Here is a 144,179-nt window from a genome sequence, read left to right as displayed (position 1 = left end):
AGCTGAGTCTTGTTTCTACTTTTGGCTCATTCTCTCCTACTATCTAGACCTTTCTCTCTTCAGAGCATTGTGACCTCTAGAACATTCCAGGAATTTTCCCTCTTGTCTCACTATCCCCATTCTCTGGAAGATTCTTACCCTAAATGTCTGAATTCAAAAGTCTCATCAATTACCTGATCAGGGAAGCTGTCTAATAGAGTAACACTTCTTTTCCTGTCTTCTTAGCCTATTATTTGTCTGGTCATAGAACTGATATATTACAAATATATTTATTTTACCCCTGCCCACACATTAAAATTTAAGCTTGACAGCTCCATGCAAGCAAGCATTTGGAGTTTGTTATTTCCTTATTCCTTGGTGGTCAGAAGAAGGGCTAGAGTATGATAGACATAAATATACATTGAATAAATGAATAAAGAAATGGATGGATGGATCCATGTGATTAAAATTTATCTTTTAAAATATGCTGTGGCTTCCTCCTTCAATAAATCTTTTTGACGTCATCTTTTTTATCAGTGTCCACATTACATCCCCTTTGCTTTCTGATTTCTAGGACTTGCATTCATCTATATTCAAATCTCATTTTTTTTAATGCTGCCATCTTAACTTTCCCAAATGTTGAATCCACTATTTCTATCTTCTTTTCCACAGGGATCTTAAGTTATTCTGAAGAAGGTTGTCCTTTATTTCTCAGCATTCAACACATATATATAATACCCAGCTAGACACACTCACTTTGTTAGATATGCTAAAGGATTCAAACATATTAATTATTTGTTTTGTAGGAAACATTTAAAACATGAGAATATCTTGAAGTATTTCTGTGGTAAAATGATCAATAATCTGTCTTGAATATCAGTTCATGTTGAATGGACTATTAATTAACTTGCAAGCATGAAATGAGATGTCATTTACTGTGAATTGCTGATAGTATTGCCTTAATTTCCCAGGGTTTTATTTCACCTATTGTATTCCCAGCTAGTATACCATTTTTTTAAATAAATGACTAAAATACCAAATGTAATTTAAATAATTTATCTCAGACTACAAAAAATATTTTTAATAACTGCTACATTTGCCTTAACTTTTCTTTAGAAAATCTGGTCCATTGGTTATTGAAATCTATGGATATTTCAATAACAAATTATTTGATAATTTATTACAGAATTTTAATGTAATAAAACTTGTTTGAAAAAGCATTGCAAAGATGAAATAAGAAAGAAGAATAAGTGAGGCTTACAATATTATTTAACACATCCCAGGGCTATTAACAGGGACCAAATTCTAAAAACATTTGAAATCATAGTAGAGGACATAAATGAGGGTATCAGTCAAATGAGATTTTAAATGAAAAGGAATCAATCAGATTCAAACTCACCAAAGATCATATACTTATTGTCAATAACAATTTTCCGTATAAACATATACAGTCACAATTCCTTTGATTCAGAGAGTAATTCATATATCTGGCAATTGTACTAATCTATTTTTCTAAGAGTTGTTTTGTAGAAATAATTTTTTCTTCTATTTCTTTCTGGTATAGAGTTTTTAGAAGTGAAAATGGGCCAATGAATTGCTATTTAGAAGAGATAAAATAATACTTAGCTGACATTATTTGTTATTGATTTTGTTGGAGGGAGTTTCTAATTTTTAAATTAGGTTTTAAATTGACATGTAATCTCTGCAGAAGCATAATTATTGTTTTCTTTATCCAAAACATATATTTTTATGGAAGGGAAATTACATTGGGCACCATTTTATACGTTGCACTACTTTCTTTCCAAACGCTATGATGCAGACATTAGGTGATGATTCAATATATCTTGTGGAGTACATTTAACTTTTATATAAACATGGAATCTTAAATGGCTATCCTGCCACTTTATACTTAATTTTAGGTTGTCTGATTAATTCACAAAAAAATATATATACTATTAAGTAAACATTAAAAACTAAATTTAGTGTCAACTTGTCCATAATCTCACCTCATATTCTTTATCCCATCACAAACTGGTACACCCATACTCAAATAACTTTAAAGGTATGTTAGGCAGCTTTTCATCACCATGACCAAAATACTTCACAAGTACAACTTAAAGGAGAAAATTTATTTTGGGTTCAGTTTCAGAGGTTCAGACCATAGTCAGCTGACTTCATTGCTCTGGGTCTGAGTGAAGCAGAATATAATAGCAGAAGGGCATGGCAAAGAAAAGCTACTGTGTTTATTATAGCCAGGAAGCAGAGAGAGAGAGAGAACAAGATGAAAGGGACAAAATATAAATGCCAAAGGACACCCCGGTGACCTACTTCCTTCAATCGTATACCAATGCCTAGAGTTATCACCCAGTTAGTCTATTCAAGGTATTAATCCATCAAGTGAATTAATCCATCATTAAGGTTACAGTTCTCATAATCTGATCATTTCACCTCTGAACATTCTTTCATTGTCTCCTACATGAGCTTTATGGGAATCCCTCATAATCCAAATCATAACAAATGGTAAATTTTTAAAAATCTATTTAGATCTTTTTGTACGCTAGACTAATCTTATACTATTTGGATGAGAAATTTTCCTGTTTTTCTTCATTCTTAAAGAGATAGATAAAAATAGAAATATTTATTGAAAACTTTTAACAATATGATAAAACCTAGCTTTGTATCTGCAGCACATTATAATACTAAATGTTTGAACATAAAATATTGAATAATGACTCAGAAAACATTACTCACCATAATTTGATAAGCATCATTTTTATTGTCCACTGAAATCCTTTAAAGCATTAAAAGAGGTAAAGTCAACATTGTAATTTCTCTGGAGTTGACTATATATGAGGTCATGCTTAGTAGTGTGTTTTAGCTAAATTATCACTGATGTTAACAGATCTCCTCTCCTTTATTCTCCTGTGTGTGTCTGTTCATTTTTAAAAAATCTGATTGTCAGCACACTTATTCTATGTGTTTGCAAAACAAATTTCTATTTTGATGATAACACTGGATAAGACTTATGTGTAATTACACATCCGTCTTTTGTATAATAATACATGATTCTTGTGTTTATAGACTTTCAAAATGCATGTATGATAGTACATTAACAGTATAAAAGTGTTGAACTGTGAAAGTAAAATTTAGGAATCTAGATTATCTTGAGGAATTCAACCAAATATTCAGTAGTAAGCTTGTAGCAATACACAAACTATAGAAATAATTATAAAATGCATGAATTAAAACAATAGGATGAGCATTAAACTACAAGTATTGATTCACATGTGCATTCTATAATCATTCAAAAATAGATTTTGGTTATAAGATATTAAAGAGAAACAAATTTTCCAGGACTAGGATTGATTGTGAGGACTACAATAATGATGTAGAAAATGCAATTAACTAAGTTGTCTAAAGTTTACAAAGTTCATGACTGAAGAAAATTAGTTGACTTTTTTTTTGAGCCTTAGTTGATTTATTTGCCAAATCAAGAACATATTTTCCTAGAAGGGTCGTGGTGCTTTTCCTTCTTTCATTACTAGGTAATCTACTGGAGACTACCTTCGGTAAATCCTCTTCTAATAATAAAGGAGCATTTTTTTTAGTCACATGATTTTCTATTACTTTCACTCTGGGCACAATCTTTTCCAATCTGAATGATGTGTAAGCAAGCTACCTAATAGTAGCCAATTCTAGTAACAGTCCTAGTGACCTTCAATTTACAGCTGGAATAAAGATATTCTCACTGAAATTTGAACCAATGAATACAAAGTTAGCTGGGGGCTCAGTAACTAAAAGGCCTAACAAGAAATGGTTTGGAGGAGAATAAACAAGAGTAAAGGCAGCCATCTGATAGTAGAGAAGAAAAAGGAAGACATTTGCAATGAAGCAGTTAAAGAACAATGTTCACAAATCCCTGTTGATAAAATTTTCAATTTTTCCTTTGATTTAAAGCCATCCCCCAACTCTAAGAACAATGAGAATCATCTGATTATGTAGTCATTTTAGGAACTTCATGAAACATAATATTTACTCTTATAGTCATTTCATCTTATACCATATTTTTTTTCCAAAAATAACATATAAATTAAAATTATGTCCTGACTGTTATCAAAAAGAAAAAAACAGTAAGTAAAGATAAGGTTGTGGACTTTTGCTGGGAGTATAAAATTGCTATAACTATTATAGAATACTGTATGAAGTTTTTTAAAATAGAAATAAAATAAAATAAACAAATTAACCCAGACTTAGTGGCTCTTGCCTATAATCCCAACAAATTGGGAGGTTGTGGCATGAAGATCTCAAGTTTAAGGCCAGCTCAGGACAACTTAGGGAGACTCTGTCTCAAAAAAAACAAACAAACAAACAAAAAAACAATAAAGTCTGGTGATGTAGCTCAGTTTCAGAGTGCCCCTGGGTTCAATATCTAATATTGAAAAACAAACAAAAAAAAACTAGCAATCCTTCTTTTAGGGGATATTAAATCAGTAGCTTGAAGAAATATCTGCACTTTCATATATATAGCCACTTCATTCACAACAGCCAAAGCATAAAAACTGTCTTAAGTGTCTCTCAATATATGATTGAATAAATAAGTTGTAGCATGTGTATATACACATACATATAGTTACTCACACAATGAGATATTATTTAGCCTTTAAAAAAGGATAATATCAAGGATATTTGTGATAACATGTATAAACCTGGGGGACATTATGCTAAGTGAAATAAGCTAAACACAGAAAGGAAAACTGGTTCAAGATCCCACTTGTATGTGGAATCTAAAAGTGTTGATTACATAGAAACAGAAAGCAGATGATGATGACTAGGGGAAATGGGAAGCTGTTGGTCAAAGGGTACAAAGATGTTGCTGTGTAGAATGAGTAAGTCCAGACATATAATGTACAGTAAGATGACTATACTTAATAGTGTACGTATATTGGAAATTTGCTAAGAGTGTAGATTCCAGATAATCTTACTACTAAATAAAATAAAAAAAAAAAACATGTGAGGACATGAATATTAATTTGATAGACTCCAGTAATCATTTCATTATGTGTATACCAAAGCATCATATTGTACATCTTAAATATATACAGCAATAACAGTAAGATTACACTCCATGCTACATTGCTGAGAGTAGGCCCCCTTTGGGGATCTCCATGAGAGGTTTTGCTGCCTAGAGCCAACAATATATGTAAGTTGACATGAATAATTCTAACTTTTTAAATATAAAACTCCTATTTTTCTGTTAAGTGATAGTTTCACATCTCTAAGTAAGGAGATATTTTAGTCATTATTGTCTTTTGAAATAATGGAAAGTAAAATTGATAATTTATCTATCCACTTATCCACAAGTTGTTGAAGACTAAAGTCATAAGATATTCTAAGACTAGAAATACAGTAAACAGACAAATTTGATCCTTGATGATATAGAATTTTCATTATAGTTGAATGAAACTGATTTAGACGGTATCCTTGATTTTAACATCAACATAACTTTGAAGTAAAGAGTAATGAGAAAAGCTGTACAATGTCATATTAGAAAAGTCAAGTGGAGGAGCTTATGAGACTGCATTTTAATATCCTTGCAATTGCATAGTTGATTCTTTATCATAGTAAAAAGAGATGTTTATTTTATTCATATCTCAGTCAAGTAAAAGCTCACAGACATTACTTAGTAATTAATATGTTTAAAAGTTTTGCTCATAGTAAGGGAATAACAATATTATATAATGCTGGCATATGATCTATCAAATTTATTTTATTCTTTTGGTTGTAGTTCTATACACCCAGGACATGATTTATTAGCTCTGTCTTCTGTCATCAATTAGCAGTATGACCTTGGACAAGGTTAGAATTCTTAATTGTGGTCCCTTTATTGTAAAATTAAGACCTAGACTGAATTAAAACAATCTTTTCCAGACATGGCATTCAAAATATCACAGAAACGCATTTTTTTTCTTTGTTATGCTTCCTATTTTTGTTAATATTCATGTTTTCCTGGGGGTAGAGCTGTGATTACTCTTCCTTAACCTTCATGAACATGGGGACTCCAGTCCATGATCATTATCTCTTCATGTCCTAGGTCTGAGCAAAACTCCCTCTCTTACCATGAGCAAAACTTTTAAACATTTGCACAGAGTTATCATCTCTTTAAGATGAAAAGAAGAAAAAAAAAACACTGTAAAGAATTTCTGTGAATACTCTATATTTACTCAAAACTAATATTTTACAAATTTGAACTCGTTGATTTGTATAAATGTTATTGTATCTGCCTACAAGTTTGATTCTCATGAAATAAAATTGACAAAAAGAAGTAGAAGTAACAATATGAATCAAGATAAATATGTTTATATATTTATTGAGTTAATCTGGCATTAAAATGACACATATACATAGATAAAATTTGAAGTATAAAAAGAGTGTGTTTGAATTTTAATATATGACAATTTGGTGTCAACTAAAAATCACTACTCTTCTGAATGCTCATCAAATAAACCCTGTATTAGTCAAACTTCTCCAGAGAAACACTACCATAAGGTGTGTATATTTATTTAGAGAGAGAGAAGGCGGGAAACATGTTTATTTTTAAGACAAATGCAAAACCTGAAAATTAGACCAATAGGCTAGATACTGAGGGAAGAGCTGATGTTGCCCCCTGCAGAACTCCCTTTTGCTCAAAGGACATTAGACTTTTTTTTCTGTTGAAGGATTCAGCTAATTGGATGAGCCCATCCACATTAAGGATAGCATCTGGTTTTATCCACAAGCCACTGATTTAACTATAGTCATCTCCTCCAAAAACTCTGTCACAAAAATAATATCCAGAATAATGCCTCATCAAGTATCTGGGCACCTTGGCTCAGCCAAGTTTACATGTAAAAGGAAGTATAAACCAACACTATTCTTTTGTCTTATGATTTAATTTTGTCCTTATCCCTGACAGTTTGGTGACTGCCAGAAGTTAGTGACAGGACCAGAAATCTATTTCAGGTCTATCAGTGTATCATCTCCATTGTCTGAGAAAACAAAGCCCAGAATATAAAGATTCATTACTTACTTCTATATTTTAATTTTTTCATGATAACGATTACCATTTATTTTATCAACTTGCAATATTTTTTTTTCAAATGACACCCCCCAAAATATTTGACCTAGGAAGTTTTACATTAATCTGTTCTTTTATTTGATTAAAAAGTTGCCAAGTTTCAGCCAACCTAGTACTTTTGATCTTAAAAAAACAACACTCTAGATTTCCTGAGTAACAGTGCCCAGCTTAGAACTGCCAAGACTTCTGGAATCTGTAAATCCTCTGCTTTAAACCTGTCCTTGCCATCCCACTTGCTCAATGTTTTTACCCTAATTTCAGTTCTCTAGCCTATGTGATTTAACTGGCTCTCACTGACAATTTACTTGGATCAACACTTTTCTTTTTGACTGATTCTTTTTTACTAATTTATTTTTGTTTTAATTAGTTATACATGAGAGTAGAATGAACTTTGATACATCATATATAATGGAGTATAATTTCTCATTTTTCTGGTTATACATATGTAGAATCCCACCAGTCATGTAGTTATATATGTACATAGAGTAATAATATCTGATTCATTTTACTGTCCTTCCTCCCCCATAACACCTCCCCTCCTTTCAATTCCCACTACCTAGTCTAAAGTAACTGTATTCTTCTCTAGCCTCCCTCCTTATTGTAAATTAGCATTCGCTTATCAGAGAAAACATCTGGCCTTTGATTTTTGGGATTGCCTTATTTGGCTTAGCATGATGTTCTCCAACTCCATCTATTTACCTAAAAATGCTATCATTTTATTCTTCTTTAAAGCTGAGTAATATTTCATCATATATATGTACCACATTTTTTTTAACCTTTCTTCTGTTGAAGGGCACCTAATTTGGTTCCATAGTTTAGCTACTGTAGGTTGAGCTGCTATAAACATTGATGTGGCAGCATTGGGGTATAAGCCAAGGAGTGGGTAGAATACCTGGGTCAAATTTTTGTTCCATTCCAAGGTTTCTGTGGAATCTCCATACTGCTTTCCATAATGGTTTCACCAATTTGCATTTCCACCAGCAATGTATGAATGTACCTTTTCTCCCACATCCTGGGCAACAACATCCTTGTTGTTTGTGTTCTTCATAGTTTCTATCTAACTGGGGTGAGATGAAATTTTAGTTTTGATTTGCATTTCTCTAATTGCTAAAGATGTTGAACATTTTTTTCATATATTTGTTGATCAATTGTATTTCTTCTTCTGTGATGTGTCTGTTCACTTCTTTTGCCTATTTATTTATTGAGTTATGTGGGGTTTTTTTGGTGCTAAACATCAAATATCAACAGCACCCAATGCAAACAACATACAGCCCCAAACCCACTAGATCATATTTAGACTTCCAGTTTTCTCAAAATAAATGAAAATTTGAGTTCAATTATTGTCTACACAGTATAAAGTAAGTTTGGTAAAAGGGCTTACAATTTCAAATGTTAGACAAAGAGAAAACAAAATTGGTGTAGGACATGATATTCATGAGGGAGGAGAACAAAAGCCAGAAGTAAAAGTCTATCGGAAAAATGGAAGAAGAATTGATAGAGATTGACCATTAGTGGGATAAAAGAGAGAATCCGGGAAAACAGACAAGCAAGATGGAAAAATATGTAAAATTAAAAAAAAATAAAAATATAAGAATACACAACAAAACTGCAAAATACCATTCATACATCACAGTCCTCAACAAACCGATGCATGAAAAATACCTGATTTCAAATGTGGTAGAGACGCTAGAGAAGATAAAAATATATATATATATATATTTAAAAACAAAACAAAAGAAGTTCAGTGGAAAATTAAAAAATTGTTTGCTTCAGTGTTCAAAGGTGTCTCACTCCTGTCTCTGATTCTTCATGAAGATTGCCGTGTCCAGACAGGCCTAAACAGATCTAGTCAGGTACACATGGCTTAGCTACATTGCAGTCCCAAGATCTCAATGCTGTTTCAATTTGCAGAGAGATCACCAGAGATGTGCTAAAAACAGAGGAGTTACCCTGTAAAGAAGCTGCAAGATGGTGGTCACCAGCATTTCCAACAGGAAAACACCAGGTACAGCCAACACCAAAGGCACTTGGACACTGGACCTCCAGGTACTGGCTGGGATCACCAAATGGAGGCAGTCTCACCCTCAGATGGTGGTGGCAGCAAACCAGCTGGCATCCTGCCCCCATCCCTCCAGGCACTGGCCAGATTTGCAACCAACCAAACCTGCAGGCCTTCTGACAGTGGACCTCTCTGGACAGCAATGGGCAGTGGGCAGCCGGTTGTGGGTAGCAGCACCCAGAGAACTAGTTGGCAATAGTGGTGCTGGTGGCAATGGTGCCCAGAGAAAAGACATCCAGGCAAAGTTAGCAGGTGTGTAGATGATAGCTGCTTCAGGGGACAAGACCTCTGGGCACCTGCAGGTGTCTCACATCAGAAAACGCTAGTTAAACCCTGTAGGCAATACCAAGGTGATTCAGGAGGAAAAAATATTGAAAGGTTACCAAAAATTCTAATTTACCTCATTAGTATCTAATTCTTAATACATAATTGGCAACTTTTAAGGTAGTATTATACTAAGAAATGCTATGTAAGACTAAAATAGTTAGCAAAAATTATGTCCAGGTATTTGGTCAAAGGATTTCTAGTACTTGAGCATTAAAATATTATCAGGTAGATTGTATCATTAAGAAATATCTGTAAAAGTTTAAAGGACACGTGTTAAGGAAAAGAAAACAATTAAGGAAAAACTGAGTAGAAATAGAAAAAACATTATGCAAATTGTGATATAATCTCCTTACTCCTTTCTGAATAAGGCATGACTATATTTTTCTGAACACTGTTCTAGACTGGATGTAATCCTATGCTAATCTTCAACATTAAAAAATGTTCAGAATATTTAAAACTGTAAGTTATTAAGACTAATCTGATGATGAAAGAAAAGTAGAAAATAAAACAATATAGAAGTACAAAGGACCTAGAGATTGCTTAAAAAGCTGGAGTTGAAAATGGATTTATAACTCTGAAGGGTATGAATCAATTTTACTAAAGGAACAATTGAATATCTCTATTGGGTTCCTGATTGTTATTGAATAGGCTAAAACATAGAAATGGAACTTGAAACTATTTCAAATTCATATAATTACAGCTATAAAATTCTTAATGAATATCCAAAGTTTGAGACCCAAGAGGGAGGAGAAAATAAAGAGCGCTGAAAACTTAGCCCTTGACTAGCTTCCCATTGATCATAAGCTAAATTGTTCTATTTACAAGTTATAGAGCAGATATTTTTTACAGATTTTAAACATTACAGATAGAGAGAAAACCAAATAGCTTATGCTAAAAAAGGAAAAATATTATGCTCAGTAACAAAATGGTGTAAGAAATACTGAAGGTAAATGAAATGTTTATTATGAGGTGTCATTGTTATACATAATGGCATAATGCAGTTAAAAAAAAACATGGACTTATCATGGTTTCCCATTATTTCATTCTTATTAAAATAAGATATTTGCCCTAGAGATCCCAGGGTTCTTTTTCTTTTTTAAAAAAATGACATTCTGGTTACTAAATTAAAGGGCTTCCTAATGTTTGTTGACTTCTTTTTAAAATTTTTATTCTAATTTGTTATATATGACAACAAAATGCACCATAATTCATATTACACACATATAGAATATACTTTTTCATATCTCTGATTGAATACAAAGTATATACACACCATTTATGTCTTCATATATGTACTTAGAGTAATGATGTCCATCTCATTCCACCATATTTTTTACCCCCTTGTGCCCTTCCTTTCCCTCCCTTCCCTTTGCCCTCTCTAGAGTTCATCTAATCTTCCCATGCTCCCCCTCCCAACCCCAGTATGAATCAGACTCCTTATATCAGAGTAAACATTTGGCATTTGATTTTTTGGGATTGGCTAATTTCACTTATCATTATCTTCTCTCACTCCATCCATTTACCTGCAAATGCCATGATTTTATTCTCTTTTATTTTGGAGTAATATTCCATTGTGTCTACATAACAAATGTTCTTTATCCATTCATCTACTGAAGGGCATCTAGGTTGGTTCCACAGCTAAAGCTATTGTGAATTGTGCTGCAATAAACATTGATGTGGCTGTGTCCCTATAGTTTGCTGTTTTTAATTCCTTTAGGGATGGACCGAGGAGTAGGATAGCTGGGTCAAAAGGTGGTTCCATTCCTAGTATTCCAAGGAATCTCCATACTACTTTCCATATTGGCTGCACAATTTTCTAGTCCCAACAGCAATGTATGAGTGTGCTTTTTTCCCCACATCCTCACCAACATTTATTGTTGTTTGTATTCTTGATAGCTGCCATTCTGGACTGGAGTGAGATGAAATCTTAAACTACTTTTGTTTTGCATTTCTCTAAGTGCTAGAGATATTGAATATTTTTTTCACATATTTGCTGATTGAATGTATATCACTTCTGAGAAGTGTCTTTTAAGTTCCTGTCCTATTTATTGAGTGGGTTATTTGTGGGTTTTTTGGTGCTTAACTTTTTTTTATTGATTATTTAAAACATTACATAGCTCATGATATATCATCTTTCATACATTTGACTAAAATTGGGTTTTGAACTCCCATTTTCACCCCAAATACAGATTGCAGAATCACATCTGTTACATATTCACATTTTTACATAATGGCATATTAGTGACTGTTTTATTCTGCTACCTTTCCTGGTGCTTAACTTTTTGAATTCTTTATATGCCCTAGAGATTAGTGCTCTATCTATGTGCAAGTAGTGAACTTTTGCTCCCAATGTGTAAGCTCTATATTCACCTCATTAGTTGTTTCTTTTGCTGAGAAGAACCCTTTTAATTTGAATCTATCCTATTTATTAATTATTTATTTTAATTCTTCTGCTATAGGAGACTTATTAAGGAATGAGGGGTCTAATCCTATATGATGGAGACTTGGGCCTACTTTTTTTTTTTTTTGTATTAGGCACAGGATCTCTGGTTTAATTCCTAAGTGCTTGTTTCACTTTAAGTTGAGTTTTGTACATGGTGAGAGATAGTGGTTCAATTTCTTTTTTTTGCATATGGATTTCCAGTTTTCCCAGCACCATTTGTTGAAGGGAAGTATCTTTTCTCCAATGTTTTTTTTTTTTTTTGTAATATAACTGTAATTATGTAGTTTATTTAGTCTCTGTGTCCTCTGTTCTGTAACATTGGTCTACCAGTCAACTTTGGTGTCAATACCATGCTGCTTTTGTTACTATTGCTCAGTAGTATATTTTAAGGTCTGGTATAGTGATGCTACCTGCTTCACTGTTCTTGCTAAGGATTGCTTTAGCTATTCTGGGTCTCTTATTTTTCCAGATGAATTTCATGACTCCCTTTTCTATTTCTATGAGAAATGTCATTGGGATTTTGATTGGAATTGCATTCAATCTGAATAGTGCTTTTAGAAGAATGGTCATTTTTGACAATATTAATTCTGCCTATCCAAGAACAAGGGAGATCCTTACTTCTTTTAAGGTCTTTTTTAATTTTTTCTTTAGCAATCTGTAGTTTTCATTGTAGAAGCCTTTCACCTCTTTCATTAAATTTATTCCCAAATTTCTTTTCTTTTTTCTTTTTTTTTTTTTTTTTTTTTGAGGCTGTTGTAATTGGGGTAGTTTTTCTAGTTTCCCTTTCAGAGGATTTGTCACTAATATACAGAAATGCCTTTGATTTATGGTGTTGATTTTGTATACTGCTATTTTGCTGAATTCATCTACTAGTTCTAGAAGTTTTCTGATGGAATTTTATGGGTCTTCTAGCTATAAAGTCATATCATCGGCAAATTGGTCTAATTTGAGTTCTTCTTTTCCTATGTGTATCCCTTTAATTTCTTTCATATGTCTAAATGCTCTGGCCAGGGCTTCAAGAACTATGTTAAATAAAAGTGGTGAAAGAAGGCATCCTTATCTTGTTTCAGTTTTTAGAGGAAATGCATTCAATTTTTCTCCATTTAGAATGATGTTGGCCTGGAGCTTAGCATAGATAGCTTTTATGATGTTGAGGTAAGTTCCTGTTATCCCTAGTTTTTCTAGTGTCTTGAACATAAAGGTGTGCTGTGTTTTGTCAAATGTTTTTTCAGCATCTATTGAGATGATCATATGATTATCTTTAAATCTATTGATGTGATAAATCACATTTATTGATTTCCATATGTTAAACCAACATTGCATCCCTGGGATGAATCCCACTTGATCATGGTGCAAGATATTTTTTATATGTTTTGTATTTGATTTTCCAGAATTTTATTGAGACTTTTTAAATGTATGTTCATTAAATATATTGGTCTGAAGTTTTCTTTCTTTGATGTGTCTTTGCCTGGTTTTGGAATCAGAGTGATATTGGCCTCATAGAATGAGTTTGGAAGTGCTGCCTCTTTTTCTATTTCCTGAAATATGTTGGAGATTATTGGTATTAGTTCTTCTTTAAAGGTCTTGTAGAACTCGGCTGTGCATGTCTCTGGTCCTGGGCTTTTTTTGGTTGGTAGACTTTCAATGGCATCTGCTTTTTCGTCACTTGAAATTGCTCTGTTTAAATTGTGTATATCATCCTGATTTAATTTGGGTAAGTTATATGACTCTAGAAATTTATAGATGCCTTCAATATTTTCTATTTTACTGGAGTACCAGTTTTCAAAATAATTTCTAATTATCTTCTGTATTTCTGTAGTGTCTGTTGTGATATTTCCTTTTTCATCACATGTGTTAGTGATTTTTCTCTCTCTTCATTAGCGTGGCTAAGGGTCTGTCAATTTTATTAATTTTTTTTTTCAAAGAACCAACATTTTTGTCAATTTTTCAATTGTTTCTTTTGTTTCAATTTCATTGATTTCAGCTCTGCTGCTTTTTGGTGTTGACTTGTTCTTTTTTATCCCCCTAGGGCTTTGAGATGTAATGTTGAGTCATTTATTTGTTGAGTTTTTCTTCTTTTAAGGAATTAACTCCATGCAATGAACTTTCCTCTTAGAACTGCTTTCATAGGTTCTAGAGATTTGGATATGTTGTATCTGTGTCTCATTCACCTCTAAAAACTTTTTAATCACCTCCTTGATGTCTTCTGTGACCCATTGTTCATTCAGTAGCATATTATTTAGTTTCCAGGTATTGGAGTGGCTTTTATTTCCTATTTTATCATTGATTTCTAATTTCATTCCATTATGATCTGATAGAATGCAGGGTAGTATCTCTACTTTTTTATATTTTCTAAGAGTTGCTTAGTGGCATAGTATATGGTCTATTTTAGAGAAGGATCCATGTGCTGCTGAGAAGAAAGTATATTCTCTCATTGAAGGTTGGGATATTCTATATATGTCAGTTAACTCTAAGTTGTTGATTGTATTATTGAATTCTAGAGTTTAATTGTTCATCTTTTGTTTGGAAGATCTACCTAGTGATGAAATAGGTCAGTTAAAGTCACCCAAAATTATTATGATGTTGTCTATTTGATTCTTGAACTTGAGAAGAGTATGTTTGATGAACATAGCTGCTCCATTTTGGGGGTGCATATATATTTACATTGTTAAGTCTTGTTGGTATATGGTTCCCTTGAGCAGGATTAGTGTACTTCTTTATCCTTTTTGATTGACTTTAGTTTGAAGTCTACTTTATTTGATATGAGGATGGAAACCCCTGCTTGCTTCCACAATCCATGTGAGTGGTACGATTTTTCCCAACCCTTCACCTTCAATCTGTAAATGTCTTTTTCTGTGGGATGTGTCTCTTTGAGGCAGAAAATTGTTGGGTATTTTTTTTTCTGGATTCAATCTTCTAATCTATGTCTTTTGATTGGTGAGTTTAAGCCATTAACATTTAGGGTTATTTTATTGAGACATGATATGTATTCCTAGCCATTTTTGTTTATTTTTGGTATTTAATGTTACTTCGTTTCTCCTCTGATTAGATTTTCCTTTAGTGTAATCTCTCTTTCTGCTGATTTTCATCATTGTTTTTAATTTCCTCTTCTTGGAATATTTTGCTGAGGATGTTCTGTACTGCAGGCTTTTTAGTTGTAAATTCTTTTAACTTTTGTTTATCATGGAAGGTTTTTATTTCATCATCAAATCTAAAGCTTAGTTTTGCTGGATATAAGATTCTTGGTTGGCATCCATTTTCTTTCAGAGCTTGATATATGTTGTTCTAGGATCTCCTGGCTTTGAGGGTCTAGATTGAAAAATCTGCTGAGGTACAAATTGGCCTCCCCCTATATGTGATCTGATTCCTCTCTCTGGTGGCTTTTAAGATTAAATACTTATTCTGTATGCTAGGCATTTTCATTATAGTGTGCCTTGGTGTGGATCTGTTGTAATTTTGTACATTTGGTGTCCTGTAAGCCTCTTATATTTGGTTTTCCAACTCATTCTTCATGCTTGGGAAATTTTCTGATATTATCTCATTTAAGAGATTGTGCATTCCTTTGGTTTGAAATTCTGTGCCTTAGTGTCTGGGTCCTGTGTAAGTTGGAGTGGATGCATTTGGGCTACTGGGCTTGACTTCCCGCAGTAGTCTGCTGGTAGGAAGGGGCGAACCAGGCCTAGTGAAATCCTAGATCCTGTGTGGGCTGTTTTGAGCTGTCTGGGATGAATCTTGTCTCTAGCAGTAGTGCCTATTCTGTATCTTTTATTTTTCCAAATCAATTTCATGACTACTTTTTCTCATCACCACGTATAAATAAATGAATAAAATAAAGATCCATCAACTACTAAAGACATATTTTAAAAAAACAAAGAATAGAAAATTGCCAAATAAACATTACTTTTCAAAGCCCTAGAAAAAGAAGAACAAATCAACATGAAAAGCAGTAGAAGACTGAAAATAATTAAGATCAGAGCTGAAATCAACACAATTAAAACAAAAGAATTTAAAAAATCAACAAAAGTTGGTTGTTCGAAAAGTAAATAACATTGATAAACATTTATCCATGCTAATGAATAGAAAGAGAGAGAACTCAAATTACTAAAATTTATGTTAAGGAAATATCACATTGGACACTACTAAAATACAGAAAATATTCAGAATATATTTTGAAAATTTATACTCCAATAAAATAGAAAGTCTTGAAGACATTTCTAGAGAAATTACCTACCCAAACTGAATCAGGAGGACATATGCAATTTAAACAGATCTATTTCAAGCAATGAAATAGAAGACACCATCAAAAGCCTACCAAATAAGAAAAGCCCAGCACCTGATGGATTCATGGCCAGGTTCTACCAGACCTTCAAAATGAATTAACAACAATACTCCTCAAATTATTCCATGAAATAGAAAGGGAGGGAACACTTCCAAACTCATGCTATGAAGCTAGTATCAGCCTGCTACCAAAATCAAAGACTCATCAAGGAAAGAAAACTTCAGACCAATATCTTTGTCTCTACCTCTTAAAGATGGGTATTATTATCTTCATTTTTTCATATATTTTCTTTTGACATATTTTTCCTAGATGATTTCAACAGCCCCCATGGATTAATTTGTCACTTCAAAACAAAAGCATGAAGGTTTCTTGACTGCTGGTATCCTCATTTTGTATAGCCTATGTACATTTTTATCTGGATGTGTGACCTTAGCTTTAAGTATAGTGTTTAAAATGATACTAGTTATTCCTTCTAAGCCACATCAAACTTCAAAATTTATGTTTATTTTTAAATTAATGCTACATTTTCAATCCCAGAAAAAGGTAAAAAAAAAAGTCTTTTTCGGTATTCCTCTCAAATCCAGACAAATTACATAATCTATTTTCTTGTGTAATTTCAGACAAATGTAATTTATCCCCTTTCTCATTGTCAAAGACTTTTGCTTTGCATCAGTATTTCTGCATTAGACTTCAAATTAGCTTCTTTATTTCCACAGTCTGCATACAGCTACATTTGTCTCTTTGGAGTTGTTATTCAAGATATAGCTTGGGAATTAGCAGTATTGGCATTATCAGTGGACTCATTAGAAAGTGAACTCTTGGGCTTCAACTGAGAATCTCTGAATCAGACTTTGAATTTTAGCAGGATCTCTAAGGGACTGGTGAGCACATTAAAGTTTAAGTTCTGTGGGGCATGAGCATGTTACTTCTCTCTTCATTAAGGGGAAAAAAAAAACAAGCATTCAATATCATTGAATGATAGCACTGGTGAAATATAAAAGTGTTACTCTCTCTCTCTCAAAATTTTGTTCCCACTGCTTACTTATATGAATCTTTTACTTTTTTTTATATCCCCTGAATCATTGTGTACATTTCACTCACTATATTTAGCCAATGTGGTTTACTTGCTGGAAATGTCTGCTATTTACATATTTGTGTACAAAAATCAGATCCATTCTGAAAGATGAATTCAAGATTCAACTTTTAAAATGTCTTTTATGGTACTTATATAAATAACACAAAAATTACTTTTAATAATAGCATCTATAAATTTTTATCTTTGCTTTAATTAAACTTCTAGTTCATATTTCCAATTTGATATCAACATTTTATTAACTTGTATTCTGGCATGTATGTGAGATTTCTGCACACTATTGGGAGCAAGTGATTTCTAAAAATAAATCTTTTTACATGTTCTTAAAAATAAATAGCACTTAGTGATAACTATTTAGTATTTATTTGTATAATAAAATTGTACAAAATTCTATAAGATGATGGTTAAATACTTGTTTAACAAGAACTCCTTTAAAGAAAATGTATAACTTAGTATAAATGTCAAAACATTTAATTGGGCAGAACTCCCAATTACATAACTGTATAAAGAATTAACTTCCACTAACTATAGTTTAAATAAAATAGGGTAATAATATCATTTTTGATTTATTACAACATTTAAAAGGAAATAATATCATTATTAAATCTATACATAAATATATCTACGTAAGAAGCTAAGATGTTCAGCAGAAATTAAGCTCTATAACTAATTCTCTATTGTTAATTAACATTAATTGTGATGATTTAATTATTTATAGTTCACCAGTAAATTATATAATTAGTATTTGAAACAAAAATCTCCTGTGCATAAAAACTAAAATTCACCTTCATTTTTTAACATCAAGAGATAAAAGGAAAAATTAATATACTCCTTTACCACAAAAAGGTTCTTTATTGTAATACTTCTTTTTTGTTTCAAATAGTTATCTAATCAACTATTATAAAGTTGTCTGCAATTTTCTAATTATTTTCTAACAAATTATATATGCAAAGTAGTATAATGCCAAGTTTTTAAGGATAACATTGAGCACAATTATACAAAATAATTAATAATCTATATCTTACATGGTTTTAAAAGCCCTTATCTTGGAGTGCTCAAATCCTTGAGATACTTTTGTGTTTAATAAAGCCAGAATTTCCTTTACAATGAATTCTATTTTAACCATACTATTGTTCTTCTTTTCGTGCTATTTTAAGTAGGTTAATTACACATTGCACTAATTTACTAGAAGGTGTGACTTTGTCAAGGTGCCCCAGAAGAGTATGGACATAGTTCTGAACTGGAAATAAGGCCAGCGATGAGACTTCTGATGATGCAGTATGTAGAAGTGGTTGAGGAGTTGATCACATGATCCAAGAAAAGAATGACTTAGATCTATCATTCTCTAGCTCAACCTGGAGTTAGGTCATGCATTAAACATGACTATATCAGCCTTCTTAAACTCTCTTTTCTCCATGATGATCACTACCAATCAGAATATGATTGTGTGCCCTTTAGCTCCTAGGTGTTGGGGGGGGTAGATGCAAATGACATCAAGATGTATGTCACATGTCCCAAGTTATGATATTGTCTCTACATGAACTTTATTCTTCCTTGACAAGGCAAGGTGTAGACATTGCAGAATAATGGGACAGGATGGTCTTATTTTAAATTATGATTAGTAGGGGTTACTAAGCACTGAGTAAAGAAACGTTTCTACCTGGGTCACTAGAAAAGATTTCATGAAGAAGTTAATATTTGACCTAAACTTAATATAGAAGCAATTCCTAGCCTTTAGATTAATATTGAATGAAAGCCATTCTAAAGAAAGGAAGAAAAATAAAATAGAGAAAAGTTAAAAGGAGAATAACACTATAGAATGACCAGTGACTAATATAGACCATCTGGAGCTTGATGAGGCAATAATGGGTTGGAATTATAACGTGTTTATATTTCAAGTGAATTTGAACCTTGTGGTGTATAACATGGAAAGCCTAAAATTGGTTTCTAAATATATTTTAACTATGATATTATGGTTTGCTCTTTCTTTCTGAATTTAAGAATAAAATACATTATAAATCATAGTTTCAAAAAAAACAAAATATTATAGCTTGAAATATTATTTATGAAATTTTTTTTTATATTAAGAGAGCTGGAATCCAAAGACCTTGAATGACTTCTTCAAGGTCAAAGAGCTGTTTCTATTTGATGTAACTAGAAATCACACGGTTATTCTGGTCATGTCATTAATTCCAACACCAGAAAGTAATCAACCTCTATTGAGAAGAGAGTAGAGTCTTTGATTTGGATGAACAGTTTGTTTCAAAAGATTGATTTGAACTATTATAACTTTTCTCCTATATATAATTATATTTTGTTTAAAGTTAGTTTCAGACAAAATTGTCATGAGTTTGAAAAGTATAAACATCATCATCTCCTTTCTTTGGTCTTTCATTCATACATTATTATTGTGCAGTATAGCATAGCCTTTCTACCCTTTTTGTACAGTGAAAAAAAAAACAAAATAAAAATATGAACTCCTTGGTCTTTCCTGGACTTGAGTACGCATAGACTTGAAGAGACAGAGAGGCCTCCAAACTGTCCACTTCTCCAGTGAGATAAACTGCAGAGAAGCTGACTGGCTCCCTAGGATGTCAACCCTTTCCCTCCCACTTTTGTGGAGATACAAAGATGGAGGAGGCATAAAACTTAAAGAAGGGGAGAGGGAGCGCATCCCTTAGATTTCTGTCGATTCAGAGATGCACTGTCAAGCTCTCTGGCTCACGTGACATGGGCCTCTCCAAGATTTCTGGGACACTGGCTATGATGTTACAACCTTTATTCCTCCTGCAAAGTACATGACAACTCCTTTAATATCAGACCATATTTAATATTTATTTATCCTGTATGTTCCTCAGCAACATTAAGCAAGGGGACTACCTGCATCGATCAGAAAGCAGACTGCTTCATCTGGCCTGAAGTGTAAGGGAAGTATGGGGTTTCAAGTTCCCCAGGCATAGACACTCAGGTATCCTACCTCTGATGATTAGGGTCCTATTCCTTCCCTACACATAGGCCATACTCTAACATAGGAGGAGCCACAGCTGAGAACCCTGTCTCCACTAAAGTTCTCCCAGATCTTCAGCTCAGTCTGCCCTCCAGCTGCTAGTGATGGAGGCCTTTTGATTTTCACAACATGTCATGAGGTTTTCTTTCTTGATCCTGCCATTCTTTTTACTTAAGCTAGCTAGAACAATTTTCAACAGTAGCCAGTTATCTCCTGGTTGACATTTCCCTTTGCCTGTATGCTGTTCTAGTGTTTGAGATGCTGAATACATCAGTGTTTCCTTTCTCTCTGTACCACATCCCAGTTCACCAAATTCCAAAACATCCTCAGTCCTTAACTCCTCTTATATTGCTTCTTCTCCATGTTTTCTTTATGCTCCTTCTAGTCCCACCACAGGAACTTTCATTAGAACTTCTTACTGTGTCCTCTATGTCCTTTACTTTTGTTATTTTTTTTTCTTTCCCTATATCATATTTCAAGTAATTTATGTTACTCTGCCTACTAGTTTGATGATCCTTTTTTTATTCATATCCAGACACTGTAAATTCATTACTCAACATTTTAATTTGTTTTGTACTTTTATTTATAGAAGTTGTGTTTTTTTAAATCATTATTTTATAACTTTTGGGTTAGGTCCCAAATGGCTACAGTTATTTTCCCTCGCTTGGGATTCCAGCCAGCTATGTTATGTTTTATATCATGTTTTTAGGATGTAGCCAAGGCCATAAATTGGCTATGTTGTGGTTAGTGTGTAGTCAAGGTCAGAACACTCTGATTCAGTGAGGTCACAAACATTTTGGTTGTGAGCACACACCCACTGAGGTAACCTGTTGGCAATGTGCCCTCTTTGTTCAAACTGTATTTAAAAAAAAAAAAGGAGCTAAATAAAATTAACTAGGGCAAAATAGAACTGCCTGGGGCTAAAACTGAAGCTGGAGGCTGGAGGCTATTGCCACCTCTGAATAAAGCATGTTCACTGTCCTAACTGAGTTTTGCATCTTGTTACACCTGCAGGGACCCCAAATCTATTCCATGGGTCTGAGCCCCCTGCATAACTTAACTGTTTCATGCAAAACTCAAATTTTTCTATTTTTTCTTTATATGGTTCTCTTGAGATCTGTATCTGAAAATTACATTTTCTGATGTCTGTGTGAGTCTAATGTAATCTCTTGAGTCTTCTTGTTTTTTTCTCTTTTTTCTTTGCTGCCTGGCATGTTTGATTGACTGTGGTTGATGCTCTAGAAAATGCATACCTCAATATCTGGATTAAACATGCATTATTTTCAAAAGGAAATAGCATTTTCTTCTGTCAGGTACCTTAAAAGAACAGGTGTTAGGTATAATAAAAAGAAGAAAAGACTAAGAGGATTAGGAGCAAGGAATGATTTAGAGGAAACGTTGATGGTGATAATAATTCATAATAAAAATAAAAGTATGTAATACAATACCACACAGCTAAGCAATATCGTAAGTAATTATCAAATAGGGGGAAAAGAAAAGAGAGGTTTAACTAAGTGACCAAAATTTTCCATGTCCACAGTGGAAAGGTAATGGGTAACATTAAAATTCTATAAAGCAAGACTGGAGAATAAATATGAACATAATCTTTAAACTACTAATGATTAAAGGCTATGTGTCTTTATACTGGACTTGGGGTGAAGTAGTGGCAAGGAATGCCATTTTTGTTTATGTTCTCCTGTGAATTATATGAATCTATAAGTTGTCATTAGTTTGATTAAAAAATTTCAAACTCATCTGAAGAATCATACCACTCCAACTATTTTTAAAATACTGTTTCTGCCATGTAATATACTTAAAGATTCAAAGACATCTGTAGCTGAGGAGAGTGAAGCACTTTTAATAAGTTTATAGTATTCGTCAAAAGAAATGCTACCAATCAATACAACTAAACCATGCAAAGTTCAAACCTTCCAGGTGTATTTCAATATATATTATCATATATTGGTTTTCAATATATTTATATTTCAATATATTTATCATTTAAATCCTTTTTTAAGAACAAGTATAAGGGAATCACTGACAATGTCATCTCTGGGATATTATGGTCTTTTCTGTGGAAGTGCAAAATTTGCATTTGTTCTTTTTTTTACCATTTCTTCTTTCTCACCAGTTGGTAATAGTCAGATTTTTAATATTATTAAATTCTTCATTATTTCTAATATAGACTATGGTCATCATTAAATCAATGGGAATCCAAAACAGAATATATCAAGAAAACTAAATTAGTCTGCTCAATATTAATGAGCCTCCAAATATTTGCTTGTTATAGCACAGTAGGCTTTTGGGAACAAGTGTTCCAACTGATAGTCTATTATTCAGAGGATGTGAGGGAAAATATGTTTTTATTAATACCTTTTCACAAACACCAGCTTCAAGATATTAGAATAAAATATCAATGGGTGAGTTTAAATGTTGAAAAATATGCTGGGTTGCTGGTAAAGGAATATATTTAACCAAATATTTCTCCTTTGAAATGTTGTCATTTTTCTCTTAGGATACAAACCTAAGAGTAAAGAAAAACTCTTCTACTTTGTTACTAAATTAAAGAATTCATATGTGTCCTGTGGACAAAGGTAAACACAGGAATCACAGCTCAAAATTGTTCAAGAAATGCCCACAAAGCACCCTCATAATATCTTATTTATTTTGATTATTTATTGTTTTCTTCCAATGCATCTGAAACATTTTACAATTCAGTTTATTCTGGCAGTTTCAAGCACTCCCCCATGTTGGAGAAGCATACTTGCCTTGCCGTATGCAGAGCTGTTTGCCAAAGATGGAATCCTGGCCTCTGGCCAGGTACTTCTCTCTAGTGTGATCCCCACACTTCTGATTTGCCTCATGAGCACTGAGCACTGCAAATTAAAATGCACATTAGACTGCATATATATCAGCTAGTTGAATGTCATTCAAATATTTAAGAAATATACACCTTTTCCACTTTATTTAAACTGGGCATTTGAAGAAAATTTAAGATATGTCCATCAATTACACACAGCATATGCTGTGGTGCAAAGGAAACATGAAATATATTTTCAAACTGATGTTCTATAAAGAGAAATAATTAAAAAGTTATAAGAACCTCAATTTGGTTAATACAAAGATTAATCTATTTGTGGAAGCATTGCCTGCAATTTTTGGACTTAGTAATTTAGAAATGTTAGGTATTTAATTAAAATAAATGCTTCATTTAACTTACAATACATAAACCCCTTCTTTTTTTCTAGTTTTTGCTGTTCTGATGATATTGATAAAAGTGAAAATCTTTTATAGACATAAAAACAATTTCTAGGCATTAGAGATATTTTAAAAATTATTCTGGATATAATATCAGGAAAATAATTTTTAGGAATTAATTTTAGATATCTTCTTCTAAAGTATTAAATTTTATTTAGAATCTTAACACAAATTGATGAGATGAAATAGAATAATAATTATTGTTGTTTGAAGCAATAATTAGTTCAAAGGATTTTAATATATAAATCTTTGTTATAATGTTTCATAAAACATCTTTTCAATCTACTGTCAGAAATGAAATGAATCATGAGCTAGGTGTACAACATTTCTTCCATTACTGTATAATATCAATGTGAATTATAAAATATAACTTTATGTCTTGAAATATTATATTCATGATGCTCATATTTTATCAACAGAGATTAAGCAGTCACTGTAATGGTTAATATATTTCCTATATATAAAAATATTCCATGCCACTTAATTTTTCTAAGAATGGGTAAAATATTACAGATAACTTCTGTAATTTTAAAAGATAATCTTTGAGGTATATTTTATTACCAGAAGGGTTTAAATGCTTTTCTCTCATTAAACATCATTGACTAGAAATTTGGATATTTTTTCTAAAGAACTTACTATTATATGATGCTTTATAATCTCTGAATCTCAAAAAAATGCTAATGGAGATTAATTAATATGTATACGCATTTTAATAAATAAAAGATAGAAAGGTAATTTTCACAGTTGTAGTATTTCAAACAAAAACCAGATTTCTAGTATTACAAGGTGATGAATTATGAGATTTTGTTTAGTTATTTTATTTCAAACAACATTTTGGTATTCTCACAAATCCTAATTCAAAATAAATCACCAGCAATACTTAACTAAAACCGTATTATCTAACAAGTAGACCTTCAATGTTATAAATAATTTAAAGCCATTAATTTCCCCCTTTATTCTAAAAGTGGTAAGATTAAAAAAATCGGTCAATAGAAAGCATTAAGGAATTTAACTTATAACTTTCCCATATCAGATTATCAAATTTTAATTTCAGCTTCTGGATCTACATTCTGAATATATCCTGAAGATTTTTCTTTTCAAAGAAAATTTAATCATAACCAAGAACATAATCTGTAACATAAACAAACATGTCTTATTGATTGGTTCTTAATTTTTAGGAGTAGATGTGCATGTAATGTTAAAAATATATCATTTAAAATTAATTAATGAGGAGCTGGGGTTGTGTCTCAGTGGTAGAGCGCTTGCCTAGCACGTGTGAAGCACTAGGTTCGATTCTCAGCACCACATAAAAATAAAATAAAGATAAAACTAATTAATGGGCAGCAACTTTGATAAAGAAATTCTTTTTGCATCTTCTTAAGAGCTTTGTCTTTTGCCTTTCTTTTTCTTTGCCTGTGTCTAAGATAAACTATAGTGTGCCATCTGGAGAGGAGGGGACAGGCAACAACTCAAACAAAATTCATTTCAAAATACAACAGCTACATATCCAGTGAAAGAAAGAAAGAAATGCCTGAGGCCTTTTAAAGTTTTTTACAGGCTGCCAGGTGTGGTGTTGCATGCCTGTAATCCCAGCAGCACAGGAGGCTGAGGCAGGCGGATTTCAAGTTCAGCATTGGTTCAGCAATTTAGCAAGGCCTTAAGCAACTGACAGAGACCCTGCCTCAAAATAAATATCAAAAAGGGCTGGGGATGTGGCTCAGCAGTTGAGTGGCCTTGGGATTAAATCCCATTACCAAAAAAAAAAAAAAAAAGATTTTACCAACTACTTCTTTTTCATTCAATGACATAATTTTTCATATTTATGGATATATATGTATATATTTGAAACCTTGTTTTTGATAAGTGAACTTTTTACATAGTAACATGTATTTTGTATATTTTGGAATCTATTCAAAAGAAATGTTATTGCCTTCTGAAGAAAGGATACCTCAAAGAGGTCTTTAAGATAGGTGAAATAATATAACAAATTAATTATCTCAAAAATAACCCTCAAGTCAGGATAAAGTTTCTAAAAACTGAAAGTAAAAGAAAAAAAGTGTGTGTGTGTGTGTGTGTGTGTGTGAAGGGCGGGATTTTTTTCCATAATTATTATTAGTGCATTATAGTAGTTGTGTGTACATGGTGGTGGAATTTGCTGTTACAGATCTGTACAACCTCACAATACAATTTGGCCAATATTATTGCCAAGTATTTCCCCTTTCCCTGGAGGTGAGATGATTTGGTTTAGATATCATTATTGTTGTTTTCATTCTCTCTCTCTCTCTCTCTCTCTCTCTCTCTCTCTCTCTCTCTCCTATTGACTTTTAGTGCCTGTTACAGCCCTCTCCCTGTTTCAAACCATGAGTTATCATTTTTCATTAAAAGTCAGCAGAATCTTTCTCATAGTTCAATACAGTACATCTTCGAACTTCCTAGTAGAAAGGGGTTTTATGAATATGAAACTTAAAAGAAAAATATATATAGATACATATATATTAAAAGAAGGAGGCAACAGTTTTCTGTTATGAATTCCTACTTCAGTTCTCAGTAGTTGCATCTCTGTGAAATAAAATAAATAAACAAAGAAACTATCTCCCAGAGTTGTTCTTATGAACACAGAACCTAAAAGAAATGATGAGATACATAATGAAATTCAAAGAACTTCACTTTTGAGCAAAATGTTCCTAGGGCAAAAATGTATTTTCCAAAATTATGTATGTCTGAAGTGACTGACATGCCAGTTACCCTGACCTGATCAAACACCTGTATACTTGTGTTGGAATAGCACACTCTACCTCATATATAGATATAATTGCTGTTTCAGTTTAAACATATATTTATAAATAAAAATAACAAAAATAAAACTGTTTTCTCAACTTAGTATTGGTATAAACAAGTACAAGATACCTGGTGTTCCTGTTGGTTTTACTCATTAATAAGATAAGGCTGCTAATAGATGATTCACAGAACTAGGGATAAAGTGGTTTGAAAATAAAGCACAGTAGTGGAAAAGGAATAGGCAACAAGTAATTTCCAACTATTATAAATTGTGACAGAAGATAGTTGCAACTGGCAGTACCTCATTAGATTTTCCCAAACTCTAAATAGCTGAGCAAACAGGAAAAGATGATTACAAGGAGCACAAGAAACTAAGTGATCCAGATTCTTTTCCAAACAGGACATTCTCTCCCTGCCACTTCCACCATTGTCTATGAATACCATCTATAACTGCCATTATAATTCATCTCTCATTCATAAATCACTGCTTTCATAGACAAATCTATGAAATTTGTATTTTTCATTATCTCTTACCACCACTGTGCAGAAAATCAGGGGACAGAAGGAGACATTCAGAGCATAGGACATTTTATGACATGCAAGTTGGAAGGATATTCTTAAATTATTCATTCTATGTTTTTGCTAATCAATTTCTTAGCTTTAAGGCTGTGAGTTTAGGGATACATCTGCAGTGTGGCTTTCACTAAAGTTTTTGAACAGAACTCCAGTTATTCCAATTTCTGCTACCTAGATCAGCTGATCTAGAGCAGCAAGCTGTATTTCTATAGAATTTTCTGACCAGTGTTTTAAAAAAAAATGAAGTGGTCCTGGAATTTATGAAGAATTTTTTTTTCCCTTTACTTTGCCATGCAGATATAATATTCTCTTTTCTTGAGCTAGATGCTGCTTACACAGGCACACTCAGTTAAAATTCATTGAGCTTTACATTTATGACATAGGCAGGATTAAATATAGTATGCATCATTTTAAATGAAGTATATATTTTGTCCTGGTGAGGAGTGCTCTTTCCCTCTGCTTCCTGTTCATGTTCTGAGCCACCTTCTTCTGCCACACTCTTCTGCCATAATGTTCTGGCTCATCTCAGGCCCCCAGGAATGGAGCCAGCTATCTATAGGCTGAGACCTCTGAAACTGTGAGCCCCAAAATAATCTTTTCCTCCTCTGATTGCTCTTGCCGGGTCTTTTGGGAACAGCAGTGAAAAAGCTGACTAAAGCAGAAATATTAATTGTAATTAGAGTAGTAATAAGATATTTCTACACATATTGTGATATAAAGATATTATGACCTTCACTGGGCAAGAAAGAGGGAGATGTGAAATTGAAATTGTTTACACTTCTCAAAAAGTATTTCATAGCTTATGTCATATAATAAAATAAATAAGGGAAATGTTCCATGCACTGTTCTGCAACTTGAGGATTCTTCATTTACAGTAGCAAATGAAGAACTCTGAAAAATTTTACGGTAAATTCACTATTTTGATTTAACACAATCTTAACAAAACTCAGGTATGTTAAAGAAGGAGCTGTATCTCTTAGAAAGTACTTTGTTATATGATTCATATTTGAAATCTTTTAAATGTTTTACATAAATAATAAAAACAAATTTAAAAAGCAAAATTAAATGGCCAAAATCACACAGAAATTTGGGGGTATAACCATTCAAAAATTTAGTTAGGATGATCTTAAAGCACAGTGTCTTAACTGGCATTACTACTGGGATATGCTGAAACATCTGAAACATCAAAGAAATTTAAAACTGAATCAAATAATCTTACTTTTAGTAAAGCTATTGGTATGATGATTAGCACACTAAAGAACTAACTAAAAAGTTTAACACTATGCAAATCACATAATTATTTCTGGGAAGAGTTCAAAACTATAGGAAAAAAATCAAATGGAATTTCTAGAACTGGACAAGATCTTAGAGAGAAGAATATGTTGAAAATGAGATGAGAGGAAGACTCAGTAAATCTAAGTAAGCAATCAGTAACCTTGAAAAAGGTCAAAAGAAGTCACTCAATTTAAGTACAGTTAGGAAAAAAGGTGTGTGTGGGGGGAGGGTATCTGAGCAGAAAAGAACATCCAAGACCTGTGGAATAATATGAAGTAGGATGATATATGTATAATTAGTATCTCAAAAGGGCAAAGTGATTGCAATGAAAAATAAATATTTGAAGAAATCATGCCTAAGAGTTTTCCAAATGTAGTAACAAAGGAGAAATCTCAGACTCAAGAATTCAGAGAAAACCACATTCAGAAGAAGATAGAGAGGGGGGAAAAATACCCTTAACCCATAGGCATCAAGTGCTAAAAGAATAACACCTCAAACTACCCCTGTATGCCCAGTGAAAATATATTTCAAAATAATGATGTATAAAGACAATATTAGATTAATAAAAACTGATGACATTAATTAACAGCAGAAATATTCTATAAGTAATGTCAAAGTCTCCAGGCAAAAGAATTTATACCATACAGAAACATCAATCTACATAAAGAAGTGAAAAGTGCTAGAAATAGAAAAAAATCAAGGTATACTGATATCGGTGTCTTTGTATCTTCATTACTATAAATGATAACTGTCTAAACAAAATGTTGTCAAAGCATGGTGCATATGTAAAATAAATGTGTAGAACATGAACATAAAGAAGGGGGATGAGAAATTAGAAGATATTATTAAGAGTTCCTTATGATATATGTAAAATGTTAAGATAAATGTTTAATACAAATTCTAGTTAAACAAAAAATGATATTGTAAGTCCTATAAAATCATTAAAATTTTTTAAAAAGCTAGAAATAATACATCAATAGTAATTGAGTCATAAAATATTCAGTTAACATAAGAGAAGACAGAAAATGGGAGGGATATAAAACCATAGATGCAATAAATAAGAAACAATGAGATTTTAATTCAATCTTATTGATTAATAATTTTAATAAATGAGAAGAGTCTAAGCCTACCATTTTAAAAGCAGAGATTATAGTATTTGTTAAAATATGGTGCCTGCAAGAAATCTACTTTAAACATAAGGACCCAAGTTAAGAATAAAAGGACCCAAAATACATACCATGCAAAATGGTATACAATGCAAACACTAACCAAAATAATTTTATTAGGCAAAATATGCCTAAACCAAAGAATAATATAATGGGTAAAGTGGTACATAACTTAAAGGTAAGCTGCTCAACTTTCTAAGACATAACAATTTTACACATGTATCCATCTAACAACAGTGCTTCAATGTCCATGCAAGAAAAACTCTTAGAAATAGTCAAATCCAAAAATGTATTTGGAAACATCACACTTATCTCTTAATAACTGATATAAAAATAGGTAGAAAATCAGAGAGAATATAGTATACCTAAAAACAATATCAATTAACTTTATCTGATTGACAGTTTTATAACACCCTAACTACAGCAGAATCTACATTCTTACAAAATGTATAAACCATTTGCCATGAGACTCTGTATTCTGAATCATAATAATACAAATTAACAAAAAAAGAAAGCATGCAATATATTTTTAATTCATTTTTAATTTATAAAAGTGTTGAAATAGAAATACTAATAAAAAGATATTATCTGGAATATCATCCCAATTATTTGAAAAGTCAACAAACTTTAAACAACCCCTTGGTCAAACAAGATGCCTCCAAGGAAATTACATATTTTAACCAAATGAAAATAAATATCATATGCATATACTAACCAAAGTGGGATATAGCTGTAGTTACATTTAAATAAAAAATAACATTAAATCTTTATAGTAGTAAAGAAGAAACTAATTAAATTAGTTAATTTAGTTGCTACTTGTTATGGTTTAGCCAAAATCTAACCTGTGAGACAATGCAAGAAAGTTCAGAGGTGTAACGATTTAGGTTGTGAGAGCCTTGACCCAGTCAGTGCTTTAATCCACTTATATGAATTAACTGGTTGGTAATTGTAGGCAGGAAAGGTGTGACTGGAGGAAACAGGTCAGTAGTGGTGGCTTTGATGTATTTATTTTGTCCCTGATAAGTAGAACACTCTCTACTTTCCTGATTTCTGTATTCTGAGCTGCTTTCCTCCTCCATACACTTCTGTCATGATGCTCCGCCTCACCTCTGGCCCAGATCAAAGGAGACAACTGTCTATGTACTGAGACCACTGAAACTGTAGGCCACAAAATAAACTTATATTCCTCAAAAATTGGTGATGTCAGTTCTTTTGGTCCCAGCAGCAACAAAGCAGACTAAAACACCATTCTAAAAAAAGAGCAGCAAAATAAGAACTGACTCTAAACCAAAAGAAAGGAATTTTAAAAAGGAGAGTATACAATGTGATTTTTTAAAATATTCTATTATTTTAATAATTCTTTTGTTTGCCTTAGATTTAATTCATGTTCTATTGCTAGTCTTTTTAAGTAGCACCTTCTATTTCATAAATGTAATATGAGCATGCTTTGTCAAATAGAAGTAATATTTTGAAAATGTTATTATGTGAGGTCATGGATATTTTAATTAGCTTTATTATGGAAATCACTTCACAATGCATGTGTATATCAACATATCCCATTGTATACCTTAAATATGAAATGTATACATATAAGGATGATAAAAGAGAACAAAAAGAAAGAAAATTGAAAAACACAAAACAATTGAGAATATCAATAAATCAAGTTTCTTTCTTAACAAAGGAATAAAGTTGATAGCACTTTAAGCATATTGACCTAGATTAAAAGAGAAAATACACAAGATACTAATATTAAGAATAAAACAAGAATATTTCTAAGGAACTCTTTTAGTTAGCTTTTCACTATGTGACCAAAAGACCCAACCACTTTTAAGGAGAAAAGTTTATTTGGGGGCTCATGGTGTCAGAGGTTTCAGTCCATAAATAGCCAGCTCCATTTCTCAGGGCCTGAGATGAGACAGAACATCATGACCAAAAAAGAGGAAAATAGCCCAAGACATCACACCATGAAACAGAAAGAACTCTGCTCAATAAGGTCAAAATATATACCCCAAAGGAATACCCCCAATGACTTGCCTCCTCCAGCCATACACTACCTGCCTACAATTACTACCCAGTTAATCCCTTTCGGGGATTAATGCACTGATTAGTTTAAGGCTTGCATAACCCAATTGTTTCACCTCTAAATTTTCTCGAATTATTTCATACATGAGCTTTTGGGGGAGGAAATTGAAAATCTTAAAAGAACAGTAAGGGAATGATATAATGAGTAAAAGACATTTAAGAACGAGAACTATAGAACAATATCTGTCATGAATATACACACAAAAAAAATAGCAACAAAATGCAAGTATATTGGGGCTGGGGATGTGGCTCAAGCGGTAGCGCGCTCGCCTGGCATGTGTGCGGCCCGGGTTCGATCCTCAGCACCACATACCAACAAAGATGTTGTGTCCGCCGAGAACTAAAAAATAAATATTAAAAATTCTCTCTCTCTCTCTCTCTCTCTCTCTCTCTCACTCACTCTCTTTTAAAAAAAATGCAAGTATATTGAATTTACCAATATATAATGAGTTTATCCCAGAATGCACGGTGGCTGAACATTTTATAATAAATCAATGTAAATCATAATATTGTCAGATAAAGAATAAAAAGCACATAAACTCCTTAACAGACGTGAAGAAAGATTATTTGATAAATCAGCATTTATGATTTAAAGTAAATAAATAAATTAATTAATAATAGGAAAACACTCTCCCTGATCATAGAGAAAAGGGGCATCACATACACAGGTAACATTACACTTAATGGTGAAATATACCGTGCTATTTTACAACATTGGAATGAAAATAAGGCTTGGTCAGCCTCTTTCAACTCCAACTCAGCATCCACAAGAGACGTACCCAGGTGCAATAGAGAAAAACTAATTAAAAAGACATCCAGGGAGAGAGAAGATGCTGGAAGTTAGCTGGGCAGCAAGTTCCATCTCCTCACAACACAGAAAGGAGGCAGCCAAGGAAAAGCAGAATTGAGAGGTGGGTGACAAAATAAATGCTCTAAGACTAGCTATATACATAGCCTGAGATCTGGAGAGACTGGAAGATATGGTTACCGGAGTAGAAAACGAACTCATAGTGCCCCAACCCGAACCTGTGGACAGGTGGGGGAGGGGCAATAGATCTAGAAAGGCGGTAGCAGCTCACACACTTAAGAACTGTTGGAAAGACAGAGGAAACTTACAACCAAATTGTGGAAAGATACTTGAGGGAGGTTCTGCAGCAATCTTAAGGATCTCTTAGCTGACCACTCACCCTCTTAAATCACCTTGGCATGTTCCCACACCCGGACAGCTGCACATTAAACCAGAGGGAAGTCCCCTGCGGTGGGAATTCTTAAGAATCTGGCCAGAAAGAACTTCTAGAAGGACCACTACTAGCTATAAATTATTGAAACCCTCTTCCCTCTCCCCCTCACCATGAACAAAGGGAACAAATGGGCAGGAAAAATGGGAGGTAGGTGCCAGGGAAGTGCACCTAACCCTGCTCAGCCTCTATGCCACAGGCAAGGGTGAAAAGCTCTGGGCAGCCTTCACTTGTTCACTCAACTCACACAACAATGAAGCAGTTTGGGCCCAAATGAAGGAAAGCAGATTCACCTGGCGACTGCTACTGACACTGGGGCAAGGCGCAGTAGGAAGCCTAGGGACAGTCTGCAGGATGGCATGGCAGTACCAGAGGGAAGCTGCCTGAATCCAGTGAATAAAGGCTTAGTGGGAAATTGCCAGGGGCTATGCAGCAGAAAGGGGCTGAGAAAGGCTTAACAGGTGCACAGCCTGAATAGTGATCACAAGTGTCAAGTGACAGGGCATTGTTAGAATAGTTAAGCAGAGGGAATCAATGCCTGTCAGTCACAACCTGGGGCGGTAAAAACTAGAGTCCAGATGAACCATTTGAGACCCTTCACTATAGTAACTCAGAGAGCTGTGTCAGCTGGAGGAATACTTCTGCATCACCAGCCACCCATGACAAATCCACAACCACAGACAGCCACCAGGATCTTCACTGCAGCCAAAAGGATCAAGTAGAGGAGAGCAGAAACATGGAGACCCGTAGCAAACACAGGGACACTGAAGAGCCTGCATCCTGAACACAATAGAATCAGCCAGCTGACAACACTGCACCCACCAAGCAGTCAGCTGCAAGCCCCTGAGCTGACATACCAGAAGCTGCTGGTAGGAGGTCCACAGCAACTAGGGAATTGGCTTCTGTACCCCTACCGCTTGGGAGAGATTCATAGCCAAAGACTGATGGACATCTGCTAAGTGTCCAAACAATTGTAAAACCCAAACCAAGATTCAATAAGAATTTTCTTCACCTTGACATGTTATACTACAAAGAACTCCATTGTCAACTTCGATCATATAAATAACTCTTTAACTTCAACAATAATTGTTTACCTAATTGCCAGTATCATACCTTTAACTCATTTGAATGTATTTTATCTAATAGTTTAAAGAATTGATTGGAATCAGTCTTCCTATCTTTGTTCTCCTACCTTTAGTTTAATACCTGCTTCTCTTACCCCCTATTCATCCTCTTGCACTACCTACTACAACTTCAAATCACACCCAGTTCTGTATGTCTATGTATCTCTCATTTCTACATTGGTGTAAATACCCTTTTTCAATGTCTCTTTCTCTTTCTTTCTTTTTCTCTTCTTTATCCTTTTAGCACTCAATTAATGTTGTAGTAAGTTTACTGAATTTAAGACCTAATATTGTGACCTTTTCAAGAACTATATTGTAAGTTTATACCTGTGTAGAGAGCCGCAGCCGAGTCGGGATGGCACCTGGCGTTTTGCCAGGGGGAGTGGTTGAGAGGTGGCACCAGCGAGCCATTAGGATGGTGATGGTTGAGTTCTCCCAGAGTTCCCGTTGAGTTCTGGTTGAGCTCTCACGGAATTCCTGAAGAGTTCCGGTGGGTGGCGTTTGCGTGGGTTCGGAAATAAAGTTCGTTCCTGCTTGAATCTACAATTGGCTTGTGACGTCCCAGTTATTTGTGCCCAGCCAGACTGCAGCATTTGGTGGCCTGTATGGGGAGCTCCTGAAGCTTGAGGGTAAGTGAAACTGCTCACCCCTGAGGGCAGGGCGAGAGAATGGGTGATCATTTCAAAAAACAATGTGTTCTTGTTTTGATTTGTTACATTTCTGTTTCAAGCTGCCTGCCCCTAGAAATAAATAGGATGCTAGAAAAGTTGTTCAGCCCTGAGGAAGAGATAGCGATAGACCACGGATACACATGTCAAGAAAATAGAAAAACTGATACAACGAATATTTGTTCCGTTTTTGTTTCATTCTGTTTTGGTTTTGTTTTGTGTTATCTTGTTGGGTTGCGTTATCTTTGTAGCAGAAATATGGGGTCAAAATTAGCAAAAAAAAAAAACAAACCAAAAGAGTGTTAAATAAATTTCTAGAGGAAGCAGGCACCCCAGTAAAACCAAGAACAGTTAAAGCATACGTTGATACGATACAAAAATGTAGCCCATGGCTTTTTAAGGAGGAGTTGTTGAATATATCACAATGGGACCATCATGGTGAAGACTTAAGGAAGAGGGAAAAGAAAACCCAGGAACTTTGTCAGTTGGCACATTGCCATTGTGGATGATGATACAATTTTGTTTGCCTAGTCCAAAGCTTTCAGTTCAGATTATGGTAGAAGACATATTAGATCAGGAAAAAGAGGAGGCCTCTCGAGATAGTCAGAAAGGGGAAGAAAGTTTAGAGGAGAAAAAACTATCAGGGGAGAAGTTACAACAGGAGGCTGCTACTAACACCATTCTATCATCAGAGGACATAATTCAACCAACAGCTCCACCTACGGAGACAACATATGCTGAGTGGCCCTCAACCCCTGTAGTTGATAGATGGGATCCTGAGACAGGACCTCAAAGATTAGTATGCCCTGTATTTGAGAAGGCAGGAGGGCAGTGAATTCACCATGCTTTAGATTTCAAAACAGTGAAGCAGCTGAAAGAGGCTATAACAACCTATGGTCCTCAAGCACCCTTCACTCTAAGTATGGTTGAATCCATTACCAACTTGAACATAATGCCAGCAGATTGGGCTAGTATGTGCAAAGCTGTGCTAAATGGAGGACAATACCTGTTATGGAAGGTTGCCAATAAGGAATTTTGCACGAAGACGGCTAGGCAAAATGCAGCAACTGGTTATCCTCAGAGAAATCTAGATATGTTGTTAGGAGAGGGACCTTATGAGGGTCAGCTGCAACATATTAGATATAATCCTGCCATATACTCACAAATCACTTCAGCGGTTAGGGCATGGAAATCTTTACAGGGGCATGGAGATTTACAAGGTCAATTATCTAAGGTAATAAAAGGAACTAATGAACCTTATGCTGAATTTGTAGATAGGCTTATGCAAACAGCTACCAGAATCTTTGGGGATATAGAAAAAGTGATGCCATTAATAAAACAACTAGCCTACGAACAGGAAAATAGATGGTGCAGGGAGGCCATTAGACCATGGAAACATGGGAATTTAAACACATATATTAAATTATGTAGAGACATTAATGAACAAGGGCAAGTCTTTGCAGCTGCAGTACAACAGGCTTTAGATGCCAGGCCAAAAACATGCTACAATTGTGAACAAACAGGACATTTTAAAGGAAGTTGCCCCATAGGAGGAGGGTTTAACAAAGATAGCTATCAAAGGAATAGAATACCGGGTATTTTCCAACGATGCCATAGAGGGAGACATTGTGCTAATGAATACCATTCTCAAACCACCATAGCGGGTATTCCGTTATCAAAAAATGGACAAGGACCAGGTGTTTACTCACGATATCATGGAGAAAGGCATCAGGCTCCATTGCTAAAAAACGGACTGGGAGGCCCAATGCTTCGGGGCCCACAACCACAAATATACGGGGCAATGGAGGAACCCAGCAACACCATCAGGGTAGTGCCCAGGACACATTGTCCATTAAATCCCTCATCAGACAAACCAGAGGGAGTGCAGGGTTGGACATCTGCGCCTCCACCAGAGCAGTACTAACTCCAGAGATGGGAGTTCAAATCATTCCCACAGGAGTAAAAGGACCTCTTCCCCAAGGAATACTAGGCTTATTATTGGAACACAGTTCTTCTACACTAAAAGGACTTATGATAAGTCCTGGGGTAATTGATCCCGATTATGTAGATGAAATAAAAATTTTTGCTACTTCTCCAAGAGGTATATCAGTAATTTCACCAGGAGATAGAATAGCACAGTTATTAATAATACCCAGCCTGCATGATAAATTTTCCAGTTGTACTGTAGAAAGAGGTTCCAGGGGATTAGGCTCCACTGTAGATTGGGCTATGCTGTCTTTAAATTTAGATTCTCACCCAATGCTAAAACTAAATATTCAAGGACATGAATTTAATGGGCTACTGGACACAGGTGCTGACCTTAGCATCATATCTCGTCAAGAATGGCCAAAACATTGGCCATTACAACAAGCCACTCAAACACTTTGATCATCTAATCCTTTGTTGTCTTTTTGGTCTTCGCATCCTGTAGTTTTTCCAAAAATGACAAGAAAAACACCTATCATGAATGCTCCAAATATATTCACTGATGGGTCAAATAATGGTACAGCAGCAGTAGTTACCCCTGATCAAACTTTTACATTTTTAGTACCCAAACAATCAGCTCAAAAGGTAGAGCTTAATGCAGTATTAAAAGCTTTTGTGATGTTTAAAGATTCTGTATTTAATTTATTTTCCAATAGTCAGTATATAGTTAATGCTATAGTATCCCTTGAAGATGCTGGTAAGATTTCCCCTTCCTCTACTGTTTCCTCTTTGTTTTCCACTATACAAAGTCTAATCTGGGACAGAAAAGATCCATTCTTTATAGGATATATCAGGGCACATACAGGATTGCCTGGAGCCTTTAGTTTGGGCAATATTCTAGCAGATAAAACTACACATGACATACATATTTTTTTCTACGCTAGAAGAAGCTACAAATTTTCATAAATCCTTCCATGTCAATGCAAATACTTTAAAAAAGCATTTTAAAAGAACTAAGGAACAAGCTAGACAAATAATAAAACAATGTCAAAACTGTGTGACCTTTTTAACCACAAGTTAATCTTGGAGTCAATCCTAGAGGCCTGATACCTAACCGTATTTGGCAGATGGATGTCAAACACTTGCCAGAATTTGGAAAATTAAAATATTTGCATGTTACAGTTGATACTTCTTCCGGATTTTTGATGGGCTCCCTTCATGCTGGAGAAAAAACTAAAGATATTATAGCTCATTGCTTACAAAATTTTGCCACTGTGGGCATTCCAAAACAGTTAAAAACAGATAATGGCCCTGGCTATACTTCTACCTCTTTTAAACAATTTTGCTCATCATTTGGCATTACTCATATAACAGGAATCCCATACAATCCACAGGGACAAGACATAGTTGAAAGAGCTCATCAAACTATTAAAATGTACTTATTAAAGCAAAAAGAGGGAATTGGGAAGGGGTATATATCCCCCAAAGATAAACTTAAAATAACCCTTTTTACTCTAAACTTTTAAAATTTGGATTCATCAAGGCTTAGTGCTGCGGAAAGGCACATGTGTCCAAAAAATGTACATAAGCCCAAGGTACTTTGGAAGGATATTCTAACAGGACAATGGAAAGGTCCTGACCCAGTGATTGTCTGGAGTCAGAGGTCTGTTTGTATGTTTCCACAGGGAGAACAGCAGCCGATTTGGATCCCAGAGAGACTAACTAAAGCGATTTCTACAGACCAAAAAGAAGATGACTTGGCTCAAATCCATAACAGCTGATAGATTTCACCTGTGAAATGCTACAAGGCCTTTACTATTATGTTATGTGTTGTATGTATTGTGTTATGTGTGCACACTTCTGTTTTGTGTTCTATGATTGTATGTGCATATGTCCATATATCATATATGAGGAATGCTCATGAAAAAATGGATCCAAATATATTTTTTTTTATTATTCACGTGATTTAAATGGTTTAATTTAAATTGGGTAAACAGATGTTGAGGGTTGTTTTAAAATGTGAACAAAAAAGGAGGTTAACAGATCTGTTTGTTTACTTTCACCTTTCCTTTTCATTACTTCTAATTCTATTCAGGATACTAAATTGTTTAGAATTTTTTTTTTAAGTGCCTGCTCGAATGTTACATAATTTTTTTTCAGCTATCATTGCCAGAATTCCTATCTTCATCCCAGTGCTGGTGAAGACAAAGATAAAACCAAACTACAGCTTCTGCAATAGCTATCAAACAAACTATATAAACTGATGCATCAATGAATAATGTAACTCAACAAGTGATACTCAATCAAGGAGTCTATTTACTTTGAGGAAATGGACATATTAATGGATTCCTCTGCTTTGAGCTGCTTGCAGAACTTGCCTGGACTATGTAACACTTGTATGAATTGTGAACTATCTGTTGGTGCAGTGAATTGTGGTAGTGCCAGGATATCCTTGCTGATGATGTCATTGGTGGTACAATTTTTCCAAAAGGGGCCATCAATTGGCTTGGTGTTGTGGCATTTTGTATCCTCCCCTTTCTGCTTGTAGCAGGTTTTTTATGGTGTTTGTGTAAAAACCACTATCCACAAGTGTGGCTAACTGCTGGGCCAGTAGTCATTGACGGGTAAGATCCAATTGCAATGGTACCAACCTAAGACAGGAGGCTGACGCCTTCAGGTCAGCTCATCATATGATGGGTAAGAACCATATGTAGTATTGGACAACTTAAGATAGGCATGGTCCCTAAGCCACATGCTTGTTGTTTAATTAAACAAAAGGGGGGAGATGTTGAGAGCCGCAGCCGAGTCTGGATGGCGCCTGGCATTTTGCCAGGGGGAGTGGTTGAGAGGTGGTGCCAGCGAGCCATTAGGATGGTGATGGTTGAGTTCTTGTGGAGTTCCCATTGTGTTCTGGTTGAGCTCTCGAGGAGTTCCTAGAGAGTTCGCATGGGTGGCGTTCGCGTGGGTTTGGAAATAAAGTTTGTTCCTACTTGAATCTACAAGTGCCTCGTGACCTCCCGGTTATTTGTGCCCAGCCAGACTGTGGCATACCTGAATTTAAGGAACCACAGAAAATAATTGCAGCAACTTTTTATACTTATTAGGATAAGCAGAACAAGACTTGGTTCAGAAGTGGTTATAGCAAATAAGGTTCAGTAGCATCTCTAAAATTGGTGCTGATGTTGAGATCAACAGAGGTCACACATTGAATTAAAATATTATTATCTGGATATTCACCCAACTCAGGGTTCTTAAGAAAAGAACCTCATGAAGTAGTCCTTTACTTAAAAGAACTCAGAACTATATCAACAGATGGGTAGACATAGGAACAGTTTGGAAAATCCAGGGAAAGAACCATCCCAAACAACCCATAATACTTCAACTATTGTTACCTTAGTTAACAAAATGACAGAGAATGAATTTAGAAAGTTCATATTTAAACTGTTCTATGGGCTAAAAGACAACATAAGGAGTGAAATCAGTGAGAAAATAGAGGAAACAAAATATCAGTTCAATAAAGAGAAGGACATTTTGAAAAAGAACCAGACAGAAATTCTCAAAATGAAGGAATAAATAAACCAAATTGAAAATTCAATGGAAAGAATCACCAATAAGTCACACCACTTTAAAGAGAGATTTCCAAGCTTTGAACACAAAATATATAATCTTGAAAATTAAATCAACCATAGAGAAAAAAGGTAAGATATACCATAAACAGAATAATTGGGAAATCCACAATACCATTAAAAGCCTAAATTTAATTTTCATTGGGATAGATGTAAGCTCTGAAATACACACTAAAGCACAGGGCTTGCCTAGCATGTGTGAAGCACTGAGTTCAATTCTCAGCACCATATATAAAACAAACAAATAAATAAAGGTCCATCAATAACTAATAAAAATATTTCTTAAAAACACAAATCTTTTCAAAGATATAATATTAGAGAAATTTTCAAACCTTAAGAATGAAATGAAAATTCAAATATAGAATTCATATAGGACTCCAAATATTTTTAAAAAATCACTACAGATCCATTCCAAAACACGTTAGTATGGAAGTGCCTAACATACAGAATAAAAATAGAATTTTAAAAGCTGCAAGAGGAAAAACAACTGGTCACATTTAGAGATAAAGCAATTCAGATATCAATTGGTTTTTCAATCCAGACCCTAAAAGCTAAGAGGTCATGGAATAATAGCCATACTACCAAAAGCACTACACAGATCCAGTGCAATTTCCATCAAATTTGCAATGACTTTCTTTTCAGAGAGAAAAAGCAGTTGTGAAATTAATTCAGTAAAATAAGAGACCCACAATAGTTAAAGCAGTCCATAGAAAGGTGAAGCAGGAGGCATCACAATACTGGGCCTCAAATTATAGTATAGAGCTATAGTAACAAAAACAGCATGAAACCCACACCAACTCAGGCATGAAGACCAATGAAATAGAAGACAAATAGAAAAAAACCCACATAAATACAGTTATCTCATACTAGATAAAGGTACCCAAAAATACATTGGAAAAAAGATCCTTTTTAACAAATGGTGCTGGAAAATCTGGAAATCCACATATACTGGAATAAAATTTAATCCCTATCACCTACACAAAACTCAACTTAAAGTGTGTCAAAGACATAGGAATTAGATCAGAAAACCTACTCCTCCTAGAAGAATATGTTGGCCCAACTCTCCATCATGTTGGCTCAGGAATTTTCTTAACAGAACTTTTTCCTTAACAAAACTCCTTCCTTAAACAAGACTGCTAAAGCACAACAAGTAAAATTTAAAAAGTAATAAATGAGATGGCATCAAATTAAAAATCTTCTTCACATCAAGGGAAACAATCATGAGCATAGAGATAGCCTACAGAATAGGAGAAATGCTACATGCTCCTTGGATAGCATTAATATCCAGGATATATAAGGAACTCAAAAAATGTTTAAAACCAAAACAGATAACCCAATCAATAAATGGGCAAATAAACTAAACAGAAACTTTTCAAAAGAATAAATAAGAATGGTTAACAAATAAATGAAATTATGTTCAATATCTCTAGAAACTAGGGAAATGCAAATCAAAACTACACTGAGATTTCATCTCACTGCAGTCAGAATGGCAATTATCAAGAATACAAGTAACAATAAATGCCTGCAAAGATGTGGGGAAAAGGTACACTTATACATTGTTGGTGTGACTGTAAATTGGTGCAATCATTTTGGAAAACAGTATGAAGATCCCCCCCCCCCTTAAATTACGAATGGAACCACTATATAACCCAGTTATCCCGCTCATTGGTATATATCTAAAGAATTTAAAATCAGTATACTACAATGACACAGACACATCATTTTTTATAGCAGCACAATTCTCAATTACTAAAATATGTTTACAGCAGCACTATTCACAATCCTCAACAGGTGACTGGATAGAGAAAATATGGTATATATACACAATGAAGTATTATTTAGCTATAAAGAAGTATTTGTAAATAGACCACATTTTATTAATTCATTTATTGATGAACATTAGTTTGATTCTATATGTTGGCTATTATGAATAATGCTGAAATAACCGGAGAAGGCAACTACTCCTTAACATACTGATTTTATATCGTTTGAATATATACCCAGTAGCACAGTTATTGAATATGGTGGTTCATTTAATTTTTTGAGAAAACATCATACTGTTTTCCAAATTGGCTAAACTACTGTACATTACCACTAACTGTGCAAATGCTTGCTTGTCTCCACATTCTTGCTAATATTTAGCATCTTTTGTCCTTTTGATAATAGCCATTCTAACAGCTGTAAATTGATATTTCATGTGGTTTTGACTCATATTTTTCATGGCAATGAAGAAACCAGTCATTATTTGGATCCATATATGGTTCAATGACTAGTATCTAATGAATTTAACCTCATAGATATTTATTAGCAAATAGATATTGAGAAGCTTCAAGGTAATACATGGAAGGGTCAAAACTTTTTCATAGCAACTCAAAACACTTGGTAGTTGAGAAGGGTGGCATGCACCAATATTCCTATCACTCAGTAACCTGAGAAAGGATGATCACAAGTTCAAATCCAGCCTCAGCAACTTAGTTAGACCCTGTCTCAAAATATAAACATGGGTAGGGATGTGGCTCAGTGCTTAAGCCCATCTGGGTTCAATTTCTGATACCATAAAAAAAATAGAAGGAAAAAAAAGTACTTGTTACTAGAAAGTTTTTACTATCTCATTCATTTTCAGAAGATTGCAAATATTTGATCAAAGTTTATTTAAATTTATTTAAAGATTATTTAAATTATTTAATATCCTATATATCTGAAATTTTCAAATTAATTTTATTAGGAAACTTGAGCTATTTACTTATTTAAATTATGATAAAACTATTACTCATGTGAAATTGAATTTTAGTTTTACCTTTAGCTTAATTGTACACATCAATAGGCTTTCTAGTGCCTTGTAATTTTTATAGACAGTACATGTAAGAGCTGCCTAAATCAGTAGTCTTGAATAGGATCCCTAGCTCCACTAATTGCTTGCAATATGACCAATTCTTGATTTTTAACTCTTTCTCAAATTCAATTTTATTATATATATTGTATATCTCAATTAGATCTCAAGTGAGTTGACTAGATCATGTAATTTTCCAGGATCCCGATTTTCTGTCTTGATAGTAATTTTTTAAAAAATTTTCTTCTTATTTGTAGATTGACACAATACCTTTATTTTATTTTTATGTAGTGCTGGGGATCCAACCTAGTGCCTCACGCATGCTAGGCAAGCACTCTACCACTGAGCCACAACCCTAGCCCCTTGATAGTAATTCTGTCTACTTGATGGTTAACTTTAATGCAGTAAAGTTTGTGTTTATATTTCTGGTTGTTATTTTAAGATGGAATTGGCAGCAATACATCAATAATATCAGATTATTAAAATCTTTCTCTATGTTGTCAACTTCCAACTAATGCCAATAATATCACAATTCATGAACCAGAATAGACTATAATATATATTCATCAGATGAATGCAGTTATATTGTTTATTTTTTGATAACTAAGAGAATACTCAAAGCAAATACATAAGAAGATTGATTAAGTGCATTTTTTTTTATTTTGACTTATTTTTTAGGTGTATATGGACACAACACAATGCATTTATTTTTATGTGGTGCTGAGGATTGAACCTGGGTCCCGCCCATGCTAGGGAAGTGCTCTACCGCTGAGCCACAACCCCAGCCCCAAGTGCATTGTTAATATTGAAAAATTGGTTGTAAAAATTACATTCATAAGAAATATAAGAGATAATTACAAATTTTGTACAATATGTGCATGTGCTTTACTATGACTTCCAGAAACAATGTAGAAATTCTTCAATGTATCTGTTTAACAACTCTGTAAGAGAATTACATGTACCTAATAAAATGTAAAAAGGTAACTCAGTAGATAAATGTGATTGACAAACCATGTACCTTAATAACACACACACACACACACACACACACACACACAAATATTTGTATATACACATTATGGAAAATTTTGGTATATATTTTCATTTGTAAACAGTAGTTTGTATACTATATGTCAAGTGACAGAAACTGATAAGCATGTTTTATATATATATATATATTTTCCATTTAATCCTCATTAAAAAATACCTCTCAGGTTGGTGTTTTTATTTTTTATTGGTATTTTTAAATTAAATTTATATATATAAAGATTTAAGAAACATATACAAATCAAAGCAATAAGCATTAGAGCCAAAATTATTTTTATGAGATAAATTTAAGATATAAGATAGAGTCTTGAATATACTTCACTGAATTATGAATGATGTTTGTACTAATTTTTTAATGATTTGAATTATATAGATGTCATATGTAAACATGTAGAGAATTAGAAATGAATTAAATGTGTCAGTATTTTCTATGTGGCAGGAACTGATTTACAATTTTTACATAGACACTTTTGGCTTTATGGTAGCCTGGTATGTGGATATGTGGTTAGTATTCTCTTGCACTCTATATGAATGTGCACACAGAGATTTATAAATTATCAAGTATAAATTTAATCTTAGATTTTCTTGATGGTTCTTTTCTCCTTCCTTCCTTCCTTCCTTCCTTCCTTCCTTCCTTCCTTCCTTCCTTCCTTCCTTTCTTTCTTTCTTTCTTTCTTTCTTTCTTTTTTCCTAATGGCAGAGCTCAAATTTAGGATGTAGTAGCTCAAGTAGAATGTTAGGCTGGGATTTTTTAATTAAATAATCTCTCCTTTTTCACTCTGCCATTATAGCATCAATGTTTTAACTATGATATGATCATGAATCCAAAGAGAGTATTTTTCTACGGCAAAAATTAAAAATAAACATAGAGGATACCATTGCAAAAGATTTTGTGTAAAGCCTACTTTTTCCAGTGTGTAAATATTTACAGAAGAATTCAATTTAAAGCAGCTCCTTGAACTTAATCTACACATCATATTAGGCAAATATCTGTGAAGGAGAAATATTGTTCTGGTGAACAAGGACTTTAACTTGTAACACGAAATTAGAAACTACTGAGATATTGAGGAGTACTTTGAAAGGCCTGGAAAACTCTGGAAACTCCGATAAAGAAAATTGAAAGGGGAACCAAAGGACATTCTTTAATAATTTAGGTATCTGAATAGCATGAAGAATATCTAGAACTTTGAACAATTCAAAATCAATGGATTTGCATGAGCAAAGTGCAATGAAGGTGAGATTCTCTTTCCTGCAACCACAGAAAGAGTTGGTTTAGTAGTCAGTGGCTTTTGGTTGTGATTTTCACTGATTTTGAAATTCAATTCAGTTGGTTCAGTTTGAATTCAGTCTTTTGTGCCTAGGAAAGCATCTACTTGTGTGAGCTAGTTAATAGAAACAATCAATCATGTGCAATTCTCAAATATTTGACAATCATCTTCTATGTTGCCTGCCCTCTTCCAGGATCTGGCTGCATACTTTAAATAAACTAAAATGAGCACCTTGATCTTGTGTTTAATATATGCTTATAAGAATAAAGTGAGAGGAAACAGATAGAATATTACAAAGTAAACATGAAACATTCTGTTATTAATAAGAGTTGTAAAAAAAATAGAGCAGGGTAAAGGAATAGATTTGGCCAGGAAAGTCCTCAAAGGTAGCATTTTGGTAGTGAATCAATCAAGAGAGGAAGTAGAACATGCTCACAATTTGAGAAGGATTGCATAGACTGAAGGAATACTGTGCAAAGGCCCTGTGGAAGGTCAGACTCAAGAGGGTAGGAATAAAATAAAGGAGACCTCAAGTCTTTTATATCACCCCTTCTTAGATTTGTGACCTAAGAATAAGGAGAACTATAGATAACAATGTGTTATCTATAACATTCCCACTAAAAATCCTGGCTTCCCTAAAAAGTTGTTTTGAAATAAATTTATATTTCAATTTCTGTGTGTTTAAAATATTTGTATTTCTATCTAGAAAACAGCTACAATGATAATTAAAATCTACTCAGGAATTATTTAATTACTTAGCATAAATTGAATCAATTTTAAATAATGGATTGTAGAAGTAACAGTTAAATGGTATTATATTACAGGTGACTGAAACCTTGGCTGACTTAATCTTCACTGAAAGCTTTACTTAAAGTGTAAGCTCAAATAAATATAATATTTTGTTCATAAATCTCATCTAGAATAAGGAATGGTCTCTCTATAGAGTGAGGCTTTCTCTCAATGTCTCCCAAAATATGATGGAATTGTCTTCTTTTCAAATAGCTCCTATTTTCAAAATTACTTATACTTTGTCATTACCTAAAAGACACATTAATTTTAACTGCTTTGTAATCAACTTATACAAGGAAAGAAATTCATGTCCTTAGATTTCACTGAATGAACACATTGCTTTGCTTATTACATAATTATGTGCTGCTTTATAGTAAGCAATCACTTATCTGCCTTTTATTTGTTTCATGCTTAAATGGAGATAACTAATAGATGTGTTTATTTCTCCACATGTAAATCTTTCCAAAGCATCCATCATAAAGAACATGAAAAATTACATCTATTTTAATTTCAATATTGCTAATATTCAGTTTGTAAAACTAAAACAAAAAATAATTTCTTAATCATAATCATACTTTAATTTGGAGTTACTGAAAAATGTTCAGAAAACAAAAGAAAAAATGGAATTAATTTACCTTTTTTTTTCCTAAAATAGTCATAAAAACAATGAATTCTGTCAGTAGGGTAAGATTTACCACAAAAAATTCACCATGTTTTATCTTATTTATTTATTAAGATGACAAAAAGATGGCACATAATTTTTATTTGTTCATTTATTGTACATCTCATATTTCTGTGATTACTATCTTTATCCCATTATTACCCCTTCTCTCTAAAAGGAAATAGGGAGTAACTTGAAAAATGAAAAGAGGAGGTTGGGATGTTGCTCAGAGGTAGAGGGAGAGATCATCTAGCATGGTCAGGATCCTAGGTTTGATCTCCAGGGCCGATTTTTTTTTGTTTTAAACAGAAAAAAAGTAAAGAAAGTGGTTAAAAGTATATTTTATTGTCTCAAATGAGACCAAATTAAGCTAATATATTATTTTATGATTTCTTTTTATTATTCTTTAGTTTATTATTCTTTCCTGTTAAAAATTAATTTTAATACCAAAATGGATTATTCTCAATTTTGTTCAGGAGGTTTAATATTCCACGGGGCGGGGGAATATATAAGCTAGAGTAGAAGGAAATACTACCATATGCATATACTTATGGTACTTAACTGATTATATGTAATGGGGCTTTTCTTTCTGTTATCGTCTTTAGACCTTAGTGAAGATAGGACAATTTTTTTTTCTTTCTCTGAGCCTTCAAAACCTAGCATAATGCCAAAAACAAAAGGTAGTCTGGGGAACTGGAGGCAGAGCTTAGTTCAGTGGTAAAGCACTTGACTGGCATGCATGAGGCCCTGAGTTTGTTCCCCAGCACTGCAAAGAAAACACCAGGAACTATAAAAACTCTTGAGTCTAATACAATGACAGGAACACTTTATGCCTCTGCTTAAAAATCATCTCTTTGGAACACATTTTTCCAGTCACTTTAGAAAACAGGAATTCCTCTCCAATTTTAGATACTAATTCTCTTTCCCTGGTTTATTTCCATTTTGTTTTGCTTTAGTGCTTACTACCACATGAATTTATCTACATATTGCTTTTGTTTTGTTTTGTTTGGGCTGTTGTTTTTAAAATACCATAAATTAGTAATTAAAAACAACAGAAATTCTTCTAGAGTCTTGGAAGTCTAAGATCAAGGACCAACAAGTTTGGTGTCTGGTGAAATCTCTTCCTGCTTCAAAGATTATTCTTCTCTTTTCACTATGTTCTTTTACGGTGGAATGGGCCACTGAGCTTTCGGGGGCTTCTTTTATATGGGCATTGATCTTATTTAATGAGTTCTCTGCCTTAATAACCTAATCAACTCGAAGGCCCCTCCTTAATAACATCATATTGAAGATAGAGATTTTAAAAAATCAATTTGGGAGGATTCAATAGAAATTCAGATGAAAGTACTATGTCAGTTTATTCCATACTTAGAATAGTGTCTAACCATTAAGAACTGAATAAGTAGTTGTATAATTCCTGAATACATAAGTGAAGAAATTAGGAAGCAAAAATAAATTCATATAATTTAAGAAATAATATCAAATAAGCAGTATTTAAGTGGTTTATTCTATATTTAGATAGATAGATAGATAGAATAAAACCTTAGAAACTATAAAAACTCTTTATATATATATATATATATATATATATATATATATATATATATATATATTGTATTCTCTTTCCCCATTCTCCCACTGATCCTGATGTTTTTTATAATTCTGAAGTTCTTCGTACAGTCTACTCAAGTGTTCATGATGCAATTTTTAAAGGGAGTAAATGTGTGAAGATAATTATTTTTTAAGCAATATCAAACTAATTTATTTATGAGAAACCTATTATAAACTATTTAAAAAATAAAAAAGTACATCAAAATTTTGCAACTAATACTTAAACATATACTAGTTTGGCCATTTTTTTAATGTTCTTCTTAGTACATTATAGTTATACTTAATAGTGGGCTTCATTTTGACATAATCATACATACATGGAATATAATTTGCTCCACTTCAGTCACCAGTACTTCCTCTTTTTCTCCTTTCCTCCCTCCTTCTATTTTCCTTCTTTTACTCTACTGGACTTTCTTCTATTTATTTATCATCTTTAATTGTTGTTTTATAGATATACATGAAGCTGAAATTCAGTATGGTATATTCATATATGTACAAAGCATTATTTAGTCAATTCCATTCCACAGTTTCTCCATTTCCCCATCTGTCTTCCCTCTTCCTCTATCGCTTTCCTCTCCTCCACTGTTCTCCCTTCTATTTTCATGGGATCCCACCCCTATTTTTTCCCTTATTTTCTCTACCTTCCATGTAAGAGAGAAAACATTTGACCTTTGACTTTCTGAATCTGGTTTATGTAGCTTAGCATGATGTTCTATATTTACCAACAAATGAAATAATTTTTCTTGTTATGGCTCAATAAAACTCCATTGTGTACATATACCACATTTTCTTTGTCTTCATATCTATTACTGAGAACCTGAGTTGGTTCCCTTGGGCTACAGTGAATTAACCTTGACTTTTGTGAATTACACTGCTGTAAACACTGATGTGCCTGTGTCACTATACTATGCTGATTTTGGTTCTTTTGGATTAATACCACTGAGTGGAATAGATTCATATGGTCATTCCATTCCTAGGCTTTTGACAAACCTGCGTACTACTTTCCAAAGAGTTTGTATTAATTCACAGTCCCACCAAAAATATATGAAGTAGCTATTTCCCAACATCCCTACCAGCATTCATTATAATTTGTATCTTAATGGTTGCATTCTAACAGAAGTGAAATGAAATTTTAATGTAATTTTGATTTGCATTTACCTGACTGATAGGAATGTTGAATATTTTTTTATATATTTATGGGACATTTGTATTTCTTTTTTGAGAAATGTCAGTTTATTTATTTGTCCATTTATTGATTTGGTTCTTTGTTTCTGTGGTATTAAGTTTTTTGAGTTGTTTCAGTTTTGAGTTCTGGCTCTTAATCTCCTGTCAGTGGAGCTGTTGGCAAAGGTTTTCTCCCATGCTTCTAGGCTCTCTTTTCACACTCTTCATTGTTTCCTTTTCTGTGCAGAAGCTTTTTAAGTTAATGCCATCATACTTATGGATTCTTGGTTTTATTTCTTGAGTTTTAGGAGTCCTGTTGAGGAAGTTGGTTGCTTGTGTTGACTCCATGTGTTTTTCTAGATGTTGCAAAGTTTCTGGCCTAATGTGTAGGCTTTTGATCCACTTTGGGTTCACTTTTCTGCCACCAGGAAAAACAGAAATCTACTCTCATTTTTCTACCTATGGATATGCATTTTTCCCAGCACCATTTGTTAAAAATGCCGATTTTTCTCCAAAATATATTTCTGGCAACTTTGTCAAGTATCAGATGACTATAAGTATGTGGGTTTGTCTCTGTGCCTTCTATTCTGTTCCATTGTTCTTCATATCTATTTTAATGTCAATGCTATTCTGTTTTTGTCACTATAGCTCTATAGAATTATTTCCGATCAGGTATTGTGATGCGTCCTTCATTGCTTTTCTTGCTCAGTGTTGCTTTGTCTATCTTGGATCTTTCATTCTTCCACATGAATTTTAGGAATTTTTTTTATTTTAGTTTTGTGAACAATCTCATTAGTATTTTAATAGGAATTGCATTGCATCTATATAGCATTTTGGTTAATATGACCATTTTGATAATATTAATTCTACCTGTCAAACAACATGGAAGGTCTTTCTACTTAAGAATATGGGAGGTCTTTTCATCTTTAATGTCTTCAATTTCTCTCTTTGGTATTCTATAACTTTCATTGTAGTAGCTTTCATTGTAGTTAGATTTATTTACAAGTATGTTATCTTATTTTTTCAGGTTATTGTGAAGGTGATAGTTCTCCTTATTGGTATTTCAGTAGATTCATAATTGGAGTGTAAAAAAATAATTGATTTTTGTATATTGATCTTATATCTTGCTACTTTGCTGAATTAGTTGATCAGCTCTACAATTCCTCTGATGGAATTTTTGGGTTTTCTAGGTATAAGAATTTATGTCTTCTGAAAACAGATAATTTGATTTTTAATTTTCCTATTTGTGTCCTTTTAATTTCCTTCTCTTGCCTGGCTGTTTTGGTATAGTTTCAAAAATATAGCCTTTATAATGTTAGAATAAGTTTCTCTAACCCTGGTTTCTTCAGAATTTTTAACATGAATTATGCTGGATTTTGTTGAAAGCTTTTTCTATGTCTGTTAGATGATCATGTAATTCTTGTCTTTAATTCTATTTATGTAGTGAATTACATTTGTTGATATGTGGATATTGAACCTACTTTACATTCCTGAGAGGAAACCCACATGATCATGGTGTACTCTTAGTGTGTTTCTTATGCAACTGGCTAATATTTTACTTAGGATTTTTAAAAATTATTTTTAAACATACATGACAGTAGACTATATTTTGACATATTATATATACATTGAGTGTAACTTCCCATTCTTGTAGTTGTACATGTTGTGGAGTTACACTGATTGTGTTTTCGTATATGAACATAAGAAAGTTATTTCTTATAAGATTTTTTGTATCTATTTTTATCAGGGATAGTAGTCTGTAGCCTTTCTTTCTTCTTTCTTTCTTTCTTTCTTTCTTTCTTTCTTCTTTCTTTCTTTCTTGTCTCGTTTTGGTATTCCTGTGATATGGTTTCATAGAATACATTTGGGAATGTTCCTTTAAATTTTATGGAATAATTTGAGAAAGACTGGTGTGTGTTCTTCTTTAATGGTCTGGTAGAATTCAGAAGAGAATCCATCTTGTCCTGGGCTTTTCTTCGTTAGGATGCTTTCAATCACTACTTCAGTTTTATTGCTTGATATTGATATGTTAATTTTTTATAGCTTCATGGTTTGATTTGAGTAGGTCATATATGTTTCAAAATTTTCAAAATGTTCTAGATTTTTCAGTTCATTTGAGTAGAAATTTTCAAAATATTTTCTGATGCCACTCCTCCTTTTTCATCTCTAGTTTGTTTGTTTTTTTCCCCTGAGGGGTAGGTGCATCACTCTTTTTCATTAGGTTAGTTTGCCTAAGGATTTATCAGTTCTGTTTCCTTTTAAGGAAACAACTCTTTCTTAAATTAATCCTTTGTATTTTTTTAGTTTTAATTTTATTAATTTCAGCTTTGATCTTAATTATTCTGTATCTTCTACTGATTTTGAAATTAGTTTATTCTTTTATTTCTAGGACTTTCAGGTATACTACTAGATTATTTATTTGGGATTTAAAAAAAAATTAGACAATGTTAAAAACTTTCATCTTAGAATTGTCTTTTTACTGTCCCAGAAATTTTGAGATACCATGTATACATTCTCTTTTGTTTATAAGAATTTTTGGACTTCTCACATGACTTTTTTCTATGACTCATTCCTCATTCAAAAGTAAATTAATTCATCTACAGGTTTTAAAGTGGTTTCTCTTTCTTTTATCTTGTTACTACATTCTAATTTCATTCCATTAAAATCTCATGTGATGTAAGGAATTATCTCTAATTTTATTTACTTATTTATTTTTGTATTTGCTAAGACTTTCTTTGCATCCTAAAATTTGGGTGATCTTGGAGAAGGTTCTATGTGGCTATGAGAAGAAAGTGAATTTAGTTGTTGATGGATGAAACATTTTATAGATGGACTTGATTAATATAGGACTTGATTAATACTGTTGTTTATTTCCGAAAAGTATTAATTAGTTTGTGTCTGAATAAACTATGTGTTGGTGAGAAAGTATGTTAAAATCCTCTAGTGTTACTGTATTTAGGTCTATTTGGTTCTTTATGTTGTGTAGAGTTTGTTTTATGTATGTAGGTACAACAAGATTAGGGATATAAATATTTACAATCATTTCATCTTGTTGATGGATGATTCCCTTAACCAATATAGCATGACTTCTTTGTCATGTTGACTGGAAATCTACTTTGTCAGATATACCAATAGCTAATCAGGATTGCTTTTGCTCTTCATTTGCATGGTGCATCATTCTTATATTCTTTCACCATCAGTCTGTAGACGTCTTTGCCTATGAGTTTCTTTTAAATAACATATGGCTTATTAATCCATTCTGCCAACCTGTTTTTTTGGTTGGTGAGTTTAGACCCTTTATGTTGCGTTTTATTTTTGAGAGATGACTTTTATTTCCTGTCATTTTGATTTATTTCTAATGCTTAATTCAGACGTGATTCTCCTTTGTCTATTCTTCTAGTGAGAATAATCTATACGCTGGCTCTGGATCTTTTAATTTTTCTGAATGAAAAGTTTTATTGAGTATGTTTTATGGTGCTAGATTTTCTAAATTACCACTATCAAATACAGCATTCATCAGTGACAAATATCTTCAATATCTGTGCCGTCCCACTATGCAGACACTAGATCCACAAGGTTGTTGAGTTCTTGAAACATGATTGGTCACACTAAAGACTGAGTTTAAATTTTTATTTAATATTAATTTAAATTTAGTTATGTAAGGATACGTGTATATTATATTGGACAAACCCAGCACTATACAACTCTTTTTTCATGTTAAGAATTGTCAAAGAAATAATGCAAAAATAATGATAATGAAGTGAATAAAAATATTTAAAAAGTCAGATTTAGCAATACATATTTATAGAATTATGAAAAAAATGCTATCAGGTTCTTAAATAATATTTTGATGATTTTTTGGTCTTATTTATTAAAATATGGACTAAGACATACATACATTATATTTATATCTGAAATAGTTATTTATCTGAATGATGAAATGTTTCTAGGGAAACATTATCCAATTTTTATTTATTAAATTATGGCTTATTGATCCATTCTCTAAGGTTTGGAGTCAGAATAGGAAAAAAAAAGTGTGGAGATGAGATGGCAGAGTAGAGAAAGGTCACACAGCCCAGCAGTCAGTCCCTCAACATCAGGTTTACAAACTGTGAAGACTGCTCCTCAGCAAGGTGAGTAATAAAAGAACCTCACTGAAACATAATACTGAATTGTAAAAGAAAAAAATTCATAAAGTTCCAGAAAGTCTGTAACTTGAGCATAAGAATAATACTTTAGAGATGAACCAGTATCCATTATAACATAACATGCAAAATGTTTGATGTCAGTCTCCGAGGACCAGTATGCAAAGTTGTTGAACTATTATCTTGTAGACCGTATGAATAGACAATATCAGGTATGTATATCCAAAGTTGGGAAAACCTTACAAATTATAAATAACCTTAGCATTTTGAAGATATGGACTTCTATCCAGCTGATGAAGCATCAGTGTAAAAATATAATGAAAATATAAGTCAGAAAAATTAGAAAAATAACTTTTCTGTAGAGATATTAAGTGAACAAATGACCTCATATAATACTTTGGTTGCAGCAGGTGTTATCTTTGATAAATGGTACTTGTAAATCAGGGAATGTTGGATGGTCCCAATTCACATATAAAATATAAAGTGCTTCTCATGAACTTTATAAATGCCATACAGCAGATGTTGTTGTTGGCTATTAACATTCATGTATTTTCTTATTAAGTAGAAACGTAGAAATTAATTAAACTTTCTGGTCACATTGTTTAATATTTAAAAAGATGCATGTCCAAGATATTTCACTGTTTCAGGAGAAAAATCAAAATAATAGCCTTCAAAATTTATATCTAAATTAATGATTTGGATTTTAGAAGCTGTTATGGTTTTAATGTTTGGCCTTTCCAAAATTTATGTTAAAATGTGATCACCAGTGGAATAGTATTAAGAGTGAGACCTTTGAGAGGTTATTAAACCACAAAGAGCCTTCATGAATATGGTGAATGGCATTTTAAAAGTGAGAATTTGATACCTTTTTCCTTTTTCCCTACTGGCTTCCACCTTGTGATGATACAATAAGAAGGCCTTTGCTGGGTACCAGTGCCTTTAACTGTGAGAAAATAAATTTTTTTCTGCTATAAATTTCCCAACCTCTGGTATTCTCTTATAAGAACACAAAATGGACTGAGACACAAGCTATTGTGCATGTATCTAGGTACCTTAAAATATTTCTTTAGATGAGTATGACCTACATCTCATGTCAAAATGCCTGTGAAATGGCCTCTTTCTTAGTACTTAAAAAGTAATACATGGCAATGAAATGACACCTGAGAGGATATGTTTACCAAATAACTTTTTAAAACAAACATTGAAAGTATATAGAGCCTCCATTTATATCTAAATTAGCCAAAATATTTTTAAAAGGAAGAATATCTCATTTTTGATTAAGGCTACTACATAAACTGGACCTCAAAATTCCTGCAGAAAAAGTTTACTACGTCTTTCTTTTCTCTTCGGATAATAGAACATTTATCTAAAATACACCATCATGCATTGGTAAATTAAACAAATAGTTACTGAGTGCCTACAACGTGCAAAACACTACGCTGCTGGGCACTTGTAGTACATCAGTGAATAAAGCACACAATCCTACCCTCTTGAACTTACAATATAATATTGGTGAAGTAATTTTTAAATTGCATTAGAAATGGAAAAGAACGATCTCCAACTGTAATACAAACAACGATCATAACATAAAATTTTTATAAAATGACTTAAAAGTATAAATAAAAATAGTCACTTGGACTTAGATAATACATTGTAATGATATTTTTCTGGTATATTGAATATTGAGAAATTTACCAAGTGGCCCTATTCATTAATGATATTTGGGTAGATATGTGGTAGGCATACACTGAAATGCAATACAAGTATTAAAGTTAAAAACAATAGAAATAGAATTGTATAGGTCTCATTCAGACAGATAGAATGGCCTGTCATAGGAAAATAGGAAGGAGGTAATAAATTCTAAACTCTTTTCTTACCCTAGATTTTCAGTTTATTCTTTTTTAATTCCTTTCATCCTCATGACCATATTAAAAGTACTGAATCTCAAAATACTGTTTGTTATCCTGGACTGAAGAAAATGCTAGAATTCTTTCTTTAAGATGACTAAATTTTGAAATCTGGTGCTGAGGTGAGCTAAGTGGTAAAGTAGTTGCCTGACATACACTATGCCCTAGGTTTGATCCCCAGCACAGGAAGGAAGGTAGGAAGGAAGGAAGGAAGGAAGGAAGGAAGGAAGGAAGGAAGGAAGATTGATTTGCAGTAGAAATTCTATGACTACCAATAAATTACATGAAAATTAATTTAATAATATTTTTCAAATTCAAGATGTGAATATTTCATTTAAAATAAATATTCTGTGTTTCTCATTGATAATTTTATACCTCAGAAATAGTTGTCAGTTGTCATAAATGTTGCATACAAAGATACTGTATAACTCAAAAATAGTTGTATGCAAGAAACAGCAAGTATTTTTATTTTTATTGATTTATTACTGTATTTTAGTCAGGGTGTTGCTTTATTGACCAGGTTGACTTCAAACTCCTGGGCTTAAGTAATCCTCCTGCCTCAATCTCTTGAATAGATAGAACTACAGGCAAGCACCATCACACCTGACACATTTTTTAATCTGTTTTTTTAGATATACATGACAGTAGAGTGTATTTTGTCATATATATATATATATATATAACTTATTCTAATTAAGATCTCATTCCAATGGTTGTACATGATGTGGAATTTTGCTGGTCATGTATTCTTATATGAACATAGGAAAGTTATGTCCAATTCATTCTACTGTCTTTCCTATTCCCATCCCACTTCCCTTCCCTTCATTTCACTTTGTCTAATCCAATGAACTTCTATTCTTCCCCTCCCTACTTGTTGTAGGTTGGCACCCACATATCAGAGAGAACATTTGGCCTTTGGTTTTGTGGGACTGAATTATTTCACTTAGCATGATATTTTCCATCTCCATTCATTTACTGGCAAATACCATAATTTAGTTGAGTAATACTCCATTATGAAAATATACTACAGTTTCTTTATCATTTTACCTGTTGAAGGGCATCTAGGTTGGTTCAATAGCTTGGCTGTTGTGAATTGAGCTGCTATAAACATTGAGGTGGCTGTGTCACTGTAGCATGCTGACTTTAAGTCCTTTGGGTATAAACCAAGGAGTGGGATAGCTGAGTAAAATGGTGGTTCCATTCCAAGTTTTCTGAGGAATCTCCATACTGCTTTCCAGAGAGGTTGCACCCATTTTTATCCCCACAAGCAATGTAATGAGTGTACCTTTTCCGCACATCCTCACCAGCATTTATTGTGAATTATATTCTTGATAATTGCCACTCTGACTGCAGTGAGATGGAATATCAGTGTAGTTTTAATTTGCATTTCTCTAACTGCTAGAGATGTTCAACATTTTTGCAGTATTCATTAATCAATTGTATTTCTCTTTCTGTGAAGTGCCTGTTCACTTCCTGTGCTCATTTATTAATTAGGTTATTTGGGAGTTTGGGGAGGGTTTTGGTGTTAAGTTCTTTTTTGTTGTTGTTGTTTTGTTTTGTTCATTGTTTATTTGTAGGCTTTGTGTTCATGTTCTTGATTGTTTCGTTTGCTGTGAAGAAGCTTCTTGGTTTGTAACCACATTTATTGATTCTTAATTTTACTTCTTGTGATTTAGGAGTCTTGTTGAGGAATTTGTTTCCTAAGCTGACATGGTAGAGAAAGTTGGACCTACTTTTTCTTCTACTAGGCACAGTGTCTCTAATCTAATGCCTGGGTCCTTGATCCACTTGGAGTTGAGTTTTGTGCAGAGTGAAAGATGGGAGTTGAATTTCATCCTATCACCTTTCTATTTTCCTAGTACCATTTGTTAAAGAAGCTATATTTTCTTTGTCTAGGATGAGATATCTGTATTTATGTAGGTGTATTTCTGTGTCTTTTATTCTGTTTGATTGGTCTTCATTTCTGTATTGTTCCAATACCATGCTATTTTTGTTATTATAGCTCTGTAGTGTAATTTCAGTTCTGGTATTGTGATGCCTCTCATATCTCATTTCTTGCTAAGGATTGCTTTGGCTATTCTGAGCTTCTTACTTGTCCAAATGAATATCATGACACAGGCAACATTTTAAATAAAATTCACTTAAAAATTCCACTTTAGTAGAGTAGGAAGTAAGTAATAAATATCATACACTTTTTTTTAAAAAAGTGTTACAATTGAAATATTTGTACAAATATAACTTACTATATTTTAGATTCCACCTGTCTCAGTCTCCTGAGTCACTGGGATAATGGACATACTGTACCATACCTGGCAACATATTCAATTTTCATGTCAGAAATTTTTAAAAAAGAAAAGTTACTTTCCTGTAAGGCAGAATTTAAAGACAGATAAGAAAAAAAAATAGAAAAAAATCTTGGTTAACATTATGTTACTTCAGATTACCTTTTCCCATATAAGGATCAAGGCAGAAGAAGCTTCTTTATTATGAAAATTGAACCTATCCAATAGGGAAAATTGAACCTATCCAATAGGGAAATTTGGCTATAATCTTTCTCCTTATTTTTCAGAAGTTCAGATAAATATCTTAGTTTCTCTCTGTAGAGTAGAATTTTAGCATGTATGACTCCATTTTGATTTTTTCTTTTTTGGTCTGTTGGTAGCAGAGTAGGAGCTTAGTCCAAAATGATAACCTCTTTTTATGTTTTATTTGATAGTACTGCGAATTGAACTCAGAGCCTAGAACATACTAAGTAAGTCCTCTAACACTGTGGTATTTAAAATTTAAGGCTCTAACATTCTTTATTTGTATTTCTTTATTTTTTTTAATTTTTTATTGATTATTTAAAGCATTACATAGCTCATGATATATCATCTTTCATACATTAGACTCAAATTGTGTTTTGAACTCCCATTTTCACCCCAAATATAGATTGCAGAATCACATCTGTTACATATTCACATTTTTACATAATGCCATATTAGTGTCTGTTGTATTCTGCTACCTTTCCTAACCCCTACTATCCCCCCTCCCCTCCCCTCCCCTCCCATCTTCCCTCTCTATCTCCCCTGCTGTTGTTCAATTCTCTCCCTTTTTTTTCCCTCCCCCTTGCCCCTCATAGCCTCTTATAATTTTATGTATCCTTGAAGGTCTCCTACCATTTCCATATGCTTTCCCTTCTCTCTCCGTTTCTCTCCCCCCATTCGTCTTTGTTTACTGTAGTCTTTTCCACATGCTCTTCCTTCCTGTTCTGTTCTTAGTTGTTCTCTTTATATCAAAGCAGACATTTGGCATTTGTTTTTTAGGGCTTGGCTAGCTTCACTTAGTGTATTTCTTTATTTATGTACTCATTTACTGTTTGATATTGGAGATTGAACCCAATGCTTTACCCCTGAGCTACATTCATTCCCAACCCTATTAATTTTTTTGTTAGAGTCAGGGTCTTCCTACATTGCTCTGGTTGACCTTGAACTTGGGATCCTCCTTCCTCATCCTCTCCAATAACTATGATTACAAGTTTGCACTACCAGATCTGGTTGAAGTTTCAAAATTCTTCCAAATTCTCTTAAGTACAATAATTCAAAATAGGCTATTCTTGTGAACTATTTTTATATTTAAGCCAAAATACTAGGTATACATAACTAGAGTGGACATTATTAGTAGATAGTCCAAATACCTCAAAAGTTTAAGCACCATATGCTTTTTTAATGCTGTTTAAAAGTTTAGACATAAATGAAGATAAAAAATTATTAATTTATATTTCTGTGACATAAATATATAGTATTTTTTCTAAGTTATACTTTTCCTGTTACTGAAATAAAGTTATTGGCATTCAACCTCTGGTTCAAATAAATACCAACATCGCTAAAATAAAATATTTTGAAATGAGAAGCATGTCACCCTAACTGAATAGCTTTCTTACATTAAGCTTCAGGGGAAATTGCTTTACTTTCATATTATCAGAAGTACTCCCAACTCTTATCTCTGAATGGAATTATTAGGGCCCAAATAACTTTTGAAATAGCTTAGTTTCTTGCTTTTTGCTAGCTTGGCTTTTTTATTTTTTAGAAATGCAATGCGTTTTATAACGACTATAAAGAAATGGCAAAAGTTAAAATATTAATGGATGGAGGCTATTATCTATTTTTCATTACTTTTAATCAAATTGCCTATAATGAAAACTTGAATAAGAAAACAAAGACAAAAAAATCCTGCTTATTTTCCTGCATTATTAAATGAAGATAATATTATAAATAGTTCAGGAAGAAGAATTCTACAATGTTTTTTCAATTTTGATTAATTTAATTAGATTGATTTAAATTGATTATCCAGTAAATATCCATTTTATCAGTTAATATATTAATGGATAATTTATGGTCTCAAAAATTAAAATAATAGAGGAAATGGATCAGAGAAATTATTTAAATGTGCAAAGAAAAAAATTAAATTTACTTATTTTTTTAAATCAGAGTTTAAAAGATTAATACAGGGCTGGGGATGTGGCCCAAGCACTAATGTGCTCACCTGGCATGCGCGGGCTACTGGGTTCTATCCTCATCACCACATAAAATAAAATAAAGATGTTGTGTTTGCCAAAAACTGAAAAATAAATATTAAAAAAATTCTCTCTCTCTTTCCTCTTTCTCTCTTTTAAAAAAAGATTAATAAAAATAGAAAAAAATATTATCTAAAAATAATGAGCAAAGAAGAACCTGTTTTATAAACAGAAAAGATGAAAGCTAATTACTAACGTTTCAACTCAAAAAATTAAAAAATAAATGAACCTAAAAGAAACTAAAAGAAAATAAGAGCAGAAACTATTAACATATCAAGCAAAGAAATGAAAAAAATATATGAATAACAAAATTAAAAGGTAATGTTTTGGAAAAAAAATTGACAAATAAGATAAACATCTGGAACCATTAAATTTTTTGAAAGAAGAGAGTAAGAAAGAACACGTTATTACAAATACCCAGAAAAGTGACATAACTATATATAAAATATACACTAAAATGTAGTAAAAACAATAAAACTTGAGGTAATGCTAATTGAGTCCTACCAAAAAATTATAGCAACAATTTTATGATATTTCTGCAGAAGTTTTCATTCCTCTCCAGCTTTTAAATGAAGAAGGAGGGAGAAATAAATCTAAAAGTATAAATGCCTTCTATGGCCATCCTTGCCATGAAATCAGGGATTAAAAAATATTCTAACTTATTCCAGTTTCTTCTAGACAATAGAAATAAAATAAAGAATTTTTTTATGGAGATAAGAAGATCAGAATGACAATGCAATTGTAGACAGTAAAGACAGAGCTCAAAAGATTTCAGAGGCAAAGGAGGTCACTACTGGTAATTGGACCAGAGGCCATTCATGTTATGTTCTGGCTAAGTAGTTGTCTGCATTTTGCCCATGTCCTGAGACCTTCTGTGAGGCTGATTTTAAAAGTGATTGACTTCTTAATCTGACAGAAGTTTCTAGGTATTATAGTATTCAGGTGATGGCATAGGTATTGCTGGTGACTTTTAGTCAAGTTTATTGTGATATTCAGGAGCAGAAAGCAGAGCAGAAATATTTGGAATACTTGGACTTCAAAGGTGGGAGTAAAAATTGGGACTAAGGAAGCGGCAATTGTTCAAGACCTTAACACCACCAAAGAAATGCTAAAGACTTGCCCAGAGACAATAAGAAAGATGACTGGAGGAGATCTCAGGAAATGGCAAGACCATACCCATCTCAGGCTCTAGGGAGGAAAAGTAAATATTCCTTTGAGCAGAGGTGAGTGGGGGTACCTTGCTTGCATAAGACAGCCTAGGAAGTTTTTTCAACATGCTCAGTCATCAGGAACTCAGAGCCTACTACAGCCATGGTCCCTGTAGACTTGGCTATGGCTCACGATAGTGACAGACCTTCCTCTGTGTCAACCACATGGTGCTGGTTCTGCAATATTGTAAGATGCTGGAGTTAGGTGGTCATGGAGGCTTCCACCAAGCTTTCAAAGGAAGGCCTGGGAAGTCAGGCAAAGTGCAGCAGGGTCCTTAAGGGTAGCCCATGAGAGGGCACTGTCTGGAGATGTGAGGTGGAAGCTGAAGCTGCAGGGGAGACCCCGAAGACTAAGAAAAGCCAGTACTCTGGAGCATATCCTGGGAAAGTTATAGCATTCAAGCAGAGACAGACTGGGAGAAGCCATGTATGCTGCAACCAGCAAAACCATAGGTGTGGAGCTACACAAGCCCTTTGGAGAGAATATCCCAGTGCCATAGGCTCCAGATGCTGGACATGGAGCTACTGGACTTGTTTGCCCAGCTGGATTTCAGACTTGCTTTGTTTCCATCCCTTCTTTCTCTGCCCTTATTTCTCTCTTTGGGAATGAAAATGTTTACTTTGTGCTTTTATATATTGGATGAATATAACATGCTTTGATTTTCATAGGAACTCATGCTGAGAGTTTGCCTTGAGGTTCAGGGGACACTTTGGACTCAGACTTTGGATATTTCTGGAAAAATTGAGACTACGGGGACATTGGAAATGGATTGAATGTATTTTGTTTTGTGAGATATGCATCAGATTTTGGGGACCAGGAACAAAATGTTATGGTTTAGTATGAGGTATTTCCTAAAACCTCATGAGTGGGACAATTCAAGAATATTCAAAGGTGAAATGATAAAATTATGAGAGTGGTAATCAAATCAGTTCTTGATCCACTGATAAGGATTAACTGGGTGGTAACTGTAAACAGGCAGGGTATAACTGGAGGAAAGTAGGTCAGTGGAGGTGTGCCTTTGGTGTCTACATTTTATCCTTGGTGAGCAGAGCTCTCTGCTTCCTGGCTATAATATCCTGAGCTGATTTCCTCTGAAATGCCAACAAAAATTACTACTTATTTTTATTCTGGAGACAGAAAATTTGAAGAGGAAAACAATATACTATAAAGATAGCCTCTCAAATCTAAGAAAAAATGGAATTATGGATAAAGTTGTAATGATGGGATAGTTACATGGAAAAAGATAAGGTTGATTTCTTACTGTATAGTTAAATTACAAATAGGAATGGCATTGTTACATAGGCATGAGAAACAATAATGTGTACATGAAAAGATTAATAAATTTATTTATATAAATAAAAATATCTTGGCATACAAAGAACAATCAAGAAATTTAAGCCCCAAAAGAAAAAAAAAAAGAAAAAAAAACCTGAGAAATTTGGCAACATATCAACAGAAAATGAATATCTCACAAAATAAAAAAGCTTTTAAATTTTTCTAAGAACTAAGGACTTTATGAGACAGTGAGAGTTCAAAGAGAAGTGAAAATGTCTCTTAAACCATATGAAAATATATCCAACTTGGCATTTAATAAAGGTGATTAAAAAAGAAATTATAATGGGAGATGATTACAAGTAGTCACTGAAAATATCTAATTAAACCTCTATAAACCAGAACTATCAATTCAAAGAAAATACAAAAAATAGGAGAAAATAATAAAAGCACAGAATGAATCATGCAAATTCAAGCTGAAAACAAATTTATAAGACAAATAGCCAGATTCTCTCAACAAATAAATTACAAAAAATCCCCCAACAAAACAGTATGAAGCCTATAAACCTTATTTGGGTCCTAATTTGAATACACTGTAAGAACTTTAAAAAAATATGAAATGATTCCTGAAATGTGAACACTCACTGTTATTTATGGTTTAGTATGAGGTATTTCCTAAAACCTCATGAATGAAACAATTCAAGAATACTCAAAGGTGAAATGATAAGGAACCATCATTTACTGAGTGTCATAATTGCAGTGTTGGTATGCTTTAGGGGTCCTTACCTTTTATAAATAGACACTAAAATAGTTGCAAATGTAATGATACAATGTCTTTGACTTCTTTCTCAAGAATCTGTAATGGTAGGATGGAAGAAGCGGTGAAGGTATAAAAAAAAAAAACACATTAGCTGTGCATTCTTCATTACTGATGACTACCCTGTGGCTTCTGACACTATTCCCTTACCTGTACACATTCATGACATTTTTTTAATAATAAGGTGTTTAAGAAAAAGAAATCTATCCCTCAGTAAGATATTGCTTAAATAATGTTTCTCATTGCTTTACTAAATAAAGTCAGCTTTCTGTGCTAATCCTAAAATCAATTTATCTGGACATTATTGCCCTCCATAACAGTTTGATTTTATCTATTGCTACTCCCCTCCATACATGCTCTATTTCATCCTTAAAGAACTGTCTGCTAGCTATAAACATGTTATTCCTTGTCTCCTACTCTCTTTGCCTGTATTTTATCACAAACTTGGAAATTTCTTTTTTCTACTTCAGTTTCTGATCTTTGTAACAGTTAAAAAATTTTACCTTTTAAAGCCTTTTTGTCTCTCCCTGATTGAATAGTTTCTAAGATCCAGAGACCCTTGTGAATGTATATATTATTTCACATCATTAGGTTTTTTTGAGTTAAGGGAATCAATCTTTCTAAAAATATTTAATCTATCAACACTTTCTGAAAACTAAAAGATGTCCAATGAAAATACTTCAATTTGAGAAGGGACACTTATTCAATATTCTACCCTACCTACTGAAACACAGAATGTATATTGTCAAAATTTTTAAACAATTTGAGATAGATGGTTTTCAATAATAATTTCAATCTGTATTGTATAGTGTTATACACTAATTTTGCTTAGCTGTCTTAAATTTTTATTAGAATACTTGGAGGAAAATAAACTGGGTATAAATAATAAAACAAAAATAGTTAATATAAATCCATTTTCCTTGCAGAGAAAATATGCTTGGAAAATTCTTTTTTACAAAAATTTCTCATTACAGAAAATGTTTGGTAGAAGATTTCTTAGTTCCATGCAATCTGAAATCATTCCATTTTCTTTCCCAAAGAACCAGTTCCTTCAGTAATAAAGAAGAGGTTGCCTTTTACAATCAATATAAATCTAATTCAAGTAAGACCCTTCCCTGTGGACATGCTCATTTAAAATGTCATTGGAACACAAAGTGAGCCTATGATGATATACAATATCCTACTATTATTTAAAGTAAATTAAAAACTGCTCATTTTTAAATAATCACAATGAAATCACAATTATCAAATACTTATATTTTATATAGGAATCACATATTATATGTCAGAGAAAGCTCTATAGGTTTTCTTGTAAATTCTTAGCATTTATTTACATCATTTATAATGACAAGTTTACAAAAGATATTTAAGGCTAGTTAGTAATTTAGAAATAGGAGAAAATAATAAAAGATAATAATATTCTTACCTGGTATTTTCTTTTAAAAACTAGTTATGAGTTCACAAAGATTATTTTAGAATGACATGTTGATTCTTGACTCAAAAAATACACAGATATCAATACAATGAGCCACACATTTGATTGTAACTTAGTTAAGCCTATTGGTTCACATTTTTGAAAAGCACACTCATTTCTTTGAAGTTAAATACTAGTTCAAAATATTTTTAAATGGGGGAAAATACCAAACTTGGGTCAGTAGCCCTGAAGTTTTATATTAATTAAAGGTTCAAAATATTAGCTCTATTAAATGCATTATGAAATTTAGACATGAGAGGAATGTTTTATCATCATTCCTACCTTCAGAGATCAGGCCACTGAGGGGGAGGTGGGTCATGAGGTTGCTGATATGGATGCTGAGGCTGCCAAGCTCTGTCTGCTGATAAATGTCTTCCCACTTCTCTCAGCTTCTGTAATGCTTCTCATGCCATTCCACCAAACTGCCCCTTGTGGGTTTGTTGTTGTTGTTGTTGTTGTTGTTGTTGTTTGCCCCAGAGTTCTAAGTTCTAGAAAAATTTAATAGCACTATCTTCCTTCACCAATATTATTCATATTTTAATAATGATATCCTAGGCATGATCACTACATTTCCAGAATATAAGAAGATAGACAAGATAGCAGCTACATTGAATTGAAATTTAGGATTCAAAAACACTTCAAAAGGTATAAATAATAGTTTAAAGATAGTAAAATTTTCAAGGGGTAAATGGAGTTTGAAGAACAAATTTACACTTAAATAAATTATTGCACAAATAGAAAACCAGAATTAAATTCAATATGTTAGCAATGCAGTGTAGCTATCAGAAATGCAAATGCTAATTAACTTTTCCTACACAATTTTTAACTTTGTTTATTTATTTGTTTTTTGTGGTACAGAGGATTGAACCCAATGGCACTATACTACTATGTATCCATAAACCTGTTTTTTTTGTTATTTTGATATAGAGTTGGCTAAGTTGCTCAGGCTGGCCTTGAACCTGTAATTCTCCTGTCTCAGCATCTGCAGTAGTACACACACAGGTGTGTGCCACCACACTGTATTACCTTTCACTGAGCAAACTTGGGTAGGTAAAGGAAAAAAACATTAGCCTTTGCATTTGTAACTTTGATTGAGCAAAATTGTATTGGAAAAAAATTGTTGGAAGGAAGTAGTACTAAACATTTTCTGTTACTATCACTGACCACATTTAGTTTTTCCATATGTTTTCTTTTTTTTTTTTTTCCTCCTCTGGGCCAGTTGTTTTACCAAGCTCATAGTTTTTATGATTTGAGTTTGATAATTTGATAATTCCACAGGTGTTATTTTTATTAGTGTGATTAATTTATTTATGAATTTTTCTATGCAAATAGTGTTTTTTTTTTGTAATTGGACAAACAAGGTATAGAGTCATTCTATCTCAGCACTTAAACTCAAAATGGAATAGCTTATGGCAAACTACCTACCACTTTTTAAAAGGAGTAATACAGGCTTAGACACAGTCTGAGAACTACTAGTCTATACATCGTAAGCAAGGAATAGCCTGTGAATTTTTTTTTTTTTTTTTTTTTTTTTTTGCAGTGGAGTGGGGCACCAGGGATTGAACTCAGGAGTACCAACCACTGTGCCACATATCCATCCCTATTTTGTATTTTATTTAGAGACAGGGTCTCACTGAGTTGCTTAGCACCTCACTTTTGCTGAGCTGGTTTTGAACTCATGATCCTCCTGTCTCAGCCTCCTGAGCCACGGGATTACAGGGATGCATCACTGCGCCCAGCTACTATAAATCTTTGATTTTTTACCTTAGGAAACTTGCACCATTGTTCTATTTCTTTTTTTTTTTTACAGTGATACATTTTATTTTATTTTATTTTTTATTGGTTGTTCACAACATTACAAAGCTCTTGACATATCATATTTCATACATTAGATTGAAGTGGGTTATGAACCCCCAATTTTACCCCAAATGCAGATTACAGAATCACGTCGGTTACACATCCACAATTTTACATAATGCCCTATTAGTAATTGCTGTATTCTGCTACCTCTCCTATCCCCTACTATCCCCCCCTCCCCTCCCCTCCCATCTTCTCTCTCTACCCCATCTACTGTAATTCATTTCTCTCCTTGTTTATTTTCCCATTCCCCTCACAACCTCTTATATGTAATTTTGTATAGCAATGAGGGTCTCCCTTCATTTCCATGCAATTTCCCTTTTCTCTCCCTTTCCCTCCCATCTCATGTCTCTGTTTAATGTTAATCTTTTCTTCCTGCTCTTCCTCCCTGCTCTGTTCATAGTTGCTCTCATTATATCAAAGAAGACATTTGGTATTTGTTTTTTAGGGATTGACTAGCTTCACTAAGCATAATCTGCTCTAGTGCCATCCATTTCCCTGCAAAATCTATGATTTTGTCATTTTTTATTGCTGCATAGTACTCCATTGTGTATAGATGCCACATTTTTTTATCCATTCATCTATTGAAGGGCATCTGGGTTGGTTCCACAGTCTAGCTAATGTGAATTGTGCTGCTATGAACATCGATGTGGCAGTATCCCTGTTCATGCTCTTTTAAGGTCTTCAGGGAATAGTCCAAGAAGGGCAATAGCAGGGTCAAATGGTGGTTCCATTCCCATCTTTCCCAGGAATCTCCAAACTGCTTTCCAAATTGGCCGCAACAATTTGCAGTCCCACCAGCAATGTACAAGTGTACACTTTTCTCCACATCCTCACCAGCAATTGTTGTTGTTTGACTTCATGGTGGCTGCCAATCTTACTGGAGTGAGATGGTATCTTAGGGTGGTTTTGATTTGCATTTCTCTGACTGCTAGAGATGGTGAGCATTTCTTCATGTACTTGTTGATTGATTGTATATCCTCCTCTGAGAAGTGTCTGTTCAGGTCCTTGGACCATTTGTTGATTGGGTTATTTGTTATCTTATTGTCTAATTTTTTGAGTTCTTTGTATACTCTGGATATTAGGGCTCTATCTGAAGTGTGAGGAGTAAAAATTTGTTCCCAGGATGTAGGCTCCCTATTTACCTCTCTTATTGTTTCTCTTGCTGAGAAAAAACTTTTTAGTTTAAGTAAGTCCCATTTGTTGATTCTTGTGATTAACTCTTGTGCTATGGGTGTCCTATTAAGGAATTTGGAGCCCGACCCCACAATATGTAGATCTGAGCCAACTTTTTCTTCTATCAGACGCAGAGTCTCTGATTTGATATCAAGCTCCTTGATCCATTTTGAGTTAAGTTTTGTGCATGGTGAGAGAAAGGGATTCCGTTTCATTTTGTTGCATATGGATTTCCAGTTTTCCCAACACCATTTGTTGAAGATGCTATCCTTCCTCCATTGCATGCTTTTAGCCCCTTTATCAAATATAAGATAGTTGTAACTTTGTGGATTAGTCTCTGTGTCCTCTATTCTATACAATTGGTCCACCCGCCTGTTTTGGTACCAGTACCATGCTGTTTTTGTCACTATTGCTCTGTAATATAGTTTGAAGTCTGGTATCGCTATACCGCCTGATTCACACTTCCTGTTTAGAATTGCTTTTGCTATTCTGGGTCTTTTATTTTTCCATATGAATTTCATGATTGCTTTATCTATTTCTACAAGAAATGCTGTTGGGATTTTGATTGGCATCGCATTAAACCTGTAGAGAACTTTTGGTAATATCGCCATTTTGATGATGTTAGTTCTTCCTATCCATGAACAGGGTATATTTTTCCATCTTCTAAGATCTTCTTCTACTTCTCTCATTAGGGTTCTGTAGTTTTCATTGTATAAATCTTTCACCTCTTTTGTTAGGTTGATTCCCAAGTATTTTATTTCTTTTTGAGGATATTGTGAATGGAGTGTTTTTCCTCATTTCCGTTTCAGAAGTTTTGTCGCTGATATACAGAAATGCCTTTGATTTATGCGTGTTGATTTTATATCCTGCCACTTTGCTGAATTCATTTATTAACTCTAGTAGTTTCTTTGTAGACCCTTTTGGGTCTTCTAGGTATAGAATCATGTCATCTGCAAATAGTGATAATTTAAGTTCTTCTTTTCCTATTTTTATGCCTTTAATTTCTTTTGTCTGTCTAATTGCTCTGGCCAGTGTTTCGAGAACTATATTGAATAGAAGTGGTGATAGAGGGCATCCCTGTCTTGTTCCAGATTTTAGAGGGAATGCATTTAACTTTTGTCCATTCAGAATGATGCTAGCCTGAGGCTTAGCATAGATAGCTTTTACAATGTCAAGGTAAGTTCCTGTTATCCCTAGTTTTTCTAATGTTTTGAACATAAAGGCATGCTGTACTTTGTCGAATGCTTTCTCTGCGTCTATTGAGATGATCATATGGTTCTTATCTTTAAGTCTATTGATGTGGTGAATAACATTTATTGATTTCTGTATATTGAACCATCCTTGCATCCCAGGGATGAATCCTACTTGATCATGGTGCACATTTTTTTTGATGTGTTTTTGTATTTGATTCGCCAGAATTTTATTGAGGATTTTTGCATCTAGGTTCATTAGAGATATTAGTCTGTAGTTTTCTTTCTTTGAGGTGTCTTTGTCTGGTTTCGGAATCAGGATGATGTTGGCCTCATAGAATGAATTTGGAAGAGCTCCCTCTTTTTCTATTTCCTGAAATAACTTGAAGAGTATTGGTATTAATTCTTCTTTAAAGGTTTTGTAAAACTCCGCTGTATACCCATCCGGTCCTGGGCTTTTCTTGGTTGGTAGTCTTTTGATGGCTTCTTCAATTTCATCCATTGATATTGGTCTGTTCAAATTGTGTGTATCCTCCTGACTCAGTCTGGGCAAATCATATGACTTAAGAAATTTATCGATGTCTTCACTATCTTCTATTTTATTGGAATATAGATTTTCAAAATAATTTCTAATTGTCTTCTGTATTTCTGTAGCATCTGTTGTGATATTGCCTTTTTCATCCTGTAAGTTAGTAATTTGAGTTCTCTCTCTTCTTCTCTTCGTTAGCATGGCTAAAGGTCTGTCGATCTTATTTATTTTTTCGAAGAACCAACTTTTAGTTTTGTTAATTTTTTCAATAGTTTCTTTTGTTTCAATTTCATTGATTTCCGCTTTGATTTTAATTATTTCTTGCCTTCTGCTACATTTGCTGTTGTTTTGCTCTTCCTTTTCTAGGGCTTTGAGATGAAGTGTGAGCTCATTTATTTGTTGTTTTTTTCTTTTTTTGAGGAATGACCACCAGGCGATGAATTTTCCTCTTAAAACTGCTTTCATTGTGTCCCATAGATTCCGATATGTTGTGTCTGTATTTTCATTTATCTCTAAGAATTTTTTGATTTCCTCCTTTATGTCTTCTGTAACCCATTGATCATTCAGTAACATATTGTTCATTTTCCATGTGATGTAGGATTTTTCCTTCCTTCTTTTATCATTGATTTCCAGTTTCATTCCATTATGATCAGATAAAATGCATGGTATTATCTCCACCCCTTTATATTTACTGAGGGTTGCCATATGGCATAATATATGGTCTATTTTTGAGAAGGATCCATGTGCTGCTGAGAAAAAAGTATATCCATTTGATGATGGTTGATATATTCTATATATGTCAGTTAAGTCTAGGTTATTGATTGTGATATTGAGTTCTATAGTTTCTTTATTCAACTTTTGTTTGGAGGATCTGTCCAATGGTGAGAGAGGTGTGTTGAAGTCACCCATAATTATTGTGTTGTGGTCTATTTGATTCTTGAACTTGAGGAGAATTTGTTTTATGAATTTCGCAGCACCATTATTTGGTGCATAAATATTGATAATTGTTATGTCTTGTTGGTGAATGGTTCCTTTTAACAGTATATAATGACCTTCCTTATCCCTTTTGATTAACTTAGTCTTGAAGTCGATTTTATTCGATATGAGGATGGCCACCCCTGCTTGCTTGCGAGGACCGTGTGCATGGTATATTTTTTTCCCATCCTTTCACCTTCAGCCTGTGTATGTCTTTTCCAATCAGATGTGTCTCCTGGAGGCAGCATATTGTTGGATTTGTTTTTTTAATCCATGATACCAGCCTATGTCGCTTTATTGGAGAGTTTAAGCGATTAACATTCAGAGTTACTATTGATATATGGTTTGTACTTCCATCCTTGTTTGATTATTTATCCTTTTTCTAAAAAATTTAGTTTGTTTCTCCATGATTATCTTTCCCCTCGCCCTCTGTCTTTACCGAGGCACTTCCTACTGATGGATTTGGTTATTGTTTTTCATTTCTTCCTCGTGTAGTGTTTTGCTCAAAATGCTTTGCAATGCTGGTTTTCTGGCTGCAAATTCTTTTAACTTTTGTTTATCATGAAAGATTTTTATTTCGTTGTCATACCTGAAGCTTAATTTTGCTGGATACAGAATTCTTGGTTGGCATCCATTGTCTTTCAGTGTTTGAAATACATTGTTCCATGACCTTCTTGCTTTCAGTGTCTGTGATAAAAAATCCGTTGTTAACCTTATTGGTTTACCCCTGTATGTATTCTGTCTCCTTTCTCTTGTAGCTTTTAATATTTTCTCTTTGTCCTGTATTTTGGATATCTTCATAACAATGTGTCTTGGCGTTGGTCTACTGTGATTTTGTGTGTTCGGTGTCCTGTATGCATCTTCAATTTGTATATCTGTTTCCTTTTTTATTTCTGGAAAGTTTTCTGTAATTATTTCATTCAGCAGATTACTCATTTCCTTGGTTTGAATCTCTGTACCTTCTTCTATCCCGATGACTTGTAAGTTTGGTTTTTTTATGTTATCCCATAACTCTTGGATGTTTTTCTCGTGATTTTTTACCAGCCTTTCTGAGTTGGCTAGACTGTTTTCAAGATGATATATTTTATCTTTATTATCTGACATTCTGGCTTCTACTTGCTCCACTCTGTTAGTGATACTCTCAATTGAGTTTTTAATTTTGTTTATCGTTTCCTTCATTTCTAGAATTATTGTTTAATTATTTTTTATAATCTCTATCTCCTGATAGAGATGCTTAACTTCTTATTTTATCTGTTTATGTAATTAATTCTCAATGTGTTCTTTCGCTGCTTGAATTTGCTGTCTTGTATCCTCTTTAAGGTTCCATTCCATCTGTCTAAGGTGTTCCTTGAGTTCTTTATATGACCATTTTTCTGATGACTCTAGGTCCTCCTGAATATTTAGGCTGTCCTGCATTGTTTGTACTCCTTTTCTTCCTTGCTTTTTGAAGCTGCTCATGTTACTTCTTGTTCTGTTTGACTGATGAATTACTGTTTACTCCTATAAATTTATTAGATGCTGTAGCCGCAGGTTTCATGAAGTTATCTCCTAGTTTTTCCATATGTTTTATAATAACATTTATTGGAGAAGTGAATGAAAGGATTTGTGCAATCATTCTGACAGAATTTGGATCTCATTTATTTTATCTGGAATCTGGTTGTTTGGTATTGTTGGCTAACTATTACTAATTAAACCTTTAAACAAACTTCATTCATAAACTCATAGTTCTGCAGATCAGAAACCTGGGTGATTTCAACCAGGGTCTTTGTTAAGGATCTCACTAGGACAAAATAAAGGAGCAATTGTATCAAACTTTCACTTAAGGCTCTAGGGAATAACCTGCTTAATTTTTCTTACCAGTTGGCAGAATTTTATTCCATGAGTTGAAAGACTGGGGTCCCTGTTTTCTTACTGATGATGGGTTGGGGATTATTTCAGATCATAGAAGCCATTTTCAGCCTTTATATGGGGTCTTCCATCTTCATAGCTAACAATAGTATGCAACACTTTCAAGTGGAAGAAATCTGATTTGTGCTGGAGAAACTATTTTTTTAATTAGTGCGTTTTAATTAGAATAATTGTTTTCATTGTGTCATATTCATACATGAATAGAACATACTCTGATTATAAATAACTACCCTTTATCTTCCCTCCCCATTTTCTTACTCTTCTCTATCTTTAATATTCTCCCTTCTAATTTCAGGTTATCTATATTTTCCCCTAGTCTCTACATATTGGAGAAAACATATGATACTTGTTTTTCAGAGTAGGACTCATTTCGTTTAACATGACAATCTCTAGTTCCATCCATTTTCTTGCAAATGACATGGTTATTTTTTATACAAGAATAATTCTTTATTATGTATAAACACCATGTTTTCTTTTTTCCTTTTCATTTTGGGACAGCTAGGCAGATTCTATAATTTGGTTATTGTGATGTATGCAACAGTAAATACAGATATCTCTTACCCATGAGTATCCCTTACTCATGCAGGTATCTCTATGGTATACTGACTTTAATTCCTTAGGGGAATAGTATGAATGGATCACAAGTAGCCCATTTTTAGGTTTTTAAGAACCCCCATAGTGGCTAACCTAACTTACATTTCCACAACAGTGTATATGGATCCTTCTTCCTGCATCCTTGTCTGCTTGTTTCTACTTTTAAAGGCTATCATGACTATATTAGGTTCATCAGTATAATTTGCTTTGTGATGAACCCAAAGTTAGTTAAAAAATCATCTTTGTTCAATAATGATATCTCATTATATTCATAGATTTTTTTTCCTCACAAAGATAAGAAACTTATCTAAGGGCAAAAGTTACTGAGGGTTTTTCGTTTTTTTTTGTTTTGTTTTGTTTTGTTTTATTTTTGTTACCAGGGATTGAACCCAGGGGCACTTAAACACTGAGCCACATCCCCTGCCCTTTTTATTTTTTATTTTGAGACAGGGTTTTGCTAAGTTGTTTAAGGCCTTGCTAAGTTGCTGAAACTGGCTTTGAACTTGGGATATTCCTGCCTCAATCTCCCAAGCTACTGGGACAACAGGAGTATACCACCATGCCTGAAACTGAGGTGCTATTCTAAAAGTTTGACTTATATTATCTTGCTGTATTATATTTTTCCACATTGTTGCCCATTGCTTAAAGCACAGTCTCTCTGAACTTGATTCCCATCTGAGTACCTATCTCAAAATAAAGTAAAAAAAAAAAAAACTGGGGGATGTAGCACAGTGGTAGAGAACTTGCCTAGCATGAGTAAGGCCCTGTGCTCTTTGATCTCCAATACTGCAAGAAAATTAAAAAAAAATAGAAAGGGTTATAATCTGGCACTGAGATGTGTTGTGTTTTGTTCTATGCCTTAAAACCATTTTTGCAAACTGAAAACAAGAAGGAGAAGTGAAAAGGTTGCTTACTAGAGAAGTGGAGGATTAAAAGACAATAGGTAGCACCTATTGAGATTTGAGATTCTGATATTTTATGCCCATGTTATCATTAAAACATGTCTTCATAGCTTCTTGTACTTTGCAGCCTGATTCTAGAAAATGGATGAACAGTTACATAGAGCTCTTTGGAGGTAGGGCAATGGTAAGCTATTTAGTGAAATAACAAAGGAACCAGGGTATTGAGGTAAGAAATGCTGAAATAGTGGATTAGAAATTGAAACGGTAAAACCAGAAGGGATAAAATATTGGGGTGAGATGGGGTAGTTAAGTGAATGGTTCAGAAGGTTATAAGACTAATAAAGAGTTAATATCTTGACTTATTTGCCTTATTCTAGATTCTGTAATTTTAAAAAGGAGTATCAGTAAATTCAAGCATACCCAGGGTACAGATACGAGAAAAGTGAAGTTTGGGAACAACATAACATGAAAGAATTTGTTTAAAAGATTAAGTCAATTTAAACAGAAGAAAAGACTTAGGTCATCATGTTCAATACTAAAATAATTAAGCAATTTTCATGGGAAAAATGTTTAGACATTTCTCTTTGGCTTTAAAGAAAACTATTGGGATCTATTTGATGAAGATATAGAAATTAGATTTTTGCATAATATATGTAAGAATGTGCTTACCTATGGAACTATCCACAATTGGCATGAAAAGATTCTAAGTCCGTCTATTGTTGTAGTTTTTCAGCTAGAATTCAGTGATTAATAAAATATAGGAAACAAATCAATTCTTCATAAATAGGGCAAAATCAAGTAGCTTTAAGGTAAAGCCTAACTCCTTAATTCACAAATGTATTAAAATATGTAAATTCTGGCACATATCTTTTTAAATATAATGATACTACTATAGAAATCTCAAAAAAATTGTTTGATAAAACACACATTTTATGTTTTATGCAAACATATATAAAATGTTCATCAGATGGTAACGATATATGTTCTCTATTTGTAGACATCAGCTTAGGACCACTGAGTAATAATAGCATGTAGGTCTCACTCTAAAGTTCCACTGCCTGGCGTGGCAGCCAGTAGTCACTTGTGTCTGTTGAGCACTAGCAATGTGCCTAGTCCAAAAGGACATGTGTGAAGGTTAAAATCAAGATATATTATAGACTTACTCAAAATACTCAATTGGAGAGAATTACTTTACTTTTTTTTTACCTTTTTAAATATGGATATTTAAATATTAGAATATTAAAAACTACATATGTGGCCTATATTTAATTTCTATTTATGATGCTCTAGAGGAAGGAAAAAGTATTTCAACATGGTTTAATAATGCAGCTCTTCTTAAAGTAAAATTACTACATTAGAGAAGGGCCTTACTCCTACTCTGTGTGGAGAATTGTTCAAGACACTAAGAAAAAAAACTATAAATACAGAACCATGACAACCACAAAAAGAATTCCTGCTCTAAAGGAGTTCACTTTCTAAAATGAGGTGACAAACAATAAACAGATTAATGAGTAAAACATATGTCAGATCGGAACAATTGCTACAGAAAGAAATGAGGTAGTAAATAAAGATTGGTGGGGAGATGATGCTGGATAGAGGTTGCATTTGAAGATGCAATTTTCATAGTTACTTTAAGAAGGCCTCACTGAGAAGGTGGCAAATATTGAAAGTAGGCAGAGTTGAGACACTCAATCCTCAGAAGGAGTTTGGGGGTGGGGCGTGTAAAAAGAAAGATCAAATGATTTCCTGATCCCAGACTTGGTTGAAATATTCCAAGAAGAGCAATCTTTTCCAGCCAGCAGGCAACCTGGCTGGAGCAGAGAGAGGAGGGAGAGAAAGCACCCCAGGGAAAGGGTCAGAGAAGTAAGAGGCTGGGCTGGGTAGGTTCTTGTAGCCATCCTGTACTTCTCTGTCTGCTCTGAATTGGGTGAGATATGACTCAATAATTTGAGAAAATAAGGAATATCATTTCCTTTATCTTAAAATATAAAAAGCAGAGTCTAGGGATGTGGCTCAAGCAGTAGCGCGCTCACCTGGCACACACGGGACGCTGGGTTTGATCTTCAGCACCACATAAAAATAAAATAAAGATGTTGTGTTCACCGAAAACTAAAAAATAAATATTAAGAAAAAAATTCTCTCTGTCTCCCTCTCCTTTTCTTTTTAAAAAATAAAATAAAATTTAAAAAAAATATAAATATTCTATGGGATACAGCAGGAAAGGAAAGTGCAATGGATTGAGGTGGTAATTATGGAAGTTATAAGCAGTCAGATTCTGTACAGAGGAGATTCATCCTGAGAGAAGTAGGGCATCGAGGATTCTTACAATGACCTTACTGTACATTGTATTATTAAAGTAACTTTTTAAAAATGTACATACTCATACTTTTTAATCATGAACATGTATCATCATGAATCATTCTGCTATGACATTATGACTTACCAGGATGAACAGTTGAATATTTGTTTTCAAAAATGCACAATTAGGACTCTATAGTCTGACCTCAATAATGGAATCATAATTTAAGTTTTAAATGGGGATGATTGTTTCACTTTGAGACATAAAGTAGACTGATTTTTCTTCAACAGTTTATTTAGAAAACGTATCTGAAATAACTATTACATTGTATAATAAATTGTTCAATATAATTGTATTTGTTAGAATTCAAATATCAAGTGAATTACCATATGGAAATATATGTTTTATTACTTTGGAAGAGCTATTAAAATACAGTGTGAGGTTCAGGATCAAGTCATTTTATATAATAGAATTCCTCAATTTCAGCCTTATTGACATCTGGGGTCAAAAAATTCTTTGCTGGTTATAGAAAGAACTGCCCTATATACATTAAAGGAAGTTTAATAGCATTCTTTGACTCTACATATTAGATAACAATAGTCCTTCCACAAACAGCTGTAACAACCAAAAATTCCCCAATCATTATTTTTTTTTCTTAAAATTAAAACAAATTAGGCTTCATTAATTAGATAATTAAAACACCAGTAAAAAGCTATAGTTTGGATCTGGAATATTTCCCCCAATAGCCAGTGTGTAGAAGGCTTGCTCCACAGAGTGGTTCTGTTGGGAGATGGGAAACTAAGAAGTGGGACCTAATATGGGGTTTTCTGGTTATTTTTGACATGATTTTGAAGATAATAGTGGGACCTTACCAATTCCCCTTCCACATTTTTCAAGTTATGGCCATGAGGTGAACTGCTGTGCTTTGGTAGACTGTGTGTTCCTGCCATGATGCACTTCTACACGCCCATAGCAGTGGAACGATCATGGACTTAAGTTTCTAAAACCATGAGCCAAAATAAACCATTTCTCTTGATAACTTGATTCTGTCCGGTATTGGTTACAGTAATGAAAGCTGACTAACACATCAACATTTCTAAAACACAGACTGCACCAGGCAATCCTGTTAGATGTAGTCATTTATTCACCACAGCCATACAGTGAGCAGAGCACTACTATCCTTCTCTCGTTTTGTAGATGATATAATCACAATTTAAATATTTAGTTATTTCCCCAGAGCCTCAAAGTGAAGGAGGGGAAACTAAGATCATTCTGGGACTGTGAGCTCCTTCATCAATTTCTTCACATTACAGGAATCTTCAAATATAGATTTATGAATCAATCTCCACAATTTTGCAATGTTCAATGGATTTAACAAAAAGCTCATGGTTAGATATCTTCTTGTATTATTTATAATAAATAAAATGATATGGTTTAGCAAGTGCTTTCATTTTTTTACTTTTGAAAAGTTTTAGACCATATATGTACAAACTAAGCTAAATTAGAAAATGTTTTGTTGTCCAATCGAATTGCAACATGTTTAATATTCTTGAATGTTGACATTTAACCACAAACTACATATATGATAACAACTTTGGAAACAAATAGGCTAATAAGTTCCAAAATTTTTTTATCTGTTTTTTAAGCAGTATTTCATTAAAATATGTTTCTTCAGCTGTTTAAAGGACTGCAAAGGAGTAGGAGAAGGAGTAGAATGTGACAAACTAGGAGTTAGGAAAAACATTTTAAGAACAAAGAGAACTAATTAACTCAAACATATGGTTCATCTCACTCTAGTAAGAGCTAATTGACTTTTATGCACTCCAACTGTTAAAAGTACTATGATGTGGCCACTCATGTGATCATCAATAGAAAGACTATGAGAAAATATTGAAATTCATAATGCATGCTTTTTTTCACACAATAAAAATCCTTCCCTTCTAGCTAACATAATGTTCCAGTATATTAGATTTTCTGGTTAATTTAAAATGCTTGTTTGAAAGTGTTCTTAAGGAATATTAGTCTTTATCTCAATAAAAAAACTTATGACAAATATAACACATGACAAAAATGAGTGGAATTCTTTTAGTGTTTAAGAAATAGAGTGGTTAAAAATAGTTGTTTTTTTTTTATTTTTAAAGGTTGATGCCATATGTACAGGGATATATAATGAATCTCAATTATTCCCTGGGCATTGTATTATTTTGTACATATTTAAAATCCTTTTGTGAACCACCTCTTTCTCTCAAATGTGTATTTTCAAGTATAAATAAGAGGAATTGTTAATTTCATTTTGACTGAAATTCACAAACCTATATAATCTCTACTTATAAAATATTTCCTATTTGAAATAATACTTTCAAAACAAAACTAGGAAGCAGAAACATTTTTTAATTTCTAAAGAAATGTTATTATTTTTACAAATTAAGTAATTTTCTTAATTTTTTTTTAATTTGTAAAGAAATGTTATTATTTTTACAAACTAAGTAATTTTATTTCTATATATAGTGTTATTGCTGAGAGTTCCAAATGCATCTGTCTCTGGGTATTATCCTAACTAAGTCCCAATTGTGAATAAAGGGAACCTACTTTGAATTCTTTAAAACTGTGAATTTCTGCCTTATATATCTGCCACAGGCTCTCTACTGCATCATTTTCTGGAATTATTACTGAAACCTCATGTAATGATTGGTGGTTTTCAAACCTGAGTATATATAAGGATCCCCTGGAGGGCTTGTTAAAACTCAGATTTCTGGACTCCACACCCAGAGTTTCTGATTTGTTAGGTTTCTGGTGGGACCCAAGAGTTTGCTTTTCTTACAAATTGCAGTGATGCTGATATTGCTGGCCCAGGGAATACACTGTGAGAACCTGTGTTTCAGGAAACTTTCCTTGAAAATTCAAGCTCTAATAAGTAGCATATTCTAAGAATTGTCAGTATTAACCATCTGCTGTTTTTATACATACATATATATATATATATATGTATATATATATAAACATTTAATGATACATTTTTAAAGTATTCTCAGACCTTATTTAGAAATTTGTTAATGATCAAAAGCAATTCTATTTCTGTTGCATTGTCTAGAGAGCCAAGTACTCTGTCATAAATATGTCATTTAACTATAAATCAGATTGATAGAAATATGAAATTTACCAGTCTTTTTAATTCAGTAGGTGTTAATTTGCGCAATATATTATTTGTATTACATATATTTGTGTCACATTTTTATGTACTGAAAATCAATAACAAATAAATTTTTTAATTAGTTTAATTTGTTGTTCAGAATTAATGAATATATACCACTGCTTATTTTAAATTTGTTTTATTGTTTTAATAAATAGGAATATAAATTGTACTTTGAATAGTTATTATTTTTTCTTTTTTAAAAATTTACTTGAGTACTTTTTATTAAACAAAAAATTATCTTTGAGCAAAGAGCTCAGAACTTCTATCTATAGAATCCTAATTCTCCTGATAGTTAATTTTACCACTTTTGGCAATGTGGAAGCATCATTAGTGTGTACCAATGTGAGGATATGTGTGTGGGGGGTGGTAAAAAACAAACAGGTAAACAAAAAACACCTATATTTGTTATCCTAGCGACTGATGGTACTTTCCTGTTGTAGTGGAACACAAATAGTTTATGTACAAAAGAAAGTGGGGGTTTCAAGCTCTGTCTTTAACAATAGGCCACTTGATAACATTTACCATACCTTTAAGGAAGCACTAATACATTCTTACATGCTTAAATCAATAGGTGAAAAAGGCAAATATTTCTCACATCCTATGCTAAGTGTCTAGTTACTTAATAACTAGGGTTTCACTGACGGTTTCAAGGTGCTTGATGGAGTATTCAAAAAACATACAAAACCCCAACTATGCATAAACCATCTTATATTATAAAAATATTAAATATCATCAAAGAGCAACTGATAGGTCAAATACAGTTATTATGTTGAGAACAAGAATAAAATCCTTTATCTGTAAATTAGATTTTAATATATATGGCAATGTGTAATTTGTTCTGCAGAATTAGTGAATATATACCACTGCTTATCATCTATTTGATTTATTGATTTAATAAATAGGGATATAAATTGTACTTTGAATAGTTATTTATTTTCTCTCTTTAAAAAAATTCATTTGAGTACTTTTCATTTCCCATGACATTAGTGCCCATAGCATTTAATAAATCTTTTAAATTAATAAAAATGTATCAGCCAACACTTCTGCTTTTTTTATGAGTCTAACTTACCTGTTGAGTGTGCTTGGAGAGAAATATATTGGCCTTACAATTCCTTTATAATAGTTCAGAATGAGTTTTGTTTTACCTTAATACAGTAGGAATTGTCTGTTTTACAATTTCGGTTTAATATGGTGCTTATAATCTTTGTGAACCATAAATTCACTTGATCAACAACAACATTATAACAACAGCAGCAGAATACATAAAAGGAGATAAAACAACAAAAAGCTCAGATTCCCATGATCCCACTCCTATTCTGTCTACTCAGCACATTTTCCACATTCCTCAAACTTTGGTGAATAATTGGGTGTTAATTACAAGGCCACAGGGAATGTACAAACAAGAAGGTTTTTACTACTTCACTGCTTTGCTCCAATTTGTCATGAAAACTCCTGGGTCCTTTGGTTTCTCAAAGGTCAAACCAAGCAGTCAAGAAAAAAAAAAAAAAAGAATAGCTCATGCAGATGATTTTGTTGAAAAAAGTGAGCACATGGGCTCAGTCCTAATGGTTAGGACTGTAATATGTGCATATTCTGTAATATGTGCATATTTCTAAAAGTATTCTGTAAAGCAATCCCATTTTTCTAATAAGGAAACACCTGCTACCCCAGTATTGCGTCATATGGTTATCTTGTTCAGTTCACTGACATGGCTGTTGTCTAAATGCATTACGAAGATGTATTTCCTTCCCACTACCTTCTAAAAGCAAGCAAACAAAACTAAGAGTAGTGTTGGTGTTTAATTCCTGATAACTCTGATACCAAGTTCTCAGCTCTTAGAAAGTGCTGGCAAAAAGTATGTACTCGATATTTACCTAATAAGTAAAATCATTCTTGGCAATAAAACGAATAATTTTTACTCATTTATGGTAGATACAACTTTGATATTTAGGCTCTTGAAAAACATTCATTGGGAGTCCTCTGACTTCCTCAGTGTAGTGTTACAGCTGAATCAGAACATATGTTAAAAGCCAATAAGCTTCCATGTAGGTAAAGTACTCTTGAATTAATGTAATAAACTGGGCACGATATGACTCTTGTCCTTCCTGAGACATCATTATAGCACTTAGTGTAATCTCATTTTTGTATTTAATAACATCATTGTGTGACTTGGCGAGGAAGAATTTAATTTTAAAATATCTAAAGTATGCTTATGAGGAAAATTTTGGAAGAATTTGAGTTGTCAACTAAGCTTTTCTTTGTCCTCTAAATTGATACAGGGAAATATCCATTTTTGTTTCCAGGAAATAACAGTAGTCAAGATAGCAAATTAGCCACAATTAGTGAACTGAATGAACAAAATCAAAAGCTTGTATAATCTTCTTTTATTTTTCAGAGGCTATACTAGGAGATAAATGTCTAAAAATGACATGCTTAATAGATGAGGCTCTAAACAAGTGTCTCGTCTGCATGTAAAGATGTATGTTTACCTGTGCTAATTGTTTTCCAACTGAAATAAAATGTGGAAATAGAATTGTTCCTTCCTTCTAAATGGTCAAGTCCATGCTGGTATTGAATAAATTGCATTTTGCTTTATGAACTGAAATGATAAAGGTATTCTAAAATTATTATCCAGTTTTTGTTAGATTACATTCAAACCTGATTGATCTATGAAGATTTATCATTACAGCAGATTGGGAATACAAAAATGTTTTAACTTACAAATTAATTTTGTGTCAGCAATAACCTATTATTTTAATCCAGAATAAATATATTGCATTAACTAAGATGTAGAGCTTCTAAATAAAGCTAATAATAGCTAATATTTATGTATAAATTTGCATGATTGCAAAGCTCCTCAGTGTCTACTAGTAGGTGTCAGATATGGATTCAAGCTCTCAAGCCTCCTAATTCTATATACCTTGCTGTCTGCACTTTACAATATTGCTTAAACTAATAAACTTGGTCCTTTGTGTCCCATACTGTCAGTATGTATTCCTCTGCCCTGATTCTGCTCCCCAGAAGCCACCATTCTTAATGTACAGACAACTATTGTAAGGCTCAACCAGCTCTGTATACATGTAGGCTTCAAAATCTACCTAGTCTCTGATCATTCCTTCACTTCCTTCTGTTTGTAGCATTGTGAGTCTAATGGATAATCTGGTAACCTAAGCAGTATTATAGAGCTAAACATCCATGTAGAAATTGGCTTGGAGCAGGCTGATATTGAGTTTTTTGTAGTAGCATGGTAGGCTTCTTAAGCCATGCTAGTCTTTAGACAAATCTTAGACTACTCTTTACAGATAAAAAATGTCTTCCTTTTCAGAATTGGGAGAGTGAATTCCCTCTTCCAATTTTAGCATTTTTCCATTCTCCCTACTGGTTATTTTTGTCAAAAGCTTATTTGCCATCCTCATCTTGCATTTTTCAACTTCCTAAGTCATTTATAGGTAGTGAACCATTGAACCAAAATGTTTCTATGTAGCAAATTTGGGGGAAAAAAAAGACTATTATCTGTTGACAATAAATGAAAGATTTGTGACTTATACTCACAACATCATTACCAACATTGTAAGGAGACATGAAATTTCTGATTCCTTGCCTTCTCTGATCATACTAATTTACTGTTTGCTTTTTAAATAAACCAAGAGTAGTGATTTTTAGCATCAAAGGGCAAACTAGACAGTGTTTCTAAAACATATTTTTCCAATTTTTTGGTTTCACCACCTAAAATATAAAGTAAAAATAAACAGAACCCCAAATAAACACAAATATAAAACCCTAGACTCTGTACATGATTTTTGCAATTTTTATCTAATAATTCAGCATAATAATTTGTACATTTTCAACACTAGAACATTCCTCTCCTTATGGATTTACCTGAGAATCATTTGTTTATCCTTAGTATTCTCCAAAGAGAATAAATTGTAGACAAAATAGTTTGTCTATTTTATTTCAACATGAAAACTATTTTTCTAAAGTTTTGAAACAAATGAATGGCTAAGAGGATGAGACAGTATATAAAGGAATGTATTCCAGACAAAAAATACCTACGGCTATAAAAAGAGAAGCAGATGGCATGCTTCAGGAAAACACGCCAAATAATGAGGAATGTATTACTTGATGTGGATCCCTAAAATCTGGTCTTAAAACCCCTAATAGAATGAACACCCATGCGTATGGCTCTTTTATTGTTAGATTATAAAACAATTAGACCTTCCAGACAAGCTGATGGCAAGTTCCTAAATTATGATGTTACTTTTTGATGAAATCTTGAGCTGGTTAAATGTAAGACAGGTAAATTATACTTGATAAAAATGTAATAAAGAGCCCCAAACCAAAAATAGTCATCTGTGTTCCTTGCCTCCAGGACTCTCTGGCTTTCCCCTCCTGCTTTCCATTATTGCTTCTGTCCCGGCTCCATCTGCTCCATCTGTTAGGGTCCACTTAACTCTGTGGTGCTTGTTGGTTTAAGAAAAAGGCTTCCATTAAGTGATTTTTTTTCTGCTGAAAATGAAAGGTAATTTTCAGAGCCATCAAAATCTAAATGTCTTTTTATCTCATGTGAGGACGTATAGTATTGGACAATGAATCCTGGAGGAGACGTTGTGAAGAAATTGTTAGAGTTGATGATACCTCTTGAAGGACTGTTAATAAAACACTGACCAAAAAAAAAAAAAAAAAACCTGGAAGACAAGTTAACTACTTACTGACTAAATTCCTTATAGATCTACCTTAATTGTCTTCATTTTGTTGCTCACAATTAGTGTCCTGAGGTAGACAAGTTATTGTGAGAAGGCATAGGTTCTGTTGCTGTTTTGTAGAAAATAAGTTTTTCCTTATAGTTGTTTGAATTGGTTTTACCAATTTTTTATCAGGAATATATTTTTCAAACTATGAAATTATCTCGTTCTAAATTTAGGGAAAGATAGAGGAGAATTTTTTTCCCTAAAACCCAAGAAATAAGTTGTATCATTATTTGAGGTAGACAGAGTATGAGTCTACATATGGAACAGATTGATCAGGACTTCTAAGCTGTCATTACCAGTTACTTTCCTTCAGCATATATCAGTTCCCTGGGTCTCACTTTCCTAAACTAAAAAATCAGAGCTTTGGACCTAATCTCTAAAATACTGTATTTTCTCAAATTATTTTATCTATCTTAATGTAATTAAGTGTGCTTCTCCAGGTGTGTTTCCATTACTGTCTAAAGACCAGCTCTTTTCTGGAATTTCTAAGAAACTGTGCAGGGCTGGGGATGTGGCTCAAGCTGTAGCGCGCTCGCCTGGCATGCGTGCGGCCTGGGTTCGATCCTCAGCACCACATACCAACAAAGATGTTGTGTCTGCCGAGAACTAAAAAATAAAACATTAAAAATTCTCTCTCTCTCTCTCTCCTCTCTCACTCTCTCTTTAAAAAAAAAAAAAAAGAAACTGTGCAGACAAAACTAAACAGGAACAAAGATAACAAATATGTTTTAGGTAAATATAAATTGAAATTCACAAATTTTACCCTAAATTATAAGCTCTAATTTCATTAAAAATTCTCAGCTTTCTTGTTCATTAAAAATTAAACTGTTTGAAAATGTGCATATTAATAAAATAGAGTAAGAGATAATTTACTGAATGCACAAATAATGAGCAGATTCCTCTGTCACTACAATATGCAACTTTATTGTTGATTCAAAGAACTTTAGAACTGAAAGAAATCTCAGAAATCTAATTTTATGCATATATAAAAAGTTAGAAAAATTGATTTCTATTATTTTATATTTTTGATATATAATTTGTGTACAATAAACTGCTCATTTTATAGCATGCAATTTTATGTTTGGATATATGTATGCACCTATGAAAGCCTCAACAAATAAATACAATTATCATATTCTTCAACCTAAAATTTCCTTGTGCCTCTTGGTAAATCACTGTCCCCACAACTCCCCTTTAACCTTTGCCAACAACTGGCCAAAATGTTTTGATATATGTATACACTGTGGAATGGCTAAACCCAGCTACTTATGGTTCTGCATATTAGTTTATATTTCCTATAATTTTTATAAGGATGTATTACATATATTTATTTTTATATATGGTTATGATCTCTTTGCTAAAATTTTGTTAAGTTTTGCATCTATTTTTATTTGTTTTCCCTTCCTGCAATGTCTTTTCTAGTTTTAGTATCAGGGTAATTAGGCTGAGGGTATCAGGATATGAAGCTGACTTCCTCTTTGATTCTCTCATAGAGTTTAATTAGAATTGGTATCCTTTCTTATGTTGAATGAAATTGAAGGCTCCTGAGCATGAAGATTTCTTTATGAGGGATTTTTTAACTCAAAATTAAATTTCTTTCAATAGATATAAGGCTATTCAGATTGATTTATTTCTAATCATAGGTCATTATAGATCAATATACTGACATATTTCTTTTTTGAAATATGAGTTATTTATGTGTGTTACTTAGATTCCAAGTATTTGGAGATTTTCCAGGTATCATTGGTACTTATGTCTATTTTAATATGATCACAGTCAGAAACCATACTTTATTAGATTTGGATCTTCTTAAATTACTTGAACTTTCTATGGCTGCCTAAAATAGTATCTGTCATGGTAGATATTCCAAAACACTTTAAACAAATTTGTCATTCTATTGTTTTTACATGAAGTATATTATAAATGTCAACTAAGTTGAGTTGGCTACAATTACTGTTTAAACTTCTATATCCTTACTAGATTTTGTTTAATTATTATATTATTGAGAGTATATAAATAATAAATATCTCTATAAAGGCAGATTTGTCAACTTCTTGCAAGTCATTGTTTCATAATTTAAAATGTCATTTTAAACATGTATTCAAAATTATTAGTTCTTGATAATTAATATCTTTTTCAGCCTTTTTGAGAAATGAAAAATGTTAAACTTTTTTCATGCTGTTATAAACAGAAATCATGGGTAAAATTCAAAAACATCATTCTGTGTGAAAGAGGTCATAAAAAAAGATTATAAGCATATAATTCTATCTTTAGGGTATCTAGAAAAGAACATGCTATTATAACAGTATTACATGGGTCCGGCAACTAGGTTAGGGACTGATTGAAAAAAAGATTCAAGGATCTACTACATATTTATAGGCAATATGACATTATTCATATTGCCTATAAATATGTAGTAGGCATTACTATTAATATAAATGATCTTCTCTACATAGTATTAGGGAATCATGCCATAAGTTACATGTGTCCCTGATCTAATGCACTAGTGCACCCTGGAAGAGAAATTGGTCAGAAAGCAGAATCAATTAGAGCTCAGGTATGGAAGCAAAGCTACTATATGTATTTAAAGAAGAGAGCTATTATAGGAATTAAACATGACACAAACATGGGAGGAACTGGGAAGGAAAAAGTTAAGTGGCAAAATTCAACAAGCATTTATGATTAAAATAGAGCTATTGTCAATTTTTATTGTAGTGATCATGATTTACATGTTGTATCTAAAATATCTTTGTCTAGACATGGTCATAAAGTATTTGCATCTCAAAATATAACAGTATTAAGTTTTACACTTTGATTATGATGTAAAATATGTCAACATTGTTGTTTTGGGTGTTTTCTTCTGGTTTTTTACATATCTCTACCAATTTCTCAAACTCAATTTGTTTAAAAGCCCTACTGACTTTTAAAAATTATTATTTATTTACTTATTTGTTTTTATTGGGCAAGTGAAAAGTATACACATTTGTTACACAAATGTTTTGAGATACACACACACACACACACACACACACTATGGAATGGCTAAACTAAGCTATTTATCACATGCATTAACTCACATACCATTTGTTGTGAGAACACTTAAAATCTACTGCCTTAGTAATTTTCAAGTACACAATAGATTGTTAACTATCATCAACAAGAGCTACAACAGATCTCTTGAATTTATACTTCCTAACAGAACTTTTGTGTCCTTTGGGAACCCTGTTGTCTCTCTAGCTGTAGATTTAGCATTCCTTTTTTAGTGATTCCCCTAAAGAGTGAAAAAGAATGGCTAAAATTTAAAAGACCCGTGCCAGATGTAGTGGTGCATGCCTATAATCCCAGCAGCTAGGAAGGTTGAGGCAGGAGGATCTCAAGTGCAAGTCACTCTTGGCAACTTAGCAAAGCCTTATGCTACTTAGTGAAAACCTGTCTCAAAAATAAAAATAGAAAATAGGCTATGAATATGATTCAGTGGTTAAGTGCCATTGGTTCAACTCCTGGTATAAAAAAAAAATTGATAATGCCAGGTGTTGGCAAGGCTATGGAGTAACTGGAACACTAATACACTATTGGTGGGAAGAAAAAAAATGGTATAGCTACTTTGAGAAATAGTTTAACAGTTCTTAAAAATTTCAACATATACCTCCCATATGATCCAATCATCCCACTCCTGGTATTTACCAAGAAAAATAAAATTATAGATCTAGATGAAGATTGGTTCACAAATTGTGGAAGACCAACCTTGAAGTGACTGAGTCACACTCCCTGGCTGGGTGCTGAGGCATTCAGTCGCAGAAATGTGGCAGAGCTTTCCCCACCCTTCTTGGGTTCCAGGGTAAGGTGCATGGGTGTGTCTTGCTACAGCCCCATGGGTGAAGCTACGCTCACCTGTTTCTTTGTAATATAACCCTTTGATCTATTTAGGATAAAATCTTCCATGGAAGTGCCTTGTGTGTGTCCCCTTCTCTTACTGTGCCCTTGGGTGTGGCCTACCCAGGAGTCAGTCAACCTGCTGACAGTGGACATTATAAAGATAGACTCAGCCCCCTGAAACCTGACCCTTGCCTCATTTGAATAGCTTCTTCTCAATAAAAGGGGTCAGCGCATGCTCTACTCACTCTCTTTCTTTCTGCGGACCCTTAGGTCAGAGGAGCCGTTACAGCAAACCCAAAGAAAAAGGTATTTGTGTCTCTTGTGTGGTTATTTTGTGTAGCCCAGTTAGCCCAGTTTAACTGGAGTGACCCCTGAGCCTTTTAGTCATGAGAACAGAAACCCGGCAACAAATAGTCATAAAAGTTTTATTTTTAATAGTACAACATTATTATACAAACCAAGTGTCCATCAAGAAGTGAATGGATGAACAAGTTGTGATATATTCTTTTTTTTATTATTTTTTTTTATTTTTTTTTAATTGGTTGTTCACAACATTACAAAGCTCTTGACATAACCCACTTCATACATTGGACTGAAGTGGGTTATGAACCCCCAATTTTACCCCAAATGCAGCTTGCAGAGTCACATCGGTTACACCTCCACATTTTTACATAATGTCCTATTGGTAATTGTTGTATTCTGCTACCTTTCCTATCCCCTACTATCCCCCCTCCCCTCCCCTCCCAGCTTCTCTCTCTACCCCATCTACTGTAATTCATTTCTCTCCTTGTATATTTTCCCATTCCCTCACAACCTCTTGTATGTAATTTTGTATAGCAATGAGGGTCTCCCTTCATTTCCATGCAATTTCCCTTTTCTCACCCTTTCCCTCCCATCTCATGTCTCTGTTTAATGTTAATCTTTTCTTCCTACTCTTCCTCCCTGCTCTGTTCATAGTTGCTCTCATTATATCAAAGACGACATTTGGTATTTGTTTTTTAGGGATTGGCTAGCTTCACTAAGCATAATCTGCTCTAGTGCCATCCATTTCCCTGAAAATTCTATGATTTTGTCATTTTTTATTGCTGCATAGTACTCCATTGTGTATAGATGCCACATTTTTTTTTATCCATTCATCTACTGAGGGGCATCTGGGTTGGTTCCACAGTCTAGCAATTGTGAATTGTGCTGCTATGAACATCGATGTGGCAGTATCCCTGTAGCATGCTCTTTTAAGGTCTTCAGGGAATAGTCCAAGAAGGGCAATAGCCGGGTCAAATGGTGGTTCCATTCCCATCTTTCCCAGGAATCTCCAAACTGCTTTCCAAATTGGCCGCACCAATTTGCAGTCCCACCAGCAATGTACAAGTGTACCCTTTTCTCCACAGCCTCTCCAGCACTTATTGTTGTTTGACTTCATAGTGGCTGCCAATCTTACTGGAGTGAAATGGTATCTTAGGGTGGTTTTGATTTGCATTTCTCTGACTGCTAGAGATGGTGAGCATTTTTTCATGTACTTATTGATTGATTGTATATCCTCCTCTGAGAAGTGTCTGTTCAGGTCCTTGGCCCATTTGTTGATTGGGTTATTTGTTGTCTTATTGTCTAATTTTTTGAGTTCTTTGTATACTCTGGATATTAGGGCTCTATGTGAAGTGTGAGGAGTAAAGATTTGTTCCCAGGATGTAGGCTCCCTGTTTACCTCTCTTATTGTTTCTCTTGCTGAGAAAAAACTTTTAAGTTTAATTAAGTCCCATTTGTTGATTCTTGTGATTAACTCTTGTGCTATGGGTGTCCTATTAAGGAATTTGGAGCCCGACCCCACAATTTGTAGATCGGATCCAACTTTGTCTTCTATCAGATGCAGAGTCTCTGGTTTGATATCAAGTTCCTTGATCCATTTTGAGTTAACTTTTGTGCATGGCGAGAGAAAGGGGTTCAGTTTCATTTTGTTGCATATGGATTTCCAGTTTTCCCAACACCATTTGTTGAAGATGCTATCCTTCCTCCATTGCATGCTTTTAGCCCCTTTATCAAATATAAGATAGTTGTAACTTTGTGGATCAGTCTCTGTGTCCTCTATTCTAAACCATTGGTCCACCCGCCTGTTTTGGTACCAGTACCATGCTGTTTTTGTCACTATTGCTTTGTAATATAGTTTGAAATCTGGTATCGCTATACCGCCTGATTCACACTTCCTGTTTAGAATTGCTTTTGCTATTCTGGGTCTTTTATTTTTCCATATGAATTTCATGATTGCTTTGTCAATTTCTACAAGATATGCCGTTGGGATTTTGATTGGCATTGCATTAAACCTATAGAGAACTTTTGGTAATATCGCCATTTTGATGATGTTAGTTCTGCCTATCCATGAACAGGGTATGTTTTTCCATCTTCTAAGATCTTCATCAACTTCTCTCTTTAGGGTTCTGTAGTTTTCATTATATAAATCTTTCACCTCTTTTGTTAGGTTAATTCCCAAGTATTTTATTTTTTTTGAGGATATCTTGAATGGAGTGTTTTTCCTCATTTCCGTTTCCGAAGATTTGTCGCTGATATACAGAAATGCCTTTGATTTATGCGTGTTGATTTTATATCCTGACACTTTGCTGAATTCATTTATTAGTTCTAGTAGTTTCTTTGTAGACTCTTTTGGGTCTTCTAGGTATAGAATCATGTCATCTGCAAATAGTGATAATTTAAGTTCTGCTTTTCTAATTTTTATGCCTTTAATTTCTTTCGTCTGTCTAATTGCTCTGGCCAGTGTTTCGAGAACTATATTGAATAGAAGTGGAGATAGAGGGCATCCCTGTCTTGTTCCGGATTTTAGAGGGAATGCCTTCAACTTTTGTCCATTCAGAATGATGCTGGCCTGAGGCTTAGCATAGATAGCTTTTACAATGTCAAGGTAGGTTCCTGTTATCCCTAATTTTTCTAATGTTTTGAACATAAAGGGATGCTGTACTTTGTCAAATGCTTTCTCTGCATCTATCGAGATGATCATATGGTTCTTATCTTTAAGTCTATTGATGTGGTGAATAACATTTATTGATTTCCGTATGTTGAACCATCCTTGCATCCCAGGGATGAATCCTACTTGGTCATGGTGTACAATTTTTTTGATGTGTTTTTGCATTTGATTCGCCAGAATTTTATTGAGGATTTTTGCATCTAGGTTCATTAGAGATATTGGTCTGTAGTTTTCTTTCTTTGAGGTGTCTTTGTCTGGTTTCGGGATCAGGGTGATGTTGGCCTCATAGAATGAATTTGGAAGAGCTCCCTCTTTTTCTATTTCCTGAAATAACTTGAAAAGTATTGGTATTAATTCTTCTTTAAAGGTTTTGTAAAACTCCGCTGTATACCCATCCGGTCCTGGGCTTTTCTTGGTTGGTAGTCTTTTGATGGCTTCTTCAATTTCATCTATTGATATTGGTCTGTTCAGATTGTCTATATCCTCCTGACTCAGTCTGGGCAAATCATATGACTTAAGAAATTTATCGATGTCTTCACTATCCTCTATTTTATTGGAATATAGATTTTCAAAATAATTTCTAATTGTCTTCTGTATTTCTGTAGCATCTGTTGTGATATTGCCTTTTTCATCCCGTATGTTAGTAATTTGAGTTCTCTCTCTTCTTCTCTTCGTTAGCATGGCTAAAGGTCTGTCGATCTTATTTATTTTTTCGAAGAACCAACTTTTAGTTTTGTTAATTTTTTCAATAGTTTCTTTTGTCTCAATTTCATTAATTTCCGCTCTGATTTTAATTATTTCTTGCCTTCTGCTACATTTGCTGTTGTTTTGCTCTTCCTTTTCTAGGGCTTTGAGGTGAAATATGAGCTCATTTATTTGTTGTTTTTTTCTTTTTTTGAGGAATGACCACCAGGCGATGAATTTTCCTCTTAAAACTGCTTTCATTGTGTCCCATAGATTCCGATATGTTGTGTCTGTATTTTCATTTATCTCTAAGAATTTTTTGATTTCCTCCTTTATGTCTTCTGTAACCCATTGATCATTCAGTAACATATTGTTCATTTTCCATGTGATGTAGGATTTTTCCTTCCTTCTTTTATCATTGATTTCCAGTTTCATTCCATTATGATCAGATAAAATGCATGGTATTATCTCCACCCCTTTATATTTACTGAGGGTTGCCCTATGGCATAATATATGGTCTATTTTTGAGAAGGATCCATGTGCTGCTGAGAAAAAAGTATATCCATTTGATGATGGTTGATATATTCTATATATGTCAGTTAAGTCTAGGTTGTTGATTTTGATATTGAGTTCTATAGTTTCTTTATTCAATTTTTGTTTGGAGGATCTGTCCAACGGTGAAAGAGGTGTGTTGAAGTCACCCATAATTATTGTGTTGTGGTCTATTTGATTCTTGAACTTGAGGAGAGTTTGTTTTATGAATGTCGCAGCACCATTGTTTGGTGCATAAATATTGATAATTGTTATGTCTTGTTGGTGAATGGTTCCTTTTAACAGTATATAATGACCTTCTTTATCCCTTTTGATTAACTTAGTCTTGAAGTCGATTTTATTCGATATGAGGATGGCCACTCCTGCTTGCTTACAAGAACTGTGTGCGTGGTATATTTTTTCCCATCCTTTCACCTTCAGCCTGTGTATGTCTCTTCCAATCAGATGTGTCTCCTGGAGGCAGCATATTGTTGGATTTGTTTTTTTAATCCATGATACCAGCCTATGTCGCTTTATTGGAGAGTTTAGGCCGTTAACATTCAGAGTTACTATTGATATATGGTTTGAACTTCCATCCATGTTTGAATGTTTATCCTTTTTTTTTAAAAAATATTTAGTTTGTTTCTCCGTGATTATCTTTCCCCTCGCCCTCTGTCTTTACTGAGGCACTTCCCACTGATGGTTTTGTTTATTGTTTTTCATCTCTTCCTCGTGTAGTGTTTTGCTCAAAATGCTTTGCAATGCAGGTTTTCTGGCTGCAAATTCTTTTAGCTTTTGTTTATCATGAAAGATTTTTATTTCATTGTCGTATCTGAAGCTTAATTTTGCTGGATACAGAATTCTTGGTTGGCATCCATTGTCTTTCAGTGTTTGAAATACGTTGTTCCAGGATCTTCTCGCTTTCAGCGTCTGTGATGAAAAATCCGTTGTCAACCTTATTGGTTTACCCCTAAATGTAATCTGTCTCTTTTCTCTTGTAGCTTTTAATATTTTCTCCTTGTTCTGTATATTGGATAGCTTCATAACAATGTGTCTTGGCGTTGGTCTACTGTGATTTTGTGTGCTCGGTGTCCTGTATGCATCTACAATTTGTATATCTGTTTCCTTTTTTATTTCTGGAAAGTTTTCTGTAATTATCTCATTCAGCAGGTTATTCATTCCCTTGGCATGAATCTCTGTGCCTTCCTCTATCCCGATGACTCGTAAGTTTGGTTTTTTTAAGTTATCCAAAATCTCTTGGATGTTTTTCTCGTGATTTTTAACCAGCCTATCTGAGTTGGCTAGACTCTTTTCAAGTTGATATTTTTGTCTTCATTATCTGACGTTCTGGCTTCTACTTGCTCCACTCTGTTAGTGATACTCTCGATTGAGTTTTTAATTTGGTTTATCGTTTCCTTCATTTCTAGAATTACTGTTTGATTATTTTTTATAATCTCTATCTCCTTATAAAGATGCTTAACTTCTTCTTTTAGCTGTTTATGTAACTCATTCTCAATGTGTTCTTTCGCTGCTTGAATTTGCTGTGTCGTATCCTCTTTGAGGTTCCATTCCATCTGTCTAAGGTGTTCCTTGAGGTCTTTATATGACCATTTTTCTGATGACTCTAGGTCCTCCTGAATATTTAGGCTGTCCTGCAGTGCTTGTACTCCTCTTCTTCCTTGCTTCTTGAAGCTGCTCATGTTGCTTCTTGTTCTGGTTGACTGCTGGGTTACTGTTATTTTCCTATAAATTTATTTGATGCTAGGGAGGAAAGGTATTAGAAGGGAAGGGAAGGAGTCACTAAGGAGAATGAGAGTAGGCAGGTAGAATTCAAGGAAGGGGGGGATAAGAAAAATGAAAAGACAAAAGAAGAAAGAAATAGGAACTAAAAAAGGACAAAAATTTTAAAAAAATATTAATAATAATTAAAAAAAATAAATAAAATTGAGATTAGAAGAGAAAGAAGGAGAAAAAAAAGAGAAAAGAAAGAAAAAACAAGATTGAAAAATGAAGATGAAAGAAAAACCCCAATCAATCAAAAAAAAAAAAAACAATAAAAAAGACTAATAAATGCCGTCTTAGAGTTTGATTAACTTCTCTTCCACTAGGTGGCGCTGTGCCCCCCAGGTCAAGTCTTTCCCGTCAGTACGCGGGAACCAATCACTGTGCAGCAGCTCCTCCCAGACTGGGCGAGTCTCCAATCCTGAGTGCCTAGGGCCTCCTCTTGTGTCCAAACACTTCCACTTTTCCTCTAGCCAGGCCCCTCTCACCACAATACTGGCTACAGGCCAGGTCTGCTGCTCCCGGGAGCCCTGTTTTCATGAACGACTGGGCTCACTTCTCCAGATTGCCATTCCCTCAGACCCTAAGCTTGTAGAGCTTGGTGCTGAGAATCCTCAGCGAATTTTGCTTGCCCTCCTGTAGCCACACCCCCGTAGCTGGTGCAAGAGACCTCAATAGCCAGCCCTGGAGGGAGCGGCAGTCCCGCAGCACCTCTGACTCCCTTGGGCTGGCTGTAGCACTCTCGGGAGAGCTGGGAGGGGCTCTTAAGGTTTCCCTGATGCGTGGAGAGGGAGAACCAGGAGACCACACACCTGCTGCAGCAGGCTTCAATGAATTTATCTCCTCCGCCGCAGTCCTGCCACGCCAGCCCTCTGCCACAGTGGTGTCCTCAGCAAACAGCTGCAGTTCGCTTCCCCCTGCCGGGCGACCAATGCCTCGGGCGGGTCCCCACTGTCTCCCAAGCCCCGTCTGGACCCTGCGGCCACTACCCACGAAGGCCCGGCAGGCATCCACCTCCGGGGAATGAGAAGCGCTGACCAGCCGCCTCAGCCGGATAGCTTAATGCTGAGTCGCAGCTGTCTGTCTTAGCTTTTCAGACGCGGTGGTGCGGGGCACGGAACAGGAGGGGCTTACTCACTTCCCGCCGCCAACTTTCTCCTCTCGCTATTTCGGGATGATGGCGGGGTGCTGGCTCACTCTCTCCGGTGTGTCTCTGCTTCGAGCTCCCGCGCCTCTCTCCGCCGCGGTTTCTACAGCCGGCGCTGCCCTGTTCGCTCTTTCCGCCCCCGGCGTTCCCGGCTTCTAGCCGCACCGCGGCCCGGTCTGTGTCTTTATGGCTCTCGGCGCCCGGGGCCGGGGAGGCGACGGCCTGACTCCGGCAAGTATCACAGTCCCCAGGCCCCGAGTCCCGGCAGCCACACACCGACACTTCTAATAGACCTACCAGATCCCTGCAGGACCCCTCTTCATGGAATTCTGCTAGAAGTTCCTCAGTGTGAAGACTGCCGCTGTTCCAAAGGGTCTTTTTGATCCCGTTAGTGCAGAGACATCAGAGTCCCTGCTTCCTCCTCGGCGGCCATGTTCCCTCCTCCGTGATATATTCTAACAAAGGAAATCCTGCTCAGCAATAAAAAGACACAGCTATTGATACAATTTCAAAAGCATGCTACGTAAAAGAGTACATACACAAAACAGGATATCTTATATAATTTTGTTTATTTGATATCTTTAAAAAGCAGCATTATTACAACAGAGAGAAGATAAATGTTGCCTGGGTCTGGCAGTTGGATTAGGGATTGATTGAAAAAATGGCGCAAAAGGAGAAAAGAAAAAGAAAAAAAAAACCTAATAAATGCAGTCTTAGAGTTTGATTAACTTCTCTTCCAGTAGATGGCGCTGTGCCCACCAGGTCAAGTTTCTCCTGTCAATACGCGGGAACCAATCACTGTGCAGCAGCTCTTCCCAGACTGGGCGAGTCTCCAATCCTGAGTGTCTAGGGCCTCCTCTTGTGTCTAGTCACTTCCCACTTTTTCTCTAGCCAGGCCCCTCTCACCACAATACTGGCTACACGCCAAGTCTGCTGCTCCCAGGAGCCCTGTTTTCATGAACGACTGGGCACACTCTTCCAGTTTGCCATTCCCTCAGACCCTAAGCTTGTAGAGTTTGGGGCTGAGAATCCTCAGCGGCTTTTACTTGCCCTCTGGTATCCACTTCCCGTAGGTGGTGCAAGAGACCTCAGCAGTCAGCCCTGGTGGGAGCGGTATTTCCGCTTGCGGGACCCGCACCACCTCTGATTCCCTCGGGCTGGCTGAAGCACTCACAGGAGAGCTGGGAGGTGCCCTTACTGGAGAGCTGGGAGGGGCTCTTAGAGTTTTCCCGATGTGTGGAGAGGCAAGGCTATGGGATCACACACCTGTTTCAACGCAGTTATCTCCTCCGCAGCAGTCTGATGACATGGTTTCCCTTTGCCGGGAGACTAATTCAACGGGTGGGTCCTTTTCTCCCAAGCCCCGTTTCAAACCTGTGGCCACTACTTATGAAGGCTCGGTAGGCATTTACCTTCGTATGATGAGAAGGGCTGACCAGTTGTTTCAGCGGGATGAATTAATGCCGAGTCATAACTGTTTGTCTGCGGGAAGTTTTAAGAGGAAAGTTTAAAAGTTTTAAGAGCAGTTTTAAGAGGAAAGTTCATCGCCTGGTGGTCATTCCTCAAAAAAAGAAGAAACCAACAAATAAATGAACTCACACTCCAACTCAAAGCCCTAGAAAAGGAAGAGCAAATCAACAGCAAATGTAGCAGAAGGCAAGAAATAATTAAAATCAGAGCGGAAATTAATGAAATTGAGACAAAAGAAACTATTGAAAAAATTAACAAAACTAAAAGTTGGTTCTTCGAAAAAATAAATAAGATCGACAGACCTTTAGCCATGCTAACGAAGAGAAGAAGAGAGAGAACTCAAATTACTAACATACGGGATGAAAAAGGCAATATCACAACAGATGCTACAGAAATACAGAAGACAATTAGAAATTATTTTGAAAATCTATATTCCAATAAAATAGAGGATAGTGAAGACATCGATAAATTTCTTAAGTCATATGATTTGCCCAGACTGAGTCAGGAGGATATAGACAATCTGAACAGACCAATATCAATAGATGAAATTGAAGAAGCCATCAAAAGACTACCAACCAAGAAAAGCCCAGGACCGGATGGGTATACAGCGGAGTTTTACAAAACCTTTAAAGAAGAATTAATACCAATACTTTTCAAGTTATTTCAGGAAATAGAAAAAGAGGGAGCTCTTCCAAATTCATTCTATGAGGCCAACATCACCCTGATCCCGAAACCAGACAAAGACACCTCAAAGAAAGAAAACTACAGACCAATATCTCTAATGAACCTAGATGCAAAAATCCTCAATAAAATTCTGGCGAATCGAATACAAAAACACATCAAAAAAATAGTGCACCATGATCAAGTAGGATTCATCCCTGGGATGCAAGGATGGTTCAACATACGGAAATCAATAAATGTTATTCACCACATCAATAGACTTAAAGATAAGAACCATATGATCATCTCGATAGATGCAGAGAAAGCATTCGACAAAGTACAGCATGCCTTTATGTTCAAAACATTAGAAAAACTAGGGATAACAGGAACTTACCTTGACATTGTAAAAGCTATCTATGCTAAGCCTCAGGCTAGCATCATTCTGAATGGACAAAAGTTGAAGGCATTCCCTCTAAAATCCGGAACAAGACAGGGATGCCCTCTATCTCCACTTCTATTCAATATAGTTCTCGAAACACTGGCCAGAGCAATTAGACAGATGAAAGAAATTAAAGGCATAAAAATTGGAAAAGAAGAACTTAAATTATCACTATTTGCAGATGACATGATTCTATACCTAGAAGACCCAAAAGGGTCTACAAAGAAACTTCTAGAACTAATAAATGAATTCAGCAAAGTGGCAGGATATAAAATCAACACGCATAAATCAAAGGCATTTCTGTATATCAGCAACAAAACTTCTGAAATGGAAATGAGGAAAAACACTCCATTCACAATATCCTCAAAAAAAATAAGATACTTGGGAATCAACCTAACAAAAGAGGTGAAAGATTTATACAATGAAAACTACAGAACCCTAAAGAGAGAAGTAGAAGAAGATCTTAGAAGATGGAAAAATATACCCTGTTCATGGATAGGCAGAACTAACATCATCAAAATGGCGATATTACCAAAAGTTCTCTATAGATTTAATGCAATGCCAATCAAAATCCCAATGGCATTTCTTGTAGAAATAGATAAAGCAATCATGAAATTCATATGGAAAAATAAAAGACCCAGAATAGCAAAAGCAATTCTAAGCAGAAAGAGTGAATCAGGCGGTATAGTGATACCAGATTTCAAACTATATTACAGAGCAATAGTGACAAAAACAGCATGGTACTGGTACCAAAACAGGCGGGTGGACCAATGGTATAAAATAGAGGACACAGATACTAACCCACAAAGTTACAACTATCTTATATTTGATAAAGGGGCTATAAGCATGCAATGGAGGAAGGATAGCATCTTCAACAAATGGTGTTGGGAAAACTGGAAATCCATATGCAACAAAATGAAACTGAATCCCTTTCTCTCGCCATGCACAAAAGTTAACTCAAAATGGATCAAGGAGCTTGATATCAAATCAGAAACTCTGCATCTGATTGAAGATAAAGTTGGCTCCGATCTACAGATTGTGGGGTCGGGCTCCAAATTCCTTAATAGGACACCCATAGCACAAGAGTTAAAAACTAGAATCAACAAATGGGACTTAATTAAACTTAAAAGTTTTATTTCAGCAAAAGAAACAATAAGAGAGGTAAATAGGGAGCCTACATCCTGGGAACTAATTTTTACGCCTCACACTTCAGATAGAGCCCTAATATCCAGAGTATACAAAGAACTCAAAAAATTAGACAATAAGACAACAAATAACCCAATCAACAAATGGGCCAAGGACCTGAACAGACACTTCTCAGAGGAGGATATACAATCAATCAACAAGTACATGAAAAAATGCTCTCCATCTCTAGCAGTCAGAGAAATGCAAATCAAAACCACCCTAAGATACCATCTCACTCCAGTAAGATTGGCAGCCACTATGAATTCAAACAGCAACAAGTGCTGGCGAGGATGTGGAGAAAAGGGTACACTTGTACATTGCTGGTGGGACTGCAAATTGGTGCGGCCAATTTGGAAAGCAGTTTGGAGATTCCTGGGAAAGCTGGGAATGGAACCACCATTTGACCCTGCTATTGCCCTTCTCGGACTATTCCCTGAAGACCTTAAAAGAGCATGCTACAGGGACACTGCCACATCGATGTTCATAGCAGCACAATTCACAATAGCTAGACTGTGGAACCAACCCAGATGCCCTTCAATAGATGAATGGATAAAAAAAATGTGGCATCTATACACAATGGAGTACTATGCAGCAATAAAAAATGACAAAATCATAGAATTTTCAGGGAAATGGATGGCATTAGAGCAGATTATGCTTAGTGAAGCTAGCCAAACCCTAAAAAACAGATACCAAATGTCTTCTTTGATATAATGAGAGCAAGTATGAACAGAGCAGGGAGGAAGAGTAGGAAGAAAAGAGTAACATTAAACAGAGACTTGAGATGGGAGGGAAAGGGAGAGAAAAGGGAAATTGCATGGAAATGAAGGGAGACACTCATTGCTAAACAAAATTGCATATAAGAGGTTGTGAGGGGAATGGGAAAATAAACAAGGAGAGAAATGAATTACAGTAGATGGGGTAGAGAGAGAAGATGGGAGGGGAGGGGAGGGGGGATAGTAGGGGATAGGAAAGGTAGCAGAATACAACAATTACTATTAGTGCATTATGTAAAATTGTGGATGTGTAACTGACGTGATTCTGCAATCTGCATTTGGCGTAAAATTGGGAGTTCATAACCCATGTCAATCTAATGTATGAAATATAATATGTCAAGAGCTTTGTAATGTTGTGAACAACCAATAAAAAAATGTAAAAAAAAAAAAAAGAAAAAATGGCGCAAAAGATAATTTGAGGTAAATGTTTCATTATATATCTTTGTTATGTATAAAAAGCTACAAACAATACCATAACTTGTTAGATTGTATGTTTGAAATGAATGTATTTATTGTAGTAATTTATACCTTAGTGAATCTGTGGGGAGAGAAAGACAAAGTGGAGGGAGCAGAAGTAGAAGGAGGATAAACATCCAGGAAACTTGGCTATGTGGTAATCTTGTAAATGCAGGTTTTTGTTTGGTAATCTGGTTTTTGTTTGATAGTATCTATGTTACAAGAAGAAATGCTAAGCACGGAATGGAATGGAGGTTGAATGAATAAATACCATACAATGAACTTTACTTGATTTTATTATTGATTTATGGGGGTTATTTATATAATTTACTGATCTTAATCAGTTGCAATTTTTTGCACATGCTCTCTCTTTCTCTCGCTTACTCTTTCTCTCTTTGTCTCTCTTTATATATACATACATACATTATTTGTATTTTTTGTGTGTAGATATAGAGATATATACACATATATAAATATATATAAATTTTATATATATATATATATATATATATATATATATATATATATATATATATATATATATATTATATATTGCTACCAGGTATTGAACCCGGGGGCACTCTACTACTGAGCAACATCCCCACCCATTTTTTTTGTATTTTTTATTAGAGACAGGATCTCACTGAGTTGCTTAGGACCTCAATAAGTTGATAAGGCTAACTTTGAACTCATGATTCTCCTGCCTCAGCCTCCTGAGTTACTGGGATTACAGGCATGCACCACTGCGCCCAGCTCCATATATTTTTGTATCTTTTAATAACAGCTTCAAATGTTATTATGTGTATCAATATCTTTTGTATTATTTGTTCTTATTATGTATAATATGAAAAATCACAATCTCATGTTCATAAGAATGTTATTCTCTATTTTTCCAAGGTTTTATATTGTTGTCTTACACATTTAACTGTTAATTCAACTAGAGTTGATTTTTTGCACGAAAGTTGAGAAAAGAACCCAATTTCATGGAAAAACAATTATCCTATCACTATTCACTCAAAATTAATTTTATCATACTGTGTCCATAGCAACTTGTATTTTATGAACAAGGTTTTCTTCTTGGTAATTTATGTAGTCTTTCTAGCTTTTTCTTCTTCATAAATATCTTAGTTAGGGGCTGGGGTTGTGGCTCAGCAGTAGAGTGCTCGCCTTGCACGCACAAGGCCTTGGATTTGATCCTCAGCACCACATAAAAATAAATAAGTGAAATAAAGGTATTGTGTCCAACTATATCTAAAAAATAATATTAAAAATAATAAATAAATAAATACCTTAGTTATACTTTGTCCTTTGTCATTCTATGTAAGTTTTAGAATCTGAAATTTTAATTTATCAAATTCCAAAATAGTCCTATTAAATCTAAGATCATTTTAGGGATAATTAACATCATAAATATATGGCATCTTTCAAACTATGAACATACTGTGTTTTTCCAATTATTTATATCCTTTCAGTGTATTTCAGCACTTGATTTTTTTGTAAAGATCTTAGAGAACTTTGTCAGACTTTATTCTAATTGTCTTTTAATGCATTTGTAAATATTACTTTCATAACTATGTGAAAAGTAATTCTTTTTAAATGACTTTATATTTATTAATAATAGTATAAAAATTAATCTAGTTTTTTCTGTGCTTACTATAAAGGAAAGTCATATTACCTGTTAATATCTTTGTTGTCTTTTTTCTTTTTTTCAAATATATGTTTAGTTTTCATGTTAATCAGCTTTTCATCACTGTAACCAGAATTGCTGACAACTAAGAGGAGGAAAAGTTGTTTTTTTTTTACTCTGAATTTCAGGGTTTTCATCCATAGTTGGTGGGCTCAATCAACCTGTGCCCAAGGTGAGGCAGAACACCCTGGTGGAAGGACATGAAAGAGAAAAAATGCTGCTCACTTTGTGACAGCCAGGAAACAGAGAGAGGGAGAGGGAAAGAGGAACCAGGGAAACAAGATATAATGGCCAAGGCAGACCCCCATGCCTACAGTTTCCACCCAATCAGTAGTCCTTAACTAATTCATCATGAATGAATCCTCTGATTATATTACATCTCCCATAGTTCATTCATTTCACTTCTGAATGTTCCTGCATTGTCTATCACATGAACTTACTGGGAATATTTCAAACCATAACAGTTTGATAGTCAAATATCTGAAATACTCTTATATTTTGATACAGCTAGTTTTCCCCTGTTGGATCTAAAAATTTGTTCCTTGTTGGTTTTCTGGTTCATGAGTTTCATTGGAGGTTCCTATTCCTTGGATTTTTTTTTTTTTTTTCTGTGAACAATCTTTGAAACCTGGCTTGCAGACAGGATTCTCCAGGTAGGATCTGAATTTTCTTCACTTTAGGTTCTGGAGGGCATGATGAATTGCAAAGTACTTTCAGCTAATAAATTTCAATTTTTTAAAGAACCCACAAATAAAGCTATATCATTGGAAAACCTGCCTATGGTTATGAATGACTAAGGGCAGGAGTTCCACCACTGAGCTACATCTCCAGTCTTCTAAATCCTTTATTCATAAAACTTTCACCTTTTTAGTTTTCTAGTTTATTGAAGTGTATCTATCTGATACTAGATTCTCCAGTGCAGAAAGCATTTTTCCTGAATTTTCTCTCTTTCCTCTTGTGTCTTGGCAGCAAAAAGTAAATTCAAGATGCGTTTCTGAGCAAATGCTCTTTAAATGAATTAGTTTCTTAATATTTTAGTAGATCAACAATGCCTTCTAAAAGATACAAAATATTTTATGAAACACTTTCAATTTTTTAATTGAGGTCATTTAATATATAAAGGCTGCAGAAAATGGAAGGGCTCATTCTTTACAGGTCTATACAAATTCTCTGCTTAAGAAGTCCAGGAAAAACTATAAATTTTCAAAAATTATTTATAAGGTTAAGATAATTTTGAAGATTTAGAAGTTGTTATAAAAATATTTCCCAATATATTTGCTTATGAGTCTATTATTTAGGAAAATAATATCTGATTCAAAAATATTTTCTGATCTATTTAAAATTGCCATTTTTATGTAGGACAACAAAAATATGGAAAACAAAAGTGTCAGATGTTGTTAAAAATACAGGATCTATAATTAATAATTTTAGCATTACAAAACGTTTTCTATCATGACCTGACTCAATGAATATGAAACTAAATAGTGTTTTGCTTTTTTCTCTTTAGAAAAATCATTCAGATTCTAGAGTGGTAATAAAAAATAAAATAAAATGTTATAAAATATATTTTAGTAAATCTCCATCCCTTACAGTTACATTTACATTTCCCACCATGACTTTATAATTCCTAATGACTCTAATAATGAATGTTTAATCTCAGTATGAACTCTGAACCTTAATTTTATAAAGCTTAATAGAATGGCAGGTTTCATACATATTCTTTGAGTCTTAATGAGATATATACTCCCTGTAGCCAAGTTTCTGCCTGGGACTTTTGTTTAACTTACAGTTGATGGGGCTAAGAACCTATGTATGGCTTGTCTTGTATGTGAATAAAATTATCTTAAAACTTAAAGGAGGTAATGAGGATTTCAACATGATCTTTCCCCTCAGATCTACTTGAGACATGAACTTTGTAGAAACAGCACAATTACATCCCAAGAAGATGTAGAAAAAAGGTTTTAGTTTATCCAACTACCAAATTAAATGCAGTCTCTCACAATAAGCTCCTGTTATACAATGCAGGAATGTTCAGAGGAGAAATTATTAGATTACAAGAGCTGTACACAAGCCAGTGGATTAATCCTAATATTTTTGACTAACTGTGTGTTAATCATAGGCAGGTGGACATGGTTGGAGGAGGTGGATCACCGGTGGTGTGTCTTGGAGATTACATCTTGTTCGCCCAACTCCGCCCAACTCCTCCCTTTCTCTCTACTTCTTGGACAGCATCTTCTGGGCTGCCTTCCTCTGTCATACTCTTCTGCCATAATGCTCTGCTTCTTCTCAGGCCCAGGGTAAAGAAATCTGTTTACCATGGCCTGGAACTCTGAAACTATGAGTCCAAAATAAAGTTTTCCTCCTCTAAGTTATTCTTGTCAGATATTTTGGTCACAGAAATTTTAAAAAGACTATTACAGGGACATACCATCTTTATTGTTGATATCATTTTAAATCTGATCCCATGGGCTGAGCATGTCACTCAGTAGCAGAGCTGTTGCCTAGCACACATGATGAGGTCCTGGGTTTAATCCCCAGCATCCTGAACATTCATACACACAAACTGATTCCAAAAATCCATCTCAATATCATTGCGTCTTTAAAGATTTACCTTCATAGGTTATGATTTTCAATATAAATATTAGGTAAAAAAATTGATGGAAATATTGCCTAAATTTCTATATAATCTAGGAGTTTGAATTTATTTTTTTTTCACCTTTCCTTGGAGTCTTTTGAGTTCTTACAAAAAGAGAAAAAACAAAATACAGAAGCCATAACCAGAGGAATAGGCTTGGGGCCAGCCAGAGACCAAGTGCATGGGATGGGCACACACTTGGCATCACTGAGTCTACAGAGCAAAGTGTTGAGAATTCTCAGCCCTTGGACATGTTGGATGTATTGAGGGAGAGACAAGTCACTTAATATATATTGGACACATCTATGAAGTGCCCTGTGTTAGTGGGGTTAGTGGGGCAAACTCCCAAGGCCCCTCCTTCTCAGCCTAGGGTTCTGGCAGAATCACAGGCTCTTGGGCAGCATGGGGATACTGCATTTGCCATATTCTTCTGCAGAGGGAGAAGTTAAACATTCAGTCTCAAGCCACTTATGCAGAAGTCAGAGGACTAGAGATGGTCCACACTCTGTTAGGAACTCCCTGTTTTGTATCCAGTCTCTCATGTAGTCTGCTCTTCTGTCTTCTTTTTCTTCTGTTTCATCTGAAGAAGTGATTCGAGATCTTTGGTTGAGGCTTTTTGTTTTTTTTTTTTGCTTTCTTCTTTTTTTCCTTTTTGTTCTTGTATTCCTTATCTTTATCAGGTTTCTTCTTCCCTTTTTTGCTTTTTGAGTCATTTTGATCTCTACCCTCAAACTTCACCATTGCCATCTCCCCTTCTGGCTTTTCCTTGGCCCCTTAGAAGGTGAAATATCCCTTCCCCTTTTTCTTTGCTTTGTCTCTCATTGATTTCCCTTTGGAAGACCTGGAGGCCTTTTCTGAAGAAATAGTGCTCTCCCCACCTTCTCTGGCCACCAGCTGCTTTTTCTTGCTCTTGGGGGCTGTGGTAGCTAACTGGTCTCCCGACAGCTTCCGTTTCCAGCTTTTCCTGCTGATGTTCTTGGCAGCATCAGCAGTCTTCTTCCTTTCCTGCTCCAGCACCTCTGTCACAACCTTCCTCAAAGCATCCCGCATCTGGGCCTTACTCAGGGGCCGGTCACCCCCAGGAAGTACTGGGTGGTGCTGCCCTGCAGTGCCTGTGTTGAGTCTATGGAGCTCTGGGCTCCCTTTGTGGGCTTCACAGATGTGGCGCCTGAGGTGGCTTCCTTTATACCTGTTTTAAAGGTAATGGTGCCTGCTTGCTGAGACTCCAGTCTTCTGTCTGTGTCATCTTTGTTCACCAGAGTAGAGGAAAACAAGGGGCTGCAATCTGGCTTTGCAATCACCCTGGAAGCCTGGTAATTGGCTAGGGTCTTCCTCTGGGAAGGGGCCACCAATTCATCCTCACTGGACTCTGCTGATGACTCTTTCAAAAATCTTCTTCATCAAGGGGGTTTGACCTACAGAAGTGGAGGACTGCGTGGGAGGAATCAGGTCCTCATCCTGGCTCTCAGAGGAGAAGTGTTGGATGGTGCTATCAGAGACCCTGTCTTTCCTCAGGGTGTTCCCACCTTGGGCCTGTGTAGGAGTAGCAGCTGGGCCAGGTGGACTATGACCATTAGGGTTGACAAAAATCAGAGAGGATTTAGTCACCTGGATTGATGCCAGTTCTTTGCCACTGCTGTCTGAGGACACCTCTGCATTCTCAGTGGGTCTTGATGTCAGGGCCTTGCCTCTGGCAGTTTTGGAGGTACCATCCTGGTTGGGTGTTACTACAGGGAAATCTTCATGACTCACAGATGGCTCCTTGCTGCTCTCCAACTCCTTTATTGGCTTCTTGGCCTTCAAGGTTGTGGTCATGGCTCCTCCTCTGACTTGGGATGTCATATCCTCCAACTTCCCAGTCTTTGGGCTGTCCCTTTCACTGAAGACTCCTTGGTGGCAGCTGGTGAGGCTTTCACATCCATGTTTGTCTCATAACTGGAGCTGGAGGTATCCTCACTGGAGCTGGAAGAATCCTCACTGGAGCTAAAGGCCATCCTCACAGGAGCTGTCAGCTGGGCCCATTGTCATGGTCCCAGGCTTGGTAGAGGATCTGTGTTCCGGGACACTTCCCTCCTCCTGTGTTTCTGACATCATGATAGTATTTGCTGAGGGCTCTGTTGACTTCTTGGGTATATTTCCAGAGAGTGTATGGACCACTGACTTTGTTGAGCCAGGATGTGGCACAGAGTTCACTATCTTGGAAGATTTCTTGGGCTTTGACTTGGCCTTCTCTTTCATGCTTAATGGCAAATCTGCCCCACAGCTGAGATATTTATTGGTAGATGTGAGTCTAGGGGTGGCTTTGACAGTTTCGGCTTCTGCCTCCTTCTCCTCTTCTGAGCTCTCTGAGCTGCTGCAACTGTCTAATGTTTGGTCTTCTTGCCTTGCAGGGCTGCACATTTCTCTGCCTTAAGCTTCCGGCCAAGCCCTGAGTTCTGTTGCCAGTGTGTATAGATGTCCAAAAGAGTAAAAGGCTGAGGCAGGAATCTTTACTGGCTGCTCTGCTCTTTCACTGACTGAGCCTCACGTATATATCCTGACTGCACCAGATGCTCGTAGATCAGGGGAAGCAGCTCCTTCCGCTTTCTTGCTTCAGTCATGCTTGCAACCCAAGACAGCCAGCTCACCTGAAGGCCACCCCATGTTCTCCTGGGCCCTTAGATCTTCGGCATCCCACTTCCAGCTTCTCCTTTCTGAATTTCTTGTTTGAGAACAAAGAACAAAAAAAAAAAAATAGTGTTTTCAGAGCAGAATCTAGTAACAAAATATTCATCTTACATGTTTTCAAAGGGAAAACAAATATAAACTGAAAAAATTAAGATATCCCATTTGTAAATATAATTTGCAAATATTTTCTCTGTAGCTTGTCTTTTTACTTTCCTGTCCTCCCTTCTTTTAAACTGCTTAATAGATTTTCTATCTCTGAGACAGTGACAGCAGCAACTTTACTTTACTAATAAATAGATTTGAGAACTCTTAGAGCTTTTTTTTTTTAAAAAAAGTATTTAAAATAAAAATGTATACCCAGTGCCCCATATGTCAAGCTGATTCTAGGTAAAGTCCTTCTGTGAACACATGCATTTCCCAATAAAAACTCAGGTCAAAACATCAAAATAAAAATGATAACAATTTTGCCAAAGCCTCTTTTGTATAAATGCATCTGGCAATATAAGAAGTTAACAGCATTATACTTCACAGGAAGCTTTTTGTAGTTCTTAACTGTATTTGATTGAAATTCATGGGGGTACAGATTACTAAAAACTAAATTGAATCCATGTGCTTTTCTTGAATCAAACTCATCTGTGAATCTGATGGAAAATATAGCACATCTAAATGTGCTGTAAGGGAGTATGGCACAAATTATGGTCCTCATGGAGAGGAAACCCATTATCCTATATCATGATAGTTTCAAATACAGTAAATAATGAATTCATTATTATTACTGGATTTTAAGCCAAAATAAATCTCTTAAGTTGTATAGTAAAACCATGCAAAAAACAAAACAATATGCTAGCTCTGGTAATGGTTTCCTAATGAAATACCTTGAATTGCATACCAATCATACCATAAACTACACTTAAAGGGTTAGTGATTATGGCTCCTCTGAGGACAACAGTGAAGTATTACTACTATTTTCCATTTCAAAAGGAAATATAAATTGAAGGTCATAAACCAAATTTCTTTCCATTTTTTAGAAAATGGATTTGAAGTTTAATATATCACAAAAGCTCAGTAATAGTTTCATTTTCACTCCAAAGTGGGAAGTATTGTCTGCATTCTATGTTCTAACAAATATCAATTCTTGTAGGTGAAAAATGAGCAATTATGTAGCTCAGCCTGGCTGCCTTCAGGCAGGTAAATATCTACAGATTGTACTGGTCATGGGTCTCTTCTTAAGGATCTTTAGTTAGATGGGTTCTGAAATCAAGGACCAGGTCTTAAACTCCACTTGCCATCTATTGCTGTATAAGAAAATACCTCAAAATCAGTGACTTAGAAGAGAAATCATTTATTTGTTTTCTCAGTGTTTTGCAACTTGGGGAGGACTCTTTGGGGCAGTTCATTTCTCCAGCAACTGAAATAAACTGACTGGACTTGATCACTGTCAGGCTCAACTCTCAGATGTCCTCACTGCTATGATGGCTAAGATAATACTAAGAGTTGGTTTGAAGCTCACTTAGAACTCTTAACGAGGCCTCAGTTCTCTATGAGACCTCTCCATGTGCTTGGTTGTCCTTCTCCTGGTCTTAGAGTAGTTGCATTTGAAAGATGTCCAACTGCCCTCAAAGTGTGAAAACAGATGCTGCCAAATCTTTATGCAATTTCTAACACATAGTACTGTGTATGCAACAGGTTCATATTTAAGAGGAGGCCTTATAAAGATGTCAATACAGGAAAGCATTGTAACCGATTATTATTTTTTTATATTTTTATTTTTTTATTATTATTTTTTAATATTTATTTTATTTTTTTTTAATTCTCGGCGGACACAACATCTTTGTTTGTATGTGGTGCTGAGGATCAAACCCGGGCCGCACACATGCCAGGTGAGCGCGCTACCGCTTGAGCCACATCCCCAGCCCCTAACCGATTATTATGTACTTCAACACTATGCATACAGATGGTACTAATTGAGTAGTACTTATATGAGTGGATTATAGACATCTACACCATCTGATCTCAATGATTTTCCACCTTGATTGCAAAGTTTCTTCTGGTAGCTAACCACAATTACCCCTTATTTTTTTAACCATATTTTTTTCTAAATTGAAATCACTATAGTTCATAGTTTATACATGGTCAACAGCATGTTCACAAAAGCATGCTTTTGTTTAAGAAGAAGTGCTAAATTAGAGATTTATAATGAAATGAAAAAAACAAATCTATTTTACTGCTATGTTCGAAATAAGAAAGACAGTTAAAGGCTTGGCAAAGAGAATTAATGACTCGTCCTCAGAAATTAGAAGAGCAATTATTGTTTTTGTTTTTGTTTTAAACACAAGATATTTTGCCTGTTCTAGAGGTGCTAGATAAGGAAGAGACATAGCACAGGAATGATTTTGTCTTTGGTATCACATATGGAATATACGTTATTAACTTTGGATTTTAAAAATTAAGTCCTCATTCTGCCACAAATAGTGTTTAAACCAGTCACTTCATCTCTCTAGGGGTTCATTTTTTCTCAACAGTAAGAGACAGTTATTGTCAAAAAAAATTTAAGCAACTTTCAGTTACAAAATGACAAGCTCCTATTCATAAAACTCACAAACTTTGCCATTAAATGCATTCTTCATTTCTTTCTATTTGCATAGGTTCACATACATGATATTGAGATGAAAACACATCATATTATACTGACAAACATGAATTTGAAAAATGTGCTTATCCCATACTGGGAACAGTTTTGCTGAAAAGTTCTGTGCTGCTTTATATTTGAAATTTATTTCTCCAAAAGGGAAAAATAATGGGTATTTGTATTTTATTTTATTTGTTGTTGTTGTTGTTGTTTGTTTGTTTGTTTTGTTTTGGTGGTGCTGAGGATCAAACCCAGGGCCTTGTGCATGTGAGGGTATTTCTTTTTTTAAGAATGCTTCCTTGTAGAATGACTGCTGTTGCTATTAAAACAATTGTTATTTGTAAACAAAAGTTTCAAATGTGTGAATGGAGTTTTTAAATCAGGAAACAAATTTATAGAATTGTAAACACATTGTGTTTTTTTAAAAATAGAACACCTTACAATTCATTCATTTCTATATCTATCTCACCATGGATCCATTTAAAAAAATCCCCCAAAGTGGTCCTGGATGAAGCATAAAGCAAAGTAGTAGATGAGCAAAGTCCTGACAGATAGACCAGTAGTGTGATGGAGTTAACTTGCACCAATTTGTGAAAGCTGATTATGTCCATCTCTTCCCAATCTGCAATCAAAGAAGTCATACTGGTAAGAGAAATTAATCATTGTAATCATATTCATACTGTGCCTATTTCTCTTCTAATTATTTATTTAATCAGTTGTTAAACACTGACCTGCACACAACTAATCCAATCTGTTTAAAAGAACAAATGGTGGGAAGTCAGGAACCTAGATCGATTAAAGAAATAAAACAATGATGGGAAATATGAACCAGCATTTAAATTGAGACTTGAATGCCAATTTGGAGTTGTTCATATAACCTAGTGGAGTATATTTTGATTGTGTACAAAGATATGGGAAAGTCCATATTCTAATCCCATGTTGTTCTAAGCCAAGAAAAATACTGATGTATGATGAACAGAATAGAGGACAGTAGGAATGGATATTCTTACAAATTAGATATTGCTAGAAGAAGAACATAAAATTTGGCAGGAGCCAAATCACACAGAGATCTGTAGAATATGGTAAAGATTTTAAGAATGAGTATGGTGTGGTAGAATTTAAGAGTTTTAAACCCAGGAGTTAAATTAACATGATTATCTTTAAGGAATAACTTAGAAACTCTGGGTCAAGTGAATTGGAGTTAAGAATATAAAGATAAAGTGGCATAAATCACACCTGTTATGAAAATATTTTACTTCCTTCAATGAGAAATAAGAAAATGGGAATGAGGGGATATATTGATGAAGATATAATTAGATAATGAAAGAGCAAGATCATAGAGAAACAAGGATAGGATTTAGAGAACAGATGTGGTGGTAAGAAGATGGTGAGGTTAATATTACATTTATTTTCTTAAATAAATAAAAGTTGGCCATGAAATAACAATGAGGCATGGAAAGCTGTGAACAGAAGAGAAAGTATTAAATATCGGTGAGGGTAAGAACCCATAATTGGGTTTCTGGGGCAATTTAAATACCCTTTTGAGATTGATGGTCATGAATTTAAAGATTTTGTTACTTTAGTGGTGGAACTTCCTCTGGTAAAATTCAACATCTCTGAAGGTGGATAATCCTCACAGAGAATCTGCTCAGCCAGGGAAGATATGGAAAAGATGTGGTCAATGCCAGGATGTGCACTGCCACTTGATATTGTCAGTGTCCACAGAGGGTTTCCTAGCTCTACTTCAAGGGATATTTATTATCAAATTAACAATTAGTGTAGTCCTTTGATTTCAGCTAGCTAAGGAAATTACTCAAGGAAAAATCAGGGGGAAAAAAGATCAGGAGGTAAAATAACAGAAGACTGGGTAAGAGTAGAGCAGTGATTAGACCAGACCAATTAGTAAAACAGTAAAAGGGGCAAGAGTTAAAAGAATAAACAACTGTCTGAAATACAGTTGCTCAGGGTGAGAGATGGAATTCTCTACCTGCAGATTAGCTCAGCAATGTAATTTCAATAGGAATTTCAACCATAGCAGTCTACCCTTACCGGTAGGGAATATGTTCCCAGACTATTCAGTGGATGATTGAAACTGCAGATAGTGCCAAACTCGATATATACTATATGCTTTCCTTTACAAACATACTCAAGATAAAATTTATTATATAAATTTACCACAGTAAAAGATTTGCAATGATGATAATAATAAGATGGAACAATTGTAACAATATACTGCAATAATAGTCATGTGAATATGCTCTCTTTCTCAAAATATCTTATTGCACTCACCCTTTTTGTGATATTATAAGATAAGACAATGCCTATATGATGAGATAAAGTAAGGTGAATGCCATAGGAATCACGATGGAGGCCACTACATAAGGGTTAGTAGAACACCAGCAATCAAAATGCTGTGAGAGTCTACCAGACAACTGAGATGGCTACTGAGTGACATATGGGTGGATAGTGCATACGACAATGGTATTCTGCACAAAAGGATGAATGTCACCCCACATGGGATGGAGTGGCATGACACAAGATTTTAATATGCTTCTCAGAATGGTATGTAGTTTAAAACTGATAAATACTTTTTTCTGGAATTTTTATTCAATAGTATCAGACTAGAGCTCAACAGGGGTAACAAAAATCATGGAAAACAAAAACCACAAAGAAATGTGGGAATACTGTATTGTATTTGGGTATCCTTTCAGTGTTTAGGTGGGAACTTTCATCTAAAAGGATCGTCCATTCAACCAGCTCTTTGAAACCTTCTTAAAAATTACATTGAACTGCAAAGTAGTTGCTGTAATTTTTATAATGTATATTTCATTATGCATATAATACTTTAGATAGATATCAAAAGGATAAAACATTTTTCCAACCCCACTATTTTTGCTCTAACAGAAATACAAAAAAAATATAACCCTTAAAGTCTGTTACATTTTTATCATTTTCAATTTAATAACAACACATTTCCTCTAATGTAATGCTCTACTTTACTGTAAGCCCAGCAAATACTACATTTTGTCACTACTCAACATAAATTATCCAATTTAATTCATGCAAAAAGCCTCAACCAAAGGATATTATTAGCCCAGTTTTATGAATGCAAAAAAGAGAAGTCTCAAAAAATTCAATATTTAAATTGATTACACAGAGATCATTCATTTATTAAAGTATTAATGAACTTATACTCTGTTTCAGGCAAGATATTTAGGAATTAGTGATCTAAAAATGAACATCAGGAAAAAAGAAATGAATTTAGGATTTTTTTTTCTTTTTGGAGTCACTTTTTGAGACAGATTTTCAATATGCTGCCTAGGCTAATCTAAAACTATTGGGCTCAATCAATCTTGCTTCCCCAGCCTCCCAAGTAGCTGGGATTACAAGAACATACTACTGCACCCAGCTTGAATTTAGGAATTTAATAGTAGTTCAATCTGATGGCAAATTGTATGATTCCCCCATCATGCTATATTCCTAAAAGTGTAACAGCATTCATCTCAGTTTGTTTATAACACATATTATTTATATCTATTAGTCCAGAATATTTATTAATAGCACTCTGAGATTTTACATTTTGGATTTAAAAAATCTAAATTGAGTATATATATTGACCATTTCTTGTTCACATATTTTTTATCTCATTGATATTTCTCATTTATTAAAATTAAAAATTGATTTTTTTATAAAAGTCATCTTACAAATATGTAATATTCATCACTAGAAATATATTTATTGAACATGTACTTCAGAAATTCAGAAATGCACTGAATTATTTTTCACAGAAGTAGAAAAAAACAATTCCAAAATTCATATGGAACCACAAAAGACACTGAATAAAAAAGCAATATTGAGCAAAAAGAACAAGCTAAAAGCATCATACTACCTAATGTCACAATCTAATGTTATTTTATACAATTATTTATTTGTTATCTGTTATACCATTTGCCCTTTTTTACTAGGTTGGTTTTTACTTGTTATAAGTACTCATGAGATGATATGGAAACTATGAAATATCTATTATATATGCTATATGTGTTACATATATTTGAAATATTTCTTTTTTAAATATTTATTTATTTGTTTTTAGTAATAGGTGGATTCAATACCTTTATTTTCATATTTTTTATGTGGTGCCTCACACATGCTAGGCAAACACTCTACCTCTGAGCCACAACCCCAGCCCCTGAAATATTTCTCTTTTTTAAAAAATAATTATTTATTTTTTAGTTGTGGTTGCATACAATACCTCTATTTATATGTGGCGCTGAGGATCAAACCCAGGGCCTTGCACATGCTAGGCAGGAGCTCTACCACTGAGCCACAACCCCAACCCCTGAAATATTTCCTTTTTTAAATTGAAAATATTATTCTTTGTTTTATTCTTACAGACAATTAAATAATTAAATCTGTTATGGCTCTTCATAATAATATGTATGTTACATATCTCTCTTGATGATATTATTTTTTAAAGTAGTTCTTTAAACCTATTGTAAATAGGCTTGTAAATACCTATTCTACCTGGAATTTATTTCATGGTATAAAACAGGAATATAATATGGGAATGTTTCCCATATATAATTAATTTGCTAAGAATTTTTATTTAAATCCTCATCTTTATAGTATTAGTTTCTAAATATTGTGTTTTGTTTTGTTTTTTAATTCTACATAAGCTCTAAGCTGTTCAAAATATGTTTTATAGGATTTATTTTTTAAGTCAGGTCAAGATACCATGACTCTATAAGTCAAAGTGCCCATTTTTATATGCCTATTCTTTTTTTTTCTTTTTCTTTTTTTTAATATTTATTTATTTTTTTCCACATTAAAAAAATAGCTTTATTGAAGTAAAGTTAAAAAACAATCAAATGCATATATTGGAAGAATGCAATTTGATGAATTTTAACAAGTATGTAATGAGTACAATTTTATTGTTCAAATTTTAAGCATTTCCATTACCTCCTTTTTTAAAAATTTTTATTTGTTTTTTTTTAGTCATACATGACAGTAGAATACATTTTTGATATATAATACATACATGGAATGTACATACATCAATTATATGCCTATTCTAAATAATTTGTCCAAATTATATTTAATTGTTAAGCAAGCATATTAATAGGAATTACATAAAGTTTGTACATTAGTTTAATTCTTTAGTCTACAAACATGGTATATATCAACAATTATTCAGATATTATTTTGTTTTTCAGTTAATTGTGTTTTTTAACAAAGTCCTTATTTTCTTCAACAATAAAATCTTCCATCTTGTTTTTCTTTGTCCATTTCTAAGATCAGCAGTTGGAGATTTTACTGAGAACTCTGGTTCTTTTCAATGGAGAATGGTATTTAGAAATCAATGAGCTCTAGGGACTCTCAATGAACCCACCATGTTCTCTTAGTAAAAGGATGCAGGCTAAGTAGTAAAGTACTCAGGTTAATATTTAACCCCATGTATTAATTAGATTTCTGTCACTGTAACAAATACCTCATATTTCTAAGGTTTATTTGAACTCACAGTTTTAGAGATTCCTGCCCACCATCAGGCAAGTCCATGCTTGTAGGCCTCTGATAGTGTTGTAGAGTAAACCACTCAACTTACCTCTGGGAAGCAAAAAGAGAATGAGGAGTGGGTGGCATGTCCTCACTGTCCTAAAGACGTCCCACTAGATTGAATCTCTTTGAACCTTTTTATGTAGCACCATGCTGTGGACCACATCCTGTATGTAGCACATGAACCTTTGAGGAACAACCAAGATTCAAACTGTAGCAGCCAATTCTCTCAAAATTAATTTAATCCTCCTTTAAAATGTGTATTTGCCATCATTTCAAATATATTTTTTAAAGTTTTATTGTGTATTTTCTTTCAAATATATTTTAGCTAACTTTTTTCCAAACTCTCTAAAGACAATTTTTACCATATGACTAGAATAGTCACATTTTAAGCATATCTTAATATATCAATGCTAGCTAATATTTCCTGAGTGCTACTAATTTGAAATTGGAATAATTCCCTTTTAGGCAAATATTTCATTTAAATTTATTCTCAAGAACATATATCTTTATCAATAAGGCATCCATTTATTATCTACTTTTGATGTACTTACACATCACATGTTTGGGGGATTCTTTTGATGTCCTTAAGTTCTTGTTTTGTCTGATTTATAATATATAACTTACTTGCCATACTTTTAAGATTTCCTGTACATTCACTCCTCATTTTCTTCCATATTATACTATGATTGCCTTTACTTTGATGTCATATTTTCCTCTGAATATTTTAATGTTAACAAAACTTTAAAAGTGTCATTACTAGTTCAAGGATGTAAGAACATCTTCTCTTTGAAATCAGTATTTGAAAAAGACTTCGAAAGCATTTATTAAAGCCACATTGTGGGATTGCAAGTAGGTTAAACTCCCAGTCTCTCAGAAAAAAATGGCAAGGAAGGTTTTTGCAGTAATCAGGTTTTATGGCCAATGTAATAAAACTTAAGAACAGAATGAAGGAAGGAAACAAGGACGATTTTCATTTCTGTGACTAAAAGACCTGACAAGGACAATGTTATAGTATAGATATTAGGTGTCCCCTAAAAGCTCATGTGTGAAACAATGCAAGAAAGTTTAGAGGTGAAATGATGGGGGTAAAAGAACCTTAACCTAATCAGTGCATTAATCGCCTGATATGGATTAACTGAATGGTAACCTTAGGCAGAAAAGGTGAGGGTGGAGGAGGTAGGTCCCTGGGGGCAGGTTTGGGGGTTGATATTTTGTATTTGTTGAGCAGAGATTTTTCTCTGTGTCTTGGTGTGATGTCCTAGCTACTTTCCTCCACAAGTAAACTTTTCCTCCTCTAATTGTTCTTGCCAGGTCTTGTGGTCACAGCAGCAAAAAAGCTGACTAAAACAAACAATTTTAAGGATGAAAAGTTTACTGGGGGGCTCACAACAGAGGTGTTACAGACTGCCAGCTCATTGCTCAGGGGCTGAGGTGAGGCAGAACGCCCTGGTGGAAGTGTGTGGAAAATGAAGGCAGCTGGAGACATGGAACCAGGAAGCAGAAAGAGAACTGTGCTCACAAAGAACAAAATATATGCCCCAAAGGTACACACATATCCTCATTTCGAAGAGAAAATGAATGGCTAGAACTCAAAATTTATTCCTTCACTTGAGCAGCTAATATATGCCAATCATTGTTTTGGGTGCTGGAGAAATGGCAGTGAAAAAAATCTCTTATATTCTTATTTAGATGTCTTAACAAAAATGTCTTAAGCATTAGGCTATGTTCCTGTGGCATTCTCAGGTAAGGGGCTAAAACTGAATTTAGAGGTTCAAATAAACCAAGATTGATTTTATACATCAAGACAGATTTTTCACTTCCTGAGACTTCTACTCTTTCATAGATCCCGAGGTTAGGAGGGGATTTCTAAAGTAGTTTCGAAGAAGTAGTTCAATTTCTCAAGGGATGTTCATATCCCCAGATTGAGAAGTTAAGACTCATGGTAATGGGTTAGCTGGATCATGTGCTAGTTCCATTTCTAATTTTTTTTGAAGGACCTCCCTATTGTTTTTCATAATGATCGCACTAATTTACATTCCCACCATAGTACATGCTGGTAGGGTTCTCTCTTTTCCCCACATCCTCACCAATGCTTGTTATCTTTTGTCTTTCGGGAAAAAATTAAAAAAAAAAAATATATATATATATATATATATATATATATATATATATATATATATGAGGTGGCTGCACTCCCACATTCTTTGCAATATTAGTCACAATATCCAAGATATAGAATGAGCCTATGTGTCCATAAATGGATAATGAAAATGTGGTATATATACACAATGGAGTACTAGTCATTCTTAAAAAAAATGGAAATCATATAACATGTAACATGGTTGAACCCAAAGGAAATTATGTTAAGTGAAATAAGCCAGGCACAGCAAGATAAATACTGGAAGATTTCAATTACATATGACATCTAAGAAAGTTGATGTCATATAAGCAAAGAGTAGAATGGCTAGTTACCAAGGGCTGTAGTGGTTGAGGCAGTGTTTGGGGGTTGGGGAATGCTGGATGAAGATTAGAAAATTTTAGTTAGCTAGGAGATAACTTAAAGACATCTATTGTACAACATGGTGATTATAGTTAATAACATATTATATTCTTGAAAAAAACATTAAAAGAGTGTTGTAATGTGTTCTTATCACAGAAATGATAACTGTGAGGTATTAGTAACTGCTGTGTTTATGAACTAGATTTACATGTGTACATGTACTTACACAATGTGCATATACTTCAGAACAATTTTTTAGTGATAATTACTATTTTTAGTAGCTAAATTTTGTCATTCTGTCATGTATATATATTTCAGAACAAGTATACATAAAATTTTCTCTGTTAATTAAAAAAATTAATGGTAAAGTCAGAAGCAAGTCTACCAAATGGCCAGCAATTCATTAGATAGGTTCTTTAGTCAATGAGTCAGGGGGACTTTTCTCCCATTACTGTGTTTCTCAGTCAGGCTGGGAATTAACAGAGCAATAGAATTTCTATATTGTCTTTTATCTTTAAGAATGGCATATATGTATATTACATCAAACCAGTTTTCTTTATCATGATCTAAACTTTATCCAAGGCAAAGGGTGGATGTGACTTGATTTTCTTCTTAAATTATGAAGACTGTCCTAAAATTCCTAGAGCTCCTCCTCCATATCCCTCATTATATTATCTCAAATTGACTTGACATAAATCCTGATCCTTGTAAATTTCATAAAGAGAGACTGTACGATCAACCACAAGACATACATTTTTAATCGGTGAACAGTTAAAGAGGCCTCTTGGCCCTCATTATATTTTGGATAAGTGATTTTGGTAGAGGCACATAAAAAAATACATGGAATTATTGTAAAGCTTAGAAGAAAATTTTAAAATATTAGGCCTCCATTTTTTTCCAGGGATAAGTATGCTCCAGCAAACAAAGATGGGTCTAAAAGCAGATTTTAATTTTAAAAAATTAATACAAGAATAGTGAGAGAAATGAAAAAAACCTAAAATGGAAGAAATGCTCAAGGAAGGGAATCACTTTAAGAAACATAGTGCTATCTAATTGTTCAATCTAGACATGAAAGAAAAAAAGGCAATGTGCACATCCGTAAGTACTAGAAAGACTGAAGCTAGGAAAAGAGCATACAATCTTGGTGGATGAACAGAATACATTGTAATCAAGTGGGAGTATCTGAGAGTTTAAACTAGGGTAACTCCAGGGAAAATTCCAATAAAGGAATCCAACAAACCACACAGGAAACTCCCTTGGATAATTGGGATAGATGCCTAGACATTTTCATAAAATATACACATATTTTAGAAATAATTCTTCAGCAATAGATATGAGTAATTTTACAACATTTACTAAGTTTCAAAATGACAGAGCTGCTGTTCATAGGCAAATATGGCAAGTATGTTAAGAGGAGAGATCTGGAGAATTCTTAATGTTCTGTTTCTAAAGAAGTTGCAAGCAGCTTATGAGGCATCATTAGGGAGGTCATGGAGGGTACTGTTCATTTAGAACAGGATGGATGATCTGCTGAGTTGTAACTTCTAAATGGAAGACCACTCACAAAAGTGAGGGTGCCACCATTTGTTCTATTGATAGGTGGTTTGGGTTGAGATGCAATTTATTGAATTACTTCTATCTGCCATGGAAAAACACCAATGCAGAATCTGGGAGAACATGTTTAGAAAACTAATTTCAGGTTTTAGAAATGAAGAAGGAGGAAGAGAAGGGATGATGACCATTGGAACCTCCTGATAGTGATCAAAAAGAAGTAACTAGGGCAACAGTTTAAATTTTGAAAATTTCTGAACTAGCTTGAAAAACAAAAGAAAGAAACAAGACTGGCACATTCTGCTCTTATAGAAAAAAAGTCTGGCAGAAAATGATATTTAACCTATCTCTGAAGTAGAATTAGCCCTGATGGTCAAAAGCCTCAGTAAATAGTTCTAGAGAATGGAGTATTACAAATTCCAGTTTATGACTAGAGGTGCCACCAAAGCAACCAAGACTAAAGGTGGTACCAGAGCCCACGTTGGTATGTGCTTTTGGATGGAGCTGAACAAAATTGTGGGTAGAGGGTTATAGGGGTGAAATCGAGAAAATATTATACAGATTTGCCTCCCGAAATAGTGAAACTGTGTGGAAGCTAGAAAGAAATTGTGAGGCTTAGAACCTCACAGCACAGGCAACAGTAACAAACCAAGGGCTGGGAAAGGCTGTCTGAGGAAAGTATCTCTGAAGAGAATTGAGGATAGGATGACCGGCAGCTGGTCTGTGCAGCTTCAAATTTGTCTCTGGAGAATCTGGAAGCTTTGTACTGACCTTTGTCCAAGAAAAGGATGAAGTAAACTAGTTATTGATTTTTAATGTGCTGTATAAAGTAATGTGCCCTGGAGACCTGCTTTGCTGGCTTGTTATCTACCTTGGTGAACGAAAATATATAGATTAATAGTTACACCTTGTTCAACTATTATAAAACCTAGGTTTTAGCTATGTGACCAGTGGAGTAAAAACGACTCCTCAGTGAACAAGTGCCTTGGCTCCTGGGCAACCAAAGTATCTTGTGTGTCTCCTGATGATTCATAAACCAAGGATGAACCGTATCCCATGTGACCAATCAGGACCCTGAGGGGCTGCACTCATGAACCCTGGGCTTCTCTCAAAACCTGCACTTTCTGCCTCTTCTTGTAATGTTTCCATAATCTATAAAGCTTTACATGAACTATATCTGAAGAGTTGCATGAGAACTTTCAATTACATAGTGTATCATTTTTGCACCAGTGGCTGCAGAAATTTAGTTTTAAAGGAAAGAAAAGGAGCAGTTGATGGCAAGCTTTCTGTTGAACAAATCTTAATATGAAAATTAGGGTGACCACCACAATCAGGACCATCACTAAATAATGATTTATATATTTAAAAAATGTCATTCCCTATTACAGAAGCAGAGACTTTAATATAGGATTTGGAAAACCTGTGTGCTACTTCCAGCCACATTAAAGGAATATCCTTACAGTCATCATTCCAGGAAAATAAAATAGGGGAAAAAAATAAAATCATGACATTCATCCTATGGAAAACAAAGTCTAAAATAAGGTCGAAACAATTTCACAGATGAAAGAGCAAAACCAGAAACTGCCTAGAAGTAGTATTCCTACAAGAATGTAAAACAGCAAAGCAAGAAATTATAGATATGCAAGGACACTAAAAATAATAAAAATCACAAGCTTCAAAAAGTCAGAAGTAATGGAAGATGTGAAATGAGAAATGAAAATTTTTGGAAAAATAATATAAAATTAACTTATAAATTGAGATTAAGCCATAAAGTACCCAAAAGATAATAGAAGCTACTTAAGGTACTTTAAGTGACATCAAGAGGACATAAATGAGAAAAAAATGGGTGGATAGTAGTAGATTTGGGGGAAAAAAGATAGAAGACAAGACACAGGAAAGAGGAAATGTACCTAATCAACAAAGAGAATCATTTTACAAATAACAGGATTACCAAAAGAAGAAATGAAACAAAAACAAAAACACCTATAAAAGACTTTTCTATTGCTGAAAGAAAGCAAAAGAAGTATAAGTAGAAATTAAAAATTATTCAGGCCATAAAACTATATCAACAAATTAAATGACTATTTAGTATATTATCATGGATTTACTCACCTGTCAAAGAAAAAATATAAAAACAAATCATATAGTCTCACACAGCAAAATGCAACTTCATAATACATACAAGGACCCCTTATCCAGATTTTGTTTATTTTTGTTTTTGTTTTGCCCTATTGGTTTGTCTTATTTGTTTATTTGTTTCATTTTGTTTTCAGTGCTAGGGATTGAAGCCAGGGCCTACTGTGTGCATAGCAGTGATAGACAAGTACTCTTATCCTTGAGTTACACCCACAGCACTTTATATTTTAAGACAGGTTCTCACTAAGTTGTCTAAGCTGAACTAAAACTTTATCCTTCTGCTTCAGCCTTTCAAGTAGCTGGGATTACAGGTGTGCACCAATATACCTGGAAAAAATAACACCTATAAAATCAAATATTTGGAAAAAAGAATAAGAGGCAAAAGTGAAAAAGAAAATGAAAGAAGGCAAAAGTAAAAACTGGATATAAGACAATGTATAATTCAGGCTAAAAATATTGTGTGAGAAAAAAGAAATGTTTATAATGTTAGATTTTTACACTAAGGATCAAAATAGTTATGAATCTCTAAGTGCCATATAATATTACCAACAACATTCATCAAGTATAAGTTATATAAGATGCCTTAGAAATATGCTAAAAATATATTTTCTGCATTATTTTTTTTACTCCAAGACAGATAAAGAGTAAAAATTTTATGAGAAGGTCTAAAGAGATTATAGCTACATTTGTGTGTTTTACTGAAAGAATATCCCAATATTAAAGAATATAACTTCTTCTCAATTGTAGATAAAACAATTTGAAAATTAAAAATTATTTAGGCCATTAAACTATATAAACATATTAATGTTGAATGCCATGGAAATATAAAATAATAATAAAATTTGTTTCTTTACTAAGATTAAGTATTCCTCTATCAATCAGGAATCTGGAGTCAAATTAAAACAGTACTCAGAAGAACATTTAAAACAAAAATATTACTATCACTAAAAATTAAAGAATTGAAACAATAATAGAGTGATAAATAATAATAACTCTTTAAAGAAAAACAAGCAAACAGATATTCACCATACAATAGTATTGTGGATAAAAAGAAATGATAAGTACACAATAATCACCAAATCAACATTTGTCTAAGTCCTGAGACAATTAATATATGCCCACAAATAAATTTTAAAATCTGCATAAAATGGATAATTTGTAGGACAACTTGATTTACTAAAACTGACCCCACATATGATAGAAGAAGTCAATGCTTATATAAATGATAAAGTCAAAGAAATGATATTTGTAAAGTAAGTAACATAATTATAGTGGAGTTTCTCAAGTATTTAATGATCAGAGAATCCCAAAGCTATTGTAAATTGTAATAGGGCATAGCAAAAAAAAAAAGGAATAAATGAAGGAAAGATGAGGGAAGAAAGGAAGGAAGGAGAAACAAAGGAACAAACAAATGAAGAAATGAAGGAAGGAAAACCTCTAAATTCAAACAACAATAAGTGTTGGCGGGGATGTGGGGAAAAGGGTACACTTGTACACTGCTGGTGGGGCTGCAAAATGGTGAGGCCAATTTGGAAAGCAGTATGGAGATTCCTGGGAAAGCTGGGAATGGATCCACCATTTGACCCAGCTATCGCACTTCTCGGACTATTCCCTGAGGACCTTAAAAAAGCGCTCTATAGGGATACGGCTGCATCAATGATTATAGCGGCACAATTCACAATAGCTAGACTGTGGAACCAATCTAGATGCCCCTCAATAGATGAATGGATAAAAAAAAATGTGGCATCTATACACAATGGAGTATTATGCAGCACTAAGAAATGACAAAATCATAGAATTTGCAGGGAAATGGATGGCATTAGAGCAGATTATGCTAAGCGAAGCTAGCCAAGCCCTAAAAAACAAATGCCAAATGTCTGCTTTGATATAAAGAGAACAACTAAGAACAGAACAGGAAGGAAGAGCATGAGGAAAAGACTACAGTAAACAAAGACGAATGGGGGGAGAGAAACGGTGAGAGAAGGGAAAGCACATGGAAATAGTAGGAGACCTTCAATGATACATAAAATTATAAGAGGTTATGAGGGGCAAGGGGGAGGGAAAAAAAGGGAGAGAACTGAACAACAGCAGGGAGGTAGAGAGGGAAGATGGGAGGGGAGGGGAGGGGAGGGGGGATAGTAGGGGATAGGAAAGGTAGCAGAATACAACAGTCACTAATATGGCATTATGTAAAAATGTGAATATGTAAGAGATGTGATTCTGCAATCTGTATTTGGGGTGAAATGGGAGTTCAAAATACAATTTGAGTCAAATGTATGAAAGATGATATATCATGAGCTATGTAATGCTTTAAATAATCAATAAAAAATTACTTTAAGGTAAACACAGGCAGATAAAGATTGAACAAAAGAAGAAAACTAGAGATCAGACCAACCTTTGAACACTGATACAAAACAAATCTACATAAATATTTAAAACATAAAAATATTAACACATAGGGCTGGAGTTGTAGCTGAGTGGTAGAGTGCTTGCCTCGCATGTGTGAGGCCCTGGGTTTGGTCCCCAGCACCCCATAAAAATAAACAAAAAAAAATTAAAGATATTTTTTAAAAAGACTGAATCTTCTTTTAAAAATTAACATATAAATACATCATCACTAAAAGGATTTTATTCCAGGGAAGAAAGCATCCTTCAACATTGTATTATTATTAATTACTTGTATCCATCTATCTAAGGATAAATATGTAAGGGTATCTCTAGAGATGCAAAATACATTTACCAAATAATTCTGATTTTCTATTTTTGATGAAACTATCAATAAATAGTAATTGGGTCATATATCATGATGTTATAGCACAACCCCATCCAGTGCATCAGAAACCAGCCCTAAGTATTATGAGACTGAAAAAAGAAGCAAAGAGAACTAGGATTACACAGAATATATTGATAGAGCTATGGAAGCATGGTCCAGAATCTACCTAGTTTATTTTAAGTTAATCTCAAAAAACCATATACTCTTCTGGGATCAGGGTCCATTTGTGGTAAGTTCCACTTACCACTCTAATGGTTTTGTCTTTGTATAGCATACTAGAAAAACTATGTAGGAAAAACCAACCAAGGTTACTCAGGGACAAACATAGCCATTATGTCTCAAGATAGCTACAGTCATGGCAAACTGAATTCATACACATGAACATAATAAAAGTTAAGACTTTCTCAGTCTAAGGGTCTGCTTCTTATACAACAGTGAAATGTTGTAGGTAGTCAAAATCAGAAAAAAAGTCAAAAGTGCCTTCCGTTGCTATTTCTATATTTAGTATCATATTAATGCAATCAGCCAATGTTATAAAATAAGAGAAAACAAGTAGAAGCTTAATAATAAAACTCAGATTAAACTAAAACTATTTTTTAGATAACAAGGTTATATATCTAGAAAACCAAACAAAACTAAAAGAAATATTGTAAATTACTAAAGTTATTTGGCATGCAAGCAGGATATAAAATTAACATACCAAAATAATTACCTTCTTATATTTGAATGATAAACAATAGAAGATATGTGAAAGAGGTTCTTATTTACAGTAGATGTTTAAAAATACTCAAGAAATACAATGTTTGGGGATTGTTTTCCTACTTCTGTGAAGAATGCCATTGATATTTGGATGGGGATTGCATTGAATCTGTAAATAGCTTTTGGTAATATAATCATTTTAACAATATTAATTCTGTCTATTCAAAAACATGGGAGGTCTTTCTATCTTCTAATGTCTTCTTCAATTTCTTTCTTCATTGTTCTATTATTTTCATTGTATAGATCTTTTAATGAAGGATTTAATTGTAAATCCTTGGTTAGATTTATTCTTAGGTCCCAGATTTGGTTTTTCAATTTTCATGTTTTGGGTTTGTTTGTTTGTTTGTTTGTTGTTTCTATTATAAATGGGACTGTTTTCCTTTTTTTTTTCAGTGTATTCATTAGTGAGGTATGGGAAAGCAATGAATTTTTTTGTATGTTGATTTTGTATCCTGCTACTTTGTTGAATTTATTAGCTAGCAGTCTTTTAGTGGAACTTTTTAGGTCTTGTAAGTATAGGATTATATCATCTTCAGAGACAACTTGACTTCGCTTTTCCCATTTGTATCCCTTTAATTTCCTTCTCATCCCTAAATGCTCTGGCTAAAATTTCAAGTACTGCACTAAATAGGAGTAGTGAGATTGGACATCCTTTGTCTCGTTCCTGATTTTTCAGGAAATACTTTCAGTTTTTGCCGTTCAATATAATGTTGTTTTTGCATTTCTCACATTAAGTCTTTATGATGTTAAATTAGGTTCCTTCTATCTCTGGTTTCTTCAGAGAGTTTTTAACATGATTGGGTGCTGAATTTAGCATAATTTGGTCAATTTAATTACCCGCTATCTCCCCTTGCCCTCTCATCCTCTCTCCCTCTCAATTCCCTTCCTCTACTCCACTAGTATCCCTTCTATTTTTATGAGATCTCTTTTCATTCCTTTTTTCCTGTCTAGTTTCCACATATGAGAGAAAATATTCAACCCATGACTTTCTGGGTCTGGCTTATTTCACTTAGCATGAGGTTCTCCAGTTCCCTCCATTTATCAACAAATGACATATTACATTCTTCTTTGTTTCTCAGAACACCATAGTACAAATATTTTCTTTATCTGTTCATCTGTTGATGGGTACCTGGGCTGGTTTCATATCTCAGCTATTGTGAATTGTGCTACTATTGACATTGGAATGCAGGTATAACTATACTGATTTTAGTTCTTCTGGATAAATTCCAAGAAGTGGTACAGCTGTGTCACATGATAGTTCCATTTCTAGTCTTTTGAAGAATCTCCATGCAGCTTTCCAAAGTGGTTGTACTAATTTACAGTCCCATCAACAATATGTAAGTGCTCCTTTCTAATAACATCCTTGCTATAATTTGCTGTTAGTTGCATTTTTAGTGATTGCCATTCTAACTAGAGTGAGATAAAACTTCAGTGTAGTTTTGATTTACATTTTGCTAAGAATGTTGAACATTTTTAAATATATCTTGGCCATTTGCATTTCTTCCTTGGAGAAATAGCTGTTTGGTTCATTTTCCCATTTAGTGATTGGGTTGTTTGTTGGTGTTAAGGGTTTTTTTTTAAATTCTTTATATATTCTGAATACTAATTCCATGTCAGAGGACTCTGTCATTCTCCAAATGAATCCCACTCATTTGTAAAATTATATAATGTTCTAATTTAAAAAAAAAGAAAAAGTGCAAAGGATACCAGTAAAGTGGATAAAGGGAGCTGATGAAATGAGTGGGGAAGGAAAGGGGGAGGTACTGGGGAATAAGATGGCCCAAATTATGTTATATGCATATATGAATATGTCACAGTGAATCCTAACATTATATATAATTATTATATACCAATAAAACCCCACAAAATTTAGCAAAATATATAAATATAGATGGAAATAACTTGAAAAATTTCTGAAATGCACAAAAGTAATCTTGAAAAGTTAAAAAATAGATCATCTTCTTGGAGGAAAAAACAACCTCATGAAGATAGCAATTCTTCCTAATCAATATATACATTTAACACGAACTCAATAAAAATACTGCCAGTAATTTTTATTCAGACGAGGGCAAGATATGTATAGCAGATGTAATCTTATCTACCCCTCTAATATCCAAACTTAATTCTTCCTTTTCTCTTATATTCTAGTTCACTTTTTATAAAGTCCTAAAATTTCAAACCATCATTATTGTACTTCTGTAACAGCAGCATCCAACACTAAATCATTGTCTTCTGTCTTGATTTTCACAGAAGCCTCTTTATGGACTCTCCTGGGACTTTTCTAGCTTCTCCGAAGCCCCTCTCCACAAAGCTACCAGAGTAATTTTGTTAAAAATATAAATCATATTGCTCTACCACTTACCTTGAATGGCTTATTGTTGCAGCTATATAAAAAAACTGACTCTTTCTAACTGTTCAATTTTCTCTTACAACTTCTCACTTTTTAAAATATGTTGTTCATTGAAAATGCCAAACTTATATGTAGCATGTGATTTATTTTATTTCCTTATGTCTGCTAAGAACGCCTCTTGACTTCAGGCTGTTGCTCTTTTCCCTTCAAAGAGGCCTTTCTATCCTTCCCAGACTTTTTCTCTGTGTAGCTGTATCTATTATTTCATTATCCCATTTATTATTTTCCTAATTAGCACTCATAAAACTCTGAGTATATTGGGTTTCTCTGTTCATTCATTGTTTAACATGTACATACAGGAGAACATATTGTCTTTCAGGAGTATTTCTTTTTCATCCCGGTTTCCATGTTTAAGCCAATGTCTAGCCATAATACTGATTAAAAGGTGCATCCAATTTAAAATTCTTTCCTACCTTCAACCAGTTCTCAACTTGTGTGCAACCTAAACTTGCAGTGAGCAGGTTTTTGTTTCTTTGTTTTGGACCATTTAATTATTTGTGTACATGACAGTAGAATGTATTTTGATATATGATAAGTACATAGAGTATAACATTCTAATTAGGATCCTGTTCTTTTGTAGGGGGGATACCAGGGATTGAAATCAGGGGTAATCAACCACTGAGCCACATTCCCAGCCCTATTTTGTATTTTATTTAGAGACAGTGTCTCCCTGAGTTGCTTAACACTTCATTTTTGCTGAGGCTGGCTTTGAACGCCTGATCCTCCTACCTCAGGCTCCCAAGTGGCTGGGATACAGACATGTACCACCACTCCTGGCTAGGATCCCATTCTTGTGGGTGAACATGATGTGGAGTTATCTTGGCTATGTATTTATATATGGACATAGGAAAGTTGTGTCTGATTCATTCTACTGTCTTTCCTATTCATATATATATATATATATATATGAATAGGAAAACACATTTTCTTTATCCATTCATCTGTTGAAGGGTACGTAGTTTGGGTCCATAGCTTAACTATTGTGAATTGAGCTGCTATAAATATTGATGTGGCTTCATCACTGTAGTATGCTGCTTTAAAGTACTTTGTGTGTATAGCAATAAGTGGGATAACTGGGTCAAATGATGGTTCCATTCCATGTTTTCTGAGGAATCTCCATCCTGCTTTCCAGAGTGGTCACTCCAATTTGCATTCCCACCAGCCATGTATGAGTATTCCTTTTTTTCGCATTCTTGCCAATATTTATTGTTACTTGTACTCTTGATAATTGCTATTCTGACTGGAGTGAAATGGAATCTCAGTGTAGTTTTATTTTTCATTTCTGTAATTGCTAGAAATGTTGAACATTTTTTTCATATATTTATTGACTGCTTGTATTTCTTTTTCTGTGAAGTGCCTATTCAGATCCTTTCCCCATTTATTGATTGGGTTATTTTGTTTTTGCTTTGTTTTGTTTTTTTGATGTTAAGTTTTTGAGTTCTTTATATATCTGGAGGATTAATGCTCTATCTGAGGAGAAGGTGGCAAAGATTTTCTCCAATTTTGTAGTCCCTCTCTTCATGTTCTTGGTTGTTTACTTTTCTGTGAAGAAGCTTTTTGGTTTGATTCATCTTATTTGTTGATTCTTGATTTTCCTTCTTGCACTTTAGGAGCCTTATTGAGGAAGTTGGATCCTAATCCAACATGATGGAGAGTTGGGCCTACATTTTCTTCTAGTAGGTGCAGGGTCTCTGGTATAATGTCTAGGTCCTTGATTTACTTTGAGTTGAGTTTTATGCAGGGTGAAAGATAGAAGTTCAATTTCAATCTATTACATATGGGTTTCTAGTTTTCCCAGCACCAATTGTTGAAGACATATGTTTATGGCAACTTTGTCTAATATGAGATAACTGTATTTATTTGTGTTTGTCTCTGTGACTTCTATTCTGTTCAATTGGTCTTCATGTTTGTTTTGGTGCCAATAACATGCTGTTTTTGTTACTATAGTTCTGTAGTGTAATTTCAGATCTGGTTGTGATGTCTTCCTCCTGCTTCATTTCTCTCATTAAGGATTACTTTAGCTATTCTGGTCCTCTTATTTTTCCAAATGAATTTCATGACTGCTTTTGCTATTTCTCTGAAGAATGTCAGTGAACAGTTTATATTTTCTGAGAACCTTCAGGTGCAGATGATATTACATTGTATTAAAGAGGGAAATCTCTAATTAATTCAATATGCTGTGAACATATCATTCCCTGGGTCACAATTCCAACTTAATGGTCATCATTGTTCATAAAATGGAAAAAGAAACACATATAATTAAGTATAAACACTATAATTGCCTTTAAAAAATAAAAATTTTATTTGTCCCATGATATCAATACCCAAAGTACCATAATACTGTGAAAACAGATCTCGAAAAGTGAGATTGTATGAAGAAAAAAAGTGAAATTATTAGATAAAATATGACAATAATTTGAGGATTTTTAAATAAAAATGTCAACTACTATACTCTGAAATTTTTTAAGAGGAAGTAAATATCAATAATAAAAAAAGGAAACGTCCACACATTTCACAGGAAATTCATGATCTTCTAAAGCATTGGTAAAATCTGATTGAAAACAGCATGATGGATAAGGAACTAGCTCCACTCACCATGTGTGCAGACAGAGAACTGGCTGAGTCCCAGCTCTGGTGCTGGCCAGCCTCATTCTCATCCTGCTCACTTCCAGGCCTCAAGCCTGTCTACAGTGTGCACAGCACAAGCAAAGGGAATATACTCTCTTCTGGTAATTCTTTCAAGATAAAGAATATCCTTCCTCAGCAGACTCTCTCAGTTGTTTTTCTTGCATCCCCTTGACCCAAACTGAATGGCAGGTCCTGTCCATTTCTCCAGGTTTCCCTAGCCAGGTATTGGTCATGGATGTAAGAATGTGCTTACCTTCAAACCAATCAAGCCCACTCTGATGGTCCAGAGGCAATTTCACCAGATACACAGAGCTGCCTGGATGAGGGAGGAGGGATGAACACTGAAACAAAAAGGAGGGTGATTCCTGAACCACCATTTTTTTTTGTCAGTTCTACACAATAAAATTTAACTCTTGATCTCCCACATCATAATCTCTTTCCATCCTACCACTGGTCCCCTTCAGTTCATGCCTGATATTTATTTAGTAATGATTTCATCAATTCTAGAGAAAGAAACTTCCTGTTAAAATAGTCTCATACATTCTGTTAAAGTTCATGCAAATCTAACTCCAAACAAAGTCACAGATTTCAAAATTTTGAAACCTAGTAATGAGATAAGGGGAATTATTGGGTAAATAGGCAGGGATAAGTGGACCCAGGCAGGTGATCCCCTCCTCCTCTTCCTTATCAAGAATTTGGAGTTCCAAATGGCTATAAGCTCAAGATCAAAGGAAATAAACAAAACCAATAAGTGGAAGTTGCCCAAGTAGCCCACAGGTCCAGGGCACAGACCAATGATCAGATGCCAGCAGCAGGTCTAATCACATAATACCAAGACCCCTAGACTCAAGCCCCAACTATAATTTCAAAAAATCAACTAGCTTCTCCTTTCTGAAGTCTAGAGAAAGTAGTGAGCAAAATCGTACATTTATTTATTCTGAGTTTGTAGGATAAATTTCAGATAATGTGAATATTAAAAAAATAATAATTTAGGAGCAACACTTATTTTATGAAGCAAAAGTAAAACAAGCTGCAGACAACATCCTGACCTTCAGCTCATCTGTGCTCATCATGCCATACAACAAAAAATCAGGATAAAATTTCAAGTCAAAATAATATACTGATTTTAACGTAATGAGTTGTTTAATTGTGCTCAGACAAAATCATTTCTGTGAACATCTATATAAAACAATTTCATTCAGCCACATGCAAGATAAAAGACATACTCAGCTTAAAAAGTTAATAGTTCTTATGAATTTAGGTTACCCATAACAGAAGTAGAAAAATGTTACGTACATAACAAAATACGGTTGCAGAATAACTAGGCTATTTTGTGGATTTATGTTTACTCAAATGTCTAAGTGTTTATAAATACACTTGTATATGTGTTTTACATTACAATAAATCTACTCTGAAAACCAATTTCTGTTCCTGAGCATCTGCTTTTGCCAGGGGAACAGTGTCCAAGATTGCTGACTCAGTGGATTTCAAGTTCTGTGTTTCTTCTTGGGGAAGCTACAATTCTGGTCTCTTATTGCTTACACTCTGGAACAGGGCCACAGAGCAGCACAGAAGTGCTAAGGCTGTAAATGCACAGCCCAGATAATCTCAAATATATAGTTAAAACCTTATTATTATAGAACAGCAGCCAAATTCAGTCTATTATCATATCCAGTTATATTTAGTCAGGGAATTTATAAAAGACATTCTTAATAGAACTTAGACACAATTTTTAAAGAGCACTAAAAGCCAAAGTCACTTTAGAAAAGGGCATCTCTTGCCTTTCAGTAACTTCTCATTAAAACTATCAAAGTCTAGCAAGAATATTCTGAATGAAGGTTTGTATCCTTGTAATAGCTCATCTGTATGACACACATACTTGCATCATGAACTTACACAGGGCTAGAAATGTGCTGCTCAAAGAAGCCTGCAACAGTGAACAAACATTTTGAGCAACTCCAGTGTGTTGGGCGGTACAGGAAGTGTGGGGAGGCACAAAATTTAACAAGCATACACAGTCCCAAATCTCATGATAATTCAGTTTGGAAAGGGAGATGGAAAACAAACAAATAAACTGAAAAGAAATTAGTATTCTCTATAACAATAACATGATATTAAAAATTAATAATTTTCTATGGGGACAAATAGTTTATGTACAACTGATAGAGACAACCACTTAAGCATGTTCAAATTCTAATGAATTTATGAAGAAAAGTGTGAGTTTTGCTCTTAGAAACAAACAAACAAACAAAAAAAGAGTGGGGCTGACACACAGTGATCAGGATAAATAGGGAAAATAAGAAATAAGAATGGAGAAATAATTTTTTATTGTGTTGTGGGGGGACAAGGTATGTTTTTTAGACCTGAATAGGAGTATAGAATTTGTTATAACTGCAATAGACATTCCAAGGTCTTAATGCAGAAAAATAAAAGGATCAAATTTATGTTATAAAAATATCTGTGTAATACCTGATGTGAAAACTGACTGAATTTTTTAGGAGGTGACAAGAGGGAAAATGTGTCAGAAATGATGGCTTACACTAGAATGCATAAATTAAAATGATGAGAAGTAGAGAATTTTAAAATGTATTTGGAAATAAGCATTGTGGATTGAATTAGGGAATGAGTGTGAGAATGTTATAAAATAATTGACCCTGAATTCCAATTTTTTAGCCTAAGAAATTATGGAAATGGTCTTGTCATTCTTGAAATAAATAGACTTGAGAGAATAATGTCTCTATTGCAGGTAGAAATAAAAAAGTCTAATTCTAGATGTATTGTATTTACAATATTCCTAAGACACCCAAGTAGAACTATGTGATTAATCAGAGGATGTATAGATATTTAATGCAAAAGAAAGTATTAGACTATAAATATAGAATGATATGTTAAGCCACAGATTAAAACATCATGTTATATACCATAAATATATTTATATATCATGAATATATTCTATTTTAATTGACAATCCATGAATAAGCAATAAAAATAAATGGATTGCCAAAGTACAATTTAAACTGGAGAAGAATTTAGTATTGAATAGAAAATTTGGCCAACTATCCAAAGGTATTGAGAAGTTTCTGTTGGATTTGGCATAATTGTGAAAGATCTTGACAACAGCAGTTACATTGGACAGGTGATGGCAGAGCTAGGTATAACTGGGTTGAGGAGTGAACAGGAGGAGTGAATGAGCAGAAAACTCTTGAAATATTTGTTCTGTGAATGGTCACCAAGAAAAAAGAGAATAATGGGAATCAGTTTAATTTAGAAACAGAGAACACTAAAGTACATTTACAGGGTATTTGAAATATTCTAGTACATACGGTGGCATAAGTGCCATAGGACAGAGTATAGATAATGGAAAATGCAAAGTCCCTAAGAGAAAGAGAAAGGAGATGGAATCAGCATGGAAAGTCAGATCCTTTGTAGTATAGAGGAGGGCTTGATTCATTAATGAAAGAGAGGGAGGAACATATGGAATAGTACCTAAAAGCCAAACGAGTCAAACATGGTGACCTGTAGGAAATACTGAAAGAAACTTTGAAAGAAATGCACTGGACAAGATGAGCAAACAAGCCAGTGCTGTTCTGGTAGAAGCTGCAGGTGATAGGGAGGGAGTGTGAAGCCAAAAGGAATACTTAGCTCCCCTGAGACAAAGGGCTCAAGAGCTGGGTGGGAACGTAGGCCAGCTGTGTTAGCCCATGAGCTTAAGCAAAGAAAAGCTAAACTTTTCTCTTCAGGACAGGAATTATTTTCATCACTTGGAATAAGGCCCCCATAAGGGGCGGACTGGGAAATAAGGATGCAGTCCTCTTTGATGACTGTATTCAAAAGATGACTCCCAGGCTCTGAAGAAAATATCCCTGTATTGAAAAATATGGCAATAGGCTTTTTAAAGATTTAAATCTCATAGGGGCAGAGAAAGAATTTACAATTGTAAGTTTTCTGAAGTAAATGCTCTAAGAGAGGTCAGGAACCTAGTTAGGGTCTATGTAAAGTTTAGTCAAGTTGAGAGGAGCACTATGGTAGTTTCAGTCTCCACTTAGAAATGAAAGACCATATAAAATTAAATGCCTATATATATATATATATATACATATATATATATATATATATAAACAGCTAAAATACTTGACACTATGCCATATAATATATATATGGCATAGTGTCAAGTATTTTAGCTGTTTTTTTGTGTATAAATGTACCATTTTCCACACTAATAAGTTTATGCAAAGGAATGCATATATAGATTGAATGCACAATTCATAATATAAACTCCTATGGCATGCTCTGTAGATTTCCCTGGTTAAATTTACAATACTGTATTATAAATATGTTTCTATGTGTATCCCCTCATCCCCTTCCATCCACTGCAGGTTAACTCTTAGTACTTTAGCATATTTTACATTATCACCAGAATTTAGGAGAGTGCGATTCATAGTGGCTAATTTTAAAATAATGCTCACCTGGTGGAGCACATTAACTATACGCTCATTCTCTGCACCAGATCAAATCTTCTGCTCTCTTGTTGATCAAGTCTATAACTGAGACACCACATAATTTCAACTCCATTTATAAACTTTTGTCCCTAGCTCACCTTTGCTCCCCAAACTTAGCTTCATCCTGCTTGCCTAAATATGATTTTTCTAATGGATAGGCTGTCTAAGGAAATGTATTTCCTAGAGCTTAAGAAGTAATTCCTTCCCACCCACCTTCCATGTCTTGTTAGTCAGCTTTTTGTCACTGTGACCAAAACACCTGACAACTTAGAGGAGGAAAGATTTATTTTGGTTCAGTTCCAAAGGATTCAGTTCATGCTCAGCTGGCTCCCTAACTCTGGGCCTGAAGTGAGGTAGAAGGGCATGATGTAGGAAAGCATCTTAGCTCATGGCAGCCTGGAAGCAGAGGACAGGAAGAAGAGCAAACAAGAAGATAAATCCTACCAGAGCCACCAGCAGCCTGCCATGACCTGTTCCCCTCCAACTAGGTCCCACCTCCAGTAATGCATTCAGCTATCAATGGATTAATCCACTGATGAGGTCAGAGAACTCTAACCACTGCTTTTCAAAAAGTCCCACCTATGAATCTTGCTCCATGGAGGATCAGGCTTTGAATGGTGAGCATTAGGGGGGCTTTCCAGATCTAAACGTTAACACTGCTCATGATGGCCTCCTGTGACCTGCTATTGGGGGGTCTGTGTTCTTCACTGTCTCTATATACATATACAGAGATATATCTGTAGATATAAATGTATAGATATATATCCTACCTCAAAAGAGGAGTATTTTTGGAAACACCTTACCATCATCTGTCAATCAAAGTGACTAGATCCCAATCACTCACCAAGGCCTATCAATTCCACTTAGTCTTATGTCTGATTTCTTCCATGCAATAGTTTACTAATTTAGTCCAGGATGATCTATTTTACCTGGAAAAATTAGTTTGCATGCCCTTGGTCTCCATTAACAATATCAGGAAACTGATACTATTCTTTATTTTATAGATGAGGAAGTTTAATCAAAGAAATGAATCGATTAGTCCAAAATCATTCATCATATACAATAGATAAGCAATTTAGCTCTAAAGCCTGAGTCTTAACAACTGTCCTACATTGCATTTTCATAAAGAAGGACTGATTTGAGAAATTTAAAGGTAAACTATGTAGTGACGTTTAACAAGTCTGTAAATATTTACTTTCTAAATGCTAGTGAACTTCCAAGTGTACTAGAGGAAACAAATTACCAAACAAATAAATCCTACTAGCCACTACATATCACTTTTTAATACAAACAAAACTAATTTAAGCAATCTGTCTGAGTCAGGTTTTGTAGAGAATAATTATTTGACTACTTTTTATTTTAAAACATTAGTTTACACATATTTATGTAGGTCATTAGAAAATTAATATAATCTTTCTAATCTAAATTCATATATTTCAGATTTAGCATTAGCAAGTAGAAAACTGAATCACTAATGAATAAAACCTTTACTTCATTAAAAATTGGCAGAAGACTTTGATCAATCAAAAAAAATAAACTTTTCACAAAATACCAGTTTTTGCAGTATTTAAGTTGCATTTGTTTAAATTAGTCTTTTTCTTGTAGCTGCACATGGCAAATAACTGGTGATTAAAAACTGACTGCTACACAAGAATGAAATACCAAGCACTAAGAGAGGCTCAAATTACCTTTAGTCAGGAACAAATGGATTCTAAACTGGGTGGCTGACAAAAACCTTCATTTTCTTTTCTTTTTTTTTTTTTTATTGACCTCCTAGAAATGAAAAGCCCTTCTGAAAACAGGTGGTCCTGAAAATCTGTAGATAATTAAGCAAAATGAGGCTTGTTGACAGCTTGGCATGAAAGGTGAATCTTTAATTACATTTTAATGACAACTCTTATTATTTTACATAACTATGCTAGGTGGTATGACATAATTTTAAAGATTGCCAGTATAGATTTTGGATTTTTAAAACATTCATAAAAATTCAAGCAATAGAATCTTATTTCAAGATTAAATGGCTTGTGAAAGTCCCTTTCACATATGCAAAGTGTCCATCATTTTTGTTATAATTCTTTTGTAATTTTTCAAAATATCATTGTATTAGTTCAAAGATAGCTAAATTGAAAGATTTGATAGGCTAAAATCATGCTTAAAATCAGTTTGTGAGCAAAACCAAGTTAAAAGACTTATTAAAAATCTCCTTAAAGACTTTCACTTTATTGTTTAAAGAGTTTTAGTTCTTGGAAGATTCAGCAAGAATTATAATTCTTCTTTGTGCTTGATTATAAACTTAGTGATTTTTTACAATACTACTGAACTTAATTCTTTGAACTATAAATTATCTTAAAAAACTTAAATAGATGAACTTGAATCCAGATTTTTCCCAAAATGATTTCAACCATCTGTGAAATTTGTGGCATATTATAGCCCTCATCTATCCTAATCAGGTTTTATGTTATTACCTAATCATCCCCTTGACCCAAAAGTTCCTGTGATTTTTTTCAAAAGTCATAAATTCTAAAGGTATTGAAGTGAATATGTTAATAGATTATATTTTAATTTGGGTCATAATTTTGAACATGAAGAAATACTGGAAATTTATGTTCCCTTTTTAGAGTAAATGATAAGATATAGTATGTAATATTTTACTTCAGGAAAAGGATTAAGCAATATAAAGTTAGAAAATACAAATGTATTTGATGTTTAACAAAATATACAATTGCCACAAATAAGCTAGTCATTATTCTGATAGAAAGAATAGTCACATCAAATTGCATATGTTCCAAATGGCACTCAGGATGTTTTCTTTGAATCTGGTGTCTATTGGTACTCTCCATCTGCATAAATCATACCACCTTCATCCATTTGTTCTTGCCAGAAATTTTACTAATCCATCTCCCTCCTCTCACATACTATCTATTACCAAGCCCTGTTGATTATATCCTCACATGTGTCTTCATCATATTCACTTTTCTCTATATCCACCAGCCTTATTAAGCCATGGCATTGCAATTTGTTTTTTTGGATCTATTTTCATCTGTTCTCAAGCCATTCTCCACCCTATAGGCAGCATGAGTTTTTAAACTTTAAATGATGATGCAACCATTATGGATTAAGACCTAGCACTTTAAAACATAGAAGTAGCACATACTTGTCTCAACTACCAACAAATCTCTTGTCCAGCACAGTGGCACACACATCTAACTAATCCCAGCAGCTTGGGAGGCTGAGGAAGGAAGATTGTGAGTCCAAATCCAGCCTCAGCAATTTAGTGCCCTAAGCAATTCAGTGATACCCTGTCTCTAAATAAAGTATTAAAAAAGGCTGGGGCTGGGGCTGGGATTGTGGCTCAGTGGTAGAGCGCGCGCCTAGCATGTGCGGGGCACTGGGTTCGATCCTCAGCATCACATAATAATAAATAAAATCAAGGCAATTGTGTCCAACTACAACTTAAAAAAACTATTTAAAAAAAGGCTGGGGATGTGTTTAGTGGCTGAAGTACAAAAATAAAACAAAATAAAATAACTGATAAATCTCAATACTGGATATTTGCATAAGTAAATCCACATATATTTATGTATACATATGTATAATATTAAAAAACTTATATAAGAAGTTCATGACTGTTTTATTCACAATAAAAACTGGAAAAGTTCAAGTTGCCATCAACAGGAAAATGGATGGATAAATAAAATATTCTACATTTACAGAACAAATACAACACAGCAATTTAAAAAGAAAATTGATATATTCAAATGTCTCTTAAAATATCATGCTAAATCAAAGAAGATTTAAACAAAAGAGTACATACTCTTTGATTCTATTTACCTAAAATTCTAGAATAGGCAAAATGATCCTTTAAAAACAAAATCAGAGACCTGGTTCTTAGTGTGAAGGGCAGAGTAGGACCAGAAATTGATTTGTAAGGTATTCAGCATTCTACAAGGTCAGATTTATGCATTTACCACTGCTTGAAGAAAGGTTATAAATGGTGCCTTTTTCTTTATGAATATTTTACCCCAAATGTATAAATCATCTTTGACAAATGTTGATATATTTTTAACAACATGCATCCTGAAGTTCTCAGAGGTAAAACAGCTGATGTCTGGGAAAAAATAAAAAATAAAAAACTTTGAAAAGATTTAAGCATGTTAGATCAAACTGTTTTGCAACTTGGTTGTGGTGGGAGCTACATGACATTATGTCTGCTCAAAGTTCAAAAATCTATATACTAACTAGGGTAAAATGTACTGATTGTAAATTATATCTCAATTTTTTAAAACCCTTTGAAAAACAAGGTGGATTGACAGATGAACTAAATGGGTGGGTAAATGAATGGGCCAAAGCACATGTAGCAAAATAGTTATAATTATAGAATCAAGGTGGTACCTATTTGGAAGTTTACCTTACAATAATTTTAATTTGAGGGGATGTTTGAAATTTTTCATAACAATACCTGGGAAATTTATAAAGCTGGCTAGACTGCATTGTTCTCATACTTAAGATCATATAATGGATTCCCATGGTTTTGGAAGCTTGCTCTAGAATTATCAATGTGGCATAAAGTTCCCACATTCTAGGATTTCTGTGAGCCTAAAAGCCCATAAAGGGTAATTTCCTCCTCACCTACCATGATGGAATTATGTCCTTCCTTGTCAGTTTTTATAAATAACAGACCCTCCCAAAGGCTTTGAAATCTTAAAGTGGTAGAAATAATGGTGTGATTATCTGCCCCCTCTGGTAGTCTTTAAAAACCATTAGGTCATGGTCCTCCAAAATCCCCTAGTCCGCACTCTCTGACCAAGCACTTGGACTAATGTAAGTACTCAATAAAAATCAAAGTACACATGAAAACTGACTGAAGAGAAGGTGCTTTGTCATTTCAAAGTGAATCATGATTTATTTGAGTAGTTTATCCATTGTTTCTTTATTATCTCTTTGTTGCTTATAAGGGTGGTGATTTTGAGCCATGACAATGAAGTTATACTAAATAAGAGGTTAGGAAACTTTTCATTTTCAGAAATTTTCCAGTAGCAAAGTGTCCCAGTATTTTATCTTGTTATGGCAAAATATATATAATTCTTTAAAAATATTTCATGCAATTTAAAATTTTTGTTTTAATTTTTAAGGAACATGTAAATCAGTGTTTCCTGAATTTAAATTAATTTTAAATTTATTTAAATTTAGTTATTTAAAGTATGTCATAAGAAAACAAAAAAAATTGCTTTTTTATGTGAAATAAAATATAAGTTGGGGCTGGAGTTGTAGCTCAGTTGTAGAGCGCTTGCCTATCATATGTGAGGCACTGGATTTGATTCTTAGCACTGCAAATAAATAAATGAAATAAAGATCCATCAACACTAAAAAAATATTTTAAATATGTTATACTTCTAGGGAACAGTAGGGGGAAGTCAAGAGACTCTCTACCTATTGGGATAACTATAAAGTTTTTCTAATTATAGCATAAGTGCAATTTGCAGAATAATGATTAATTTAAATTGTTCTTTAGATAAATCTCAGTGCCATGGGTACTGATTAGTATTCTAGTGAAATTTACCACTAAACTCAGGTAAGAGAATGAAGGAGAGAGTAAAACATCTAGTGCTCAAATTTCTGATTTATACTTAGGAAATTAAGTAGGCAGGTTTCTTTCTCTCTCTCTCTCTCTCTCATAATATCCAGAAAATGAAAGAAAAGATACACACACAAAAAGAGACTAAGTATGTATAAAGAATTGTGCAGTAGTCTTCCAATTGAAATGTAAGAGATGATATAGACAGTTTTGAGATTATGTAGTTATATGTGAGGAATTTTACTAATACCTATAAAACATGATGGGTTAATGCTTTTGTGGCATGCATTAAGAACCTAAGTTTTATAATATCTCAGAAGTTGAATTAGAAGGGAAAAAAGTGAGAATAAAGCCTTCTTATATCACTTAGGAATTCCCCACAAAAGATCTTAACACCATGAAAAGTATTAAAAATTACGCACAATTTAATTCACATTACAATTATCTGTAATAACTACATATTTTTCCATTGGACAAGGAAGAATTTCTAAGTTGAACACTTAGCTTTGCAGGTTATGTCTAAACAGATTTTAGGTGGAACTGCAGTTATGAGTGAAGTTCAATCTAGTGATTTGAGATGTGGGAAACCATATTATATTTGCAAGAAATTTGTCCAATGAAGCTTCTTTTTGGTCCTCTATTTTGCAAAATTCTAAGAAAAAAAAACAATAAAGAAAGATATCAATTCTCCCAAGTGAATAATCCACCCTATAGAGTCTGCTAAACATATGGCTAACAGTTTAATGGCAAGAAGTAAATTTATTTCTTTTTATCAACTACAAAAGTATATTAATTTGAAACAAAATTTACTTGCTCATAAAATCTTTATATTCACTATGCTGCACTTTGAAGAGAAATAAATAGAAAGATAGGGATATATTTGATAGTGGTCTACCAAAAACCTCCCAGCTCTCTAGCATCTAGATGGTGATTTCACTAGAGTTTGGATTTTGTTGAAACAATACTGTGTAGAAAACCAATTGTGTAGTTTTTCAGATATGATCAGGCTCAGGGGTACTAACTTAATCCAAAATAATTTAATAACAGACTAGAATGTGAAACAGAATACAAAGGTTTTTATTTGTAAGAAGAATTATTTTATATCCTGCCACTTTGCTGAATTCATTTATTAACTCTAGTAGTTTCTTTGTAGACCCTTTTGGGTCTTCTAGGTATAGAATCATGTCATCCGCAAATAGTGATAATTTAAGTTCTTCTTTTCCAATTTTTATGCCTTTAATTTCTTTCGTCTGTCTAATTGCTCTGGCCAGTGTTTCGAGAACTATATTGAATAGAAGTGGAGATAGAGGGCATCCCTGTCTTGTTCCGGATTTTAGAGGGAATGCCTTCAACTTTTGTCCATTCAGAATGATGCTAGCCTGAGGCTTAGCATAGATAGCTTTTACAATGTCAAGGTAAGTTCCTGTTATCCCTAGTTTTTCTAATGTTTTGAACATAAAGGCATGCTGTACTTTGTCGAATGCTTTCTCTGCATCTATCGAGATGATCATATGGTTCTTATCTTTAAGTCTATTGATGTGGTGAATAACATTTATTGATTTCCGTATGTTGAACCATCCTTGCATCCCAGGGATGAATCCTACTTGATCATGGTGCACTATTTTTTTGATGTGTTTTTGTATTCGATTCGCCAGAATTTTATTGAGGATTTTTGCATCTAGGTTCATTAGAGATATTGGTCTGTAGTTTTCTTTCTTTGAGGTGTCTTTGTCTGGTTTCGGGATCAGGTGATGTTGGCCTCATAGAATGAATTTGGAAGAGCTCCCTCTTTTTCTATTTCCTGAAATAACTTGAAAAGTATTGGTATTAATTCTTCTTTAAAGGTTTTGTAAAACTCTGCTGTATACCCATCCGGTCCTGGGCTTTTCTTGGTTGGTAGTCTTTTGATGGCTTCTTCAATTTCATCTATTGATATTGGTCTGTTCAGACTGTCTATATCCTCCTGACTCAGTCTGGGCAAATCATATGACTTAAGAAATTTATCGATGTCTTCACTATCCTCTATTTTATTGGAATATAGATTTTCAAAATAATTTCTAATTGTCTTCTGTATTTCTGTAGCATCTGTTGTGATATTGCCTTTTTCATCCCGTATGTTAGTAATTTGAGTTCTCTCTCTTCTTCTCTTCGTTAGCATGGCTAAAGGTCTGTCGATCTTATTTATTTTTTCGAAGAACCAACTTTTAGTTTTGTTAATTTTTTCAATAGTTTCTTTTGTTTCAATTTCATTAATTTCCGCTCTGATTTTAATTATTTCTTGCCTTCTGCTACATTTGCTGTTGTTTTGCTCTTCCTTTTCTAGGGCTTTGAGTTGGAGTGTGAGCTCATTTATTTGTTGGTTTCTTCTTTTTTTGAGGAATGACCACCAGGCGATGAACTTTCCTCTTAAAACTGCTTTCATTGTGTCCCATAGATTCCGATATGTTGTGTCTGTATTTTCGTTTATCTCTAAGAATTTTTTGATTTCCTCCTTTATGTCTTCTGTAACCCATTGATCATTCAGTAACATATTGTTCATTTTCCATGTGATGTAGGATTTTTCCTTCCTTCTTTTATCATTGATTTCCAGTTTCATTCCATTATGATCAGATAAAATGCATGGTATTATCTCCACCCCTTTATATTTACTGAGGGTTGCCCTATGGCATAATATATGGTCTATTTTTGAGAAGGATCCATGTGCTGCTGAGAAGAAAGTATATCCATTTGATGATGGTTGATATATTCTATATAAGTCAGTTAAGTCTAGGTTATTGATTGTGGTATTGAGTTCTATAGTTTCTTTATTTAACTTTTGTTTGGAGGATCTGTCCAATGGTGAGAGAGGTGTGTTAAAGTCTCCCATAATTATTGTGTTGTGGTCTATTTGATTCTTGAATTTGAGGAGAATTTGTTTTGTGAATGTCGCAGCACCATTATTTGGTGCGTAAATATTGATAATTGTTATGTCTTGTTGGTGAATGGTTCCTTTTAACAGTATATAATGACCTTCTTTATCCCTTTTGATTAACTTAGGCTTGAAGTCGATTTTATTCGATATGAGGATGGCCACCCCTGCTTGCTTACGAGGACCATGTGCGTGGTATATTTTTTCCCATCCTTTCACCTTCAGCCTGTGTATGTCTTTTCCCATCAGATGTGTCTCCTGGAGGCAGCATATTGTTGGATTTGTTTTTTTTAATCCATGATACCAGCCTATGTTGCTTTATTGGAGAGTTTAAGCCATTAACATTCAGAGTTACTATTGATATGTGGTTTGAACTTCCATCCATGTTTGATTGTTTATCCTTTTTTTAAAAAAAAATTTAGTTTGTCTCTCCATGATTGTCTTTCCCCTTGCCCTCTGTCTTTACTGAGGCACTTCCAAAGAAACTACTAGAACTAATAAATGAATTCAGCAAAGTGGCAGGATATAAAATCAACACGCATAAATCAAAGGCATTTCTGTATATCAGCAACAAAACTTCTGAAATGGAAATGAGGAAAAACACTCCATTCACAATATCCTCAAAAAAAATAAGATACTTGGGAATCAACCTAACAAAAGAGGTGAAAGATTTATACAATGAAAACTACAGAACCCTAAAGAGAGAAGTAGAAGAAGATCTTAGAAGATGGAAAAATATACCCTGTTCATGGATAGGCAGAAATAACATCATCAAAATGGTGATATTACCAAAAGTTCTCTATAGATTTAATGCAATGCCAATCAAAATCCCAACGGCATTTCTTGTAGAAATAGATAAAGCAATCATGAAATTCATATGGAAAAATAAAAGACCCAGAATAGCAAAAGCAATTCTAAGCAGAAAGAGTGAATCAGGCGGTATAGTGATACCAGATTTCAAACTATATTACAGAGCAATAGTGACAAAAACAGCATGGTACTGGTACCAAAACAGGCGGGTGGACCAATGGTATAAAATAGAGGACACAGAGACTAACCCACAAAGTTACAACTATCTTATATTTGATAAAGGGGCTATAAGCATGCAATGGAGGAAGGATAGCATCTTCAACAAATGGTGTTGGGAAAACTGG

The sequence above is a fragment of the Spermophilus citellus genome (genome assembly GCF_964194105.1).
Source record: "Spermophilus citellus genome assembly, chromosome: 3".
In the NCBI taxonomy this organism is placed as follows: Eukaryota; Metazoa; Chordata; class Mammalia; order Rodentia; family Sciuridae; genus Spermophilus; species Spermophilus citellus.
The sequence above is the reverse complement of the archived record's forward strand: the minus strand, read 5'-3'. Positions refer to the sequence as shown.